Source organism: Nicotiana tomentosiformis, chromosome 1 (assembly GCF_000390325.3).
Source record: "Nicotiana tomentosiformis chromosome 1, ASM39032v3, whole genome shotgun sequence".
Classification (NCBI taxonomy): Eukaryota; Viridiplantae; Streptophyta; class Magnoliopsida; order Solanales; family Solanaceae; genus Nicotiana; species Nicotiana tomentosiformis.
The window spans coordinates 40720179-40826802 of NC_090812.1; the positions used below are offsets into that span (position 1 = coordinate 40720179).

At 38.4% G+C, this 106624-nt stretch overlaps 2 protein-coding genes, 1 long non-coding RNA gene and 1 pseudogene across 3 annotated transcripts; 1 reads left to right on the plus strand and 3 right to left on the minus strand.

The window, feature by feature from the left end:
• Nucleotides 1-9267: 9267 nt before the first annotated feature.
• On the minus strand, nucleotides 9268-26035 carry LOC104090266 (NAD(P)H:quinone oxidoreductase-like; annotated as a pseudogene).
• Nucleotides 26036-26591: 556 nt separating this feature from the next.
• On the minus strand, nucleotides 26592-44276 carry LOC104090257 (pentatricopeptide repeat-containing protein At2g21090-like). The gene is made up of 2 exons (XM_033654569.2): nucleotides 43923-44276; nucleotides 26592-28419 (listed from the first exon to the last, which is right to left on the minus strand). Exon 2 carries the CDS (start codon nucleotides 28402-28404, stop codon nucleotides 26662-26664), a length of 1743 nt encoding a protein of 580 aa, XP_033510460.1. The 5' UTR covers nucleotides 28405-28419; nucleotides 43923-44276; the 3' UTR covers nucleotides 26592-26661.
• Nucleotides 44277-59873: 15597 nt separating this feature from the next.
• Nucleotides 59874-60983, minus strand: LOC117275265 (uncharacterized). Its single transcript, XR_004505429.2, has 3 exons — nucleotides 60309-60983; nucleotides 60134-60223; nucleotides 59874-60051 (listed from the first exon to the last, which is right to left on the minus strand). It is a non-coding gene; the product is annotated as an uncharacterized lncRNA (long non-coding RNA).
• Nucleotides 60984-71538: 10555 nt separating this feature from the next.
• LOC104090259 (aspartyl protease AED3) lies at nucleotides 71539-74212 on the plus strand. Its single transcript, XM_009595320.4, has 3 exons — nucleotides 71539-72056; nucleotides 73030-73504; nucleotides 73588-74212. The coding sequence occupies exons 1-3, from the start codon at nucleotides 71577-71579 to the stop codon at nucleotides 73947-73949; spliced, it is 1317 nt and encodes a 438-aa protein (XP_009593615.1). The 5' UTR covers nucleotides 71539-71576; the 3' UTR covers nucleotides 73950-74212.
• Nucleotides 74213-106624: the final 32412 nt, after the last annotated feature.

The following is a 106624-nucleotide window of genomic DNA, read 5'->3' on the forward strand; positions in this document are numbered from 1 at the left end:
CGCCTCAAATATTGCTTCAATTTGAGCTCCATAGCTCCAAATATGCAAAAGTGGCTGAAACCTCTAAAATAGATTACTCTATAATCACTGGGCAAATTAATGAATCGCGATCGCGAAAATACCATCGCGATCGCGAAGAACAAAAATACACTGCCCAGAATTACCCTCCGCGATCGCGGATCAACCTTCGCTAACACGAAGAACAACCATAACTGCCTCCCAACAATTACCCTACGTGATCGCGTAACTATCCATGCGAACGCGATGACCACATGTATCTGAACTATGTGATCGCAACACAATCAGTGCTAACGTGAATGAGAAACCAACCTCTGCCCAGCTCAGCCCAAATCACTACGTGAATGCATGCACACTTGCGCGGACGCGATACTCACTCTGCATCAACCTACGCAAACATGTCTGGGGACTCCCAAACGCGATAAAAACCTTCTCCCCAACCATCAAACAACTCTACGCGATCGCGAACAAGGAAACCAGATGCTTAGTAGAACCAACAATGCAAAAATGAAGGAAAAAGATCCGAATTCGATCCAAAACACGCATGAGCCCTTCGGGACCACATCTGAACATCCCAACAAGTCCCATATCATAGACTTACTTGAGGCCTCAAATCACGCATAACAACATTGAAATGACGAATCGCACCTCGAATCGAACTTAATGAACTTTGAACTTGTTTTCAACTTCCAACACTCGTGCCGAAATATATCAAATCAACTCGAAATGAACTCAAATTTTGCACACAAGTCCCAAATGACGTAAAGAAGCTATTCCGATTCCCGAAACCATAATCCGAATCCAATATCCTCAAAGACAACTCTCGATCAAACTTATGAACTTTCCAAACCTTCAAATTTCCAACTTTCGCCAATTAGCGTCGAATCCTTCTAGAAATATTCAAATGCAAATTCGGGCATACGCTCAAGTCCAAAATCATCACCCTAACCCAATGGAACCATCAAAGCTTTGTTCCGGGGTCAAATACACAAAAGTTAATTTTGGTCAACTCTTCCAATTTAAAACTTCAAACATGAAATTCATTCTTCCAAATCACTTTCGAATAACCTAAAAACCAAAACCGACGATTCACACAAGTCATAATACATCATACGGAGTTACTCATGCCCTCAAACTACCGAGAAAAGTGCAAATGCTCAAAATGACTGGTCAAGTCGTTACATTCACCCCCACTTAAACATAAGTTCGTCCTCGAACGTGCCAAGAGTTGTTCCAAAGTTGTCAATGACTGTGTAACCTTACCATGCATATACTCGGGGGTGATCCTACATCACACTATTATATATAGGCCTGATAACACAACATAACCAAAGATTATTACTTCAACCTTAGCCCGTAAACCACATAATCCAATTTCCAACATCTGGGATTTCCTATAAGACTCGAATCTCGCATCTACACATTGTATAAGTCTGAACAAGCTGTATCAAGCCATAACCATAACCCAAGATGTAATCCCATGATATGCCACATAAATCACGTACTAGCAACAATAACTTCTGACCACCATAACTACTCAGAACAAACCCGGTATCGGTAATAAACCTCATATCAAACAAAACCTCATTCTAAAATCTTTGTACACTGCCGATGATGAAAGAAACATGCAGAAACTCATAACCACTCCTCAGATCAACGAGTCATGGAGCCCTCTCTCGTCCGATAAGAACTAAAGCCAAACCTTAAGTCGACTTCCGATATTATTCCCCTATCCATACTGTAATCAAATCTAATAGTATCCATTCTAGGTCCAATGACCCCATCTCATCAAACACAATCATTCTAATGACATGCCACACCAATACAACTCTAAGCCACAAACTGTGCAATCCGTGCATCAATAAGCAACAATTCAAATGTACTCAATCTTAGAAAATGGCACAAATGAGAGAACCATCTCGCAAACTCAACAAGTACCACCACTACGCAATGTTAAGAACCTATCACACATAGTAGGACCAAGACACATGAATCTAACACAAAGGATCATATCATATCATAACCCAACTGTAGTTATGTGACCCATCCAAACACCGATCCATATGAAATACCTCGAGCCCCAATGCTCAAAATCAACAACCATAAGCAATTTGACACCAAGTACATAAGCGCAGGACCATAATCATGGGGAAGCAAATAACATAAAATACCACATCCCTAAAAAACCATAACTAAGGCACAATCAACCATTCAACACCCGAATAACCATCTCGCTCAAATTCCGCTACAAGGCCCAAACAAAACCACACCATGTGTGCATATAACCAACAAATCACAACCCCTCGTAACATAGAAGAGTAACACATAGACATATCCGAACACCAACAAGATCTATTCTAACCGAATGACATACCCTTCAGCAATTTGGGATAGGCATCGGTCGGTTCGGTTCGGTTAATTCGGTTTTCGGTTTGTGATTTTAATAACCAAAATCGAATCATAATAACTTCGGTTTGGTTTGATTTATTCATGTTCAGTTCAGTATAATCGGTTCGTTTTCAGTTTCAAGCCATGGCAAAAATAGTACGAAACAATGAAAATAGACTACTTTTTACAGTCGATGCAAGTGCTTCTATTGTCTTCAACTAACCCATATACGTATATATATCTTTAAAAAAATATACATAAAATACGGAACATATATTTTTTGTTTATGTTGTTGTATCAAAGTTTATGTTGTGGTGTTGATGATAGTACAGTTTGACACGGAAGAGAGAACTAAAGCTAATGCCGCCACTACCAAAGGTTAATTTATTTGATTTATTTCCCACTACCAAAGACCAACGAAGAAAGTAATAAATCAGCAAGCACAATAAAAATTCATTAAAAAAATTAAGAAATTAAAATGAAATGAAGCAAAAGTTACCTGAAAGAAGAGAGAAGCAGAAGCTTAGAGTAAGAAGAATGGCTACGAAAAGCTATGCTTGATAACTGAAACCCATCATATTTTTTCCTTTTCCTTTTACCAAACTGTTTAAGATTTAACACTTACTCAGTATTTTCTAGCAAATCAGCTTTAAGCTATGGATAAAGTGAAGTGAGTAGTGAAAACAAGGAATGTGAAAAACGAGTAAAAAATTTGATTTTTTAATTTTTCAGTTTAACCGAAAATCGAACCATTAAAATCGACCACCGAACCGAACACCAAACTTTTTAAAACTATAAACCGTAAACTGACCGAATAAACCAAAAAACTGAAACCGAATAAATTAAAATTTTTGGTTTGGCCGATTTTTTTGATTTGGTCGGTATTATGCCCACCCCTATAAGCAATAACGGTGTCGAGTCAACAAATCCGACCCGGTGTAGAATACACATCTTTCTCGGGCTTACCAATAAACCCCCAAATCAGCCCCGGTCATCCATATATAGATAAATAACTCTTTAAAAGTCAACAATGACCTAGCCATAATACATTCTATCATCTGGATAGCTTTGGCCACATCTTCACAGTCCATAAACACGAAACAATCTGCTTCTGAGAACTCTCGATCTCCAAATCCATAGAACTCATGATTCACCATATCTGATCCCAACTCCACCGCCTGAATTTCTAACACATCACTCATACACGATCACCCCACTAGGAATACTTCGATAATTCTTCCATGCCATATAGCAAAATATAAATATCAGTAGTCAATCCACCAGGCGAGTACCACAGTACCAATGAAGCATCCATAATTCAAAACTCAGTGCACCTTCTAAAATATACACTTTCCTCCAGCAATACCAAATAGTAATATCATTCACCTAGTCATCTGAAACCGTCTGTGTTGCCCAAGAGTTCAGGACCTTCCCTTCAAAACTGAATCGTGACCTTGCACACGCAAATCTTAATCCTGCACAACACACTGCATCAATCATGTCATCATATGAAAAGTACAAGGATCTCATAATCAACTCCGAGTCACAAGCAAACTACATACTCAATTAGCCAGGAACCTTTCACATGATCCCATCCAGTAGAAAATCACAATGCTCAACATGCTCCTCACGTCGGTAGGAAATATCTATCTCAAATCGTGGTAGAGACCATCGAGAACTCTCTGAAATCCATTTGCACGTAATCAAACCATCAGAACTGAATTTCTCTAACTCAACCAAGCCACGCAGGTTGCCAAAACCCAAGAGCATTGCCACAAAATACTTGTAGAGATTCACCACATCATAAGTACCCAAAGAACCGACCATGTCCATTACTGTGTTGACCCGACCTACTATCAAGTTGTCCTACTTCTCCGAGTTTTATTCTGAATTGCCTTCAAGTTGACACTTCTCCTTGACAGAACACTATGGTTCTTACCCAAAACTCACCACAAGAGATCCTAACATAAAACCACATCGCCCTAAGGTCCATCAGCCGTTGTATTCCCTCTTAAACACCCCAAAAGTACCACAACTAAGACACCCACTCCGAAGAGACCTTTTGTGAATCTAATGTCATTTATTTCTCCTTCCTGATACTGAAATGTAAAATCCATAATGATATGAAAATACCGCGAGTCTCGACACCATCTAATGTAAATCCCAGATTCTAGCCATATACAAAACCGAAAATCCTCAAATGCCACATATGAATCTTAAACTCTTTAGAACCTCCCCAAGAGTCATCCACTCTGCTCAAACCTCGATTGTACCACCCAAACGGGCCGGACGACCTATGCTCAATTAACACAACAACACCCCAAAGAAGTAATCTTGCCCTAGCGCAACCGAGCAAATTTCTACACCATGCGCACTACATCCGTCATGAATAACAACTCAAATCATTCCATGATTTTCATATACCTATAAAGTGGAATATAACCCATATCCAAAAATTTCCTTGCTAAAGTCATCCTCAAAACCAGCCTCTGCAAGTCACAACTGATTCACAGTATACCTAAAACCGAAACCAACACAACACATAACCATGCAATCAAATCATCGATAGTAAACTCCCCCACTTGGCTCGAAGCCATTGATCAAAACACTCGATAACTCACAATGTCCATACTCTATTACTGCCATAATCGCGCACCGAAATTCAACTCAATCCTTCATAAGTTCATGTAACACAAACCATCTAATACCTCAAATCATCTGCAGATCTCGCATACATCCTCGTGATGGTCATGTCAACTATTACAACCGATCCAAACTCAAATCGCACAACTATAACCCATTAGTAGAAAAGAAATCCTCCACACAACATCATAAGGATCACACATCCGTAGGTTACCCTGCAGGTTATAACCCACCTACTTAGCCTCAAACTGATATTTCTCTATACTCTTTTATAGCCACAACTACTACGCCATCACTTAATCTTTCTGAGTCTGAACCCATCAACAAGACATGAAAATCTACTTCGTTCCACAATTAAACAACATGAAAAGATCTGTCAATATACTTATAACTCGAGGTTGTACATCACATCAAGACAGAACTCAAACACCAATAGTCCTTTTTACATATCAAGCAAACTCTTCTCGCCACATTCAATCCGTCTGAACACATCCCGCAGTCACATCATACCCATCATATAGCCATGCAACTACTCCTCGAGCCACTAATTCCACTAATAGGGACACTACTGTACTTATAAGTCCAAAAGCACGTGCTCACACAATCGAAATCCCTGCGCTCATACTACATTCAAAACCTGGCATCAAGTCCTCTACACTGGCCCATCACCAGCACATAGAAATCACATCTCGCACCTCATCCATGGAATCACAAGGCGTCAATTTATAAATGATATCGAGCTCTCACGTGCACACACGAATGCGTGGAAAAAATTCAAAGAGTTACATTTCAAACTGAATCAATACCGCACGAAAAGGAAAGAAAAATGGGAAGTTTATCCTAAATGCCCCGTAGCCTCTCGAAGATAGGTCTGGATGTCATCATACCGATCTGTAAGACTCTACTAGATACTTGCTCATAACTCATAGAACCTATGAACTTAGAGCTCTGATACCAACTTGTCACGACCTAAAATTCAACTAGTCGTGACGGCACCTAACCCAACCGCCTAGGTAAGCCAATTAACCACTATCCAATGTTATGAGATTTATTAAGAAAGAAGAAACAGTAATACAAGTGTTTTTATACAAAACGTTTCTAAGGACTGGTAGTACAAATCATGAGCTTCTAAGATTTAGATTTTTTACAAGACTGAATTGAAATAAATACAACATCTGTTTGAAACGTAAATGAACAGAATTCGAATCTGATGCTACCAAGGACAAGTGATAGCCATAAATGGAACGCATGTATACCTTCAGATCCAGCTCCTGTCGTATGCAGCAACATACGCATCTAACATATGCACGCAATGTGCAGAAGTATAGTATGAGTATAACCGATCCCATGTACTCAATAAGTAACAAACCTAACCTTAGATTGAAAGAAGTGACGAGCTGGGACAAGGTTCAGATTCCAACTCCAATAACCAACCACAGTTCATAACAATATAATGAAAATGGTACCAGAAAATAACTTAGGGATAAGATGCTCAACTTGTTCACAGTTACGTAAAATAGGCATGTTTTTCAAGTATCACAGTAAATCCCAATTTTTCCACCGAAGACACCAAAAACAAATGAGTAAGTTTGAAAACTGTGATTTTCCCAAAAACCTTTCATCAATAAATAAGATGTTTCATTTTCAGAGAGCAAGAGAAAAGTAAATCTATGTGCCTACGTGTAATTATGCAGGTGAAATCATGAATGTCACCAAAACCGGGTAGCATGAGGAAATGAATTTCTATGCTAGTTTTTCAGGTACGCATGTCAAATTCAATACATCTCACTGATGAACTTATGTACTCACACTCTAAGGGTACTCAGTCTCATTGTCTCATATTCTCACTCACCATGCTTAATACTCAGCTCACTCAGTCACTCAGTACTGTACAGGGAAGATCAAGCCCAGGGCAGATCCAGCCCAAACATAAATAAATCCAGGGCAGATCCAGCCCAATGCAAATGAATCCAGGAAAGATCCAGCCTAAAAATCCATAGCAATTGCGCCCATTATGGATGTGCAGACACCAGAGGAGCCGATCCAGCCCAAGCTCTATAATAAGTCAAATTCTAGCATGAATCAATAATGCATGTTACGGCGTGCAGCCCTATCCCATAAATATCACTCACAATAGGCCCTCGGCCTCACTCAGTCATCAATCTCTCTAGTCTCTCAGGCTCACAATAATCATGATAATCAGCCAAACAGTGATGCTATGATATATAAATAAAGGACAACGGAGACTCAGATATGATATGCAAATAATAGTTGTGACCGAGTATAAATTTCAAGTTTAAGCAATTAATTCAACATGTAACACGACCTCCGTGGGTCCCAATAGTACCAGCATGTGGCCTACGCATGATTTCTAACATGGATCATAGCTCAATTACTCTAGCACGTAGAGATTTTACGGCTACAAATAAGATTAGGTAAGTGCACAATACCATAGAAATAACTGAGTCATGACTCACATGGTACACGCCCACATGCCTGTCACCTAGCAAGTGCGTCACCTCAACACCAAACACATAACATGTATATTCATAGTTCATACCCTCAGCACCAAGTTTAGAAGCGTTACATAAATCGAACAAACTAAATCCAATACCGAGCAAGACAAACGATGCTCCAAAAATGCCATCTTGCAGGTACCGAACTCCGAACAGCTCAAAACTAGCCAAAGACAACTCAAATACATCAAATGAAGCCCAAGAAAATAATTCCAAATGATAAAGGTCAAATCTTAAATCAAAAGCCCAAAGTCAACCAAAAACATAAAAATCAGGGCCCGTACCTTGGAACCTGACAAAACTCAAAAAATCCGACAACTCATTCAATTACGAGTCTAACCATACTAGTTTCACTCAAATCTGACTCTGAATCGATGTTCAAAACTCAAGAATTCGCTTTATGAAAATTTAGTCATAAACCCCCAACTTTCTCTTTTGAAATCATCAACCAAATGCTAAAAAAGAAGATAGATTCATGAAATATAAACAAAATCGAATAGAGAACACTTACCCCAATCCATATGGTGAAAATTGCCTCAAACATCGCTTCAATCCAAGCTCCATAGCTCCAAATATGCAAAAGTGGCCGAAACCTCCGAAATAGAGTACTTTATAACCACTGGGCAAGCTAATGAATCGCAATCGCGAAGAAGAAAAATGCGCTGCCCAAAATTACCCTCCACGATCGCGGATCAACCTTCGCTAATGCGAAGAACAACCATAACTGCCTCCCAACAATTACCCTACGCGATCGCGTAACTATCCATGCGAACGCAAAGACCACATGTATCTGAACTATGCGATCGCAACACAATCAGTGCTAACGCGGAGGAGAAACCAGCCTCTACCCAGCTCAGCCCAAATCACTACGCGAATGCGTGCACACTTGCGCACTCTGCAGCAACCTACGCGAACGCGTCTGAGGACTCGCGAACGTGATGAGGAACCTTCTCCCCTGCCATCAAACAACTTTACACGATCGCGATTAATCCTATGCAATCGCGATTAATCCTACCTGATCGCAAACAAAGAAACCAGATGCTCAGCAGAACCAGTAATGCCAAAATGAAGGGAAATGATCCGAATTCGATCAAAAACATGTCCGAGCCCCTCGGGATCACATCCGAACATCTCAACAAGTCTCATATCATAACACGGACTTACTTGAGGCCTCAAATTACGTATAACAATATCGAAATGACGAATCGCACCTCAAATCGAACTTAATGAACTCTTTCTAGAACTTTTTTCAACTTCTAAAACTCGTGTCGAAACATATCAAATCAACTCGGAATGAACTCAAATTTTGTACACAAGTCCCACATGACGTAACGAAGTTATTCCAATTCTCAGAACCACAATCCGAATCCGATATCCTCAAAGCCAACTCTCAGTCAAACTTATGAACTTTCCAAACCTTCAAATTTTCAACTTCCGTCAATTAGCGTTGAATCCTTCTAGAAATATTCAAATACAAATCCGGGCATACGCCCAAGTCCAAAATCACCATCCGGACCTAACAGAAACATCAAAGCTCCATTCCGGGATCAAATACACAAAAGTCAAACTTGATCAACTCTTTCAATTTAAAGCTTCAAACATGAAATTAATTCTTCCAAATCACTTCCGAATAACCTGAAAACCAAAACCAGCGATTTACACAAGTCATAATACATCATACGGAGCTACTCATACCCTCAAACTATCGAGCGAAGTGCAAATGTTCAAAATAACCGATGTGGTCGTTACATAAAAGAACTTCTCTAAGTCTCGGCTTGGATTCTTCATCTGTTAGCACACCCTCATCGCCAAACTTAGGCGACGTGAAACCATTCAGGAAAAATTCAGTTTTGTTAACGAAATGAAGATCAATATAGATTCCTATATGTCGAAGGTGATAGTGTGATCGTCCTCCACCAAAGCCCCCTCCAGCACTCACGATTGCTGCTGCTTTAGCATCCCAAACATTTGGAGGTCGACCTCCCCAATCAATTGCATTTTTCAAGGCTCATGCTCAAGGAACAGGTAATGATAGTCATTTACGTATCATCACAAAAGAAACACTTTTGGCCTTTCTATCATAAAAAAAATGACATACCAGTGACGGAATAATTGTACTCGGGAGAAGCAAAACAGTAACAATCTGCTTCTTTAATTTTCTTACGAAAAGCCTCCACAACAGCTGGATAAGTGTATAGGAAAAAATACGACACGACATGTGACCGCTTAAAGGAAGGACACGTGGAACACAAGATGGGATGGTCATCGAACATAACTATTTCGTTTGTCATCGGGAGGAATAATGATCATAAAAAGGAGTATTAAATACTTTGCGCTCGGTAACATTTAATACAGAATATTTTGCCGCATTAAGCATGATGGCCCGTTACAAGGAATTTAGCATTTATGTCTAACGTTACATCTTTATCGATGGCCCTCATAATTGACATTAAAGAAGGGCATGATCCTAGGACTCACCCTAGACATAGCAATAAATAGAGAGCTCAGTTATCATTGTAAAGGACACGAATTTTCTGGCTAACTTACACTACATTCTATATAGCATTTTAATACAATTTTATCTTCTCACTTTTGATCTCATCATTGTTGTACCCGGAAACCCTGTTCCCGGACTCATCAGCTTTGTCGTTCCATCTACGTTCTAAGGCTAAGTATTTTATATTTCATTAGTAATTTCATTATCTTTTGGATCAAATTAATTCACTTATCTAGAAACTACGAACAAATTCAACTGTACCGTTTTACGGGTAAATAGTTTGACGCCCACCGTGGAGCCTAGACAACCGTGCAATTAAATTGATCTTTGCCTTTTTTACTTATGTATTTTGATTACTTTGTCTTAGCAAAAAATCACAAAAAATGGCAGATAACACTGTTAACGGCACACGCAATCCTAAAAAATGATTCAAATACATAAAAATAGAGTTATAATCCGCAAACAACCATCAATACACCAAATCCATCAAAACCCAAAAGGTTCTACTCCATAGACATGGAGAAGTTCTTCACAAATGAAATAAAAGAAGAGAAAAACATAAATACAATCCAAACCTAGATCTTGAGTGAGGAAGGAAGGATGAAATCCTTATGCTATTGCTTCTCCCCCTTCTCCTTAGCTTCCCTAGGTCTAAGATATGTCAAAAGTCTCAAAAATAGTGGTTTTCCCGTGTATTTAACTATCCCCAAATAACCCCGGACGAAAATATCCTTTTTTAGCGGAAATGGAAAGATACTCTAAGAATTTTGCACTACCGTGCCGCATGCGGCGCGCTTGTAAAAATTTCCAAAACGATTTGGAAAACACATTCTGGGCATATTTTGCACAGCCGCGCCACCTAGTTTTCTCAGAGTAAGTTATTTTCTCTAATTTTTGATATCCAAACTTGGTACTCGACCCCCGAACGCGATCCCGGTTTAAGTCCTTGGGCTTCTACTCAGACTTCAAAGCTCCAAATAGCTCAAATTTGCTCCGCAACATCTAAATAATCCGGAATCATTCCTACACGGCATAAAATACACAATAAGTGTAAAACACTACTAATTAAAGCTCAGTATAAGTAAAGTGCAGTGAATTAGAGTGCAATAAGTGATTAAATACGGGTTTCTAGCCTACCAGCACCCAAAACAGGCCTGGAGATACTTGTTCGAGTGAGAGCTTCCTGAAGCAACCTCACTGTATCAGCGGGATCAGCCAAAACGTCCTCCTCAGGGACAGTAACAGAGCCCGCAGGTAGACCTAATTTCATAAACAAGTCAGAAGGGTTCAATCGATATGCAAAGCAGAGAAAGATGGAAGCGAGGTAAGCTCAAATTACCATGATTTTTGGCCTTCCACCCGTATTTCGGGGCCAGCTCTTTCCACAAGCGAGTTTCAGGCGTTGTGGCATCCAAAATATTTTAAACCCACCGGTCTAAGCCTTTCACCACCGGTGGGACCTATCGAGTTGCTGAAATATACGAAGAATGAAAACACGACCATAGAAGAATATTTAATGAAAGAAGGAATATTAGAGATCTTACGAGTGCGGTTCCAAGCGGTCAAAAAGGATGAAGCCGTTGTTGGAATAATACTGTTAGTGGCAACCACGGAGAACCATTCCGTCCACTCGCGATCACTATCATCATCCATGCTAGTCTACAGAGCATGGTGACCTCGTTTGCAAAGATTTATCATACCCCTTGAAAAATCTTGGGGGAGTAGAGATTAATCATGTGAGCTAATGTTAGTTGTTCTCTAGTTTCTTGGCACAAGCGTCGAAGGCAGGCAACTGTCCTCCACACAGAAGGACTTACTTGTACCAAACACACCTCAGAGCGGAGACAAAACTCCACAATCATGGAATCAAGCTCTCCAATCAAAGAAAATACACCCAAAGTAAAGGGATACGTGTAAAAGTATGTAAAACCTTCCTTGGGAAGGGTCAGTCGCTCCGATAGATCGGGAGAAATCATATCCAATTCATGGTAACGGCAATCTTTCTTCACATCGGGAATACTGGAAGGACGAACGGAAGAAGGGTACCTGCTAACAGCTCATGTACGAGGGTTAGCAGAAGGGAATTTCTCCTCAAAATCCTTTATGGTATTATGTCTTTTTGGTATGATGGAGTCTACGGTTGGAGCGACAAAGTCATCGATTTTGTTTTTGCCTTTTGAAGAACTAGTACATTTTGAGGAGGAAGCCATCGAAAAAGAGAAAGTTTTTTTTGAAGAAGATGTCAGTAGGCAAAATAAGATGAATGAAGTTGGAATACAAGGGGGGAAGTTGATACGTATAAGTAAAGTTTTGGCGTCTAAATCCTTGGCCATGATTACCTCGATAATCGGCAAAAGTTGTATTGAATCGTGGGATGACACGTGTTTGGGGCATCAAATGCGGAGAGACGTGTGTCTAATCAACTGTCAGAAAACTTCAAAGGGAGTTATAGTAATTCTCGCCAAAAAGGTGCTTTCTACCAACTTCCCAGTAACTCAAGATTGTGTCACCGAAAAGCAGGGGGACTATATGTATAGGAAAAAATATGACATAACACGTGGCCGCTTAAAGGAAGGATACGCGGGACACAAGTTGGGGATGGCCACCGAACATAGCTATTCCGCTTGTCACTGGGAGGAATAATGATCATAAAAGGAGTATTAAATGCTTTGCGCCTGGTAATATTTAATACAGAATATTTTGCAACATTAAGGATGATGGCCCGTTACAAGAAATTTGGCATTTATGTCTAACGTTACATCTTCATCAATGGCCCTCGTAATTGACATTAAAGAAGGGCATGATCCTAGGACTTCCTTCTCTAGACATAGCTATAAATAGAGAGCTCAGTTATTATTGTAAAGGACACAAATTTTCTGGCTAACTTATACTACATTCTATACAGTATTTTAATACAATTTTATCTTTTCAATTTTGATCTCATCATTGTTGTACCCGGAAACTCTGTTCCCGGACTCATCAGCTCTGTCGTTCCATCTACATTCTAAGGCTAAGTATTTTATATTTCATCAGTTATTTCATTATCTTTTGGATCAAATAAATTCACTTGTCTAGAAATCACGAACAAATTCAACTGTACCATTTTACGAGTAAATAATAAGTTCCGTCGACCTCAAGATCAGTGTTTAAAAATGGCAACGCCGATATGTCCACTTACTCAATCTCCACTCCCTTTATTGAATCCTTGGATATCTCCATTGCTACGCCCAATAATAATCATCAATCACAATAGCAGTAAGCGCCAAAACTATATGGCGAAACAAAATTGGGGGGGGGGGGGAGAGCGTACCAGCACTGAGGAGACCATAATGCTGAAAGTACAATAGGGGGTGAATTATTTATTCTTATATTTTAATAGCTACTAGTTGACTAGTTTTATAATTAGTTGACTAGATGTAATAACGAGATAATAAGAAGAGCAGAAATAAAGTGCAAGAATTAAAGACACCGAAATTTTTATACTGGTTCGGATTCAATGTGAATCCTAGTCCAGTCTCCTTGGGTTGAAAGGGAGTTCTTTTTCAGTGAATGGTTTTTTGGAGTACAATCGTGAATGGTGTGGTTTACACCAATGTCTCAGTTTCTATGTCACTCGTTTCTTTTTTATACAATGCATTGCCAGTATTTTTCTCTCTTTCTTCTCTAACTTGTAACACATCAGAAAATATTTGTTTACAGTAGAACAAAGAGAGGATATTTAGTTGGATCAAAGTATATTTTTCTAAGGCTTAAGGATATGTATAAATAGTTTGTAAGAGGCTGTTTCTGAAGAGATTTGCCAACCCAAGAGATTTGATCCTTGGAAAGAGATTGATTCTTTCCAAGAATAAGGTTATTTGCCGTTGCTCTTCCTTGATGAAAGGACTTTAATAGCTTTCCTTCTACAGGTTTTGATAGCGCCGGATTTACTCCTTGATTTTTGGACCTTCCAATAATAGCAACTTGATTGATTGATTGATTTCCTAACAATCTCCCCCTTTTTGATGATAAAAAAATAATATATATGTAAACATCAGTTGACTTCCTTGTATTTTACTCCCCCTCAATGAGTGCAGTTGACTCTGTTGTTGAGACTACATCCTTTAGTTGACTTCTTCTGCAGGATCTTTGACTCCCCCTCAAGAGGTGCCGCGTGTACCTCTAGTCGACTTCCCTGCATGTACCTGCACGACTATATATATCATTTCTCCCTTTTTTTATCATTAGCATAATAGCAGATAACAACATACTATATACTAAAACAGGATTTATAGCATGATATGCTTGTAGAGTTATGGCAAAACAAAACAAAACATCATCCAACGACTGGTTATCCAGTCCAAAATAGCACAGCAAAAAATATTGTCTAAAACTTCCACATTAACGACGCAAGAAATAGGTAAGAGTGTTGCAAATCACCTCCTTCAGTTGATCAAAGCCGGCACTGGCTGAGACAGTCACTCCATCGAGCCAGTCGTGTACCTCCTTGAATGCCTTGACTGCGTTTTCCCTAACTCTGAGAACTACAATTCTTATCTTTGACACGTCAGACCCTGTTTCTTTAGAGATTGCATGAATTTCTCCAACAGTGGACTGGGTAGCAGCAAGAAGATCTTTGATGGTGGACAGCTGATTATCAATGGCAGCAAGTTTCTCAGCAAGGTCAGTGTCACTAGGACTATGATAGGAAACAGATAGTTTGGATTTTGATTCAGGTTGAACAAGTTTGACCTCACCTTCTTGCTTCTTAACCCATGAGCCATTCTCACACACATACCCCATACTCGCAAATGCTCTGGAATTGTAAGATTTTGAAACAGAGATGGAGATATTATGAGCTTCCAGAATGTGAGTGATGGCCATGCCATAGGGCAGACTGGTGGGTTATCATCAGCACTTTCAATCATAAAATGTATGACCCATAAGGATAGTTTGATCTTGAGTTTTGTCACAAGGCAATAGACAAGAAAAGTATCTCTTTGAGAGAAGGTTGAGAAAGAACCAGTACGAGGAAGCAGAGTAGTTGCAACAATGTGGGCTAGAATACGAGTTTCAAAACTAACATCAGTTGGACCTAACTGGTTTAGGAGAGATTCAGATGGACACTCAGTAATACACTGTTTTGCTTGATCAAAAGAGATTTCAAAATCATTAGCCCAGGAATTTTTAAAAAGCATGGGAAAACCATAACACTTACATTGGAAAATTGAGTCAAACATGGCACAATCAAGAACAATGCGCTTCCCTAATACTAAGGATTCCAACTTGTCATATTTACTAAAGCGAATATTTGCATAAAATATTTTTACTAGGGGTTCATAAACTTTAGGAGGGGGAACAGAAAAGAATTTTGACCAGCCTTGAGAGACGAACAGATCTTTTGCCTTACAATTTAGGGCTTGCATATCATCAAGGTTGACTACCCTCCCATGAGCAATTAGCTTGTCTTTCAAAGAGATAAAAATCCCTGTTTGGAGAATCTCAGAAATTTAGGTCAAACTCTAAAGAACTGGAGAGATCTATTTTCGACTTCTTCGGAGTAAAGGATTCAGGGGGTTCTTCCATAGGTCTTTTTCCGAAGTCTTTTTCTCCTAAAGTATGAGAATGATCTGAGAGGTCCGACTGAGAGGAGGCAAAACCTTCTGAATGGTTGGACCCTAGGTCTACTTATTCTGGAGGCTGAGAAGGGGGTTTTGCTCTGGAGCGAGTACTCTTCCTGGTAGAGGCAGAGGGATTTTTGGAGTATTTGGCCATGGAAAAACTTTGGTTGAACAAAGGTTTTGGAGAGGGTTTCTATGTGATAGAGACGATGGAGATTATAAAAGGGGTTTCAGGTATTAAAAGAAGGGTTTCTGACGGTTGAGTACAGAAAAGGAAGGGTTGTCAGTGATCAGACGTGATGATTGGTTTTCCTTCTTTGAACTCTACAACTGATGTGAAAATAGAGGAAAAGAGAGGGAATTTGGAGGCGCAATTAATGATTAAAAAAGAGCATTGGCCATATAGTAACACATAGGTCCTAATATTAATGATTAATGCAAATAATACCAAGTAATTCTCTTAAAAAGCAGAATTTGTCCTCTAGTAAAGGCTTAGTAAAAATATCCGCTAATTGATCAGTAGTTCCAACAAAAGATAGTTCTATATTTCCCTTAAGGACATGATCTCTAATAAAATGATGCTTGATGTCTATATGCTTTGCCCTAGAATGATGCACATGATTTTTTGGGAGACATATAGCACTAGAGTTATCACAGAATATTGGTATAGGTTTAAAGAATAATTCATAGTCACCCAATTGATGAGACATCCATAGTAATTGTGCACAACATTGTCAAATGGCGATATACTCAGGCTCAATTGTGGATAATGCGACTGATCCTTGCTTTTTACTGTTCCAAGATATCAGTGCCTTTTCAAGTAGTTGGCATGTTCCACTGGTACTTTTTTTGTCTTCCTTATCACCTGCAAGATCAGCATCTGAAAAGCCTTCTACTTTAAAATTGTTAGATCGTGGATACCACAATCCATGAGAGACAGTTCCAATAAGATATCGAATAATTCTCTTTACTGTAGTCAGATGTGATTCTTTAAGAGCTAGCTGAAACCTGGCACATTTACACACACTAAACATAATATCCGGTCGACTAGCAGTTAGATAAAGAAATGAGCCAATCATTCCACGATACTTAGTTTCATCAACTGGATTTTCCTGTTCATCTTTGTCAAGACTGGTTAAAGGATTCATTGGTGTGCCAATAGCTTTGGCATTGCTCATACCGAACTTTTGAATCAACTTTTTTGTATATTTTGTCTGACATATAAATGTTCCTTCTTCAGATTGTTGAATTTGAAGTCCAAGAAAGAACGTTAGCTCCCCCATCATACTCATTTCAAGCTCGCTTTGCATAAGATTTAAAAATTCCTTGCACAAAAGAGGATTAGCACTACCAAAAATAATATCATCAACGTAAACTTGAATAATGAGATTACCTTCTGATGATCTTTTAATAAACAGGGTAGTATCTACTTTACCTCTTGTAAATCTGTGATCAATAAGAAATGAGCTAAGTCTTTCGTACCATGCTCGTGGAGCTTGTTTCAGTCCATACAGCGCTTTGGTCAGTTTATACACATGGTAGGGAAACTTTGAATCTTCAAATCAAGGAGGTTGTTTCACGTATACCTCCTCTTCAATGAAACCATTCAAAAAGGCATTTTTAACATCCATCTGGAACAGCCTGAATCTTTTAAATGATGCATATGCAAGAAGAATTTGTATAGATTCTGGTCGAGCTACTGGAGTGAAGGTTTCGTCGTAGTCGACTCCTTGTTGAGAGTATCCTTGAGCAACTAATCTGGCTTTGTTTCTCACAACTTTTCAATCCTCATTCAGCTTATTTCTGAAGACCCATTTTGTTCCAATTACGGGAGCATTTTCAAGCTTGGGCATCAGTTTCCATACTTGATTTTTGTTGAATTGATCTAGCTCTTCCTGCATTGCTTGCAACCAGCTTGAGTCTTTCAAAGCTTTCTCTATTTTCTTTGGCTCAATCTGGGAAATCAGTGCTATGTTAGCTTTCTTCTTGAGAGATTCCCTGGTTTTCATTCCTTCGCTTGGATCCCCTATGATGAACTTTTGAGGATATTCCGATTCACTTCTCTATTCATTTAGACGAACTGTATGAGTAGTTGACTTCTCTGGAGATTCTGATTGACTATTGCTAATCTCATTAGTTGACTCTACCACACTGTTAGGTTTATTAGTCGACTCTTGAGATTTGTTTGTCTCCTGAATTACATATGTTTGATCTTCATTACCTGCAGTAATTCCTTTCTCAGTCGAAGTGTTATTCTCATCAAAGATAACATATAGTGACTCTTCTACACACAATGTACGTTTATTATGGACTCTAAACGATCTACTATTCAATGAATAACCCAGAAAAATACCTTCGTCACTTCTTGGATCGAATTTTCCAAGATTGTCCTTACTATTATTATGAATGAAACACTCGCTTCCAAAAGGATGAAAGTAACTTATATTGGGTCGTTTATCTTTCCACGGTTCATAGGGAGTCTTCATCAGGATGTGTCTTATGGGACATCGATTGAGGATGTGACAAGTTGTACTTACTCTTTCTGCCCAGAAGTGATTTGGCAGTGAATATTCTAGTGTCATAGTTCTTTCCATATCCTGTAAAGTCATGTTTTTCCTTTCAACAACTCCATTCTGTTGGGGTAACCTTGGAGCAGAGAAGTTGTGAGTGTATCCTTGATCGTTGCAGAAATCTTCAAATGATATGCTTTCAAATTCTTCTCTGTAATCACTTTGAATAGTTGTAATAAGATATCCTTTTTCTCTTTTGACCTTTTTACAGAAGATCTCGAAATTTTTCAAAGCTTCATATTTGTGAGATAGAAAAATCACCCAAGTAAAACGTGAGTAATCATCAACAATAACAAATGCATTTCATTTTCCTCTTATACTAGCAGTTCTAATAGGTCCAAATAAGTTCATATGAAGCAATTGCAAGGGTTTTGAAGTGGATACAACATCTTTGTTTTTGAAAGAATTTCTAGTTTGTTTACCAATCTGACATGTATCACATACATGATTTCTAGAAAAATTGAGTTTGGGTAAAACAATAACTAAATCATGCTTGGAAAGATTTTCTATCAAATGCATGCTTGCATGACCAAGTTTCTTATGCAATAACCATGGATCATTAGATATGGACGTTAAGCAAATATGACCATCTATATTTTCAAAACCATCAAGAATATAGACATTTTCATACCTTTTACCTAGGAGGATTATTTTACCTAGAGGTGTTCAAAACCGAACCGAAATCGAAAACTGAACCGAAATCGAAGCTTAATGGATTATTGGTATCGGGTTAACGGTTTAACAGACGGGAAACAGATTGAAAGTTTTTTATTAATGGCTTATTGGTTTGGGGGCGGATTATTTAATTTTCTTAACGGATAATCCGTTAACTCGTTAAGAATAGGAAATGCAGAAAGAATGGGTGAAACTAGATACTTTTCTTCTTAACAACATGCTTAACTTGTATGGTCGTCTTGGTCAGTTTTCAAAAATAGAAGAACTCTTAACTGTCATCGAAGCTAAACCTTATGTAGCCGATATCAGCACCTACAATATCCTGATCAATGCATATGGGCGATCAGGATTTATCGAAAAAATGGAAGAGATTTTCCAATCACTTCCTGCAAAGTACTTGAAGCCAGATGTGGTTACTTGGACTTCCAGACTTGGAGCATACTCTAAAAAGAAACAGTACCAATGATGCTTAGAAATATTCAAGGAAATGATCGATGAAGGTTTCTATCCAGATGATGGAACAACAAAAATGCTCATTTCGTCTTGTTCGAGTGGAGATCAGATTAAACAAGTTACAACTGTAATTAGATCAATGCACAAGAATGTGAAGACAGTACAGTTGGTTTGAAATGGCTCATTTAATTTCCAGCAATATGTACTCCCCAACACTATGTCGAAGTATGTTAAATTTTAATCAACTGAAACTAAACCGATAACCGCCTGATAATAGCTAAGCCGATACCAATCCGCCCGATATCTTATCGGGTGGCTAGCGGATTAATGCATTTAAAAACCGATAACCGATAAGCCAAATCGTTAAGAGTAAATAACCGTCCGATCCGCCCGTTAAGCCGCCCTAATTTTACCTGTCTCATCTTCAATAGCAAAGCCTATTTTCTTGAACTTTACTTCATACCCTAAGTCGCATAGCTGACTTATACTCAGAAGGTTGTAGTTAAGTCCGTCAACAAGATAAACTTCAGTGATATCACAGTTATTATTGAAAGGAACTGTTCCGGTACCGACTATCTTTCCTTTTGAGTCATCACCAAATTTGACATTTCCTCCATTTATTTTTGTAACTTCTTTAAACAGGTTTTTGTCACCTATCATGTGACTCGAACACGCACTATCCAAGTACCATATTTTTTTGCGACTCCTTCTGTGGTGTTCCTGCAAAACATAATTATCACTTCCTTTTAGGTACCCAAGCTTGCTTGGGGTCCTTGTTGGTTAGTATTACTAGATTCAGGATTATTTTTGGGTTTTCAAATCCATCCTGAGACATTTGACTTACGAAATCGACAAAAAGAATATTTATGTCCATTTTTATTACAGTAGTGACACGTAGGACTTGATCCATTTTTGGTTCTCCCATTTGTGTCAGTACTAGTAGACTCTGTTATGGCTGGTCCTTTTTCAGTTGACTTGTAAGTCGCCTGGTTCGACTTTACAGAACTATGACTGGTGGATTTGCGCATGCCATTGAGTTGCATTTGCAATTCATCAACTTCATCTTGAAGTACTTCATTTTCAATTTCGCATACTTCAAGCTTGAGTTTCCAGTCTTTTATTTCTCTGTTAAGTCTCTTTATTTCATTCATCATCTTTTGAGACTCTTCCAAAGTAAAGTCAAGAATATCCTGCAATTCATTACATCTTTCATGGTTAAAAGGTCTTACCTCACTTATTTCACCTCGTGCCATGAAACAATTCTCATTATCATCTTTGCAATCATCATCTGAGATGTCCTCGTCTATCCAGCACCCTGAGAGCTTGTTCATGTTGTTTTCCAAAATTGTCATGAAGTATAGATTTGCTATCTCTTCATGTTCAGAACTGTCTTCATCACTCCAGCTTCCAAATGATTTGTTCTTGTTAAACCCTCTGGAGACCTTTCTTTTAAGCTCAGGACATTCAGCTTGAACATGCCCAAATCTTCCACATTCATAGTATTTGCCATCATTTTTGTCTTGTTCATTGTATTGCCTAGTTCGTCTGGGTGCTATTCTACCTCTTTTTGTATTCCTGTATCTCCTTATTAAACCATCTGCGTTCCTTGATACCATGGCAATTTCTTCTTGAAGAGTTTCAGGGTCGTCATCAATATCATTGTCTGTTCTTTCAGTTGTAGCCTTGAAAGCAATTGTTTTCTTCTTCTCTTCTTGATTTGTTTTCTCGAGATGAGTTTTCTCGAAAGCTATAAGTTCTCCACGAAGTTCATCATATGACAATTTATTCAAATCCAGTGACTCAAGAGTAACTACCTTTGTCTGCCAAGTAGTGGGCAGACTTCTCAGAATTTTTCTACTTAATCACCACTTGAGTAGGGTTTGCCAAAAGCTTTTAGATCACTGATGATTTTGCTAAATCTGGCAAACATTTCTTCAATAGATTCTCCTTCTTTCATCTGGAAAGGTTTGTAGTTATGGACCAACATGTTGATATGGGTTTCTTTCACTTTACTGGTTCCTTCATAAGTTACTTCAAGTTTATCCCACATCTTTTTGGTTGTATCACAACTGGAGATTTTCTCGTATTCCTCACCACTTATAGCATTATAAAGCAGATTCCTTGCTTTAGCATTAACTTGCACAACTGCCATTTGTTCATTAGTATATTCATCTATATCTTCAGGATTAATGGGTGGTTGAGCAGCAGCCGGTAGTGGGTAATTCCCCTTTTTGATAACTCTCCAAACTTTGACATCATAAGATTTTGCATATATTTTCATACGCACTTTCCAGTGAGAGAAATGTTGTCCATTGAAGTATGGTGGCCTCACTTGCGATGTTCCTTCCTGAAAGAGTGCTCCGACAATAACTTGATTTTCCATGATCTTTTCTCACAAGCTGTTAAGCAAAAGAAAAAGTGTGAGCCGAGCTCTGATACCAATTGAAAGTACAAGAGGGGGGTAAATTGTTTATTTTTATATTTTAATAGCTACTAGTTGACTAGTTTTCTAATTAGTCGACTAGATGTAATAACGAGATAATAAGAAAAGCAGAAATTAAGATGCAGAAATAAAGTGCGGAAATTAAAGACACCGAAATTTTTATACTTGTTCGGATTCAATGTGAATCCTAGTCCAGTCCCCTTGGATTGCAAGGGAGTTCTCTTTCAGTGAATGAGTTTCTGGAGTACAATCGTGAATGGTGTGGTTTACACCAATTGCTCGGTTTCTATGTCACTCGTTTTTTTTTTATACAATGTCTCACCAGTATTTTTCTCTCTTTTTTCTCTAACTTGTTACACAGCAGATCTAATAGAGCTACAATATTTGTTTGTAGTAGAACAAAGAGAGGGTAGTTAGTTCGATCAAAGTATATTTTTCTAAGTCTTAAGGATGTGTATAAATACTTTGTAAGAGGCCGTTGCTGAAGAGATTTGCCAACCCAAGAGATTTGATCCTTGAAAAGAGATTGATTCTTTCCAAGAATAAGGTTATTTGCCGTTGCTCTTCCTTGATGAAATGACTTTAATACCTTTCCTTCTACAGGTCTTGATAGCGCCGGATTTACTCCTTGATTTTTGGTCCTTCCAGTAATAGCAACTTGATTGATCATCTTGCAAGATCTTCGATACTTCTTTTCCGTTTCAATCAATCTCGGATTGATTTCCTTGTCTTTGATTGATTCCTTCAATCTTGGATGCTTTCCTTGAGTTCCTTTAATTGATTCCTCTAATCTTGGATGCTTTCCTCGAGTCCCTATACCAAGAGAAATTATATTATTTTCATCAAAAAAACTAAAATCTAACAAATGCCACGAGCCTTTACGGAGGGAACCGTAGAGCGCAGCGACTTTGATTACTGGTTGAGCTGCCATTGCCACTGCTGCTTGCTTTTCTACTCTGGATATTCTTTTTTCTTTTTCTGAATTGTCACATAATATTTTGATGGCTTTTCATCACATACTTATATAGGAGAACTCAGAAGGCCTGACGGATGCGATGGCGAACCGTCAGATTTAAAACTGAAAGGTACTGTTAGACTCTCATCTTTCTCATGAATCATTACATCTTTTTTGGATAGCTATCAATTTGAAAAGAAAAAAAAAAACGTTAATAGATTAATCCTTAATTTCCAATCCATCATAGAATAACTAAAATACAAAATAAAGATAGTTTTTTTTTAGAAAAGAAAGTGATACTCAAATTTCAAATACAGAGCCCCGCGTTTAGCTAACCTAAAGTTTTTTTTAAAAAAGGAAAACTAATCTAAAGGGTATCATCCACCACTTCTGTGTCCAAACAAAAAAATTGTCGTGGATGTGGCTAGGGGTGTCAATGAATATTTAAAAATCGACTAAACCAATCGAACCGTACCGCACCGAACCGTTTTTTAGGTTTTTTTAAATAAAACCGTATGTTTTATATAAATCTAATTGTACTGATAATTAGGGTAGGTTTTTATTTTATGAAAATAAATCGAAAAAATACTGAATCGTACCGAATAAATTTATATGTGAAAAATATATTTATATATTAAGTTTAAAAATAATAAAGCATTAAATTTCTCCTTTGGCCTTAAGAATAATGAAAACGGTTACAAGCCAACAAGTAATTAAACTCGAAATCCTAATTTCCATACCTATTATGCTACTCCTACTGAAACTAAACTATTTTTAGCATATTCACTAGCAAGACACAAAGTATTCTAGCGATTATGAGTAGCAAATTGTAATATATTGAATATGTTTCCTTTCGTATGATTTAGATTTATCTTTTTGAATATTTAATCTTCTATAGACTTTTTTCTTGAGTCCCAACTTGGTTAATATCTTTCCACTCGTGTGATTTATATTTTCTTTGTCCCAGCTTAGTTTCTTTTACGCTGTTGTAGAATAGTTAATGAATCTATACTCTGACCATCTTTCATATTTTCTCAATTCATCACTCTTTAAACAGTAAAAATGTCTGGACAGTTTTGCTAAGTCATATAAAAGTATGTATGTTATTGCGTTCTACTTCTACTAGTGACTTTTACATGATATTTAAAAAAATACCAAAATTTAACTGAACCGTACCGATACCATAGAGAAACCGACATAATTGGGACGGTTTCAAAAAGTCTAATTTTGGTTATACATAATAGACTAACCGAAAAATTGATATGGTACAAATTTTATAAAATAACCGGCTCAACCGCCTTAGATGTGGCTACATTAGTTACCCATATGTGATTGTCCTTTGACACCTAATGTTTGATTAAATGGGCATGCAATGAAAACATATGTCAATGTCATGACAGAGGTTAAAGTTAGGTTCAATCAGCTGGAGAGGTTATTCGTATTTTCCATACTATATGGCCATCGACAAGTTCGTTATCTGGCTGTTTGGACAGGAAAATAAGGAAAAGAAACAAACTCCATTTTCTTTAGATCAAACAGCTGAAAGAATTGAAGGAAAAAGAAAAGTACAAGAAAAACAACTACGTACAATTTACCATGAATACCCCCATAAAGTGAAAAAGAATATTGGTCAGCTATTGGAATCATGATCTCCAAGCCAGCCAATAGGAGCTACAAAGTAAATTAAGATTTATTAGAATGAGTTGGAGAAAAAAGGATGCGTAAAGATGTATATAGGTTTACCAAATGGATTTATTATAGTCACGGCCTACTCCACCTATAGGTTATAACCTTAAATTTTGGTGTGCATGCTCAAATATTTCACATTCCAGAGCTAAACTTTGGTAAACTTATTCTCTCATTTGTAAGTCATAGCCAGATTTTTCTTAGCTCTCGTTCCTTCTCCCTTAAGTCCGTTTTCGCTGTTGTTTCCTCTCCACATCTAGCCAATTGTGCATTGTCTCTGCCTACTCCATTGCTCTAGACTTCTCTCTTTCAATTATGCACATTGAGCCACTTGCTCTACTCCAAGCCCATTTTTACTCATTAAGCTAACTCTCTCTCCTCCAAGTCTACCTTCAGCTTGCTGAGCCACTCCAGGCTCCTTAGAATCAAGCAGGTGAGCAACAAAAATCAATAAAAAGAAGAAAAAATACATGACTACACCTTTAACCCAAGAGCAGGGTTATGTTAGAGATATATCATGTCCTGCATAGGTAGTTTAAAGGCTTCTACAAGATTTATATATCAAAAGAAACCAAATTCCTAAACCATTGGAGTGTCTTGTGAAGATAACACTAATATGAACACTGAAGCTACACATTATCAATCTGAAGTGTCAAAGATGTGAAAACAAAAAATGACATGACAATGAATTACAGTAATAATAAGAATAAAGTCTATGATTAGAGCAAAGTCTCCTAGATAAATTGATTAAATGATCGGCGTCAATGGCCAAAGGTTCACATTTGGATCATAAATGATGATATGGATAAAAATCATTAAAATGGAACAAACATGCCATGAACCACTGCTAGTTCTCAGGGATCGGCATTGTACATTTTGTAGGAGGTGAAGAGCAATGGAGGAAAGGAGCAACATTAAAGAATTGCAGACATTTAGCTTTTTTACCCTTCCAATTGATGCTTGACTGGGGATATAACAGCAAGCAAGGGCAGCTTCTGGGAACATAACATAGGTTTTTGATGCCTCAATTCTTCAACGATGATTAAAATTACTCACCTTCAGCAAATGGTCCTATGCATTAGAAAATCCTCATATCAAATCCCTATGAAATGTTAATAGACGTAAACTACTATTAAATTACTCAAGCTTCAGCAAATCGTCCCTTACTTGTTACAGAATCCTCATCTCAATTCTCTAAGAACCAAATTTGCCTCGCTTAAAGAGAACCTAACAAGCCGTTATTTTTGCATTTGAAGAATGAGTATTTAAGAGTTGAAGTTTGGTAATTGCACGTCTGGAAGGTAAGTTACTTCAAGTGTTATACAAAAAGTGAACCACACAATGGATATTCCCTCTCAAAATTAAATGCAAAGGCTAGAGGCATGATGGACCAGGATCAACCAGAACTTCAGAAACTGTCATAGTAAAAATTTAAACAGAGATGGTAGTATACCTCAGAGCTGTCTCTCTACCATGTCGTACCTTCTAAATATTCTAGCCCATGATTTATATTTGCCCTTTTAGGCTATCCCAGCTTCTTAATATTGCTGCAGTGAACTTTGAGCAGACTGGTTTTGCACTCTTAACTCAAGGAATGCCTATTTAGTAACCCACCATCAATAGCAATGACTCAGAGAAAATTAGTTGTCAAAAAGGATATAGTTCTAATAATATAGATATGTTGAGGCACTTAACAACTTTAAGAATTTTAACTAGCTCATGATTGAGGAGAAGTGCAGTAATGGCATCAATACCATTTTTCCCTTAAGAAACATTTGGATGCTGGGAATGGGATCTTCGAATGAACAACGTTGAAGCCAGTTGTTCATAAAATATGATAGGTTGTGATAGTTAACAGGTTCATGTGAAAGAACATTCAGATTTTTCTTACCAAAATGAAAAGCACTAAATCAAGGCACAGAAACATTACCTGTGCACCAAAGAGGTGAGTACCGGCACGTTAATGATGGATCTATCTGCTGCTCGTAACATTAATATCTCTGAAGCTTCAAGCAGCAAGGATTGAATTACAGTGCCTCACATCTTATGATCATGTTTCTTATCTTTAGTGTAAGTGATGGAGTAATATCTTGAAAAATAAAATTTCTCCCTTACTTTTCCTTTCCCAAATTTTCAGCAAAGCAGGTAACCACCAGAGCTCATGTTAATTGTTAAATTAGAAACTGTTATACATGGTTACAACCTATTTCAATTATGTCAAGATAATGCATCAGCTACAAGAAAGTATGAGCATTCAATTTGAAATATGTATCCGGCATCCTTCATTGGATCTACAAGTTTAAGAAGCAACTCTTTTATTTCTTCTAACCGACTGTGGGACTTGTCTTTAGTGATAAACTTATGTCTGATATTTTTTATCTCAATCCAACTATAAGCTGCTTCTTTCACCAATCCTCTGTCATCCATGTACCTTCGCAGACTACGGGCATCATCCCACCTTCCTGCTGCTGCATAGATGTTGGATAACATAATATACCTGGCAGCATTATCAGGTTCTAGCTCAAATAGATCTTCTGCTGCCCTTCTAGCAAGCTTCAAGTTCCCATGTACCCTGCAAGCACCCAAAAGTGCGCCCCACATTCCAATATTGTCTCTTCCCCAAGGAGCTCTCTTGATCAAATCCGCAGCTTCTCCAAGCATATTCTTCCGTCCAAGTAAATCAATCAAGATGGCATAGTGATCTAACTCGGGTACTATACCGTATTTCCTCTCCATTGAATGAAGATATTGGAATCCTTCAGATAATAAACCACAGTGGCTACAGGCAGATAAAACCCCAAGAAAAGTTACATGATTTGGTGTTGTATCTGCTTCAATCATTTTCTCAAACATGAAAAAAGACATCACTCCATTCCCATTTTGAGCAAATCCATTTATTATCGAGTTCCAAGTAACTCGATCCTTCCCATCTAACCTCTCAAACAATCTCATAGCAGATATCATGTCTCCACATTTACAATACATGTCAACCAAAGCATTAACTACAAACACATTATGCAAATCAATTAAACATGTACATCTAAAAATGTGCCCATGAACTTGCTTCCCTTTTCCTACAAGAGGTATGTCTGCACAAGCACTTAGAATACTAACGTAAGTGGATGCACGGGGTACAATACCTTCTTCCAGCATTTCCTTAAAAGTACACAAAGCCTTATCTCCTTCTCCATTTTGCGCAAACCCTGTGATCAAAGCAGTCCAAGCCACCACATTTCTGATTGGCATATGATCAAAAAGTGAGGATGCATCTGCCATTCTAGACGCACGTATATAAGCAACCAACAGCGAAGTCCACGAGAATACATCAGTCTCGCGCATTTGACAGAAAATAGAATAAGAGTACTCGGGTTTGCCACATTTCCCATAAGCATCAATAAGTGCATTGCAAACCACAAGATTAAACCTCACACCAATCACAGTTGCTAACCCATGCAATTCATGCAACAAGTTCAATGCACCCAAACCTGCACAAGTATTTACCATGCCAACGACCGTGAACTCGTCAATCAAGAACTCATTCCCACATTGAATTTGCATTCTTTTGAAAAAACCCATAGCTTTTCTAGGGAACCCGTGATGAGTTAAGCTTGAAATGATTGAGTTATAGCTCACAACATTTGGATCAGGCATTACATCGAGCAGCTGGAAGGTTTTCTCAAAGAAACCCTTTTTAGAGTAAGCTGACAGCATTGTGTTCCAAGATTGGGCGTTCTTGTCTGACAGTTCATTAAAGGCCTGTTGCGCATACTCTATGGAACAGCATTTAGAGTACATGTATATCAGACGGTTGGCGAGGAATGTATTAAAGGTTAATGCCGTCTTGATCAGTCGGGAGTGTATGAGTCTCCCAAGCTTGAGATCATTAGTTCGGATGCAGTTTGAAAGGAGACGCGCGAAGTGATGCACAGGCTCAGAAGATATTGCTTCACTTGGTTGCATGAGAGCAGATTATTTCTATAATTAACCAAAAAATTCAGGATTAGCAAGGGAAGAATATGTTGCAGAATACATGAATAATCATAGATTTAAAATCATGGTAGAGAATTATGGATTTTCACATTCGTTCCGAATTAAAAGAAATTCGTGACAGATATTTTTGTCGACTTCCTTTTATTTAGTTCTTATAAAATTGCGATAGGTAATTCGTAGCTAATATAGAAAACATGTACATTTAATTCTTCTTGAAACTGTATTAGATGTATCCTTGTTCTCCCAAAAATTTTATTATTATTTTCTTTATTCAAGTATAAGGTTCTGCATTTTTATCACATTGCAAGAAATTGATTATTCTGTAGATATCATTTGATAGTGTAAAATTAGCAATGTATATTTACAGTTCATGTAACAAAAGCGATATGATATTTACAGTTGCCTTTATGCGGATATTGTTGCAAGTAGAAAGTATGATATAGATCATTTCTTTTATTTTCCATCCTATTTGACTAGGAATTGAGTTTAAGAAAGGCCAAAAAAAAAAAAAGTTTAAAACTTGCACCTTAAAAATCATAACATTTTTGTAACGATAAGATTTTTTAAAACTTGCGATTTTAAACCGTATAATATTAACATGGCTATAAAGCTTATCATTAGATATAAAATAAAAAATTTAAAAGTTAAATTATTATCTTAAAAAAAATACTATATGTTATTTTAGAAGTAGATTAAAAATGCAATAGGGTAACACGCTGGAATGAAGGGATGTCGGGTTTTCTCAAAATCCTTGAGAAACTTATTGAATTTCTGAAAGAGTTTTCATAATGCTATACTTCAATTAAAGATCGAGTCAAAGGAGAATTCCGCTTTACAAAACTAAAAATCTTTCTTAAGAACCTAGGCGACTTGCTTTAAAGCGGCGCCTTCCTTTTTTGAATATGAAAAGAGACCAGCCAGCTTTTAGATGAAAGAAAGGAGGCCTTTCCTTGTAGGAATAGCTTTCTAAACTATTTTAAATAATATGAGACCACCAAGGCCTCCCAAAAGATTTTGACAGAAGAAGATTCCAACAAACAAACCTTTGTATAAGCCGGTTATCATCTACGTAACCGCAAACTTGCTTTCTTCAAGGAGAGTGAAGCGAAGTCCCTCCTCGAAAGGAAAGAGGGACGAGCGGAACGGCTTCGGTATCGGTAAGCATTCCCCCGCCGGGCTCAGTTTGGGCTTTCCAGTCTCGTTCCCTTTAATTGCACGAGATAAGGAAAACGAGATATCAAGCGGGAAGGCAATGACGGTGAGGGAAAGGCAAGTAGTCAGAAGCAGGAAGCATAGGAAAGAGCAGTAAGAGCAAGAGCAGTCCGCAAAGCAGCTGGTTGAAGCATGGCAAGGGGAGAATACTTTGAATGAATGTTGAATGGGAACTGGGATAGGAACTGCTACTGGCGGATCTTTGCCTAGAACCGAAGCTGACCTTTAGCTAGCCGACCATGTGCCAGAAGTCTATACTGGCATTTCAATAGGTCAAGCAAGTCCGCTGGCAAGCCTGTAGGCTATTGGCTTCTTCCTATATCCCTGTTCGGGAAAGCTATTGATTCCATTACCGAACCAAAAAAGATTATTCCCTTAGTTCTACCTACCACCCTTTCACACTGTTTAAGGGGCAGCATCTATTGAGAGTGGATTTCAGGTGTTTAGATATTTCAAGCATAAGCAGTAGTTGAACCAGCATAATGAAAAAGCTAGCAAAAGGGCAGGCCCAGAGTCGGATTCGGCCAAATAAACAGAATGGCAAGCTTCATTACCATTCGAAAAATCCCATCGGTTCGAAACTAAATCCTAAACTTCGGAGTGGCAAGTAGCAGAAAGAGAAAGTCCAACTTAGGCCTCAGGCTTGAGAAGGGTCATCGTTCCCGGCTGTCCCATGTTTGTTGTATTTCTGCAGGGGGAGCCCAACCCCGCTAACGCCGTGTTTTAGGGTTACAACGAGCTGGCCTCTGAGAGACTAAGTTGAGAATAGCGCTCGCTATCTTTCCAGCCATAGGCATATCTGCTTACTTATCTAGGATCAAGGGCTCTTTACTAATATAATATCATATGGGACACTTCCTTGAAGAAAGTCGTACTCCCATCAGCTTTCAAGTAGATAAAGAAGTTAAGGCTAGTGACATCAGCTATCGGCTATTGGCCTTTGTGAAAGCTCATCCTCAATATGTTTGATCCCTTTCCAAGCCTTCCTCTTCGTCAATGATTATGGGTTGCTCCTGTCCTTTAGTTCGATACACTACTCTAAGGCCAGTTGCCTATACAGCATCTTTACTTTCTAGTAGAGTCCACTTTGGTTATCGCTACACTTTCTCTAGACAAACGATTTGATTCAAGCCACTCCACTACTGGTATAATAGCACCTTGCTTTAATAATCGCATAGGCACCTGGGCTTGACAAGTTCAAGCAAAAACGTAGAGAGAGCGGGCTACACCTAGCTTAGCCTATCCAATATCCGATTCAAAAAGAGCTTTTTTTGCTGATTTTCCTCTCTCTGTATAAAGTCAGTCCCAGTGTTGGGCAGAGCCCATTGTCAAAGGATCGTTTCGCTGGAATGCTTGCTTGAATATAGCTACTCCCATTAAAAGGAATTTTTCACTCTATACGGTATGGCTACAAACCGAATGAAGAAGTCGGAAGCAGTTCATCGCCTGTGGGAGCTTGCTGATAGTGAGGAAGCCATAATCTATCTATCGGATTGCCTATTTGTCTATCTGTCTGGTGAAGAGAGAATGGAAGAGACTCTCAATAGGGCAAGCACAAAATACCTCGTTCGAGTCCCCGGACGAAGGTGAGACCAACCTTATTATGATTAGCGAAGTCCTTTCCAACTCCGTCGAATGGTTTCACTCCTCTTTTCCCCTTCTGTCAGTTCCTTGTCAGTCAGTCGACTCCCCTCCCTCAAAAGATTGTCGAACTTCACGGTTATTCATCCATATATGGGTAATCTCCGGCGGTCAGAGAAGAAAGGATCTCCATGAAAGCAGGAGGTCTTAAACATTAGTCTGTCTTCAAATGCGGGAAGGGTAGACATTCAGTTCGATGAGGGCAGGTTCCTACACATTAATTTTAATTGATTGATTGGGAAAGCTGGTTCCGTAGCATTAGAAGCTTAAGTATCCGGAAAGAAGGAGGAATGAGGATGTGGAAAAGAAGAGACGGTCTTAGACCTTATCTTAGCTGTTTAAATAAAGCAGGGGCTAGGTCTCTGTCCCCGGATTCACTGATTCAAGGGTTTTAGATGGGATGGACAGAAGAGTTTGAACGGGCGAGTGACTTTAGGGTTCCACAGGTTCCAAAGGCTAAAAGCCGGAGTAGTTGATCCAGTAGTTCTAAATATAGATAGAAGAATCCCGAATGAACAAGCATCCACAAATGTCGATTCATTCAAGCAAGAGAGTGCAACAATCCTTTCCTTTGACACTGGTCCCGTAAACGAGTGAAAAATACCTTGTACAGTTTCCCCTTTCCCTTTCAGCCAGTCCAAGAGTTCAGTTCACTCGAAAGCGGGTAGCCATTAAGGAAAGCGGCTGTTGGATATTTGGTTTTAACCGGTTGCCCCACCCTTATAGTAAGTACTGGTGAGAGGGAAAGAGCGCTCCTGCCCTTTACCCAAACAGTATAAGAATGGCAATCCACCTATTGGTGTGTTGCTGCCCTCAACCGACCTGATCATCCCAATCCGGTTGTCTTCACTAAGAACAGATCCACAATCTTTTATCAAATGAATATGAAATTGCTATATAATATTCCTTTGTCTAGCTGCCCATTGCTAGAACTTCCAGCGCTAAGGTGGTTGGTGTAGTAAGGCAAGCAACTCCTCTTTCCGAAGAAGAGTGCCTGCCCGAGCTATCTTAAAGTAAAGCTCTCTAGGTTAGCTATAGGTAAAGTTCTCCCAGAGCCGGAGACACAGGCCGCTACTCCTTCAGAAACCGGGAATCCGCAAGGAAGGATAGGACACAGAATAAAGACCTAAAGTTGTTCGTCGGATGAAACCGAGAACCGAAAGATGTCTATCAAAGAGCGAGAGGGACTGACTAGACGGCTGTCAACCAGCTCTGAAGGTTGCAAAGCCTTTAGAGTGCCCCTGAACGGAAGGAAGGAAATATATTTAGAAATCTTTCCTAGCTACCGGGGAAGGGGAGAGGAGAACATAAGTAACCATCAAACTATAGAACCTCACCTCAAACAAAGGCCCTCGGAAGAGCCTGAAGTAGAGAAACCTACAAATAAATAAAAGAATACCTGTCAAAAGCTTCACCTCGGTAAACCTTTGGAATAAAGATCGTCGAGCCGCCGACAACTCCCAGGGTTCACTAAAACAGGGGATACTCCGCGAAAGACTATTGAGTGACCTGTCGAGCTGATCCGACACCAAGTGGGCCGCACCTCTGAGGACTCAATATGAAACAGAAAGGTGTTCCTTTAAGCCCTAAAGTCGTCCGCTTTCTCACCGGTCGCAGAAAGTCTTTTAAGAAAAAGGCTTCCCTAAATTTTCGTGGCATCCGGATCGGGATACCCCGGCACGACGAAGACTGGCCCCTTTGTTTCGGGGTACCGCCGTTGTCACGGAGCATGGGAAGGACGCGCGGCGATTACCCCGAAAACCTTCGCTTGCTTGGAGGCATCTGGAGGCTCACGCAGCACAACCGGCGAGCAGAGCCAAGCCCAACCATTACAGTCAGGAGACGCGTGGGCGTGACGTCCTGGAAGCGGACGTGTAAAGCATATCGCTTTTCGCATATCACTTATCCTGTTCACCCCTTCCATCCAGAGAAGGTAAGTTCAAAGCCTAATTATTTTCTTTTCTACTTATTCACATCCTCACTCGAATAAGACAAATGCCTTCGAACTTACAGCCACTACCCCAAACATCTTTCTATGACACCCTGCCCGATATCGTCACGAGTAAGCCCCATTTCTTTTTTTTATATTTTTCAATCGCCTTTGTTTATTGTGAATCCGTTCGACATATATGCCTTCACTCGGGCCTCAAAAAAGTAGAAAAATATTGAAGTGACGTCCAAGCCCGTGGTCGCAATGCTGGCTCCACGCAAGCCCTCGATCATCGAGCCGACCTCGTCTGCTCGGAAGGACACAACCTTGGCCAGCCTTTCGAGTTCTACCCCCGCTACCACAAATATCACAGCCCATACACCATTCGAGGGTACCTCCACTCCCCAACTAAGCAAAATGGAGCAAATTTGGTTGAGGCCCGGGAGATGAGGGAAAGGATAGAGAAGAAAAGGGAAGGTTCTGCTGAGACTCAAGTCCCCCTGCCGGAGCTCCCCGAACCTGAAGTGGAAGTTGAGGGCTGCTCAGTGAGAAGAAGCGTCAAATGATTTGGACTGTTGTCGCACTGGCAGAGCAGGGAGCATACGGGGAAGGTTGAGGCAATGAGGAGCTAGACGAGTATCTGCAGAACCTCCACCCCATCGACTATATCTATCGTTGAACCAACTGAACATCCACTTGAAACGGCATAATCATCAGAACCGACTGCAACTTCATTAACTGAATGAACGGGTGCCTATACCTTTCTAGGATCCTGGTGCTGGCTGTAGCCGTGGGAGGTGGGGGCTCTACCAAAAATCATGCAACGACACAATTAACAGGTGAGACCTTACCCGCACTCCGAGCAGGTGGGTATCGAGAGACACAATGACTTAATCAACCGAATCCACCGAAGCTATTTCCTCTAGACAGAATTAGGCTCTCGTTGAGAGATCTATTAGTGATTGGGCCACCCCTCCTGGCAAAGAAAGAAAGGCAAGTTCAGGCAATTGATCAAAAAAAGATTTTCTTCCCTTTCTTTATGACAGAGCAATTGAATGAAGCGGTGCGGGGCCTATAAGATTATGAATAAGCTATTTATTCTCCGTCCTTTTGAATAAAAAAATCTTTGGAATGATGGTAGTAGAGTAGTCGATCTGATCTCGCGCGCGGGCGGATAGAAATGCCTATAGATGAGGTAGGCGAGGGTAGCTTGTCATCAAAATACGTGTATGGTAGTCTTTTATTTGATGATAACGGGAAGGTCAATTGACTGCAACCTTTTTCGGCCTATTGGCTATTGGGTGGGGGCAACTGAAGGAAGACAGGACGGGGCAAAGCAAAGGGCATAGCTTCAGGTGACTTGTTAGGGCTGTCGAAGAGCAAAGAAAAATGTCACTCAAAGCTCCTCTCCTTAGAGTCAAGTGGCTTTCAGCTCCTCTAGCGCACCCTAGCCGAGCGGTCCTCGCCTGCACAAGCAAGCAGATTAGCTCCCTCATTCTCTTATTGTGCCGGCAGGCCTGGGCGAACGAGGTAGGGTTAGATTAGATGGAGGAGGACTGCGAACGTCCGTCCCATGAAGCGCCAGGGAACCATGCATTCCTCCCGGGCTGGGCTCTCGCGTGTCCGGGATCCGATCAGATCTACCAGCGACCGGTTTACGGAACAAGGAGTTAAGCAAGGGCCAGGAGATTGATAAAAGAACCTGGCCGAAGTCAGTCTTGTGTTCAATTCCGCGGTTGGAAGGATTTCTTTCTGCCATCTGTCTTTCCCTTCTCTCTCTTCTCTTAGCAAAGGTAGGTTCAAGTCAAACTTTTTTTTGGCTTGCGGGCTCGGGGACTGCAGTCAGCTGCTTCCCTTGTAGTCGTCAGCTCGTTCTTGACAGATCCGATCGGGTGTTCATAATCTGGAGTAAAAGGATTCGAACCTTTGCATGCCGGTACCAAAAACCGATGCCTTACCACTTGGCTATACTCCATAGGCCTGTTTTGGACGGTAGGAACGGGGAGAGGGGGAAGGGAGAAGCAGGGCTCGAAGAACGAGCCGTGCAAGGACGCGGGGATATAGCAAGTAAGCAGCAAGGTTCTCCCCTTAGGACCGACTACAACAAGCTCGCGACTCTAATAGAAAGAAAGGGTAAACTCTCTGCTCTATTTGCTTGCAATGCTATGCCTATCAAAGTTAGCGAAGGCTTCTATAACCTTACACTCGTTACGCTCTTCGACTGAACTCGTTGGCTCCGCGTCCACCGAAAGTCGGTAACCTTCGTCACCATCAGCATTTGGTACTCTCTCGATAGCTTCAATAGTTCACTGAAAGCCTTTGGTGTAATAAATCGCAAGCCCTTCAGAAAGAAAGACATAATATAATAATGAATTAATTAATATTAATTAATAAAAAAAAGGTTGGTTAAGAACTATTGACTGTAAACCATAGCAATTATAGTCACTCAATGGAGATGTTCGCCTTTGTTTGGAATGAAGATGGATGAACAGGCACTTGAACCTAGAACTGATGAAATTCGGGAAAAACATGGAAGCGGTCACTATACAAGGGAGGCAAGACATGACCGTGACTTAAGAAAAAAGTACCCTTGAAAAGAGTAAAGGACGGGGGAATGACTACCTGTAATAAACAACAGGCTAATACGAGCCAACCAGAAGAAGCAAGGCTTAGATTACCAGATCCTGGACACAATATTCCTAGAGATGGAGAGCCCCTTGCCTCACCATTTTGCACCTATCCTTCTTGCTTGCTTACCTATAGCTCTCTTGTCTTAGTGACTCTTCCTCTTTTCTAGGTTTTTTTTCCTAAGTGTTAAAATGATAGATTTTTCTTTTGCCAGTGAATTGGATTCGCCCCGATTCGATCAATAATGGGATTCTTGGCTAGAGAAAGATTTTGTGACATGGACACCCAGCCCAACTCGGTCGGTCGGTTGGCCCACCTAACAGATGATGAGATTCTCAATCGATTTTATTGAATTTCAGAAAGTCTTTCTCACTATTCAGAACAGTGGAGCTTTCGATCAAGATCTTCTCGCCTCACCCGTTTGGGCTCTCGCTCGAATCAGAACCTTTATGCGTTGGTAGGCTTTCAACTCAATATAATAGCCTACCTATCGGGCTCCAATAAAAGAGAAAGTTTTTGCATGAGCTCATCATATGATGCAGAACCGATGCGAGAGGGAGAAGCGGGGATTGATAGCTTTCAAGAACCAGTGTAAAGGAAAGACTTCTTCCCTGCATTCCTTCCTTTCCAAAAAAAGTAAATTAGTTTGGGCTGGCATAGGCATAAAAGATTTGATTGAATGAATGCCACCTTAGTAGTTTTCAAACAAATCCAATGTTGGGCCAAGCCTTGCCACCGGTAATAGCTGAAGGAAAAAAAGGGGGAGATAGGGAAAAGGAGATTAAGGATAGTCATTCCACTCTATAAATAGTGCACACAGATTCTTCTTTCATTTTTCATTCCTTACGGGTCGGAAATGCGGACTGCTAGTGGGGTTGTGCCCATTCTCCCTCTTCTTCCGCTTTACAATCGGAATAAGGAACCTTAGAATTCACCCTACCTGTCGATGAAAAATGGGATTTGAAAGGAGCTGAAAGCCACTTGACTCTAAGGAGAGGACCACCAGCTAGCGGATCAGAAAGATTTGTATGGAATGTCCTACTCCTGCCTAAGCTTTACGATCAACCAATCCCCTATTTTAGGGATATCTGTGTTAGGTAGGCCCAGGGATTACTGATTAATCGAATGAGCCCATGTTGTAGGGGCTTCGAAGAAAGCTTGTAGTTTAGGGGTGAGCAGATTTTCCACTCTATACAAGACAAGGGGCTAGCGCGCAATGGCTTTCTCTGATAGAGGCTCGCTTCTTCAAGTTCAAGTTCTGCTTGCTGCTTCTCATTTTGATAGGAGTAGGTGCTTGCAGCTCGCTTGTTGTCTACTAAATGAGCCTTCACTGCCCGCCCGACCCCTATCTTTAATCTTAAGTAAAGTAATCAATGAAGTGAACAGCCCAACCTCTTTGTTTGAAGCTTTGCCAGGAAGCTTCTACTTATTGAAGCTTTGTTTCCCCTAATTCCGAAACACAACAATAGACTTGCCACTATAGTATAGGAAAAAACTTCTCTTTGATAAGCGGTCATAGGGGAGTTCAGAAAGAATTTGATCGTAGATAGAGACTTCAACCTGTGTGGGGGTAGGGGCGGATGTAGCCAAGTGGATCAAGGCAGTGGATTATGAATCCACCACATGCGGGTTCAATCCCCGTCGTTCGCCCATCAATAAATGGACCGTTTGTTTCGGAGACATAAGACAAACCTAGAAAGAATTTATTCTGCAAGTCATCTCGAGGCTTTCAAACGCATCCAAGCAATTGGTATCCGATTGAAAGATAGAAAGCATAGATTTGCGTCGCCTACTTGCTAAAACCAAAAATGGAATGGCCGATCATGAATTATATGACGTTTTTAAGACCTCACTAATCAGCCAACCACTTTTTAGTTCATAATGAATGAACCCCCGGATGAATAAAAAATATCCCCTCCTTTTTACTAAACCATAGGGAGCCCCGAGTAGTTTACCGGACAAATTGAGTTGTCGTGATGATACCTTTCAACATCAGAAAAGACTTCTCTTCATCACGAGACTGATCGGATCTGCCATAGACACCCGAGAGATATTCACAAGGCAGGCTAAAATAAAAGACTAAGAGGCGCTGCAAGCGAGCAAAGAGTTATGCTTTCATTTCTTTATTGAGATTGAAATCAAGTTAAAAGGTTAGGTATAATGTACGCAGGCCAAGTCAAGAAAAGGACTTCCTTACTTTTCATTCATAGTAGTCTTAATGACTAGTAGTTTGAAGCCTTAAGAAAGCAATTTTTTTCGGCACTCGCTTCCTTCGTCTTAAGTCAAGTTCAATTTACTTTTTCAATTCGGAACTCTTAGTCGAGCTGATGGTGAGATCGATTTTTTGTTCGAGGTTCAAGAGGAAGGAGAGGAACCACCGTCCAATGGTGCTTTTAAAAAAGTATAGTCACCGGTGGCTAATACCTTCTCGAGACTATCGAACCTGAAATCCACTTTCCATCGCTCTTTTTAGGTTGGCATAATATAGAAAGAGAGTGCCAAGAAACAACACATACCTATCACTTTTGGAAGGTTTGGAACCTTACTCAACATAGGGTCCAAAAACCCAACATACCCTTTTTTAGAGCGTATAAGGGAAAAAGAGCTCTTGCATCGTTAGCCGCTTTTCAGTATTTCCTGCCTAAGTTATTGACCATCACCTGAACTCACATGGGAGGCCCCGCGCCGAGTGATTCTCCCCCAAAAAACTCTACATTTGATGTTCCGAAAACAGATACATGTGATTTAGTAAATTAGAACCCGTTGTGGGGTGCAACCAGGGAACACCTATCAACTAGTTTGAAAAGTTCTTCCATTTAGTAATGGAAGTCATCCGTTGTCACTTTCTAAGGGTATGGTAGAGAAACTTGATAAGGTGGACAATCCTTCAGTGAAGACCTTATGAGAGGATGAATTCAAACACACCCAAAATCCACAAGAATCGTACGAACATCTATGGAGCATAGCAAGGAACCTTGGCTTCAGCTCTCGTCACCTCACTCAATCCTACAGCGGAAACTTAAGTCGAGGCGCATAGGAAACTGAAAAATAGCTCTTCTTTCTTTTGGTAAAGGTTAACGGTCCTGTTCAAGCATTGGTGCATAACGGGAGGCTAGCTCAGTATATTACCTTTCCTGTAGTTCTTTAATTTAGGAGTTTCTGATTTTAGGATAGTAGCTTCGGTTGATAGGGTAAGCGCTCATTTTGTTCTTCCTTGCTTTCATTCTGTTATGAGAGAGAGCTTCTATACGTCTATTCTCTTTAGACAAATAATTGTCCACTAGAAAATACAAAGTAGGATTCATCTGTGTGGTGAATGAAAGAATATTCATTGAATGAGTTGACGCTAAACCTCTTGCTCTTTAAGAGAGTCAAGGTTGTATGCATTACTCGATTAATTAGAATGAATAATAATAGAAACTAGGGTCCACATAGACTATTCAGAGGAGGTATGCTAATCAATGATCTACTGATGTAGCTAGTGTTACCGAAGCTTTTGCTGGATATGCTATTGGCTTAACTGGCTCTAAACCCACCCACCGGATAAAGGAATGGAATTTCAAGTACAAGTAGTTGTCTACACTTAAAATCTTTCTTGTCTTCATTGATCAACATTTAGTTTGGCCTAAGATTTTCTAAGTCCGACGCATCACTTACTTTTCGTTATCGTGGGTCCATAACCATTTTACTACCTATTTATGTGGTTGATATCTTGATCACTACATAATCACTCAGCCCTTGAGGATGCAGCTTCTACGGATTGAGGTTATTCCCCACTAGAATGGGCCAGGTGGGATGGGGGAGCGGTCGAACGTGCAAAGGCGCAAGTCGAGCAAGGTATCTGAACTGAAATGTAAAAAAGCGTGCTAAAGAAAAGGTCGACTTTTCTTTTTGCTAACGATTCCAAAGATTCTATCATCGAACATTGAATTCTTGGCGGGACTTTCCTTGATCCCTTCCTTGCCTCATCTACCTAATCTCTCCTATAAAGAACAAGGCTTTTGCGTTCAGCCACTTGACTGTAAGGAGAGGGGCTGTTGCTGCAGTTTCGCCGCTTGCATTGCAATTCTCACACATTTTTAGGGCAGATAAGAGGTACTTTTCAGCATAAGAGCACGGTAGTCATGCCTCCTATCTCATTATCTGGTCGCATATTCGTCCTATCTGTTCTAGTTCTCGCTCAAGGATGCTTCTGTTCTTGCTTAGTTAATTTTCAAGGAAAGATGCAAGAAGACTCTACAGGCGCAGGAATGAAGTGATCCCCACCCGGGAATCATGAACGAAGTTGTCCTTCTTCTCTAAAAGTAAGGGACTAGGGCTCTCATGTCAGCCTTTCTCTAAGGCTAAATAGCTAAATATCCCTACTCACAGTTCTGTCTTGAATCTCTTCTTTACTTTATTATTCTCTTGAATAAAGAGTGAAGTGATTCCAGGGCTGGGATCACGAACGAGGATCTAAATAGAAAGAAGGCCAAGGAAAGAGATAGATCACATCTTGGCCAAATGCCAATCCTCCTGGTTTGAAAGATAAAAAGAGTGGAGTTTCGAGAACGAGAATCATATATTTTCTGATTTATTTTTCGTAGTAAGAAGATACTAAGACGCACCCACTACACACCACACACTCAAACGACTAGCATGGTCCTTCCCCTATCGAAGAGCCACATATCCAGGGTTAACCACATCACCACTGTTTTATCAAGGTGTAGCCACGGTCTCAATTGGGTCATTGCTTAGTATGCCCAAGCTTGACAATAGCTGTGGATATTTTGAGTCCCTCAGAATGCAACTCCCTTATGAGTTGGAAGCCAAGACAAAGGGATTCCACTTCATAGGTATCGTTCACGTCACGTGAAGGCTCGCTCAGAACACATATCAAGCTTTTATTAGAAAGAAAGGAAGAGAACAAAGAGGCGTGCTCCACTCCGAAAGAGAAGGAACGGAAAGAGCAGGCGGCATCTCCCGTCGTCTTCACGGAATTTATTCACCTGAATGAGCAAAAGAGTCGAACTCTCTTTGTTTCAGGATCAGAAAGGTCGCCCAATCAGGATCAAAGATGACTGCCTAATGGCGACGAGTCCACTAGGAAGACCCGCCTTTCAGGAAAAAAAAAGATAGAACGAAGGATAAATTTCTCTCAGAATTTCTCAATTTGTCTGGAGAGGCCAGACAAGCATTGCGGTTAGACAGAGCATTCCTTTTATCTCTCAATCCTTCGGCGACCACGAAACTAGAATTAGCTGCAGACTTCTTGATCACAGCCAGGGTCAGCTCTAGGCTAGAAAGTAGCGAACCTGAGACCAAAGGTAGGCTACTATGCAAGAAAGCCTAGTTTAAGGAGGACAGAAGGTAGAGCGTGGAGCATTTTCTTATTTACTTCTTTTTGGCTAAGTCTTTTCTTTTTCCTGCTAGCTCTAGCCCTAGTAGAGGTCCGAGTAGACTAGACTATAAGTGCCAACGTCTAAGGACCTGCCAGACCACTGATCTCACTTAAGCACTCAATGTCACAAATAGCAATAAGAAGGGGCAGGGTCAACGATCACTCACATCACGGGCAGCAGATCCGACGAGCTCAACTTTCACTGAAAAGAGAGGCTAGACCTCAACCTCAGATTCGAAGCCTGATGGTAGAGATTCCCCTGATCTTCTTCTTGGTGGTACGGCTCTAAGGGCTAGGCCTTTCCTCTGCAAGCCTATTAAGTTAAGTAAGCTAGTTCAGTACTTAAGTTGGCCTTCACTGGCTAGACCTCCGGGAGGACACCGGTCTTTTTCTCTTCTATGTTTATTGTATTTTTGACAGAAAGACAGGAATGCCAAGGACTTCCCCCCTTTCTCTTCCCTGAACGGAAGGACTGTCCATCCTTTGTCTATTCATCGGGCTTTGGCACGCTCTCTCTCTGGGAACGGAATACCTGGACCTCGGGTAAGAAGGCAGATTGTCCTATCTCCAGTCAATTTCTCTTCTTTGAAGGCTAGTAGCACCCTCAGGTCATTGAGGATGGTCAAAGCAATGAAGTTTTCCGAGGGGAGCAGAGAATTCCACTCCTTGATTAGGAGGTTATAGCCTTGATTATGAATAATCCGTGAATATGAATAGTCAGGAGCGAGGTTACAAGCTGACAGAGACAGAAAATCTGGGCACTGATGACTAGTTGAAGGTGTGCTCATTCCCCGAGAAAGGAAAGAAAGAAGAGGATTCTTGGGTAGTATATCAGTAGGTTCATCGCACAGCTCACTCCCTTTTGCGAGCCCATTACCCATTTTTAAAAAAAGTTTAACTGATACTCGATTTATATAGGGAAAATGATATTGTATAGCCGCTCTCAGAATAATAGCCAAAAAATATATATTTTTTTTATATTTTTTGTATATGTATATATATATCACTCCCTTTTGCGATCCAATTATCCACTTTTAAAAAAAGTTTAACTGATACCCGATTTATATAGAAAAAATGACATTGTATAGCTGCTCTCAGAATAATAGCCGAAATATATATATATATATATATATATATATATATATATACACAAAATTTATACAGTTTTTCGGCTACCAAATGCAAATAGTTTCTAGATATGCTTTTTCGTTGGGTTACTTTAGATATGCTTTTCTCTTCTTTTTCTTTTTCGTTGCTGTTTTCTTAATCTATGTATTCATATCCCATGTATCAAGGAGCTTCGTTGTTGCTTTCTTTTACTATGTATTCATGTCCCATGTATCTCAAAAGCAGTTTATTTTTTCTTCTTCTTCTTAGTTGCAGAATACCATTGTAGGTTGTGCTTATATTTCTTCTTCTTCTTCTCAATTGCAAAATGAGTTTTGTTAGATTTGTTGTTCTTTTGACAATTTGATGATTGTGGTTTGTTTTATATGACATTTGAAAGTTATATTTGAAATTTAAGTTCATTTAGAGTAGATTTGGGCATTGAATCGTATGTTGAATAGTTGAAATTCAAAGAACAAACATATTTCAGAATTTAAGATTCGATATCTGAAGTTGCATTCAAGAGATAAAATTACTGAAGATTCGATTTTTCTGAAGTTACATTGGAAAAATAAAGAACTTAAGATCTGATTTCTAAAGTTGCATTGAACAGATAGAACTACTTAGGATTCGATTTATTGAAGTTGCATTGGAAAGATAGAGAAACTTCAGTTGTATTGAAGAGATAAAACTACTTTAACACCCAATATTTTTGAAATGACATTGAAAAGATATTAGAACTTCAGTTGCATTGAAGAGAGAAGAATTTTCATATCCGAGTGAGTATATTTTATAGTATGTGTGTATAACTTCAATGACGGTCAAAAGTAGGTATTTATAAACTTCCTCCGGTTTTATGAGATCATTGTGCAATCGGGCTAGAGTGGAAGCCGGTCTCCTCTGGCCATCTCCAACTTTTCGGCCCAAGCCCCAAAGATTTTGGGCCTTTTTCTTTTAAAGCAACCTAACATTTTAAAACAAAAATGAAAATGAAAATAAAGATAGTTTCTTAATCGTTATAACTTTTTAAAATGTTTTGGTTTAACTGGGCACAAGATTAAAGTGATAGTTAAAACTTTTTGTTATTACTGTAGTAATTAGGAGTTGGTGCAAGAACTAGAAAAATTTTGAGAGAGAAAAAAAAATGACAGGATAGTCATTAAATAGGAAAAGAGGGACCACCATAATGCACGATATAATATACACTCTGGACCATAACTCCATAAGTGCATTTGAACGAATGTCGTTGGGGCGACACTCCCACTGAAGTAAAGCTTTATTCATGAATTTTTTGTTTTCTGTATAATATTTAAAAATTATTTATCAAATATTTTCCTAATTTTGTATATCATACGTCTTAAACAAGAATTACTTATAAATTATATACAATCCATTATTAGTGTTTTAAATTAGAGGATTTAGTTATATTTGTTTCCTCTTTTCTCTTCGTTTCTCTCTTAATAATACTTCTTCCTGCGGTGTATTACCTATTTTAAGCCATAACAAACGAAATTTCAGTTACAAAAAAGTAAAACACATAATTGAGCGGATTCAAAGTTTTAGCAGATTTCAAATTAAATTCAATCTCACCAATTCTGCTCGGACCCTAACGAAACCCCTTCTTTTTTCTGGTTCTCCTTGTTCTTCTCTGTTATCGAATACATAATTTGCAATTTGTTTTGTGAACTCAATATTGAAATATCGTCATCTTCTTGTCTCTGTAATTTTCAGCTTTCTTGTTGGACGCAACCCTCTTCTCAGCTTCCATTGCTGCCTGCAACTGAAGCCTCTTCTTGGAAAGTTATATACTTTGTACCCCACGATTTTACTTAGTGGAATCACTTTCTGCACCCCCATAGTTCTTGGAAATTCTAAATAGGCCCTTAAAATTTGAAAGACAGTAACGGTACTATTCCTTCCATAGTTGGGAGGTTATTTGGATTTGACATCGTGAGACTACTTCCAGTTACTTATGATCCTTGGAGAATATAAAGGTGGACAGTATAAAAAGGAAAGTAATGGCTTCACTTGGATTAATAGGTCTATTACCACTATTATTATGTTCCAAAATATTTGATTAAATAAACTTTGATTAACATGTTAAAATGCATATTTCTTTTCATCATTCTCTACTTTTCTTTCCTTAATAAATCAATTGAGAAAAAAAATAATGTATGGTAGATCAACATACAAATTAAAAATAAATTTCGTACAAATTTAATGCAAATTTGAATATCTACAACAACATACATAGTAAAAACAAATTTCATACAACTAATTATATATTATACAACTTATCTACAGCTTTCATACATTATTTCTACATAGTTAAATACAACTACAATATCATACAACTTAAATACAAATTTTATACAATATGTCTTTTGTATATTTTGTATCCGATTTATACATAATAAAAATAAATTTCATACAACTAATTATATATTATACAACTTATTTAAAATTTATCTACAACTTTCATACATTATTTCTACCTAGTTAAATACAACTACAATACATACAACACAAATAAAAATTTTATATAAATTTTATACAATATGTCTTTTGTATATATTTTATCTGTGGTGTGTGTTTCTTCCTCTCTATAATTCCAATCAAAACTTACTCTCTTAATACAATTTCATATCAACAACTTTATGTAAAAAGATAGTATTGATGACTTAAATACAAATTTTATATAACGTTTCATACATTATACAACTATTTTTCAACTTTCATATAATATTCAAATAAAAAATATCTATAACTATAACAGAATACAATTTATATACAATTATAATACAACTTTACTACAAATTCGTAAGTATATTATATGTCATGTGTTCTTTTTCTTCTTAATCTTCTTCTTCTTCTTCTTCGAGTTTCAATATGAAATTCAGCCAAAATCAAGTCTAATCTTCGCCAAAACACCCTTAAAATTGAGGTATAAACTCCAAACAATATTTCCAATTGTTTGCAACAACACCCAATCCAAACAAATAATGATTTTTGAAAACCCAAATTCGATTTCAAAGTTTCAAAACTTTTTAATGGCTGTCAATGGTGGAGAGTCAAACACCTTCAAAATTTATAATCCTACAGAGAATTAGGAGAGATTAGAGTCTCTGCATATGTTATAGCCCAACTAAAGCGAAGTGAATCTTGAGGCTTTGTAATTTTAACTTCCTTGAGCATTCGTCTTTTCAAATCATAAACTGATATTCCTTATGAGTCTTTAGGCTTTGCAAGAGAGAGAGATACATATGACCAACTAAAGCAAAGTGAATCTTTATGCTTTGCAAAAGAGAGAAAGAGAAAGAGAGTGAGCAAGTATAAAGGGTTAAGGAAATAACTGATATTTTTTATTCAATTCCTAATAATATAAATGGATAATCATTTAAAACTTATTTGTATATAATTGGTAAATTGTATATGATCATATAATTAAATTGAAACTTGAGTATGAAATGTAATAAGGTTTCAAATAGTGTATAAGAGGGTAAAAATCTCTTTATTCATCGTGCGAGTTCAAGGCCCATTTTCAATTTGAAGCAAGATTCCTTTTGGGAGAAATATATGGGCGAAGTGCACAAACAACCATATTAAGGGATGCTATTTAAGGATTAACTAATACGATTGCATTGGTTAATTCCTAAATAACAACACTTTAGAGTGGTTATTTGGTGTCATTTATACGACATAAATTATTAAGGATAATTATTATTTTTTAGTTTCATACCCGGCATCCGGTACCCGCATTGTGGCCTAATTAAATTCGACTTCACTTCGGGAAGTCTCACATTACGGGTAAAGCGCTATAAAGACGATCAATACACCAGACTCGAACCCGAGTTCTTTGTTTAAGGATGAAGGAGTACTTATCACTCTACCGCGATCTTTGTTGGTATTAAGAATAATTGTTACTATGATTTAACTGACCATATGATTTACAAGTTTTAACTAATAACTAATGGAGTAATTTTCTTTGAACTTGTTCAAAAAGTGAAGTTACATAAAAAATTAGCTATATCTCAAAACGAATTTGAACTAAAATCAATTTTTGTTGGAAAGTCATCATTATTTTGGATTAGTTTTTATCTTCTGAGAGGCACTGGATTAGAAAGAAGGGGAATCCAATGATTTAGCATAAATCAGACTTCGAATATGTAGGAAAAAAGGTTGTAGCTTTCTAATGCACAAGGTTTTTATCTCTTTTTTATTCGCCAGTGAAGGAAGGGTCTCTCTTTATTCTTTTGAGAAAACAAACGTACTTACCAATCTATTATCTCTTGTGCTAGTAATTTAACTTTCAAAAAGTGAATCAGCAATTCTCAATAAAATTGAAATTAATTTTAAAGTATTATTGATACGGAGTATTATTTTTATGAAAAAGGTGGTGTGAGTGTGTCGTGCCTGTCGGCAGATCAATACGGGCATTTCTCGTGAACTTAAAGAATAGAAAAGTGCTGACATGAAAGAAGGGGAGAGTGGGGGTGGGGGTGGGGGTGGGGTGGGGAGTGGGGTGGAAATGAACAGAAAGAGCACAATGTAAAAGTCTGCAATGGACCAGAAACATATTGCGTGCCATTCATTCACAGAGGAAAATGCCTTTATGTTAATTTTCTTTTTTTATATTTTGTCCGACACATCTCAACTAATTTTATACAGTGTATGTTTTACCTTGCCCTAGTACAAATATTGATCTTGGACATATAAGAAAAAAAATCATATACTAATACTAGTTTTTGAACTTGAGACATAATGATTGTTCAATCCACTTCATTAACCATTAGCAGGGGTGGATTTATAATCTTTAATTCTGGGTCACTTGAACCCATGGTCCATTCGCCAAACTAGATATTTTACGTATATATTTTCTAAAATTTATCCAATATTATGTATTTGCATTCATACTACATAAAAGTTGAATGATTCACTTGGTTCAATACTTAATTATTTACTAAAAAATACAAGGATCAATTCTGACTTTACACTTTTTTTTTTTTTTTCCCTCTTTCGTTTATGGTGCACTCATGTTTCCAGATATCTAGATCCTCGTCTGCCAGATATTGAGTGCAAAAATATTTGACAAATGCCTTTTTCTTCTTTTTTGGAGAATGCAAAAAGGAGAGGTAAAAGTGAACCCTACCGGTTACCATAACCCCAAATGGTGGGATATGTGGGGCTTCAAGTTTTGTTACCCTCACTCCATTTATGTCCTTTATATCTGACGTTCTGTTCACGTCTGAAGTTCACTTTTTTTCTGGCCCTTATTTTAGTTTCCAACTCCCCACCCCCCCTAAAAGGTTAGATGAGCAGCAATTTTGCTAGTTCAATAGTAGTCGTTTGGTTCAAGATGATAGCACATTATTAGAATGATATTGTACTGGAGATAGAATGAAATTCAGGGGATAATACAATAACAATCCAGTATAATCTTACGATGAGGGGTCTATAGTAAGTAGTGGATACGCAGACCTTACCCTTTCCCTGAGGGATAAAAAGATTGTTTCCGAAAGAACCTCGACACAAGTTAACGAAAAAGAGACAATGGAGAAATCTGGGGGATAATAATACCTAGAATTAGAGTGAAGGAATTAAGAGGCAAAAAAATTGCAAGTAGAAATTATAAACTGGAGACAAAGAAGATTACCCAAAAATAGTTGTAGAATGTGGATAGTTCTGACATTATTTAGAAAGTAGGTAATGGCTGTCGGCTGACATGTACTTTCATACCGTTTAAACATACAACATAAAAGAAGTTAAATTGAGAAAAAGAAAAAGGTTCATGTGGCAATTTATAAATAATTTCTTAAAAATAGATTCAGAAAGAAAGAAAAAAACTATAGACATTTCGTGGAGAAATTTATGGGCATTTGATACAACAAAAGAACTGGAATGTTCAGCTACCTTTGTGCACATTAGACCAAGAATCTTTAATTTTGGCCAAATCCTCTCAACCGATAAAACAATTGTTGATTATTCATTTAAACTATAATTTATAATCTTATCGGTTTGCAAGAAAAATTAGCCGATCACTTAACCGCTTAAATTAAAAATAATTGACTCACAATAGTGTAGATCGCAATAAAGAAATGTGTTCAGCCACTCACGAAAAGAAGAATTCACAATTGTAACACCATTAAGGACCAACATTATCACTTTATACTGGAGTAGTAATTAAGGGGAAGTTAGATCAAATTGGACCCAAAAATAGGCCAAAGATCTCATGTTTCTGCTGCTCTCTGCCAAAATGAGTAGTACAGTCACATGCCAACTTCTTCCACACGGTGACCATTTTCCTAAGGTGAAGTAACTGACAAATTGAGCAGTTAAAAGTGTAGCTGAGCTTGTCTGCACCAAAGCCCTGTGCCCCTGTCTCTATTTTTGTTGTCCTTCCTTGTTTGGCACCTAAAAGTCTATGGTAAGATGCAGAAAAAGGTAAAGCATATTCCGTCCCACTCCCCCAAGATCTTCTCACGACCGACACCCAAAGGATAGGTTTATTAACTTATAATATGATGCTTGAGTCTGACTTTATAATAATAATTTTATTTCATATCGAATTTAATCGTAATAAGAATGTATTATTCTCATTCTAAGAAATGGATCATCCGGACCTATCTGAAATAGATACCATTTTTGAATTACCTTTTTTATTTGGAATTGTTACACAAATAGTCAGTCAAATTCACTGTTTATTATTTCTAGCCGGTATACATAGATTATACAATGATTGCACACATATATTATACATGCGTCGGTTATTTGAGTTAATTCTTCTTTTTATTTTGGGAGACGAAGATATTGTACCACTAGAATCGTTTTTTCTTGACTTGAAAAGAATTTTTATGTGTCTAGGGTTGGGATTGGAGGGTCTCTTGACGACTAAGGGGTCGTTTGGTACGATGGATAAGCAAAAATAATCTTGGGATAAAAATTTAATATCGTCTTATTCCTTGTTTGGTTACTAGATTAAAAATAATATCAGGATAACTTATATCTACCAGAGGGTAGAATAGTAATCTCAGGATAAGTTATTCCATGATAAAGCAATAAAATTGACAATCACAAGATTAATACAACATATCAAACAATCAATAAGAAATACTAATCGGATAACTAATCTCACTATAATTAATTTCAGTCTTCAAATCAAACGACTTCTAAAGGATTCCCCAATTCCATCTTATTTTTCGATATAAATTTGGGAGGGGGTCATTAACTTTTCCAATTGACATAAAGGAAGTGTACAATTCCAGAGCACGAAATTAAAATATGGTTCTTTTAGACTCAAAGAACCAAAATATGTGGGGAAAAAACTGGTCACCATAATATGTATAGCGCGACATTTCACCGCGCTATACCTTAACGACACGTTTGTCCGTTAAGGTATAGCGCGGTTATTCACCGTGCTATACTTAATTGTTGGGCCCACCTATAATTCTTCTTATATTGACTGGCACACCAGTATTTCAAACAATGTATAACGCGGTGAATTAGCGCTCTATACGTAAAATTTGGGCCCACTAATAATTCTTCTATACTTAGTTGACAGACCAATAATTCTATTGGGTATAGCGCGCATATGTAAGGCGCTATACATCAATTTTTTCCTTATTTAAAGAGTTTCAGGAGGATTTTGTAAAAATCCATTCAGAATCCTTGAAGTCTTCCGAAATATTTCTTCGCTAGATATTTATTTGTTAAGTTATTTTGCATTTTTTCATAATGTCTGAAAAGCAAAGAATTAGAGTTTCATTATATTTAGGTGATGAGGTTGTGGTAGAGAATAACTCAGTACGCTATAGTTGTTCTCCACAGTGTCATGCTAAGTTGCCACTTACAATGGAGTACGATAGATTTGTATCATTGTTATGTAAAAAATGAGTGTAAGCAAACGTTCAGTGAATATTAAAGTAACCGGAAGATATCTATATTTTGTTACTCCGCAAGTGGTTTCTTGTTATGTTGATTTAAACATCGAAGACGATGAAACTCTAAAAGATTTTTTGAGGATTCCGGATGAATACCGGGAACTTTTTATGATAAAAATGTTGGAAATGTACGTCAAGGCTGAAGACGTTCGCAATAATAATGTTCCGCAAAGTAGGGATATCTCTCAATCATCGGGTGGTTATTTTGGAGCAGTTTTAGCCGAAGAGGTTCTAGATGAAAGAGTTTGGCCTGATCTAAACTTATCTCCATGGGCGAATGAGGAGCGAGGAAATAATTTCTCCCCTAGTTTACATAATCCACAAGCCGAGTGGTAAACTTCAATTATTTTTTGTATTACGATGTTTATTTTTATGTATTGAATTTGTATTAACACTCATATATTCCACAGGGGATACCGGCCAGATATAAATTTTGCGAGTTATGAACCAACAGCCAGTTGGAATATGCCTAGTTTTGGTATGTTGGATCATGGTGGTCCATCCGGGAGTCATCATCAACAGGATAATATCCATCATGGGATATCAATACATTATGATTTGTAAGTGAAGTGATAAAGTCTATATGTAAAGTTTGGATGAATTTGAGAAACTCATTATTTTATTGATTGTGCAGTGAAAACGAGCAACTTGAAGGTCCTGTCCTTACTCAATTGCCAGAAGATCGACATATTTAATCGGGATCTAGCAGATGTGCAGAGTCGGGAAGATAATAGTGATTATGACAATAATGCTGATGAGTCTGGATATGACACACCCTTCCCTGATATGGATGATGAGGAGGAGGAAGAGAATGTTGAACCTAATTTGACGAGGGAGCATGCTCCACCTCCCATTAGACCAAGAGTGTCACGCCCCGAACCTGGGGGGGGGGGGAGGCAAGACCGGCACTCGGTGCCTAACCTAACCTAGCGTACCAACTTGTGACTAAGGGATTCTGAACATATAATGTCATAATTTGGCCATAATGCTACATTGTAAGACAATTTGCGAAGTAAAATATAAAACTGAACGGAAACTAGTGCTGACTAAACATCAATATAAAGCTGGGCCGACAAGGCCGTCATAACTACTATAGCTGACAAACCAAGAAAATATACATACCAGACCTACAAGCCCAGCATACTGCACTAACTGACAGGATATGTCTACAAGCCTCTACTGATGGGTGTACTGTGATTAGAACAGGGCCCAGACCTACCCATAACATATATACATACATATAGAAGATGTACACAAAACCCTAGACCCGGCAACTCAAAAGGACGTGGAGTTTATTGATCAGGCTGAACTCGGGCAACACCTATTTAGGAGGTCTACCCGTCTGTCTATCTGAACCTGCACGCATGAAATGCAGTCCCCAGAAAAGGGACGTCAGTACGAAATAATGTACCGAATATGTAAGGCAATAAAATAACTGAAAGCTGAAACGGAACTGATAATATAATAACTGAAAGTAACTGGGAGTCAAAGATGATTTGAAAATATACTTACCTACTGATACTCACTCAACTCTTTCAATATAGTAAGTAAAATAAATGTCCGGCCCTATAAGGCTCGGTACATATAACTGCTCGGCCATAGTAGGCTCGCTCATAGGCGCTCGGCCACACTAAGTGTCACGACCCAAACCGATGGGCCGCGATAGGCACCCGGTACCTTACTTAACCGAGTACCAACATAACGTATCTTTTCATATCATACTATCATAGATAAGTGAGCCGGAGAGACTGCCGTAAGATAAGTAGAATACAACATGAAATGTCAACTTATACATAAGACATACGGGCATATAAGACTAAAATAACCACTCGTACATTGAACATAGGCCGACAAGGCCATACAATATTTTACGTACATGATATCTGTCTATAAGCCTCTAAGAATACATAATTGTCATAAAGGTCGGAACAGAGCCCCGCCATACCAAACAATACATGTCTAAATCATACTAACCCAACAAGCAACTTCGGAGCAAATGGAGCGCACCAACACCTTCCGGTGAGCTGATAGCCTACTTGGAGGACTCTCGACCTGTCTATCGGGACCTACGGGCATGAAACGCAGCGTACCCAAGTAAAAGGGATGTCAATACAAATAATGTACCGAGTATGTAAGGAACGAAAATTAGTGAACAATATACATGAGAGAAACATGGAGTAAAAGACTCAACATGTAAGTCTGAATAACTATGTGAATAAATGTCATACCATGCATAGGTATATGCCTTCATAACATCATCAAGCCTCTGAAGGCATCCCATCATATCATCTCGGCCACTGTGGGCAAAATCATCAACGTATACCAGCTGATCATGTGGTTGTGCGTATATAACACCGTAATATTTTTCCATATCCCATATACATATAATATACATATATACGCATATATAACTCCATCTGGTCATGGGTCAATGTAAATGAATGCAATGCATGAGAAATACATCAATAAAATCTCTTAGAATGTCATAAAACCATTATGCCTTTAATTAATGTCATGAAATAAACTTTATCAACTTATGTATTTTTTTGAAACCCATGAACAAATGATAGAATAAAAAGACACACGGGGAATCAAGAATATAGACATCCCTAGTATTTCTATGAATAGAGTCATTTATGAAAGTTATGCATTTGCTCGTTTAGTTTGTATCGTACGGATCATGCCAAAAAGAAAGAAGGGATAGCCTTAACATACCTGAACCGATTGTCTTGACAATCTCTTTAACACCCGTTGATTGCGAGAACACGTAACGGCGGATCGAAGTAGAGGAAAATTCGTATGATATACTTGAGAAAGATTGTACCGTGCTCTCTTAGAATTGCATCCCGACCAAATCGGATTTGCGCTTCTTTTTCCTTTCCGTGCTTGTACACTCAACATAGTGTACTTTTAGAGATACTATTCAAATCGAAGCTAAATTTATCACAACAAGATGTACAAAGAAATTGGCTTTTAGGCAAAGTATTATTTGTTATTACATGTAGTCATAAGCATCTTAATTTGTTATTTTGAGAGACCTTTTATATAAGTAGGTGTGGGTCTCACACTTTATATGACTAAGCCACATAGTCCTTTAATTTTGACACCTATCTTATGCACTTAAGAGTCACATTATAAGACTTTATGGGCTGCCACGTTAGGACCCTTTAGTCTTTATCCAAATTTCCTTAATTAATTTTTTAATCTCCCATTAACCAATAATTACCCAATTATTCACATAATTAAGAATCATCTCAAATTACTTAAAATACTACTCACTTTTAATACACTTTATATATATTCTTATCCTGGTCATGTGGTACCTTGTATGGTACTAGTCCATAAATACCAGGTATTATAGCTCGAACCGTATTTTATCCCAAAATGTCAAACTTCAACGAAATTCATTTTCTTCGATTTGCTTACCCCCTCACCTTTACAAACTTACTCGTCACTTATTTGAAATAGCATAATACTTATAATCTCCAAATAATCTTGTCCTTGAACTGATGTCAATTATCTTACGACAAATTCAACGTACAATACTATAGGGTATAACATCATCGTAATATAATACTAAAAAGCGTAACATCGTCGTAATATAATACTGCGGAGCGTAACATCGACGTAATATTGCAGGGCGTAACACTAGGCTCTATATCTCGGCCATCCTGGTCTCGCTTATAGGCGCTCGGCCACAGCATGCTCGGTATATAACTTACCATCTGATCAGAGGTTGCCCAATAGGGGCTTGCTCACCGATTATAGTTCGATGGTGGTAAAAGTATTGTAATATTGTATATATATAGACCCTCTGCTCTCTTGACTGGAAGAAGATAATACTCAATTGAATATAAATTCCCGATAAGGGAGAATACTATAACTTATAAGACTAGGATAATGTATATAAATTCAGGAGTATGAACTTCTCTTTATGCCTCGTTATCAAACACATGTAGTTAGGAGATCATGCCAAAATGAAGGAAGGGCTTAGCCTTAACATACCTTATCACAATATTTCCAATCACCAAGTTGAACTCGCCTCTTCTTACCTTAATCTACAATAACGATAATAATACTATCATTAAGTTACAAAAGGTACAACTATCGCACAAAAAACGACAAGCTTATTTTGTATTAAAACGGGCAGCATCTCCCCTATAATTCTTACTTCCTGCAAATTCAAGACAACACCATTAATACAAGAACACAACGATAACAACATATATACATTATTTTCCAACCTTATATACACCACAAAATACTACAAAATAGCCCAACACACCCCAATCTCTTCATACACAAAACGACCACCGTAGTAGTGTCAAACAGTCCGAAAATGTTACGACGAAATGACCAGCCCACCACCCTGAATTTATGTGGTGTTTCTCCACACCCTTACTCCTCCAAAACTTCACAAAATAGTAGTAAACACGCAGCCCAACAGCAACACAAAACAGTCCACAAAAAAGTCCGCTACAAGTGAATAACTCGAACTCACGGCTTCCGATCACCGTCCCGTGAGTTCTTACCAATATAGAACGACTTACCATGCATTTACAGCAGAAATAATGGATGGAATAGAGCATTAAACTTACCTTATTTATTGGATAACTCAACTCCTATCTTGGTTCTTCAAACTCTAGGTTTTACCTCCAATTAGAACTTGAAAGGGAGAGAAAATCAATTAGGGTTTGTGGGCAATTTTTGGGAGAATTTTTGCAGAACTTATGTCTGGTTATTATGCCCTATTATCAGTCTAATATATTAAGAAAATATGCCTTTAAAAGGCCTCTTTGGACGACCCGAACTGGCCCATTTTCGGACTCTCGTTTAAGCAAGTAGGTGACACACCTACTTGTCACCTAGCAGCTTGCACAGTCTCACAAAAATGCATATATCTCTCTACTCCGATGTCGTATTGACAAACGGTTCAATGCATTAGAAACTAGAATCATAGATCTTCAATTTAATCGGTAAAACACCCCATAACTCTAAGTATATTGGGAGAAAATCGCAGTTACATTTGACCTAAAGTTTCAGTAAAACTTATGAACATAACTTGTGATGACTTTCATCGACTTTTGTTCCACAATTCTCTTGACTTCAAACATAACACATGACTATCATACGACTAACATAACTCATAACATAACCTCCTTATCATGTTAAACACCCCAGTCTCACTCCAAAAGTACATGTTATAACATTCCCAATTTGTCAACTTTTGACGTAACATTATTTTCTTCAATTCCTTTAGCTTATGAACCTTCCAACCCTCTTTGTACTTGTTGTTCATGATCTTAAATATTTGTAACCTCCAAGGTAACATGATAACTTACTTTATATACTTCCAAAGATGATCTCATTTTTGGTCTTACATTAGTTTGCTTACGACGTACTTTTACGTACGATAATATAGGGTGTAACAAAGAGTGTACGAGTCCCACTTGTCATTTCATTCAATGGAGATTCCCTACCTTGATCATTTGCCAAGTATGTCGGATATGAGATGCCCTCACAAGGGATCTTAACAAAATTCGGACAGCAATGTGGGATGAATCTAGAGCAATGGTGCTGTCAAGGGCATGTTTTTTGCTGATAAAGTGCGCCTAAGCAGGGCGGTGTGAATGTACAGCATAAAAAAGTATCGTGAGATCGTGGTTCATGAGTCATCTCCGGATGTATACAGGGTTATTTGTCGTAGATGGTTTACAGGTTGTAATTGGATGCTGCATGGGAGGAAGCTGAAAACAAATATGTGGGTTATGAGTAAATACATTAGCACCCACAATTGTGAAATTGACACATTCAGTGGGAATCATTTTAACTTGAATGTTGACTTGATTTATATTTTCTTTATTCCACACATTGAAGTGTCCATAAGGTACAAGATCAAAGAGTGTATAACATTTTTCCACCAGATATATGCGTATACCATTACCAAAAGAAATGCATTTCTCGGGCGACATGCGTTTAAAATTATTTATGGTAACTAGGATAAGTCATTTGCATCTCTACCCAGGTACATGGCCGCATTGCAACACTTTAACCTCGGGACTATTTTTGAATGGAAGCTTGAGCGGAATCCGGGAATAGCAGAACACATATCCTGGCATTTAAACCAACCATTGATGGTTTTGTGCATTGTCGGCCGGTAATATCCATAGACGACACTCATGTCTATAGAAAGTATGATATTAAATTGTTGATCGTTGTTGCAGTAGATGCTAATGGAAGTATATTTCCCATAGCATTTGGTATTTGTGCCAATGAAAACCAAGAGACGTGGACATTATTTTTAACCACTTGAAGGAGCACGTTGTCAGACAACGTTCAGGTATTTGTCTAATATCTGATCGTCATGGCGGTATTTTAAGTTCTGTACAGAATTTGCGTGCATGGCAGGAACCGTATGTCTACCACTGTTACTGTGTGAGGCACCTGAAGGCCAACTTCCAGAGGGCTTATCCGAACAAGGACTTGTATGATTTAATGTGGATAGCTGCAATAGATCACCAAGAGTGTAAATTCAGGAGGCGAATGGAATTGATCAGGGAGGAAGACGAATGAGCCTATACTTGGTTGATGCGACATTAGCTTGACAAGTGGATTTTGCACGTGAATGGTGACAGAAGATGGGGAATTCTGACTACAAATGTGTTAGAGTCTTTCAACGAGCTATTGAAGTCTTCACGTGGATTGCCTGTCACTGTCATGGTGCGGATGTCATTCAAGCAGATGGCAGAGAGGTTTGTTGAAAGGTCTAGAGGTGCATCATCATTGATGGAAAGGGGTGTTGAATTCATGCCAATACTAATGAAAAGATTTGAGAAATACAGGAAGCGGGCACAATGTCATTCATTTTAGCAGTATTGCAACGAGCAAAATATTTTTGAAGTTCGCACCGCTATCCATCATAACCAGGGGAATAATAGACACACCGTCAATGAAACTAAAAGGTTATGCTTATGTGGGAAATGGTCCATCTATCACATGTCGTGCTCGCATAATATGAAGTGCTTTTAACATACAAGTTTTGTGCCAACGAGGTACGTTGATAAAGAATATAGTGTTGCTGCATACTTAAACACCTATAATGGACAATTGCAGCCAGTGGGTGCTGAGAGTTATTGGCCTCCAGAACAATTTAAAATGATGTGTAACAAGGAGTATGTGCGTCAATGACAAGTGCAAGAAAGAACGTGTATACGGAACCAAATGGATGATAGTGATACCGTTTATGCTCGTAAATATGGCATATGTTCCCAAACAGGACACGACCGCCGTAAATGTCCTTCGGCTAGTTTGGGTAGAGGTGGTAATTCATCTCCCAGTGAAAGTTCATCCAATGTGCCAAATTATCAAGAATACACGTAGTGTTTTATTGCAGTAATTTGTTGTAATAAATATATGTAAATGTTCAGCTTGCAAAATGTATGAAATAAAACTATTATTCCAATTGGGTTAAATCTAATTGATATTTAGCATTAGAACTTCAGTACAACAATTTAACATACACCCCAAGAAAAAAAACAATAGTCATTTGCCATTATCGTCATTGTCTCGCACGATTTCAATGCCACTGTCTTCATCTTCTTCGTCAACATCGTGTACGCACCCTTCGGGACCGAGGGCATCGTAATCTAGGCCCCAATTGACACACATTTCTCGTATTTATTCGCTATCATCAAAAATACCACTTGCTTGATTTCTACAATAATATGGGACTCCAACGTCCAATGTCTGTGGTAGAAACTTAGGTAGTCCCTCCCACTTGACAACTGTTGGGAAAACAGGATAATCATTGTCTCTATATAATTTTTTATTTTTGAATAAATCCCAGTACTGATCCTCCGTTCCTCCCAGATAGTTAAGATCATCCATTGCATGATGAACAACTAGTGCCATTTCCATCTCTAGAATATCCTTCATCAAATGCCGAATCACTTATGGTTCATCTTTTTGTGTGTTTGTTAGAAGATTGCAGACAGTATTTATGGCACAACAAGCCCATGCCAGCGACATAGTACTTCATAATCACATCATTTTGAATAAAGGGGAACCTATTGTAGTTTTTCGCCCCAAATTCGCATACCTCCAGGCTTTGTAGAATGCGCTTCGCCCTTAATAATGTGCCCTGCAACTTTGAGATCCGCGTGTATATTAATAAGATTATTTTTCAAGGGACGCAGAACACCATACCACTTGTCATCAACCAAGTCAGTATAGCAACCAAGCATATTTTTTTCAAGGTAGGGATCGACATTGTTAAGACGTGTTCCATGGGGATCTGTTGAACTACCTTCACCCTTCTACCTCTTTTTGAACCACTTATTAAATGTTAGTGACATTTTTTATATAGATGTTGTAATGTTTCTTCAAATGGTCTTTGAATATATATGTCTTAGTTCAGTTTAAGAAGTTGTCTTATACCCCCAATAATCATTATCACACGAAGCATAGTGCGCCACCAATATGCGTTATGTGTATTGTCTTGTCGACCTGAAAAAGCTACCGTTCTGAAAAAGCTGTAGTGTACCCTAAAGAATCGTTATCACGCGAAACATAGCGCACCACCAATATGTGTTATGTGTATTGTCTTGTCGACCTGAAAAAACTGCAGTTCCTGAAAAAGCTGTCGTTCTGGAAAAGCTATATTGTACCCTAAAGAATCATTATCACGCGAAACATAGCACGCCACCAATATGCGTTATGTGTATTGTCTTGTCGACCTGAAAAAGTTGCCGTTCTGGAAAAAGTTGTCTTGTACCCTAAAGAATCATTATCACGCGAAACATAGCGCGCCGCCAATATACGTTATGTGTTTTACCTTGCATATAAAATCCTAGCGCATTTTAGTTATTATTTACGCTTAACCAAAATAAGTAGAAAAACTATCCATAAAATTTTCATTTTTCTTGCATTAAGAAATGTCTGGACGCAATGACGTACCAAGGTATTATTGTGGCAAACGTGCGACTTTGAAGCCATGTTGGTTAAATAGTAATGTGGGGCGCAGGCACTGGATCTGTCAACAACTTGTAAGTTATTGTTTTGGAAAAAATATTTGATAATATTTTTTATATAACATGTTAATTAATAGTGTTGTGTTGTAATCCCCATTGGTAGGACGGAAATCAATGTAGATTTGAAGAATGGTATGATGAACCCATTAACCAGGAAAATTACAAATCATGTTTGCAGTATATTTGGAATATGATCGGTGAATACAAAATCCAGATCTTTAAACTACAACAACAACTTGCGGCAGTGAAGGAGAAACTAAAAGATGTAGAAGAAGAAAAAATAGGTTGGAAAAAAAATTTAAGTGGTTGAAGCACAAAATAATGGACGATAGTGACTAAACAAACACATGGATGTGTTGAGTGTAGTATTTTATCTTTATATTTTATGTGTCATGTATTTTCATTAATTGTACCGAATTTAAATTATGTTAAGTTGTCGTTTATGTTTTTGTGTTGTAGTATTAAACTAATAAATAACCCGAGAAATAAAAACACATGCGCAAACAATGTAAAACATAAATAATGTTGCCATCATATACTGAATGTCATATGTACAGATAATAAAAAATGCCAATGTGTCCCACAATCTGTATGCTTTAAAGCATTGGTTGGACTAAGGCGTATCCCATCCCGCTCGGCTACACTATCAGGATCATCCTCATCACTTCGCCTCTTTATCAGAGGATGCCCTGCAACATGATCGTCAGTAAGGCCGGCAGGCTCGGTAGAAGGGATTGTCGGTCCAGCAGTAACCTACAAAATAATAAGATATTTTAGTATATGAAATATATATTACTAATGTACGTGTTAGATAAAAAAAATTTAATGGTCTTACCATGGTCTCGGCGGGCTCCTGAATATAATCATTTGTCTCAGGCATGTTAGTATCGCACAAAGTAGCCTTCGTGACGGGCGAGGTTAATGCCTTTAAAAAAAATAAAAACGCTTTGGATATTGATCACTAATCAATGAAATAAAAATAAATGTAAATAATAGTAATACAAACAAACCTGCGCCTATGAAAGATCCTCAGCATCCCTCGATGATAACCCATAACTCAGTCGGCGCCCACTATGCACATCTCGTGTTGGACAATTATCAGGAACCGTCGATGGCTCTGGGGGACCAGGAAAATACTGATCCCACTCCTATCGCGTAATGGATATGCCCGCGATCAACAATGGAGCTGACGGGGTCACCTGCGAAGTCCATGGCATCAGCTGAAGGCTAAATGGCAGCATATCATGAGGAGCATCGTCTGGCTCAGGGTGGTCACCCGGCTGATCAACTCCAAAATCCTCAACAGGTGGCTCAACGCCCCCTTGCTGGGGACCATGTCCTTGCTGACCCCCACGACCTCGTGGTACACCTCTTCCTCTCTCGGCACGCCTGCCACATCGACCACGTTCAGGATCCAGTGCTGGACCACGATGGTTTTGCTCTGGCGGAAGATAACCAGCCTCGTTTCCTAAGCGCTTGTCATCTCGGGATTACCTCAATGTCCGGGAAGCCAGATCTGTAACCTAGCGGCCATACTTGTGCAAAGCTGCCACTCCCTCGCCGGTATGTTCTTGCATCTGCAGCCCCAACTGGTAGAACAGATGTAAGCTAATAGGCTGCACAACATGTAAAATATTAATTATGGAATGCTAGGTTAACGTTATAAGTAAGTATAACAGATAGCATACCAGTGCCTCATGCCTCTCGGCGTATGGAATGTACCGACCACCAGCGCGATGAACGGGATTCCCGACGAAAAGTTGGGTAACGTTGTGGTACCAGCCCATATACTAATGCTCACCATCCGTACGCTCAGGTGGAGGGGGTGGCGGAATCAGGTCATACCGACGGTCCCAAATCTCAATCTGCACCTCTAGCCAAGCCACGTATGTGTGGTCAACCATGGAACGATCATCCCGCTGGTAATGTGTCCTAATCCAAGCGGGCGGAGTAGGTACAAGCTGCATTTGACAAAACTGGCGAAGGACTCACTCGGTAGGATGATGCTCGATAATATCGAGACTCATCAATGGGACGGAAGAGCTCTACATAAGTCGGTCGCTCAAGCAATAATCGGGCGAACCAGCTATTAGCTCGTCATTGTATGGACTCCATATGAACTATTAAGTAAAAACAGGAATCGTGAGTAAACGCAACATATATAAAGCCAGGCCAAGTAAACTTAAGTATACATGTACCTCGCATCCGTAGCGTCGCCTATCAACCCACCTCCTAGCTAAAGAGAGAAACCGTGGAAGTGGTGCATCTGGAGCGATGGATGGGAGAGGTGGCTGCAACTGCAGAAACCGCTCACAGACCCAAACCTAATATACAATATGGACGTAAAATTTAAGGTACATTTTTACTATATATGTTATAATCATGAAAATAATTGACTATGTTTTCACCTGCAGCAGCGGCAAAAATCTGACAACGTCTCGCGCCTGCACATCTACCTATACAAGTAACCTAAAACAGCTGCACCTCAGCTATAACCAGGTAAATCATCTAGCCGCTCAAGATGATGAAGAAATCTCAAGCTGACTAGGTTTCCCAAAGTGTTCGGGAACGATACCCCACCAAACATTAGCAGTATCAACAATCTCGTGTACTAGTCGATATGAAGATCTGGTGTATCATCTGTAATGTCCGCATCCATCGCCTCCGGATGCAGCCGTACGAGCGTCAACTGCAAATGGCTGGCCCCACTCAATGCAGCCTCCTTCACTGGCTGGTGAGCCACTGCAAAATCTCTAGTTACTGCAATCCCGTATATTCTCTGAGAGCATGCGGGTAAGCTATAAGATGTCCATCAATCGGCAACTCAAACAGAACCTCCACGTCCTGAAGTGTGATAGTAGCCTCGCCAATGGGTAAATGAAATGTGTGCGTCTCTGGTCGCCAACGCTCTATCAAAGCCGTGATCAACGACCAATCCAACTGCAACCGGCCGATCTTTATGATCCTAAAGAAACCCGTATCCTGAAGGCGTATGACTATACGGGGATGTAGTGGGTGGGCCCTAAGAAAGTCCCACATATCGTCAACCCGTCTAACGCGGAATGTCTAGGCCAAACACTGCCCCTCCCATATGTACGAAGACCTATGCTCGGCCTATAGCAACAGTAGCTCTAGCGATGCAGGTCCGGGATGCACAGGCGGAACCTCCATGACGACTACTGTAAATTGAACAATATTAACTAAAGTATTTTTTTCTTTTTATTGCTTAACATCTTTAAATATATTGTAATATCTTTAATATTAAAATTTATTATTCAATATTTTTACTATATTGTTAATTAGGTTGATACATTCGATATTTTTATATTTTACTTTAATACTTTATACGTCAGTTTACTATTTTATATGTTTATTTATTATTTAATATGTTTGTTTCTTATTTTGTATGTTAGTTTATTATTTTATATGCTAGTTTATTACTCTCCTAGTTTTGACTATAATAAAATCAAATAATTAATTTTTATAACTATACAAGATTTAATTATTAAATATTCATGTAACAATACTTAGTTTGACAAATATTGTTGTTTTCTAATGTTATTTTCTTACGTTTGTTGACTTGAATTCGAGAGAGTTTGTGTTTGAACTATCAACTATTTTAAGATATTTTTGGGTTTAACAGATTGTTAAATAATTAATTTCAATAGCTACAAAGATACTACGCTAAAGGGCACTACATTTTACTACGCTAAAAGGGCACTACATTACAAGTACGAATACTACATTAAAATTACGAGTACATGATACCACTACAGGGAACTAAAGTCACATATTCATATATGTACAACAATAACATCTAAATAAGATTAATTATTTCTAAAATAATAATTTATCTATTTTACTAATCTTTTAGCAAAGAACAAATCAAAATCGGATAAAAATAATAAATTAATTTAATCATAAAACAATCACGAAAAAACATATACCAAAGTAAAAATTAACTAATTAATATTTTTTTAACAACATTTCTCTATTTTACTAATTTTTTTATCACACTAATAATATAATACAGATAAAAAATAATTAATTAATTAAATCTCAAAACAATCAAAAATAACATAAAACACAGTAAAAATAACTAATAGGCAATTTTTATACATGAGTTTTAACAAAAAATAAGTCGCAATACCTCGATTTATTTTTTTTGTAAAGTTGAAGATTTGGTGATTTGGAGCCGAAACAAGCAACCCACTACGAGATAACACCTTAGATACGATGTGGGACCGAGAATCTACACTTTTTGTTGGACCGATGGGCTCCACCCGAGTTTTTTTTTTCGTTAAAAATGGAGGGGGGACCGCAAGTTTTGGCTCTTTTTTTAGGGGGATGTTCTGTTTTTGGGTAAGAAGATAGTATTTATGTAGGTATAGCGCCTTTATTTACCGCGCTATACTATAGCGTGGTAAATAAGGAAGCTATGCCTTCCCGCCCATTTAAGTTTAAATATAACGCGGTATTTCACCGCGCTGTTAGGATACTTATGTTGTCTGAGAAGTGGGGAAATAAAGAGTAATGAATCGATTAGGGTTTTAAAAATAACGGGCGGATACGCGGACACGTGGCGTTATCGTGAGCATGTAGATGGACAACTGTGAGGTTCGAGATTAAAAGGGCTACACGGATGGAGGGCCCAGATCTAATAAATTAGTTAGAATCCAATGGTGGAGGATTATTCTAATGTGCTATTAATGCCATTAGTTGTAACAGAATGAGTATGTCATTACCGGTAATTCAACTTCATATCTCTTCTATATTCTTTCTTTCTCTCTCTCTCATCGATCTTCTTCCCCAAATTCTAATTCACTTCTGACCTAATTCTCTTTTTCCATTTCAGGAACTCCATTGAAGCTTATTACAGATGGGTATTATCATTTAGAGTAATTGAAATTGTAATCCTAGACTCTAATTGTAATTCCGTTGATTGAGCAATAAAATTTTCCACTTCTTTTTTCTAATCAATTCCGAAAATAATTACATTACAAATTGGTATCATAGCACTTTCTTGGCCCTAAAGAATGACGATTACAGAGACCAGATCTAAAACTACCGAGGAAAATATTAGAAAAGTAGAAAATCAGTTACATGAGCATATGACTTCAACAAATCAAAAATTCGAGGATTTGAGCAGCAAGTTGGATTTACTGGTGGAGAAACTTCTTCCTTCTCATGATGGGATGCTGGTTAGTGGTCCTGGAGAAGGGTTGCAACTGGACAGTTCACGAACTCGCAACAGGTATGGAGATCAGTCGGAATCTTTCATGAGTAGGAGCAATTAGAGCCATAGGTTCAAATTTTCCTATTTTGATGGAGTAGGGACAGACCCATGTTCTTGGCTAAGGAGATGTGAAAGGTACTTCCAATACAATCGTGTATTGGACCCACAACAGAAATTAGAGGTTGCAGGCCTTTATTTGGTGGGAAAGGCTGAAGCCTGGTTTTTCCCTATCAAGTCAGCAGGGGAACAATCACTTGGAAGGATTTTTGTGAAGAAATCTGCAAAACATTTGTAGAAGCAGACAATAGTAAGTTCAATTTGATTGGTGAATTCAAAAAAATTAAACAAAAAGGCACGGTTAATGAGTACTTGGATAAATTTGAAGATCTTAAAACATGGGTATTGATTAGAATACCTATTATACCTCAGGAATTCTTCTTAGAATTCTTTATCGAATGACTCAAAGAAGAGATTATGCATACTGTTAAAATGCTTAACCCTTACACCTTGAGTCAAGTAGTGAAAAAGGCCAGATTCGAGGAGAAGGTGATTGAAGCCCAAAATAGGAAGAACAAGGTTCCATCGAACATAGGAACAATGAAGACTACAAACCCAACTATGAATAGATCTACTAGTAATTGGTCTAAGGGTTTACTAATGCAGCGGGAGCAGGGAACAAGAAGAACCACAATACATACTATAAGTGTGGAGACAAATGGGTCCCACGACACCAATGTAAGAATAAGCAACTGAATGCCATGACTGCTGAAGAGGAGCAAAATAAGGAGGAACAAATGGGGGAAGTACCAGGTATGGAGTATAGTGAGGACAATCATGAAAAAGTGATAGAAGAAATTGTTAGTCTCAATGCCCTATTAGGAACTGAGGTTCCTAACACTATAACACTTAATGGAACATCAAAAAAAAAATGCTCACTATTCTACTAGATTCAAGAAGCACCCACAGCTTCCTTGATTTTGAGACAACTAGGCAAATTGGGTGTGTTTTGAGAGAAGCTAGACATAAGAGGGTAACTGTAGCTAATGAAAATTAGCTAATGAGTTTGTACACTTGTCCCACACTCAAGTGGAAGATACAGGGAATAGAGTTTGAGGACTCAGTCAGGCTCATTCAATTGGGACCTTGTGACATGATTCTAGGTGGAGATTGGATGAGAGCTCACAATCTAGTCCTGTTGGATTTTGTGGCCTACAAGGCTGTAGTGTCCCACAAGGGTAAAAAAGTGGAGCTTAAGGGGATATACAATCAAGCCTATTTATAGAGCATGTCAGGCAGCAGTATTAGATAGCTAATCAGGAAGGGCAAGCTATTTTGGGGGCATTTGTTCACAATATCAGCAAAAAAAATAGAAGATAAGAAGGAATTACTAGAGGTGTTACCTTCAGAGATCTCTGAAGTGTTGCAGCAGTATCCTGATGTCTTTGCTGAGCCCATATTACTTCCCCCCAAGAGACACCATGATCATTTCATACCCTTGAAACCTGAAGCAACACCAATAAGCATCAGGCCATACAGGTACAATTTTTTCCAAAAGAATAAAATAGAGAAACAAGTTAAAGAAATGTTATCCAATGGGATAATACAACCTAGACATTTTTCATTCTCATCACCTATTTTGTTGGTTAAAAAGAATGATGGTAAAATGAGATTTTGTATATACTATAGGGAGATTAACAATTTGATTGTTAAGGACAAGTTTCCAATACCCTTAGTGGATGATTTGCTATATGAATTACATGTGGAATATGTATTTTCTAAAATTGATCTAAGGGCAGGATATCATCAGATTAGGATGCATGAGGAGGATATACATAAAACAGCCTTTAGAACACACCTTGGGCACTATGAGTTTAAGGTCATGCCCTTTGTCTTGACAAATGCCCCTACAACATTCCAAAGCCTTATGAACCATGTCTTTTAAGACTACCTAAGGCAATTTGTGCTGGTTTTCTTTGATGACATATTATTCTACAGCTCCACAGTCCAGGAATACATGGTGCACTTGAGGGCACTCCTAGAAGTGCTCAGGAGAAAACAAATGTATGCCAAGAGGTCAAAATACTCTTTCTACCAAGATAAAGTGGAATATTTGGGACATATTATCACAGATGGGGGTGACCACTGATCCAGCCAAGATAGATGCAATGGTTAACTGGCCCACACCAAACTCTATTAAGGCCTTGAGGGGATTCCTTGGGTTAACAGGCTACTACAGGAGATTTGTCAAGTCTTATGGGGTTATCAGTAAGTCTTTGACCAACCTACTGAAGAAAAATCCATTTCAATGGTGCTTAGAAGCATACTTAGCCTTTCAAAACCTTAAAAAGGCTATGACTACTGCCCCAATCTTGGCCTTAGCAAACTTTGATAAAACATGTGTGGTGGAGACTGGTGCTTGTTCTACAAGAATGGGGGCAGTGTTGATGCAGGAGGGAAAACCACTAGCTTTTTCAACAAGGCCCTAGCCCCTAGACATTGGGGGTTATCAACTTATGAGAAGGATTACATGGCAGTGCTAGCTGCAGTTGACAGATGGAGGCACTACTTACAAGGATGACACTTCATCATCAGAACAGATCACCACAGTCTTAAGTACTTATTAGATCAGAAAGTGACTATTGCACTTCAACAAAAAGGACTAACTAAGCTGTTGGGACTTGACTATGAGGTGCAATATAAAAAGGGGGACAGAAAACAGGGTAGCCGATGCATTGTCTAGAAGACAGCCTGAGCATTCAACCTTGAATGCTATCACCAGTACAGACCCTACATGGATGCAAGAGGTGGTGCAAAGCTATGAACATGATCCCTCAGCCTCTCAACTCATCACTGAGTTGATCACAACTCCTAATAACAAACCCCACTACTCTCTTGGGCAAGACATCATCAGATTCAAATAGAGGATCTATGTGGGAAGGGGAGCTAACCTCAGAAATAAATTTTTGAAGCTCTGCATTAGTCACCTTTAGGAGGTCATTCTATCCAAATGGGAACCTATATAAGAATTAAGGGAGTCTTCTACTGGCCTAACATGAAAGCTGAAATCACTAAATGAGTTTCTGAATGTGACATTTGTCAAAGGGTGAAGAATGAACATGTGCTTTCCCCAGGTCTATTGCAGCCCTTACCCATTCCATAAATGCCTTGGCAAGACATAACAATAGATTTCATTGAAGGACTTCCTAAATCAGGACACAAATATGTGATCTTGGTAGTGATAGATAGACTAACAAAGTATGGGCATTTTTTGTCACTAAAACATCCTTACACTCCACAAGACATAGATGACCTTTTTCTCAAGGAAATCTACAGACTGCATGGGTTACCCAAAACCATAGTGACTGATAGGGATGCCATCTTCACAAGTTAGTTCTGGCAAAAACTATTCAGATCATTGGGTACTAAGTTGAATTTGTCAACCTCTTACCACCCACAGATTGATGGGCAAACTGAGAGACTCAATAGATGCGTGGAGACTTACTTAAGAGCTATGACTTTCTCTAATCTCAAGCAATGGATTAGATGGCTACCTTTGATAGAGTGGTGGTACAATACCAACCACCAAACCTCACTCAAGACAACTCCATTCCAAGCTCTATACGGGTTTCCTCCCCCACAGGTACCACTGGGCTCACTTCCCTACTCTACTCACACGTCAGTAGGGTCATTTCTTGCACAGAGACAACAAATGCTACAAACTTTAACCAAGCACAAGCAAGGATGAAGTATTACGCAGATAAGAACATATCAGATAGAGAGCTGGGAGTAAGAGACATGGTCTATCTAAAATTACAACCGTACATGCAAGCTTCAGTAGCTATAAGGAAGAATCTTAAGCTGAGTACTAAGTATTATGGTCCATACAAGATCCTACAGAAAATAGGTATAGTTGCTTACCGATTAGAGTTGCACTGTGGTTCACAGATCTATCCGGTCTTCCATGTTTCTCAGTTGAAGAAGCGCGTGGGCCCAACTATTAGCTCATAACAATGACCTCATATTTGTGGTGCAGATGGTCGCATCTTGGTGCAGCCCTTAGCTATCTTACAACGCCGAATGGTCAAGCGCAACAACGCCGTTACAGTCAAGGTGCTTGTGCAATGGACTAACTTGGGAAACGATGAGGCTACTTGGGAAGAGTGGGGTTACTTGAAGAGTCAGTTCCCTGAATCTGTGGCTCAGCTAGCTCATATCCGACCTTGAGGATAAGGTCGTTCTTCATCGGCGGGATATTGTTAGGATACTTAGGTTGTGTGAGAAGTGGGGAAATGAAAAGTAATGAATCAATTAGGGTTTTAAAAATAAAGGGCGGATGCGCGGACACATGGCATTATCGTGAGCATGTAGATGGACAGCTGCGAGATTAGAGATTAAAAGGGCTGCACAGATGGAGGGCCCAGATCTAATCAATTAGTTAGAATCCAATGGCGGAAGATTATTCTAATGTGCTATTAATGCCATTAGTTGTAACGGAATGAGTATGTCATTACCGGTAATTCAACTGCCTCTCTCTTCTATATTCTTTCTTTCTCTCTTCGATCTTCTTCCCCAAATTCTAATTCACTTCGACCTAATTCTCTTCTTCCATTTCAGGAACTCCATTAAAGCTTATTACGGCTGGGTATTATCATTTAGAGTAGTTGAATTTGTAATCCTAAACTCTAATTGCAATTCCTTTGATTGAGCAATAAAATTTCCCACTTCTTTTTTCTATTCAATTCCGCAAATAATTACATTACACGCGCTATACATATTAAGGTAGCCTGTTTTTTTCCACATATTTTGGTTCTTTGAGTCCAAAAGAACCATATTTTGGTTCCGGACTCTTCAATTCCACCATGTTCAGGAAACTTGCACGTGATCTGGTTCTCACGAACCTGAGTTAAGCTGTCGATTGATAAATCAGTTTTAAACTAGAAGGAAAGGGAAAAGTAATTGAATTATTGCACTGTTCATCTGAAAATTTTGAAAAGCTGAAACCCTTCATGTTCTTCCTTTTGCTCAGAGAGATGTGTTTTTACTTTAAGATAACTCAATGATTCTATAGAAAGTTAGGAAGTTGGAACTAACCTCGAAAGTGAAAATCTGCAACAAATATTCCACTAAATGACCATTTGGTTTTGCAGAGAAGACTTTTAGCTAACTTTTCAGGTGAAGAGTTAATCATCAGATTCTTCTCTTTTTCTTTTTTAGTTTACAGAAAAATCTTTATTAATCCAAAGAAAAAATTAACATATGTAATAAAATTTGCCCATGGTTTTTTAAATTTCTGTCTTAAGGTTTGTACTAGGTCTAGATTCATTAAGTCCTTGAGAAGGATTTATATGCATAATAGGTAACTATTGTGCAATTACTAACACCTCCTTTTCTAGCTCAAAAATTCAATGCAATTACCTCTAATTTAGAAAGTTATCTATGACGTCTCCAGAAGTTTAATGTTTCATTGTATTGATCTTACCTACCATTCATCTCTTTTAACTTGAATTGTTAAAAGCAATAAGAATACCAATCAGTCAATTTTCCATGATCCAGCTTTGGAAGAAAATGCTAGTGTATTTATCTAATAACTACAAAGATGAAAGAGGAAAAATGAAGATTGTCAGCTTATCTTAAAATCACAAGATTCAAAATATATTTTTAGTATGTTATATGCGCCTTAATTTAAGATCTCAACATTCAAAAGTCTTATTTATATTTTTAAATTTCGTTTTCACATACAAAATAAAATAGAGAACAAACTTGGTCCCTTTATTCTAACAAAATCTAGGGGTCAAGTTATTTTCCCTTTGGCACATAGAGTATGGTATCAAATCAAGATCGTACTCCACGATAATAATCACTACACTAACCTTCTTTTATTGCTTTAAGTGTCCCTACTCTAATTTGTCTATTATTAGTATTTCGAATCTCACAATGCTGCATGAGAAAGTACTGACAATCATTCCCTCATGTGCTAATGTTCACTAAATTACACACTAATATTCTCCAATGGTACGTTGATCTTAAACTACAAATATATTCCTATTATTGTTTTTAGATTTGGCAGATCAGAGATGGTTTAAAAACTGACAGTTCACTAAGCTTGTTGCTTAATGTATGTCGATATTTCCATATTCCATTGGTCGTAAAAAGAAAACAAGAAAAGGTTGACGATAAAAAATCGCCAAAAATTGAATAAGAAATAATATCATCTTATCTATGTGGAGAACAGAGATGATATCATACACAGGGAAAATGGAATACAGTCTGTATCAAACTAGAGTCCATAGATTAGACACTACACTACACTGGCCTCCTCGAGTACTCTCCCACCCATGTTCAAATAAAGAATAGTAAGTGAAAATTTCATGGTATAATATCCAGTTTAATTTTTATTCCAAATTCATTCTCCATATTTTATTTTCCGAAAGTTCAGTTGCCATATTTGTAACGTCCCAGACTTTAGACAGAATTATGTTGGGTATATAAGTTAACAAGCCTTAGAACGAAAAATATCACTAACGGGATGAACTATTACAATATTTTTCGAAAAGAGTGAAAAAGTAAAAGAGCAATTGAACTTTTGATCCCTCAGTTATGTAAATTTTAATTTTGATACATGTGATATTCCACTTAGCATATTTAATCTTGATTAATCGGATTAATCAAAATATTTTTTTGTCCCTAACATAAAAGATATAGATTATATTTAAAATACTATACTAGCCTCAATTATGAAATACTGTAACACTACAAACTAGATATAACACATGAGCAATTAAATGGTTTTACAGCTAATAATTTATTAAGATCGTATAAGTTCACAATCAAAAAGATTAAAAGTAAAGTGCATAATTTAATTAATTATAAATTAAATGTGCTTAACTATAAATCAAGCACAAAAATCAGAAATTATCAAAATTTCAACTAAAAGTGCAAATTGTAAAAGGAAATAATCAAAAGAAGTACGCCTCCTCAACTATATATACATGTAAGCAGACCTCTTAAACCACACCAAAAGCCAAAGTACTCTCACAAGCCAATGGAGGGCTCTATCATTTTCTTACTATCCCTTCTCTTATTTTTCACTCTAGCCAAAGGGCTAACCAACCCCAAATGTGGCAGCAGCTTTCCCCAAGCAGACAAAGGCTCAACACTACAAGTCCTACATGTGAACAGCCCTTGCTCTCCTCTTAGGAACAATGCTCCCCAGTCATGGGTTGATACTGTCCTCCAAATGCAGTCCAAAGACCAAGCCAGACTTGATTTGTTTGCTAGTCTTGTGGCTGGGAGATCTTTTGTTCCAATTGCTTCGGGAAGACAAGTTATACAGAGCCCAACTTACATAGTGAGGGCCAAGATTGGAACCCCACCTCAAACCTTGTTGGTTGCTGTGGATAATAGCAATGATGTTGCTTGGTTCCCTTGCAGTGGTTGTGTTGGTTGCTCCTCTACTGTTTTTGCATCAGACAAGTCCACCACTTTCAAGAATGTTAGCTGTGGAGCTGCACAATGCAGCCAGGTACCCCATTATACCTTTCAAACCAACTTTATTATACACCTTTCTTACATTTTACTCTCTCCGTTTTATTTTATAAAAATGCCATTTTTGTCTCGACATAAAATTTAAGAAGTAAAAAAAGGCTTTTGACATGTATTAAAGTGTCCTTGTAACTTGTAACCATATCACTACATCTCTTTAGCTATAAGAGTTGTATAGGAAGTTTAATGTAAAAGAGTTCATGAAGGTGTTATTCTTGTTAAAATAAATTATAATGGAAAGAGTGTCAGTACAAAATGGAATGGAGGAACAGCATTTTGAAAGATTTCCTAATTTCCTAAACTAGTTTTTCGTGCATTTAACTTCTAATGTTGAAGTACTAGAAATTATCTACATTTCTGCAGCGATAGCATATCAACCACATGTTTTTTATATACTACTAGTAGTATATAAGAGCACACCTACCACATGTAACGCTTTCTCTGTCTTCAATTTAATGATCCTATTCGGCTCAAAATAGGCTTAGAGCACTTCGTATAAATAGGATTAAACAGCTTTCAACATAATAATCTATTAAGCACAACTTTCAGGATAAGAAAATGATCATAATTTAAGAAAAGCTAGTGAATTTTTTAAAATAGGAAACGAGCTTCGTATGGCGCGTGGGAACTGAAAAGTTGTTTCCTCTTTCCTGGCTTTGTCGACATTGGAGCAATTAGCGGTAGAGTTATCCGAGATAACTAATCCCGTGACCCTTAGTCACATGATTTGGTCAACATTCTCATTCCACAAAAGAACATCATTTATTTGTAAGACACTTTTATGTCGCTAAAATATAAGATGTTACTGGTAAAATGGACAATAGGAATTCCAAGAATAAAGCACAATAACTAGGTTTCAGTATCAAATAAGTTCAGCTGGACTATATGAAATTTTACACAACAAGATTTATTTGTGTATATGCTAATTATTACTAAAAAAATATTTTTCTCAGGTACCAAATCCCACATGCGGTGGCAGCAGCTGCGGCTTCAACCTAACCTACGGCGGCTCCAGCATAGCTGCAAATCTCTCACAAGACACATTGACACTCGCCACTGACGCCGTGCCTTCATATACCTTTGGTTGTGTACAAAAGGCCACCGGCAGCTCCGCGCCACCCCAGGGGCTATTAGGTTTGGGTCGAGGCCCATTGTCATTTTTGTCCCAAACCCAAAGCCATTACCAGTCTACATTCTCCTACTGTTTGCCCAGTTACAAGTCTCCCAACTTTTCCGGCACACTCAGGTTGGGCCCAAATGGCCAGCCCAAAAGGATTAAGACAACTCAATTGCTAAGAAACCCAAGGAGATCTTCCTTTTATTATGTCAACTTGGTCGGAGTTAAAGTCGGCCGGAGAATCGTTGACATCCCTCCCAGTGCTTTGGCTTTCAACCCTTCCACCGGTGCCGGCACCATAATTGATTCGGGTATTTAATTTAACAATGATCAATATATCTGTAATTATAATTCTATGTACCAATTTTTGCTAAAAGGCATTGTCAATCGACAGGAACGGTATTCACGAGGCTAGTGGAGCCAGCGTATACGGCAGTGAGGAACGAGTTTAGGAGGAGAATGGGAAGGAACACGACCGTGACAAGCCTTGGCGGATTCGACACTTGCTACACCGTCCCCATTACAATTCCAACAATAACGCTGATGTTTGCGGGCATGAACGTGACGCTGCCGCAAGACAACTTCTTAATCCGCAGCAGTTCCAGCAGTACAACTTGCCTCGCTATGGCTGCTTCCCCAGCCGACCCTGTCAATTCCGTCCTCAACGTCATCGCCAACTGGCAGCAACAGAATCACCGCTTCCTCTTTGACGTTCCCAATTCTAAGCTCGGCGTTGCTCGTGAAACCTGCAGCTGAAGTACTGCTTTTGGATTTTAATGGGATTTTCTCCTTTTGGCTCTTTCCGTTTTTTCTTTTTTCTTAACGTGGGGAATTAATTAATTATTAGAGATAGTTTTCACGGTTTGGCACTTTGATATTGTCGGTGCATTTTGCTGTTTTGGATTTATCTTATCTGTGTCACGGGTTGAAAGTTACTACACCTGTTTCCAACTATTATCCTCCTATTTATTTCTTGGTTTCCCCACCTTGAAGGAAAACAGAAAATGATTGCTCGTCCATTCCAGTTCTACGAGACTTTATCATTACATAATGTTGATTGGGCATGATTATAATCTACCTTCGTCTTTTTTATCTTCGGAAAATAAATTTCACTTTGAACAAAATAGTAATTTAATTAATTTTTTAATTTTTAAGATTTTAAAATTATCTAAAATTTTAGTTATTAAATTTTTCCTTATTTGAAATATGTACATATTTTATAACGATCACTTTGAACAAAATTGTAATTTAATTAATTTTTTAATTTTTAAGATTTTAAAATTATCTAAAATTTTAGTTATTAAATTCTTCCTTATTTGAAATATGTACATCTTTTATAACGATACTAAATGCACTAAATATCCTTTTATAAATAATCTACTACTCCCTTCGATCCATAATAAGTGATCATTTATATTTATCACACTCATTAAGAAAATACGAACTCTTAGATGAAAAAAATATATTTATTAGAATATGTAAATAAGGGCAAAATTTTGAAAAAATAAAATTAATTTCATTTTTGATTATGTAAATGAACACTTATTTTGGACCAAAATAAATAGTAAAATGATCACTGACCGGGGAGTAATATTTAAGAGTTTGAGATCATTGATGAATTTGAAACTTTTATTTTCAAAAAAAGTTCAACGTTATAGTCTTATATAAATGGAAAAAAATTTTAACGTCTGCGACCACCAAAGTATGGCTTCCCAAACCCTACCAAATCTAATGACTTCGTATTCACCTAAACAAAAAATTCACTAAAGAAAGTGTTTACCCGAAAAATTGGATAACGTTAAATTTAAATATGGTTCTAAAGGTATGCAAATTTCTTTGATATAAATGACAATATAAGTATTTTGCTATATATATAGAAAATGATGGAAGGGAAGATTGAAAAATATTAAAAGAACAAGCACAATGAAATCTTGAGCCACCTTTCTACTGCAGTCTATCTTTGCTTTTATAGTAGAGGGTCACTAATTTATTAGTAACAATATAAAATAATACATATAGTGAAGAACCCATGATGGTTTGTCTCTCCCTCGATTCTCGCCAAGATTCTCTCCCTAGGTGCGGTTGTAACGGCTCTTGTCTTGCGAGTTGGGTACTAACTCGAGCTTGGTACTAGATCGAATCCCCGGTCTTAATTCGAGCTCGGTTCTGCCTTGGAGCATCGATATTCGGGGCCTGCGTCGGTCGTCGTTACCCCGTAGTCCAATCCAGACTCGGGTTCGATAGTTTTGCGGTTGAATGGTCTTATGGCTCGAAGCTCAACGTCTCTACTTCGGAAATCGTCCGAGCTCGCCATGCGGATACCCTTCGATTGAAATATTATTGTCTCGATCGGTCTTTATGACTGAGAATCGGTTTTGACCGTACACAGATAATCCCCTCGTTTCTCGGAAAGGATGTGGTGAGGAACGATATGATTTCCCTGCGGCTCGATCAAATTTATGCCGACGTTTCTATCGAACCCGATCTCGACGTATGCGATTGATGTCCCATCAGCTCTGTTTTACCGAGGCATTTAATGTGTGTCAGACGTTGGTCGGCTACTGCGGATACCGAACCGTCAGGCCTTAGTCTATAAATAATTTTTTCACACAACTTTTACCATTTTTGCGCCTTCTCTTCCTCCAGACTTTCCTATTTATCCTCACTACTTTGCTGCTACGGGGTGGTTCATACCATAATTTTGGTGCTGTCCATTTCTTCCCTTGCACTCTTTCCTTTCAAATCAATGGCGAAAACTTCCAAAACTGTACCGTAAAAGGACAAAGCCTCTTCCTCACGACTGTCTGATGATAAGGCGCCGGTGGAGCCGTTAGTCCATGACTATGTTCTTAGCCCGTGCATTTTAAAAATCAATTTTAAGGTGGAGAACCCTTCTTCCTTTTCGGGTCGATGTGAACATGTATCGATGTATATATGCTCTATAACGGAGGATCACCTCGAGGCCGTCCGAAAGGATTGCAACTGGGGTTCCGAGGTCGTGCTGCAAATTCCGTCTTCCGACGAGGATGTTACCACTTACGTGGAGGGGTTTTTAAGTATTTACACTCATCCCTTCACACTGGGACCCATCGACCCGGTGATTATTGATTTCTGCAAAAGGTATCAAGCCACCCTTGGCCAAATCCATCCCTCTTTATGGCGTATAGTGATCCTATTGCGCTTCTTCTCTACCAAAGCTGGAGGGTTGGATTTTTCTCTGAACCACCTTATCCGACTGTATCAGCCTCAGATCTTTCGAGGGCTAATCAGACTTCATCGAAGGCATTGATATTGAGCATCGATGAGGACAAGGATCGAGGTTGGATGGGTCGTTATATCCGAGTGAGGACCCGTGATATCATTCCGGAGGAGAGGATGTCGTTCCCTAAGGAATGAAATTTTGGCCGTAAGTAGTTTTTGTTCACTTTTCAGGTGCTTTTTCGATTTTTTCTGATGTTCTTCCCTGATGTTCAGCTGCCTCTTGGATGCCACAAGCGTTGCCCGGCCTCGAGGACTAGGTTCGGAAGTTGGCCTTGACCTCCTCTTACATCGAGCGCGCTTGGCGTGATTTGGCAAAAGGCAGATTGGAGGCCAAGAACCATGGTGAGGTTTGCTTCTTGTTTCCTTCGAAGTATTCTTTGCGTTCTATTCGTTACCGATTTCCTCTTGTGCAGGTGTAACCAGGGATGCCGTTTTGAGGCCTTCGAGCGGCGAGGAAAGAAACAAGTCCCTAGTCCCTAAATAGGGGGAAGATAAGAAACGAAAAGCTTCCTTTCGGTCAGGGGACCCCAAGCCCAAAACTCGCAGGGTGAAGAGAAAAACAATTGCCGTTTCGATTGACTCGGTCCAACGACTAAGAGAAGAAGAAGAAGAAAATAGCTCCTCGACTTTGGTAGTTCGGTCTACGGAGGCCATCGAGGTTGCCAGAGCTACCGAGCCGATGTCGGCTGTACCTGTCGGGGTTATTCCCGAAGACCAGAATCTCGACCGGAATACTCCGAGCGATTTTCTCGGGGCTATGACAATGGGTGATTCTCCTTCTCTTCCATCTTTTTCTGAGGAGGCGCTGAAGGATGCTCGAGAATTGAAGACTCCTGATATCGGCGCAGGCTCTAGTGCAGGGGATCCTTTCGGGGATTGTTTTACTGGAGTCGATGACGGTTCCGATATCGGTGACGCTTCTCTTTTATTGGAGGAGGCTCAGCATTTCATTACTCGGGTAATGATTCTTCCATACTTCGTTTATTTGTTCTTTTCCATACTTGACTTTGTGTTTCTTGCTGTGCAGGCCATTGGTAGGTTTCGAGTCGATTTTAGCCATTGTGAGGCCGAGCTCCGGAAGGTCTCAGGTGAGAGAGATGCCCTGCGCTTCTTTGCAGCAAAAAGGACGAGGCTATAAAGGACCTCCAAGCGGATTTGGCTAAGGTCTGTGAAGAAGGGGTCGAGCTTGATAAGCAGGTGAGCCTCGTTTTGTTAAAGTATGGGTCTGACTCAACCGTGGAAGTTAACCCTTCGTTGTCTCAGTTGTAGCAAAAGATCAAAAAAATCAGATTACTTTGAGAAGAAGTCGGTCAAATCCGAGCTGAATGCAATTGGTGGAAGGAGACCCTCGACCGCCTGGCAGCAGAAAAAGAAACCATCTTAACAAAATTATTATTGACCGACGTTCAGCTTCGAAGTGTCAAGCAAAAGGGGTCGGTTCAAGCTAAGAGGATCGAGGATCTTGAAACACGACTTGCCGAGGCTAAGGCGGAGATTGGGTCGTCGAAAGTCTTGGCGGATAAGTCCATTGCTGTATATTGGGCTGATGCTGAGGCTGCTCAGATGGAGGTTCGGGAAGCGGCGAAGACCACCGATACTCGAGCTCATTGGATTGCCGAACTTGCTAAGTGTAGGTCTCGGAGGGAGACCCTCGAGGATATACACGCTCGAGGTTTTGACCTTGACGAAGAGGTAAAAAACGCAAGAGAACTCGAAGCGGAAGCTGAAGCCTTAGCTTCTGACGACGACGATGATGATGGTAGCAAAAGCAGATCCGAGGACAGGGAAGAGCTCGACCAGGAAGCTTAGTTTCTAATTCTTGATGTTTGTACATTAACCCCGTAGGCAAATTTTGTATATACATGTGTAGTCAGGTCGACTTGTTTTTGTTTTGTGAAGACTTTTAATCAAATGTTGACCTTGTAGTTTCTCTGATCGATAAGATTTGTAGCCCCTGGGTTTGCTTGTTGAGTCGATGATCCAAACTTTTGGAGGGACATAATCCGTAGGCGTGATGTAATGGTTGAGTTAATGTAAACTCAGAGTAAAAGTAGCTTATTAGCCGTCGAGTTAATGTTTTGAACTTAAAATATTGTAGCCCGTAGGCGTAATGGTCGAGTGAGTGCTTGCTCGAACTCGGAATAATAGCCCGTAGGCTTAATATTCGAGTGAATGTTTCGAACTCGAGATAATATGGCCCGTAGGCTTAATTGTCGACTGAGCGCTTGCTCGAACTCGGAATAACAATAGCCCGTAGGCTTAATATTCGAGTGAATATTTTGAACTCGAGATAATATGGTTTGTAGGCTTAATTGTCGAGTGAGCGCTTGCTCGAACTCGGAATAACAATTGCCCGTAGGCTTAATATTTGAGTGAATGTTTCGAACTCGAGATAATATGGCCCGTAGGCTTAATTGTCGAGTGAGCGCTTGCTCGAACTTGGAATAACAGTAGCCCGTAAGCTTAATGGTCGAGTGAATGTTTCGAACTCGAGATAACAGTAGCCCATAGGCTTAATGGTCGAGTGAATATTTCGAACTCGGGATATAAGTAGCCCGTAGGCTTGATTGTTGAATGAATCTTAATTCTGGTTGAGCTATAAATCTCAAGTCATTGTACATGTGTTTACGTTTGGGCTAATCTATATGAGCATGGTTCATTTTGACCATTCGGCTCTTACAATTTTTCCTGTTGTTGTGAGATGAACTTTCTTGTATCTAAATTCGATGTATTTGAGGGCCCTGATGCCCTCCTGGTATTTGAGGTCTGTCGAAAAGAGGCCTCGGATATTGTTGAAAGTGCAGCACGATCGACGGTTGCCTCATTAAAAACCTTGCCGAAAAATCCATTTGGGAGAAAACCGATCTAAGGGAAAAAGAGTGCAACGCGTGCTCTTGATTGGAAGATCTTCTTCAGCTCTCGTTCGGACTTCTGCATGGGTTAGTTAGATGAATACGGAAAGGTCGTGCCTTAACAGTAGTACCGTTTTAGATGTGATATATTCCAATTGCTTGATAGCTGTTTGTCGTTTATGATGCCGAGCCTGTATGATCCTTTTCCAACGTTCTCGAGCACCTGGTATGGTCCTTCCCAATTTGGTCCCAATTTTCCTTTATTTGGATTCCGAGTATTGATGGTGACCTTTCTTAACACTAAGTCCCCGGGCTTGAAATGGCGGAGTTTAGTTCTTCGATTATAGTACCTTTCGATTCGTTGCTTTTGGGCAGCCAGTCGGATGAGGGAAGCTTCTCGTCCTTCGTCCGATAATTCAAGGCTAGTGTTCATGGCCTCGTTATTTGATTCTTCTGTCATGAATCGAAATCTGGGACTAGGTTCACCGACTTCGACTGGTATCAATGCTTCAGAACCATATACTAAGGAGAACGAGGTCGCCCTCGTACTGGATTTTGACGTTGTTCGGTATGCCCAAAGGACTTCGGGCAGGATTTCTCTCAATTTTCCTTTCGCGACGTTCAATCTCTTCTTCAGGGTTTGAAGAATAGTCTTGTTCGTTGATTCGGCTTGACCGTTCCCACTGGGGTGGTATGGTGTTGATAATATCCTTTTTATTTTGTGATCTTCGAGGAATTTTGTGATTTTGCCGCCAACGAATTGTTTCCCATTGTCGCATACTATTTCGGCGGGTATCCTGAATCGGCATATGATATAATCCCAAATAAAGTCTATGACTTCTTTCTCTCTTATTTTTTCGAACGCCTGCGCTTCAACCCACTTAGAAAAATAGTCAGTCATAAATAAAATAAATTTGCCTTTACTTGGGGTCGACGGCAGAGGGTCGACGATGTCCATCCCCCATTTCATGAATGGCCACGGGTATAGGACCGAGTGGAGTTGCTCTCCGGCTTGATGGATCATTGGCACAAACCTCTGACATTTATCACATTTACGAACAAATTCTTTCGCATCTTTGCCCATATCGATCCAATAATACCCCACTCTGATCACTTTTCGGACTAATGCATCGGCGCCGGAGTGATTGCCACAAGTGCCCTCGTGTACTTCCGGAGGATATAATTAGTATCTCCCGGACCCATACACACCGCCATCGGTCCATCGAATGTTCTTCGATATAATGTTCCGTCCGCAGCCAACATAAATCGAGCAGCTTTAGTCCGTAGGGCCCTGGAATCTATAGGGTCTGAAGGGAGCTTTCCGTTTTTTAAGTACTCAATATACTTGTTTCTCCAATCCCAGGTTAATCTAGTGGAATTTATTTCGGCGTGCCCTTCTTCGATTACCGATCTTGAAAGTTGGACGACAGTCCCCGAGCCCAAATTTGCTAGAGCATCGGCCTCATTATTCCGTTCTCGGGGGACATGCTGTAGGGTCCATTATTTGAAATAGTGTAAGGTGATAAACAGTTTGTCCAGATACCTTTGCATCCTACCTTCTCTGACTTCGAAGGTTTTGTTTACTTGACTCACCACCAGCAAAGAGCCACAGTGCGCCTCAATGACTTCTGCTCCCAAGTTTCTAGCTAGTTCGAGACCTGCAATCATGGCTTCATACTCGGCCTCGTTGTTAGTTAACCTGATAGTTTTAATAGCTTGCCTAATAATGTTACCCGTGGGGGGTTTTAAAACTATGCCTAACCCGGACCCCTTTATATTCGAAGCACCGTCCGGAAAAAGGATCCACACCCCAGATGATATATCTGATTTCGAAAGGAGTTCCCTTTCGACTTCGGGTATGAGGGTTGGCGTGAAGTCGGCCACAAAATCTGCCAAAATTTGAGACTTGATGGCCGTGCGGGATTGATATTCGATATCGTACCCACTGAGTTCGATGGCCCATTTGTCCAATCGGCCTGATAGTTCGGGCCTATGTAGGATATTTCGGAGTAGGTAGGTGGTTAATAAGCTTATGGGGTAACATTGGAAATACGGCCTTAACTTTCTAGATGCGCTTACCAGGGCAAGTGCCAATTTTTCTAAGTGAGGATATCTAATTTCCGCTTCTCCTAAGGTCCGACTCACGTAATAAACGGAAATTGCGTACCTTGCTCTTCTCGAACTAGAACGCTGCTTACGGCGACTTCCGATACCTCCAAGTACAGGTAGAGCTGCTCGTCCACTTTCGGAGTATGAAGCAATGGCGGGCTCGAGAGGTATCGTTTCAATTCCTATAACGCTTGTTGGCATTCCAGCATCCAGGAGAAGTCGTTCTTCTTTTTGAGTAAGGAGAAAAATTTGTGACTTCGATCCGATGACCTTGAAATGAACCGGCCCAAGGCTGCAATTCTCCCCGTTAACCTTTGTACAGCTTTCACGTTGTCCACGATGGTGATGTCTTCGATGGCCTTGATTTTGTCGGGGTTGATTTCAATTCCCCGATTTGAGACCATGAAGCCGAGGAACTTGCCCGAACCGACCCCGAAAGCACATTTTTCTGGTTTGAGATTCATGTTGAATTTTCTCAGAATCTTGAACGTTTCCTGCAAATGGACCAAATGGTCCTCTGCGCATAGGGACTTAACTAGCATGTCATCAATATAAACTTCCATCGTTTTACCTATTTGTTCTTCGAACATTCTGTTTACTAGGCATTGATAAGTAGCTCCTCGTCCTTTATGAATGCGTACTTTTCCTCGGACTGGGACCTTCTTTTTTGCTTCACCGGTCTGAACATAGGGTTCAAGCTTAGCTGGTGCGCCGTTATGTCCGGCGGGATCCCTGTTATATCTAGATGGGACCAAGCAAAACAATCGATGTTATTGACAAGAAATTGAATGAGTTTCTTCCTGAGTTCGGGGCTCAAACCCATTCCCAGGTATACCTTTTGTTCGGGCCGGTGTTCGATCAGTACAATTTGCTCCAGTTCCTCAATTGTTGATTTGGTGGCATCGAAATCATCGAGGGTTGCGAAGGATCGAGGGATCCATCGATCATCATCGTCCTCTTCAACATTTTGCATACTTGGTCGGGTCGAAGCCGATGTCTGTGATTGCTATTTGGCGTTCAACTTTGAACCTAATCCTTTCATTGGTGAAGGTAAGGATATTGATTTTGCTTCTTCGACGGAGAATATTTTCTTTGCGGCCAGTTGTTCCCCGTACACTATTTTAATACCTTCCGATGTTGGGAATTTGAGGACTTGGTGTAGGGTCGAGGGTATGGCTCTCATGTTGTGGATCCACGGCCTTCCGAGGAGGGCGTTATATCTCATATCACCTTCGATTACGTGAAACTTTGTTTGCTGGATGGTTTCGGCTACGTTTATCGGTAGGGTGTTCTCGCCTTTAGTGGTTTCACATGCCATATTAAATCCGTTTAGAACCAGAGTTGCGGGTACGACCTAATCCTGCAGGCCGAGCTGTTCTATGACCCTTGATCTGATGATATTGGCCGAGCTACCTGGATCAATTAACACACGCTTAATCTTAGTTTTACTCATGAATACGGATATTACCAGCGCGTCGTTATGGGGTTGGATGATTCCCTCTGTATCTTCATCACTAAAGGATAAAGTCCCTACGGGCGCATTGGTCCCTGGGGGGCATCAACACCGCCGACGATCATGTGAATGATGTGTTGCGGTTCTTCTGGCTCGTTTCGCTTACCAAATTCCTTGTCTCTAAAATGGTTCTTTGCCCTATCACTTAGAAATTCCCGAAGGTGCCCTTTATTAAATAAGCGGGCCACTTTCTCTCTTAGTTGCCTGCAATCTTCCGTTTTGTGACCATGGGTGCCATGATATTCGCACATCTGATTGGGATTCCTTTGGGCAGGATCGGTTTGCATGGGTCGAGGCCATCTGGTGTCTTTGATATGTCCGATAGCCGATACGATGGCGGATGTACCAATGTTAAAATTATACTCCGATAGTCGAGGGATTTCTATAGGATCCGTATATTTATCGAAGCCGCTCTTGCTCATAAGTCCCCGAGAATTTTTCCCCCGATCAATCCTTCGGTTGTTCTGAATCGTGTCACGTGCTGAACTGTTGTTCATCCGATCTGTGCCGTACGGTTGGTATCGATCTCTGTTCGACCTTTGCTCTCTGTTGGCTTCCCTTTGATTTTTAGTGGTTGTGTGGTTCTATCGTACGGGCCCATATGGAATTCCCAGTTGATCGTCTTCGACCCTGATTTTTGATTGGTATCGGTTATGTACATTTGCCCAAGTTATTGCAGGGTACTTGATCAAATTTTATTTTAGCCGACGTGACGTTGTCGAGCTTAGCCCGTTCAGTCCTTGGGTGAAAGCTTGTACGGCCCAATCGTCTGTTACCGGTGGCAAGTCCATACGCTCTATTTGAAATCGGGATACAAATTCCCTCAGCATCTCGTTACCCCTTTGCTTTACTTTGAAGAGGTCCGATTTTCTTGTTGCAACCTTTATGGCACCAGCATGTGCTTTTACGAATGAGTCCGCTAACATGGCGAAAGAATCAATGGAATTCGGCGGTAAGTTGTGATACCATATCATCGCTCCTTTTGCAAGGGTCTCTCCGAACTTTTTCAATAACACGGATTCGATTTTATCATCCTCCAAATCGTTGCCTTTAATGGCGCATGTGTAGGAGGTGACGTGTTCGTTAGGATCGGTCGTACCATTATATTTGGGAATTTCGGGCATACGGAATTTTTGGGGGATTGGCTTCGGTGGCCGCGCTCGAGGGAAAAGGCTTTTGTATGAATTTTTTCGAATCGAGCCCTTTTATCATTGGCGGAGCCCCCGAAATTTGATCGATCCTAGCGTTATACGTTTCCACATTTTTGTCGTTGGCTTCGACTCGCTTCGTGAGTTCCTCGAGCAATTTAGCAATTTCAGGAGAAATCCCCGATTCCCACTCGTTTGATTTCACTACGGCGGGTTCCGTTCTGGGTGTGACTTCCGAAGGAGCGGATTGGAGTTCGGCCCGCTTTGCGTATGGGTGCAACTGAGCTATTGCTGCTTGTTGGGCCTGCAACATTTCGAAAATCATACGCAAGCTGACCCCGATTTCCTCCGTGCCGTAGGTGTCTCAGGCTATAGATCGAGCACCGCCCTGAACGCTCCTCTCTGGTTCAGAATGCTAACTCGCTTCTAAAGCTATTTGCGAATTGATATCCAGTGATACTTCGGCTCGAATTTCGGGTTCTTCGATTCGAGTCTCGTTACCATTGTTAGGTAGCCTTCCGGCCCCGGGTACCAAGTTGTTGGTTTCGTCTTGAAGGCCGGCTTCGAGGTCGATAGGTAGAGCCATGGCTGATTCGAAGTTATAAGCTGGAGCGTATTGTAGATTTATATCAGACAATCACCGTTACCCTTAGCCCCACGGTGGACGCCAAACTGTTTACCTGAAAAATTGGATAACGTTAAATTTAAATATGGTTCTAAGGGTATGCAAATTTCTTTGATATAAATGACAATACAAGTATTTTGCTGTATAAATGAAAAATGATGGAAGGGAAGACTGAAAAATATTAGAAGAACAAGCACAATGAAATCTTGAGCCACCTTCCTACTGCAGTCTATCTTTGCTTTTATAGTAGAGGATCACTACTTTATTAGTAACAACATAAAATAATACATATAGTGGAGAACCCATGATGGTTTGTCTCTCCCTCGATTCTCGCCAAGATTCTCTCCCTAGGTGCGGTTATAACGGCTCTTGTCTTGTGAGTTGGGTACTAACTCGAGCTTGGTGCTAGATCGAATCCCCAGTCTTAATTCCAACTTGGTTCTGCCTTGGAGCATCGATATTCGGGGCCCGCGTCGGTCGTCGTTACCCCGTAGTCCGATCCAGACGCGGGTTCGATAGTTTTGCGGTTGAATGGTCTTATGGCTCGAAGCTCGACGTCTCTACTTCGAAAATCATCCGAGCTCGCCATGCGGATACCCTTCGATTGAAACGTTATTGTCTCGACCGGTCTTTATGACTGAGAATCGGTTTTGACCGTACACAGGAAGTTTTTTCTTTTTTCATTAATTCCAACAAATGACTCAATTTTGTTTTTCATATATTAAGTTATTTGTATTAGTTGATAATTTTTTTTCAAAAATTATGATAAAAGCATATGGAGTAACAAATATCCATAATTTAAGATTTAATATTAGGCCACACAAATAATAATATTTTTCAAAAGATATATTTAAAGTGTATTCTTTTCAAATTCACGCGAAGTTGATAGATAGAACCTCTATGTAAAGTTGAACGATATTTTAATAAAATATTTATGTAAACAAATAAATAAATATTCTAATAAATTTTACCGTTACCCGATATCATTATACATTTGATTCAATATCAAATTCTAAAAATACTTAATTAATAAAAGAATACTTAACAATTACACATTAAATTCAAATGATATATCTAACTTTAGAGCATATAAAAATATTATTATTACATCCTTGTCATTTAATTTATGTATATCATATATACTCTATTAATTAATCCCAAAATAAAAAAGAATATAATAACTTCAATAACGTAATCGGATTTACCAAAAATGGAAGTCCAAAGTCGTCACCATTTATAATATGCTCATTATCATCATTTACCCAAAATCATCATTAATCTTTCCCTAGTATTTCAAAGATTTTAATTAATTAATTTCTGTACATTAAATACTTATGTAAACTGTATATAATTTTCTACTATTAGATATATTATATAAATCCTTTTCTTATTTAAATTAATATTTTATTTATAAATCAAATATAGTTTTAGTATAATATTTATATAATTATTTTACATATATTTACTCGTCAAGATGGGTACCCTAAAACTAGTGGTGAATATATTTTGTTTAATATCAGTAAAATACATGATAAAAGTATATCTACGAGAAAATTGGACTGAAAACTTTTAAGCGCTTTGAAATGATTCAAAGTTATTTTTTTAAAGACTTTAAGCAATTAGATACCTGTATTTGTACGAAATTTTATTCCTTAATTTCAACTTCACAAATTTTCATTCGAACACTCAATTATGTTTATCATTATTTTAGCCTTTGGAGTTTAGACGCATCTTATAGTGCGACTGTCGCTGCTCTAATCGTACTCCCTTCAGTCTATTTTATTTGTTGTGATTTCAAAATATTTACTATCATAGATAGAATTAATTATTTTTTCTACTTTTACTCTTGTTCTAATAAATGTGAAGAGAGACTAATATGGTAACATTAAAGATTAGTGTTAAATTGAGATCAAAGAATAAATAAAAATAATCTTAATGAAGTTAGTCTTGTATTAAATATTTTCTTGAGAGAGGTGGAAAATAAAAACATGACAAGTAATATGGATATTAATTAATTGGATAATAATATGTCAGTATTCATGCCATAAAAGAATATGTCAAGTCATTAATTATGTTCACGAATACTTTTCTTTTTAAAGAAAAAAGAAAATCTCAAATATGTACAATTTTCTCTTTTTTCTCCTCATCTCCATCGTTCCCATCTTTTTCTCTTCCACTCACCATCACGCCCATCTCCGACCTTTTCCATGAGTCATTCATTCAATATACTCAATCACAAATCCCATTAAACTAGGGAGAAAAGTAAAGAATGGATCTAAGAAAATGATTTTTCAAGTAATAGCTTCACATTCAATTAATTCAAATCCTTTTATTTTTTGGCCACTTTGTTTACACTTCAAGCATTTACAATTTTCTTTACATTACAAGTACATCCTTTCTTTATATGCTTAGATCTTTGATTATTTCTGGTAGTAATTTACTTTCCTAAACAACGTTACTCGCCTTAGTGTGATATCTAAAAAAATTTTACTTGGACCTTCTCTGAAATTCTATAACCAGTGACGGAGCTAGAAAAGTAAATGTAGGTTTAGACGAACTCATTAGCTTCTGTTTAGATTTTTATATTTGTATTAGAAAGTTCACAAAATATATATAAATATTTAATTGCGAACCCAATAACTAAAACTAGTTATGAGTTCGTTAACAAATTCAAAACCCATAAACTTTAAATTCTGGTTTCGCCTCAGCCTACCACCCATAGTTGAGGAGAAAACTCTCATTTCAGTGTTAATCGTCCGACTTCATTTGGGAATCACAGATTGGTGAATTTTGCTACCATAACTTATCTAACATGATCATCTCTGATTTTTTGCCAACTGGAGTCAATCGTGAATGTGACTTTATATTCATATAATTTCTTTCTATTATTAGTAGGGGTTTGGACATAAAAATTATAATTTTTGAAAAAATAGTGTTTGGAGTTAAGTTGAAAAATGGTATTTAAAATTTGAAATTATGTTTGGAAATGTATTTTACTTTAAAAAAAAAAGTTCTGTGGGGGAAAAAAGCTTTTTAATTTTTTTTGTTGAAAAAGTAACCAAATCACTTTTTGGTTTTTGAAATATTCATTTTCAAAAAAATTCAAAAAAATTCGAAAAAAATTCTTATGGACAAACGGGTCCTTAGTCAGTCAACAAAACTTGCTAGAGCTTTTATATAGTGTATCCTATAGAAAATGAAAACTCTAAGAAGGAGAACTATCCAAATAGAAATTCATAAGGGAATGAAAAAATAGAAATTGTTTAATAAAATTGGCTGGTCGATCCAAATTAATTGCATTCGCTTGCCAATTTATAATATATATATATATATATATATATATATATATAGTTGACTATTATTTTTTGGAGTAACTAAAAATATAAATTTATTCTCTATCCTCACAAGGTAGGGGTAAGGTCTGCGTACACACTACCTTCCCCAGACCTCACGGTGTGGATAATATTGGGTATGTTATTATTGTTGTTGTACTAAAAATATAAATTTCTTAATTGTTTTTGGTGCGCTAGGAAAATTAAAATTTCTTATAATGTTTCATCGCTACATGACTTAATTTTCTATGTAGTACAAACTTAATTTTATCTTCCAAGATTGACAAATCTTTTTCATATGTATGTCCTTTATTTGTTAAAAAAATCTACACATGTCACGATACAAAACCCATTATAGGCCGTGATGACGCCCAACGTCGCTGTTAGGCAAGCTAACGGTGAACTATCACGTAAATTGTTCATTTTATTTCTTTGGAAATCATAAACTTTTATTAAGTAAGGAAATTTACACGTTTGAAATTCACGGGTACATACATAATTAGTATTGCATAAAATAAAAGGTGATAATAATATACAAATCCGTAAGTATCAACTAGAATATCCCCCAAAATCTTGTGCCACAAGTGCATGAGTATTTACTGAGGAGTACAACAATAATAAAAATCTATCTGGAATGTAAATAAGACAGGATAAAGTAAATAGTACGACGGAGACTCTGTGGGTTACGATACGTAGCATGGAATGCAGCTTGCCATAAAGTCTCCTCAGCAGCTGCGCCTACGCGCCTAGATGTCCACCAAATGAACATGTGAGATGCGGCATATTTGGTGCAGAAGTGTAGCATGAGTACGTAAATCAACGCGTACCCAGTAAGTATCTAGCCTAACCTCGGAGAAGTAGTGACGAGGGGTCGACATCGACACTTACTAGATGTCCAATAAAGTAGTATGCTAAATCCTAAACGGATATGAAGCACAACAGTAATTGTGGGATAAAAACGGTAACCAACATAATGTTTCAAAATTTCTTTTAACGATATAAATTTTTCAATCTCGTATTTTATCTCAACAACTCGAAAAATATCAAGTGCCAATATCAAATGAATAAGGAATACCATATGAAATGCCAGGCATCACTGGAAGGATAATCTCATGAATATTCGGACTGCTAGCGATGTAACACACGATTATGTCGAGGTAGTACGACCCGATCCAGAATAATATGTACATTGCCAAGGGTCGAGCGGCACAAATCATAGATGCATCTATTATACTGCCGAGACATTCGGCCCGCTCCACAAGAAAGGAAGAAACTTATCGAATCATGAGGCACGTGCTTACAACACATATACAAGTGCATAATAGTGAATATACCCCTTTACGTTTATCAAATATCTTGGCAACAACTCAAGGTGATAGCTCGGCTAAAATATATATATATATATATATATATATATATATATATATATATATATATATATATATATATATATAGATAGTTTTTAAATCAATTTTAATTGTAATTTCAATTAATTCAATTTTAATTGTAATTTTAATTAATTAAGCTAGAAAAATAAGTCAAAACAATTCACATATTCCATGATAAAGTCGTAAGTCTACCCGGATATAAGCATGCTTTAGCTATGTGTCACGACCCAAATTAATAGGCCGCGACGGGCACCCGGTACCTAACTCAACCGAGTACCAACGTAACGCATCATCCGTATCATACTATCATAGGTAAATGAGACAGAAAAGCCATCGTAGGATAACTAGAATAAAACATGTAATACCAACTTGGGCCTATAAGACCAAAATGATCACTCGTACACTAAACATAGGCCGACAAGGCCATACAATCTTTTACGTACGTGGCATATATCTATAAGCCTCTAAGAGTAGATAAATACCATAAAGGTCGGGATATGGCCCACTATACTAAACAATACACGTCCGAATCATACTGACCAAATAATCAACTTCGGAGCAAATTGAGCGCACCAACATCTTTCGCTGAGCTGATAGCCTACTTGAAGGACTCTCGACCTGTCTATCAGGACCTGCGGGCATGAAACGCAGCGTCCCCAGACAAAAGGGACGTCAGTACAAATAAAGTACCGAGTATGTAAGGCATGACAGTAGTATATAAAAGACATGAAAGAAACATGGAGTAAAGAATTTAACCTGTAATTCTGAATAGCTCTGTGAATCATGAAAATTAATAATGTCATGCATGTGCGTATAAATGCCATACCATGCATAGGCATATGCATACATAACATCATCAAGCCTCTGAGGGCATCCCATTATATCATCTCAGCCATTGTGGGCAAAATCATCAACGTATACCAGCTGATCATGTGGTGGTGCGTATATAATGCCATAACCTCTTCACATATCCCATATACATATAATATATACGTATATTATGCCATCTAATCATGAGTCAATGTACATGTATACATGAATGAAATGCATAAGAAGTACGTTAATAAGATTTCTCAAAATGTCATAAGATCACTATGTTTTTGATTAATATCATGAAATAAACTTTATCAACTTGCATATATTTCTGAGACCCATGAACATATGATAGAATAATAAGATACATGGGGAATCAAGAATATAGACATTCCTAGTATTTCTATGAATAGAGTCATTTATGAAAGTTGCATATTTGCTCGTTTCGTTTGTATCGTACGGATCATGCCAAAAGGAAACGAGGGTAAGCCTTAACATACCTTAACTCCATTGAGTCCTTAATACCTTCCAAGAAATTCTTCAAACAACTCAACCCAATCACCACATTATAAGGAGATTCAAAATCAGTGCTGAGTAAAGGCTAAGTTTGCAACTTAAACTAGTAACTCGTTTACGTAAATTAGGGCAGCATCTCCCCTGTAACTAGGCCCTCCTCCAATACCATATACCAACAACAAGAACACAACAATAAGAACATGTAAGCATCATTTTCCAACCTTATTTCCATCACAATATACCAAAAATAACCCACATTCCCTAATCACTTCATATATAAAACGACAGCCAAAGTAATGTCAAACAACTTAAAAAAATATAACGACAAACGACTAGCCCACCATTTCATCATTATGTGGTGTTTCTCCACACCATTTTTCCTCCAAAACTCAATTAAATATTAGAAAAATATACAGCCCAAAAGCAACACGAAACAACCCATAAAACAGTCCATTACAAGTCAAATAACACGAACTTACGGCTTCCGATTACCGTCCCGTGAGTTCTAACTATTAGGAAATAAATTTATCAACATTCCTTGATATTTAAACACTTAAATACAGAAAGTACACGTTTTCTTAACTATGAAGTACCTTTCAAAACTCAAACTACAAAGAAAAAGAGAGGCGATATAGCGATACTTACGTCGTAGGGATTATTTTAATGTTATCGCTTTTTGATTCCGTACCCGAGATGATAATATTGTTTGAAGCTCTTGAAGAGAGCTTAGGAGTAAAGTTAGGGGTGTTATTTGGGCGAGCTCTCTGGAAAAATGGAGAAAGAGACGAGATGGGATGTAAATATCCCATTTTGTTTTTTAAGTCAAAAAGGTGCTACTTGGCACCCTATGATTGACTCTTCTTCCAACTCTTATAACTTTTTATCCAGGTGTCGTATGAATGAACGGTTAAGTGCGTTGTAAACTACATTCCAAGACCTTCAATTTGGTATATAATATTTTCCAAAAAGACCTTCTATAACATACAAAATATATTTCTCAAAAAGCTCAGTTACATGGCAAATTCTTAGTCGGTGTTTCTGCAACTTTAATCCAATTTTTTTTCCAAACTTCATATTTTCTATACAAATATCATATTTAGCCATATTATGACTTTAAAATTATTTAAATCATGATTAAAAAGTCTCATATTCATTACGTCACCTTGGGACACACAGGGTATAACAATCTTCCCGCCTTAGAAACATTCGTCCTCGAATGTTAAACTCTTAGAAATCTATAGAAATTTTGGCAGAGTCTCCTCTATAATGGTACTACTACCAACTTGTCACACAGAAAACCCAACAATACAAAGCCACACAGGGCCATAATCATCAATAACACCAATGGCCTCACACGACCAATAACAATAACTAACATAAGAATCAAGTACCATATACGTACCTAAAGGCTGTGATATCTCAGTATGATCCTTCTCCGGAAGTGGAAACAAGTGAGGATACCTAGTCTTCATTTCTTCTTCAACTTCCCAAGTCATCTCCTCCACATTATTGTTAATCCAAAGTACTTTAATCGAAGCTACATCCTTAGTTCTTAATCTCTGAACTTGTCTATCTAGTATAGCAATGGGAGCTTTCTCATATGATAGTTGCTCTGTAACCTGAACATCGTCAACTGGAATGACTTTAGAGGGATATCCAATACACCTACGGAGCATAGACACATGAAATACTGGATGTACAAACTCCAATTTGGAAGACAAGTCTAACTCATATGCTACTTGGCCTACTCTGCGTATAATCTTATAAGGTCCAATGTACAGAGGGCTAAGCTTTCCTTTCTTACCGAATCTCATAACGTCTTTCATCGGTGATACCTTTAGGAATACCCAGTCATCTACCTGAAACTCCAAGTCTCGTCGTCGAATATCTGCATAGGATTTCTGACGATTTTGTGCTGCTAATAGCCTTTCCCTTATAAGTTTAATCTTCTCAACTGCCTGTTGTACCAACTCTGGTCCTACTAACTTAGTTTCCCCGATCTCGAACCATCCTATAGGAGACCTAAACTTTGGTCCGTAAAGAGCTTCGTATGGAGCCATCTGAATGGTAGAATGATAACTATTATTATATGCAAACTCAATAGGTGGAAGATGATCATCCCAGCTACCCATGAAGTCCACCACACAAGCACGTAGCATATCCTTTAATGTCTGAATAGTACGATCAACCTGACCGTCTGTCTGGGGATGACATATTGTACTAAGACTTACCTGAGTCGCCAATCCTTTTTGGAAGGACCTCCAGAAATTAACTGTAAAATGAGCACCTCTATCTGAGATAATAGATATAGGGACACCATAAAGTCGTATTATCTCCCTAATGTAAAGCCTTGCATAATCCTCTGCTGAGTAAATAGTCCTGACAGACAGAAAATTGGCTGCTTTTGTAAGTCTATCGACAATAACCCATATAGCATCGAACTTACCTTGGGTACGAGGTAAGCCTATGATGAAATCCATATTAATCATTTCCCATTTCCAAGTCGCAATCTCTATAGCCTATAATAATCCACAGGGTTTCTGATGCTCAATCTTAACCTGTTGACAATTTGGGCACTGAGCAACAAACTCTGCTATATCCTTCTTTATTTCGTCCCACCAGTATATTCCCCTGATATCATGATACATCTTCGTCGCTCATAAATAAATAGAATAACGAGAATAGTGGGCTTCTCCCATAACCTGCTGGCGCAACCCTGCCACATTAGTACACATAATCGACTTCGATATCTGAGGACTCCATCTCCTGTAATCTCAAATGGTGTATTCTCCTTTTGAGGGGATGTATCTCTGTAATGAGCTAGCACAAGATCCTCATACTGGCGTTACTTCACTTCAGTTACTATAGAGGGTGTTGTTGTGTCCTGAATAGTAACTCCGGTATTACTTGAGTCCAGTAATCGAACTCCAAGACTAGCTAGCTGATGAATCTCATGGGCTATCCCACACTTCTCTAGCTATAAATATGACAGGCTATCCATAGATCTATGGTTGAGGGCGTCGGCTACTACATTCGCCTTCCCCGTGGTATAAAATATCAACATCATAGTCTTTCAGTAGCTCCAACCATCACCTCTGACGTAAATTCAATTCCTTTTGCTTAAATATATATTGAAGGCTCTTATGGTCCGTATAGATATCAACATGAATGCCATACAAATAGTGCCTCCATATCTTTAGTGCATGAATCACCGCGGCTAACTCTAAATCGTGGGTCGGATAATTCTTCTCGTGCTTTCTTAGTTGTCTTTAAACATAAGCAATTTCTTTTCATGGTCATTCTGCCACTTGTTGCATGAATATATGGCTTATCTCGTTGCCCACAAATACTGGAATTATCTGTAACTCATATGATCTGAAATATCATTTTTTGATTTTTTTTTCGTTCATTAGCCACGATAGGTGCCACTTTCTTATGGAGTACATACAATGTTGTTGTGAGACTATTGTTACAAGACCATTTCTTCCTTATGTCACTATGCTTAAGTTGAAGCCTTCTTCGTTATTCCCTCAGCTAGTCTTTCTTTGTAGTACTTAAGAGAGACCCTTTGACTTCTATAAAGCTGCAAGCTTATTACATCGTATACCCGAAAGAATTTTTGACGTTCTTACTCACCTATAATTATCCTTAATCACTTACCTCCACGCCCTTGTGCTCATAAGGTTGATTCTAAACTGAAATTTTTGACTGTACAACCCCAACTCCTATTTGAATATTTCTCAAGGATTACGATATCATCATATTTGCGAGACTAAATTCCCTATGTTAGGTTTCACTATGTTTATCTTGCACAACCTGTTGATTTGTCTATATCATCTTGTTTAGCCATGGCTAGGCTCTTCTTGAATCAACTACTAACTACACGTTAGTCTATTCTCATATCTATATTCTGCGCAATCTCTCTTGGGTTATATCCTTTGTCTTAACTTACCCCGCACACTAGCTCCTTATGTATCCATTGTTCATTTGCACTTATTTATCAATAACATCTAGTGATGGAACCCTTTCTGCCTCTCCACGTCATCATGCTTACATAATGTTCTGGAGTCGTATCATATCCGTAGGATCTGAATAAATGCAATCTCATTCCTTTCACCTTTCTACCACATTCTTCCTTTATTATTCCATAGTTACCTTAGCCACATAATTCCGACTTAATACCATATCACACAATCTTCCCCCCTTTAGGGGAGTACTAACATTTATTGCTATGAAGATTTACCTATAAATGTTTCACCTCTTCATATTTGGGTGTCTTTTCACATCTTCACGGACTCTTACTTGCCTTGCGGTAACCCTTCTGTACCAGGGATAATTTAATTTCTTACACATAAAGGTGACACCTAGTGTAACTGGCACACTTAATCCCTTAAGCTTAACTCTGCTCACAACTCTTGTTTTAGGGAAGCGTCTTCCTAAATGACCTTTAAAAGATATTCTTCTGTTGTCCATTTAATTATCGCCTGGAACACGATCTCTGAAATTCTCACGATGTCAACTATTATCAAATCCTTCGATCCCGAATTCATGTTCAGTTTATCTTATTCACTAGCCCATACTAATTTCTATTACTCCGGGGGTCTAACTTTTCCTTCTGGTGATCATGTATGAGTCACCAACTCATTTCTCGAAATGGAGACATGACTTTATGTCTTATACTCTTTTATTGTCTCAAGGCTTGTAACTTCTTATCTTTTCCTTCACTTGACTATAGAATTTGTAGTCTTGTCATGTTTTGATTTACCATTATCATCCATTTATCACATCTTACTCATAATGCTTCATTTGCTTTCTTCTTATTCTCCTGCTAATATTTCTGTCTATTACCTTATTATGAAAACTTCTTCAAAACACTCTTTCACTTTTAGTCCCCCCTTGATTCAATTCACTGGCTCTTCGGGTCTCCTAACACTCTCTCTTTACTAGGGACGAGAGCCATGCGAAGGTAAATATTTATCCCTTCTAGAATTCCAATGCCAATCTTCTGAAATTTTTGAACATTCTAGTATTCATATCTGATTGTACTATTCTAGAATGCACCATCTGGGTGCCTCACAAGGAGAACTATTACCACGTTTGCAATATCCCTCGAAAATGTGAGATAATGATAACAATCCATCCACAATTTTGGGTTACTCTAACCCCAGCTGGATACTGATATCCCATCCTTCTCTTAAATTATATATGTTAGCTCCCATAGGGCATAACTGAAATGGGTGTTGTCAAGTGAATATATCTTTGTTATTATTGAAAGTAACTCAAAATTCTTATATTTCTCTGCCTGAATTGTAAATACAGGTAATCTTCACTAACTGCGTACCTCGTATCCTTCTTCACCTAGCTTCTTTTACTTATTGAAACTTGTATCTATCTTCTGATTCTCTAGTTGCTTTTTACCATAGAGGTAGATAGATATTCATACCTTAGGGCTCCTTATCAAGAGGCTCACACGTCGTAGTACACGCATATCTACTGAAGGCCTTATATTTACTCATCATAAGCATGACGCAAAATCGAGTTCCTTTGACTCATCTCTTACCAACTGTCTTTCAAGATGTAGATATCATTGTATAACGAATAAAATAGAACTTAGGATTTTGAATTTCTTACACTGAGCTCTACCACACGATCTAAAGTAAGAAGAAAGAGTGACAGTCCTAAATGCCCCGTAGCCTCCTGCTTATAAGTGCGGTGCACAACACACCCATAAACAAGACTCTACTAGACACGGCTTGTAAACTCCCTAGGACAAAACTGATCTGATATCACTTCTGTCACGACCCAAACTGATGGGCCGTGATGGGCACCCGGTACCTAACTCAACCGAGTACCAACGTAATGTATCATTCGTATCATACTATCATAGGTAAATAAGACAGAAAGGCCGTCGTAGGATAACTAGAATAAAACATGTAATACCAACTTGGGCCTATAAGACCAAAATGATCACTCGTACACTAAACATAGGCCGACGAGGCCATACAATCTTTTACGTACATGGCATATGTCTACAAGCCTCTAAGAGTAGATAAATACTATAAAGGTCGGGACAGGGCCCGCCATACTAAACAATACACGTCTGAATCATACTGACCAAATAAGCAACTTCGGAGCAAAATGAGCGCACCAACATCTTTCGCTGAGCTGATAGCCTACTTGGAGGACTCTTACCATATCTATCGGGACCTACGGGCATGAAACAAAGCATCCCCAGGAAAAAGGGACGTCAATATAAATAAAGTACCGAGTATGTAAGGCATGACAGTAGTATATAAAAGACACAAAGAAACATGGAGTAAAGAACTCAACCTGTAATTCTGAATAGCTCTGTGAATCATGAAAATTTATAATGTAATGCATGAGCGTATAAATTCCATACCATGCATAGGTATATGCATACATAATATCATCAAGCCTCTAAGGGCATCCCATCATTTCATCTCAACCATTGTGGGCAAAATCATCAACGTATACCAGTTGATCAGGTGGTGGTACGTATATAACGCCATAACCTCTTCTCATATCCCATATACATATAATATACACGTATATTATGCCATCTGGTCATGAGTCAATGTACATGTATACATGAATGAAATGCATAAGAAGTACGTTAATAAGATTTCTCAAAATGTCATAAGATCACTATGTTTTTGATTAATATCATGAAATAAACTTTATCAACTTGCGTATTTTTCTGAGACCCATGAACAGATGATAGAATAATAAGACACATGGGGAATCAAGAATATAGACATTCCTAGTATTTCTATGAATAGAGTCATTTATGAAAGTTGCATATTTGCTCGTTTCGTTTGTATTGTACGGATCATGCCAAAAGGAAATGAGGGTAAGCCTTAACATACCTTAACTCCGTTGAGTCCTTAATACCTTCCAGGAAATTCTTCAAACAACTCAACCTAATCTACCACATCATAAGGAGATTCAAAATCAGTGCTGAGTAAATGCTAAGTTCGCAACTTAAACTAGTAGCTCGTTTACGTAAATTAGGGCAGCATCTCCCCTGTAACTAGGCCCTCCTCCAATACCATATACCAACAACAAGAACACAATAATAAGAACATGTAAGCATCATTTTCCAACCTTATATCCATCACAATATACCACAAAAAGCCCACATACACTAATCACTTCATACATAAAACGACAACCAAAGTAGTGTCAAACAACTTAAAAAAATATAACGATGAATGACTAGCCCACGATTCTGTCATTATGTGGTGTTTCTACACACCATTTGTCCTCCAAAACTCCATTAAACAGTAGAAAAATATACAGCCCAAAGGTAGCACGAAACAACCCATAAAACAGTCCACTACAAGTCAAATAACTCGAACTCACGGCTTTCGATCACCGTCCCGTGAGTTCTAAGTATTAGGAAATGAATTTATCAATATTCCTTGATATTTAAACACTTAAATATAGAAAGTACACGTTTTCTTAACTGTGAAGTACCTTTCAAAACTCAAACTACAAAAAAAAAAAGAGGCGATATAGCGATACTTATGTTGTAGGGATCATTTTAATGTTATCGCTTCTTGATTCCGTGCCCAGGATAATAATATTATTTGAAGCTCTTGTTGAGAGCTTAAGAGTAAAGTTAGGGGTGTTATTTGGGCGAGCTCTCTGGAAAAATAGAGAAAGAGCTACTTGGCACCCGATGATTAACCATTCTTCCAACACTTATAACCTTTTATCCGGGTGTCGTATGAACGAACGGTTAAGTGCGTTGGAAACTACATTCCAAGACCTTCAATTTGGTATATAATGTGTCCCAAAAATACCTCATATATTACACAAAATATATTTTTCAAAAAGCTCTATTATATGACAAATCCTTAGCCGGTGTTTCCGCAATTTTAATCCGATTTGTTTTTCCAAACTTCATATTTTCTATCCAAACATCATATATAGCCATATTATGACTTTAAAATTATTTAAATCATGATTAACAAGTCTCATATTCATTACGTCACCATGGGACGCACAGGGTGTAACACTACGTACGGACTCTCATCACCTCGTGCGTAAGTAGCACCCACAACTAGTAGTACATAACAATTACATCACCTAGGGGGTAGTTTTCCCCTCACAAAGTTAGACAGGAGACTTAATGTTACGCTCTGCAGTATTATATTACGATGATGTTATGCTCCGTAGTAATTTATAACGATGATGTTACGCTCCGCAGTAATTTGTTACGATGATGTTATACCCTGTAGTATTATACGTTGAATTTGTCATAAGTGAATAGATATCAGTTTAAGGACAAGATTATTTTGGAATTATAAGTATTATGCTATTTCAAACAAGTGATAAGTAAATTCGTGAAGGTGAGAGGGTAAGCAAATCGAAAAAAATGAATTTTCATCGAAGTTTGACATTTTGGGATAAAATACGGCCTGAGCTAAAATACCTGATATTTATGGACTAGTATCATACAAGGTACTACATGACCATGATAGTAAGGTGTACTAGGTATATTAAAAGTGAGTTGTATTATAAGTAATTTGGGATAATTCTTAATTATGTAGGTAATTGATTAATTATTGGATAGTAGAAGATTATCAATTAATCATAAGATTAGTGATTAATTAATGGTATTTTGGATAAAGCTTTAACTACAAAAACGTGGCAGCCAAGGCTTTATCAAAGTATGACTCTTAAAATCATAGAATAAGGTGGCATTAAGAGAGTCTTTTTGGTGGCTTAGTCATTAAAGTCAAGTGGGGTCTACCAAGCAAGTCATTGAAAGAATTCTATTGAAACTCAAAGAATTCATTTTGAAACTTTAGAGAATTCATTTTGAACTCCAAGGCTTTCAACGTGAGGCATCTCAACTTTAAGCATATGTCAAATGCCAAAATATTAATCTTCAAGAATTCAATATGAGATTTCATATGCATCTGCATATATTAAAGCAACAGCATGCTTCAACAATTCAAAATGAAAGTGAGATTTTACAATTATAACGAAGTACGGTACAATCTTTCTCAAGAATATCATACGAATTTTCCCCTACTTCGATCTACCGTTACATGTTTTCGCAAAAGAGAATTGATTTAGGTATGTTAAGGTTATCCCTTCTTTCTTTTGGCATGACCCAAATGATACTGAATGAAATAAGCAAACGCACAGTTTTCATAAACGACTCTATTCATAGAAATATTAGGGGTGTCTATATTCTTGATTCCCCATGTGAATTATTATTATATCTTCTGTTCATGGGTCTCAGAAAAATACGTATTTGATAAAATTTATCCGACAGGCATATTATTTTTATGACATTCCGAGAAAATCTTATTAACATATTTCTTAAGGTATATTATATTTATGACATTCCGAGAAAATATTATTAACGTATTTCTTATGCATTTCATGCAATTATACATATACATTGACCCATGACCAGATGGTATTATATACGCGTATATATGTATATTATATGTATATGGGATATGGGAAAAGGTTATGGCGTTATATACGCACCACCACCTGATCAGCTGGTATACGTTGATGATTTTTCCACAGTGGCCGAAATGATATGATGGGATGCCCTTAGAGGCTTGATGATGTTATGAACATATATACCTATGCATGGTATGATATTTATATGCATATGCATGACATTATAAAAATAAAATGATTCACAGAGCTATGCAGACGTACATGTCGAGTCTTTTAATCCATATTTCTCTCATGTTTATTATTTACTGATTTTCATTCCTTACATACTCGGTGCATTATTTGTACTGACGTCCCTTTTGCCTGGGGACGCGGCGTTTCATGCCCGCAGGTCTTGATAGATAGGTCGAGAGTCCTCCAAGTAGGCAATCAGCTCAGCAGAAGATATTGGTGCACTCCATTTGCTCCGGAGTTGCTTGTTTGATCCGTATCATTTAGATGTATATGGTTTGGTATGGCGGGGCTCTGTCCCGACCTTTATGAAAATTATGTATTGTTAGAGGCTTGTAGACAGATGTCATGTACGTAAAAGATTGTATGGCCTTGTCGGCCTATGTTCAGTGTACTAGTGGTTAATTTGGTCTTATAGGCCCGTATGTCTTATGTATAAGTTCGTATCACATGTTGTATTCTACTTATCTCACAGCAGCCTTCCGGCTCAGTTATCTATCATAATATGACAAGAAACACATATGTTATGTTGGTACTCGGTTGAGTAAGGTACCAGGTGCCCATCACGGGTCGTGATAAAAGTGGTATCAGAGCAGTTCTGTCCTAGGGAGTCGACAAGCCGTGTCTAGTAGGTTCTTGTTTATGGGTGTGTTGTGCACCACACTTATAAGCAGGAGGCTACAGGGCATTTAGAACTGTCACTCTTTCTTCTTACTCTAGATCGTGTGGTAGAGCTCAGTTGTAGGAACTCAATTTCCTAAACTCTATCTTATTCCTAATATGACGATGCCTGCGTCTAGAAAGACGGTTGGTAAGAGATTGTATGTGGATGTGAAAGAGTTGAGTCAGAGGAACTTGATTTTTGCATCATGCTTATGATGGATAAATATGAGGTATTCAGCAAATCATGTGTATACTAAGATGTGTAAGCTTCTTGATAAGGATCCCTAACGCAAGAATGCCTATCCACTCTTACGGTAAAAAGGAATAAGGAGGGAGACACAAGTTTCAGCATGTAAAAGAAGCAAGGTGAAGAAGGGTACGAGGCACCCAGTTAATGAAGATTATTAGTATTACAGTTCCGGCAGAAAAATATAAGCATTGTGAGTTACTCTCAACAGTAACAGAGGTATGTACAATTGGCCACACCCATCTCATTTATGCCCTATGGGGGCTAACAGAAGTAGTATAAGATAAGGACGGGATATCAGGATCCGGCTGGGGTTAGAGTAATCCAAAATAGTGAATGGATTGTTTGCGTTAGTTGATATTTTCGAAGGATAGTGCAAATATGCTAATAGATCTCCTTGTGAGACACCCAGATGGTGCACTCTAAAATAGTACAGCTAGATATGAGTACTACAAAGATGGGACTAGAAGCCCGGAAAGGATAAATATTATCTTAGTATGGCTTCCATCCCTAGTAGGAAGAGAATGTTAGGCAACCCGAAGAGCCCGTGGATGGAACAAGGGGACCTAAAAGCAAAAGAATGTCTCGTCAAAGTTTTCGGAATAAAGTGATTGACAGAAATGTTAGCAAGAAATAAGAAGTGAGTTAATGGAGCATTATGAGTAAGACGTGATACATGGATGACAATAGTAGATAAAAAAATGACAGTATTACAGAGTCTATGATCAAGGGAAGGGAAAGACGAGAAGTGACAGGCCTTGAGACAATAAAAAAAAAGTATAGGCCATAAAGTCATGTCCTCATTCCAAGAAATAAGTTTGTGACTCCAACGTGACTACCTGAAGGAAAAGTTAGACCTCAGAATAATAGAAATCAGTATGGGCTGGTGAACAAGATAAATTAAACATGAATTAGGGACTGAGTGATTTGATAATAGTCAGTATCATGAGAATTTCAGATTGCGTTCCAGCGATAATAGAATGGATAACAGAAGAATAACCTTTAAAGGTCATTGAAAAAGATGCTTCCCTAGAGCAAACAATGTGAGCAAGTTAAGCTTAAGGGACTATGTGTGCCAGTTACACTAAGTGTCACCCTCGCGAGTGAGAAATTTCGTTATCCTTGGTACAGAAGAATTACCGCGAGGCGAGTAAGGATCATCGATGATGTGAAAAGATGCCAAAGATGAGAAGGTAAAACATCTATACGTAGATCATCGTAGCACTAAATCTTAGTGCTCCCCAAAAGGGGGGAATATGGTGTGATGTGGCATTAAGTTATAAGTAAGTGGTTCTAGTAACTACGGAACGGTAAAGGAAGAATGCGATAAAAATGAGAAAGGAATGAGATTGTACTTATCCAAATCCTACCGATATGCTACGATTCCAGAATATTATGCAAGCACGACGTCAAGGAGATGAAGTAGGGGTTCATGCCCGAGATGTTATTAATAAATAAGGAGCCAGTGCGAGAGATAAGTTAAGACAAAGGAAATAACCCAAGAAAGATTACGCGGAATATTGATTTGAGAACAGGCCAACGAGTAGTTAGTAGTTGATCCAGGAAGAGCCTAGTTATGGCTAGACAAGAGGATACAGACAAATCAACAGATCGTGCAAGACAAACATAGTGAAACCTAATATGGTGAATTCAATCTCGCAGTTATGACATGGTAATACTTGAGAAATATTCAGATAAGGAGTCGGAGTAGTTAAAGGTACCATATGAGTGTTACAGAATAAAAGAGAGTGCCACCGAGAAGACAGTAAAAATATCAGTTTAGAAGCAACCCTACAAGCACAAGGGCATGGAGGTAAGTAACTACGGATAACTATAGCCAAGGAAGGACATAAAAGATCCGTCGAGTATACGATGTAATAATCTCACAGCTTTACAAGAGTTAGAGAGTCTTTCCTAAATACTACAACGAAAGGCTAGCTGAGAAAATAATGAAGAAGTCTTCAATCTAAGCACAGTGACCTAAAGAGGAAATGATCTTATAACAACAGTTTAACAACAACATTGTATGCACTCCATAAGAAAGTGGCACCTATCGTGGCTAAGGAATGGGAAGAAAAATCAAAAGTAATATTCGAGATCATATGAGTTGCACAAAAATTTTGGCATACGTGGGAACTAAGATAAGATAAGTATGCATGCAACAAGTGGAAAAAAACGACCAGAAAAAGTAATTGCTTGCATTTAAAGAAAGTTGAGAAGGAACGAAAGGAATTATTTGATCAATGATCCGGAGTTAGTTACATTATGAACGCACCTAAGAGTTTGGAGTTTTATATATGCAGCATATATGTTGACAATCATACAGACGTAAAAGACTCCGGTATAAGTTAAAAGAAAGAATTGAGCCCAGGGCATAGACAAAGGATTGAATTGTTAGAAGATTGAATCATGGATATTCCATAGAGCCCATGAAAGTCTAAAGTAATTACTAATACCAGGAGCCGCAGATCGGAAGATAGCTTAAGCCTACACGAAGGTTGATCATAAGGAAGAGAAAACTAAAGAATTATATCAACTAAGTAAATCAGGAGTTTGGTTCTTGAACCCAGAAAATTATGGACATAGTGATTGAGAACATTGCAGGATCACTCTTAATATCAGAGGTACAAGAGAGAAAGTACAACAACCATATTCTATAACGGCCCTACGATAAAGCCAGTTAGAAGAAGTACCGGCCTCAAAAGAAGTCGGTATGAAGCTCCCACCGGATTGTATATGCACCAGAGGTGCAAGTATTATAATAGAGCTTCAAGTCATGGATGTAAATTATACCTATATGGAAGGGATATCATGAAAGAGATAGAAGATGTTATGCAAGATTTTAAGGTAAATAAAGTAAGGATGAACAACGTACGAGATACTCCAATGCAGAAAGTTGTGGATAGTCCATACTTCGGATAGAAGGCTAAAAGTACTGGGATTCTGTATTCAGGAATGATAGCAACGTCGTCAGTGGCATGTCTTCCAGCCTATGGTTTCTAGGTATCGAAAAGCTTAATAAGAGAGTAACGAAGGGTTGGAGATGATGTGATGTCTCGCTTGATGTCCCAGAATGACACAAGGAAATCTATGATGCAAGCAAGTTGAAGGAAGGTTGCGAGTAGTATAAATAAATATGTGTAGGTCGCAATCTAAAGTATGGTAAAGCGACAAGGTTTTAGGAAGACAAGAGTAAGGAATAGAAAGGGCGAGTGAGAAGGTGACGAGAATGGATAAGACATCGGGATTAAGCCTATGAAACAAGAGAGCTGATGGTTTCTCTAAGTTATAGAAAGCTCAGTATAGCCTGAATAAACTCAAAGGTGCCTAAGACCAGTAGCATTTAGAAGAGATGGAATGCTGCCCTAGCATACAATGAGGATGGAATTGTGATAGATAAAGGATGATGTTTGGGCCTTCGATTGAGTAATGATTTGAAGAGGATTTCATGAATTATACGAGATTAAAATACCCACGTAAATAAATTACATTGGGATGCTATAAAATACGCTTATTGAAGTACAGTATAGCCGCTAAGTGGATCAGAAAAATCACTTCAAATATTCCTCGATGCAACATAAGCCCTAGTGGCAAGGCATTACGTAAGAAGTTTCAAGTCATCAGTGGTATATTGTAGATCAATATTGAGGTGAATCAACAATGGATGGACAAAAGTCACACGGTATGAGATGAGATCAGGCTGTCATACTTAAGATGAATAGTAATGAGGAAGCATTAAAGGACTTAGATTTATATATATGGGATAAGCAACGAGAGTAACCTGGAGTTTGGTAGCAGGCCTCAGTAACGACGGGGGACCTACTTAGATGTAGTAAAGCCATAGACGCCCAGAAGGACAGCTTGTCATAATTTTATATATATTCACAAAATGAGGCCTAGAGATTGGTTAAAAGCTGGAGGAAAAGGGAGAGAAGAGTCACATAGGCGCACGTACAAGGACAAAGTCATACAGTCTGCATGATAGAAGGTAGCAACAGTTACGAGATTGGAAGGATTCCGACCACAAGTTGTGGTATGAGAAAGAGGCCTAGAGGGGGGAAAACCTTGGCCTTTGGATTTATTCACAGAACAGTTGCCTAGATGGCAAGGAGAGAATGCTAAAGTATTCGGAAGACATAGGTTATGAAAATGATAAGTGTATCAGCCAACATTCGAGGACGAATGTTACAAGGGGGAATAATGTTACGCTCCGCAGTATTATATTACGATGATGTTACGCTTCGTAGTAATTTATTACGATGATGTTACGCTCCGCAGTAATTTATTACGACGATGTTATACCACGTAGTATTTTACATTGAATTTGTCGTAAGTGAATTGACATCAGTTCAAGGACAAGATTATTTTGGGATTATAAGTATTATGCTATTTCAAATAAGTGATAAGTAAATTCGTGAATGTGAGAGGGTAAGCAAATCGAAGAAAATGAATTTTCGTCGAAGTTTGACATTTTGGCATAAAATATGAACTGAGCTAAAATACCCAGTATTTATGAACTAGTACCATACAAGGTACCACATGGCCATGATAGTAAGGTGTACAAGGTATATTAAAAGTGAGTTATATTATAAGTAATTTGGGATAATTCTTAATTATGTAGGTAATTGATTAATTATTGAATAGTAGGAGATTATCAATTAATCATAAGATTAGTGGTTAATTAATGATATTTTGGATAAAGCTTTAACTACAAAAATGTGACAGCCAAGGCTTTATCAAAGTTTGACTCTTAAAACCATAGAATAAGGTGGCATTAAGAGAGTCTTTTTGGTGGCTTAGTCATTAAAGTCAGGTGGGACCTACCAAGCAAGTCATTGAAAGAATTCTATTGAAACTCAAAGAATTTATTTTGAAACTTCAGAGAATTCATTTTGAACTCCAAGGCTTTCAACGTGTGGCATCTCAACTTTAAGCATATGTCAAATGCCAAAATATTAATCTTCAAGAATTCAATATGAGATTTCATATGCATCTGCATATATCAAAGCAACGCCAGGCTTCAACAATTCAAAATGAAAGTAAGATTTTGCAATTATAACGGAGTACGATGCAATCTTTCTCAAGAATATCATATGAATTTTCCCCTACTTCGATCCACCGTTACGTGTTTTCGCAAAAGAGAATTGATTCAGGTATGTTAAGGCAATCCCTTATTTCTTTTGGCATGATCCAAATGATACTGAATGAAACGAGCAAACACACAGTTTCCATAAACAACTCTATTCATAGAAATATTAGGGGTGTCTATATTCTTGATTCCCCATG

Bases quoted from the DNA above. Each gene is read 5' to 3' on its own strand.
- LOC104090259 (XM_009595320.4), top strand. From the start codon at position 71,577: ATGGAGGGCTCTATCATTTTCTTACTATCCCTTCTCTTATTTTTCACT. The intron at 72,057-73,029 runs GTACCCCATTAT...TATTTTTCTCAG, and splicing joins GAGCTGCACAATGCAGCCAG to GTACCAAATCCCACATGCGG. The intron at 73,505-73,587 runs GTATTTAATTTA...GTCAATCGACAG, and splicing joins CGGCACCATAATTGATTCGG to GAACGGTATTCACGAGGCTA.
- LOC104090257 (XM_033654569.2), bottom strand. From the start codon at position 28,404: ATGCAACCAAGTGAAGCAATATCTTCTGAGCCTGTGCATCACTTCGCG.